Below are 144,179 nucleotides of genomic sequence, written 5' to 3' on the forward strand. Positions count from 1 at the left end.
TAAAGGTTCTGGAGTCTTTATTCTATTACATAATCATTTTAATGTTATCTGCTCCACTCTACATGGATACTACTGACTACTTTCAAAGCTATGTGTTATTAAATCTGCACTGTTAGAGCAGACAAGGGGTTAAACATCCTGTGTGTTCCTGGGCAGACATTGTGATTGCTAATGGCAGGAGCTGCTGTCCATGGTCAGTATGATAGGTGAGGGAGCCATGGGTTCAAATGGAATTCATTTCCCAGCAAGTGTTTAAACAGAGCTCAGAGCAGCTGGTCCTGCATTCTGTCAGCCTCACATCCAGGGGGTGAAAAATGACAAGGCACACGGCACTTTGCACTGACGCAAAAGGAAGAAAGGGCCCCAGGAATCTCCTCCTAAAACCAACATTCCCATCTTCAAAGCAACAAGCTTCCCAAACAAGAGCTAGAAACGCTAATGCAGTTTGGAAATGTCTTTGTGACATATCTATACAGAAAGAGCAAAAAAGGTTTTGTTAAAATTGCCAAAAAAATAGATGTCTTGGCATGAACCATCATTTGCTTGTAACCACTTCAAATGCAACTAACAACACACACAGGCTATTACCCAAGCAAATTACAGGCCAGCACACTCTCTGTCACAGCCGTAAACTCAGCAACAGGGAATTTACAGCTAGGAGCTCAAATGTCAAGTGTTCGGCTTTATTCTTTGATCAAGGCATATCAGTGACTGTGTCATTCTTTAATTGGTGAAGCAGGTCAATTTACACTCCTCACAGAGTTGCAAGATGTGGGTGTTCTAAGGAAGCTACTGATACACGTGTAGTAAATGAGCATCTATAGGTCCTGAGACTTTGGTGTTGCATTCGTTTACAAATACAGCATAGACCATGTCTCAGCTTGTTAAAAAAACAAACTGAGATCATTGCCTAATGATAGTAGAATTTCCTCATGTTAGATCTCTAGGCTGCAGGGACATGAAGTACAGAGGGAGTTTTATTGAGGCAAACACAGTTAAAATCAAGTATGGGAATTATTCATTAGAACACTTGGGTGTATGTGCCATTTGGATTATCTTAAAATGAAAAGCTGATATTTTAATTACCAAAGTTCATCCCTTTTGCTTGTGCTCTCACACAAACCAGGAGCTTGCATACTTCATCAGCCAATGACTGTGCAGAGGAGTGTCTGCTACTCCCACACGTCTTCCCATTACAATTAGAACCTGCATGTTTATTCTCATTCCTGTCCTATAAGCAAGTGCACAGTCCATGACAAAATGGAGGCTCAAGTTAATAGACTCGAAATGGAAATACTTACAGAATACGTATAAGCTAATTTGATAAGAATGTTTGATATAGCATATATATTAGAATGGAAATGATTTATTATGTTTTCTTTTAGAACATTGATATCCCTTTTAAGGCTACTAAGAAAAACATAAAAATAGGATGGTTGTGGCATCAAAATGAAATTAAGATTAAATAATATCAATAACAATTCATTGTTTTAGAATTAAAGGGAAAAAACAACTGTAAAAAATCAAAAACTTATTTGTTTATATAGAACATTATGGCTAGTGACACACTCTAAGATTCGGGGGGGTATAATCACCCAGGGATGAAATCACCACTTCTTCGAGCGGCTAATCTCCCTGAAAAGCACCGGCTAGAATCTAAATCGCTGGGGGGATGGCACTCTGAAGTCGCCCGAAGTTTCCTCAATGATTTGATTCTAGCCGACCCTGGGTGACCCCTGTGTCGCTGGGCGACTAAATCTCCCCGAATCTTAGCTTGTGTCACTAGCCTCAGTGAAAAGACAATGGCATATTTTGGAGATCAAGTTAATTAATGCTGCGTAAAACAAAGATTTGTTTTTTTCCCAATTGGCAGGATTCAGGTAGAACAGTGCACTAGTGTAAAAGAAAGATGGGTTTACTGGCAATTTACATTCCCCAAAGCATTCATCCAGTGCACTTAGAATTGATACAATAGTTTATAATATTCCACAGATGCTGCTGAGAAATGTATCAACTAATAGAGCAGATTGTAACATTTCAGAATCGACACCTGGATTATTTAGCTGGCCGACTTAAACACCAGATGGATGAACATTAAACTTTAAGGGCAAGGTCACACGTGGCATTTTTATGTTGCGTTTTTTAAAACCGTACAGCAACATGAAGCCCTATTGAAAATAATGGAATACACACTATAGCAATTCCCAGGGGGCGATTGCGAGCCAACATCAGCCACAAGATGCCGGTATTTGCATTTTTTTTTTTAGCAGAAACGCCAATACGCCAAGAAAACACCATATTATTAAACTCTATGGGATCCGCAGGTTTAGAAATACACTTTGCTGAAATATACTGCGTATTTTCAACATGGCGGCCAAACTCTCGCGGGATGGATTTGGTATATATGTATTTATGCCGTTGTATGCTAGTAAAGTAATTACGTTGCGTATTGACAAGCATTACTGCTACATTCTGCGTGTAAATTGTTTTCCGCAAAACTTTATTAAAATTCTTCTGAGTGGAATTGTGGGGAATGTGAAAAAACAGAAATGCATGTTGGGAAAAGAAAATTACTGGCTGAAAAACGCATATGATCATGCGTGTGTGGTTTCATTGGTGTATTTTGGAAAAACTGTAAAAAAAATAAAACATGGAAAACAATTGGAAAAAGCCTTTATTTCTGGTGAACAATCTGCATCAAAAACAGTGTTTGGAAGGTGAACAACCCCTTCAAAACTAAAAAAAAGTTTTCGCTGGCTCTACAAAAAATAACAATGATTCTATGTAAGCAACTGACCATGTAAATAATGGAAAAGGATTGAGAAATAAAATACAGTCCCTTTAATCCTTATGTCCTGGCAGAGTCCATTTCTAGTTAAGATCATTCACTGTTCATTTCCTGCAGCAGATTTATTTCCTTGATAAATGACAGTTGGATAAATAATGAAACTGTTTGTATACTATTGAATTTCAGTCCAGAACCCAGTGATGTATGCTGTAATAGATGCCACAAAAACTTGTACTAGCCAAGAATTCGACATCCACTAGCAACTTTTAAATGCACAGCTGTTCAAAAGCAATGGATGCCAAATGAATAAAGCAAGAATGTATCTGAGCATGTACATACTAAGCAGAAAGCATAAATTGTGCCATATAGAATGTATTCCTGCAACATTAGACAGATCATCAACATAACTAGAGAAACTAATGATGAGAGTTATTCAGTTATACACTATATGACCAAAAGTATCCAGACACATTGTTAAGCCAAAAGTATCCCTACACTCCATTTAAATTGTCATGTCCTCAGTTGGAACATCCACTGTTGAGCTTCAGACTTTCTCCAGAAGTAATGTCAGCACAAAAAGTGGTGTTTTGTTTTATAGGTGATCAGAGCAAACAAACCAAACTTCACTATGTGCAGTGCCATTGGCAGAAATGGATATTGAATTTCTGGTAGTGTGAATAAAAATTCTAGGTTAGTCAGATACTAGGAAAACACTACCTGCCCGATTTCTTGATGGTAGAGCTGGCCATAGATGCAAAAATCCGATTTTCGGACTGTGTGTGGAGAGTCCCAACATTTTTCGTCCCATGGAGATCGTCGGCTGATGATAATTTCTCTGCATGTATTGCCGATCGTACGATTTTCAGAGGGAGACTGTCACTAGCTTTGGTCGGACATAACTTTTGTACGATTGCTCTCAGGGGCAGAACATCGGCTGATCTGTTCTTTTACTACTTTATTTGATTGGAATGGTTAGTGGCAGGTCGGGAGATGGGAATGTCTGATCGTACGATGATTCATACGATCGGATCTTTGCATCTATGGCCAGCTTTAGGAGCAGGTCTGGAGATGGGGAAGTCCGATTGTTCAAGGATTCGAACGATGGGATCTTTGCGCCTATGGCCAGCTTTACTCTTAGGTACAGGAGACATAATGGTCTAGGGCTGTATTTCATGGTTCAGGCTAGTGTCTCTACCACCATTGTAGTCTCTCGCTCTAATCTCTTCCCAGAAAGTCAAGGGTTGCTATAGCAGCATATTGAGAGCCAATTTCTTAATGCAAGAGGAAAGTGTCTGGATACTTTTGAGTGTAGCTTTTGCTGAACTGCCTGGATTCTCTGGAGGGTTTAGCTAAATTATGAAAAAAAGGAAGTGAATTAATATTTTTGTAAGGCGAGACGGTGCATATAGCAGCAGTGGGATAATAACTTCTGGGAAGGGACTGTGACTGTGGGATATCAGGTATAGTAGGGAAGGGTGGTGCCTATACTAACAGTGGGATAATAGTCTCTGGGAAAGGACTGTGACTGTGGGGTAGCAGATATGGTAGGGAGAGATGGTTCCTAAAGTAGAAGAGGCAATAATAGTCTCTGGGAAGAAAGTGTGGCATTGGGATAGCAGGAATAGTAGGGAGAGATGGTGCCTATAGTAACAGTGGGATAATAGTCTCTGGGAAGGGAGTGTGACTGTGAGGTAGCAGGTATAGTAGGGAGAGATGGTGTCTATAGTAACAGTGGGATAATAGTCTCTGGGAAGGGAGTGTGACTGTGAGGTAGCAGGTATAGTAGGGAGAGATGGTGCCTATAGTAACAGTGGGATAATAGTCTCGGGAAGGGAGTGTGACTGTGGGATAGCAGGTATAGTATGGAGAGATGGTGCCTAAAGTAGAAGTGGCCATAATAGTCTCTGGGAAGGGACTGTGACTATGGGATAGCAGGTATAGTAGGGAGAGATGGTGCCTATATAGTAACAGTGGGATAATAGTCTCTGGGAAGGGAGTGTGGTTGTGGGATAGCAGGTATAGTTTGGTGCATAGTCGCATTAGCAATAATAGTCTCTGGGAAGGGATCTGGATCTGGGATCTGGATCAACTGGCAGATAGGTAGTTAATAAAAAAAAAAAAAAAAGGTTGAACTCGATGGACATGTGTCTTTTTTCAACCTTACTTACTATGTTACTATGTTACTATGTGACTGGCTGTGAGGGAGAGCAGCAGGGCGCAACGTTACCTGCATTCTGTAAGGCGGCGGGTGTATAGCCTGTGCCTGCGTTTCAGCTGGGGTGGGAGGAGAGGAGCGCAACATGGGGCAGTTATTTAGTTCAGGCTGGGGGAGTGAGACTTTGGTGCAGCTGTTACTGGCAATTATATCATCCGTACTAGAGTTGGATACTGCACTCGCTCCTTTTGGCACCTTCCCCGCTTATTCATTCATTGTAACATAAACGCTGCGCGCGCCCGTGTGACTTTAAGAGGCTGAGTCTAGGGGCCAAGTGAGGGCTTGGCTGTTGTGACGCGCTCCCCTTCCTCTCTGCCAATCAGCGCTCATTATTAGACTGGAGCCCAAACACATTTTACTACAGACTTCCAGACCCCAAAGCAGAGGGTGCATAGGAAATACAAAGGGCTTGTCAGAGACATCCAGAAACAGGGCAGGTCACTGAACTGTAAGTATGAAGCAACCCTCCCTTACCTGACTCACAAGAAACTTGCTCAGTAAGACCCTCTAGGAACAGCACCCCTCTCCCACCTCACTGTCAGACACTTCTCCTTCTCAGCCTCCCTTTACAATCACACTTCAATTGCATCGCAAGGATATGAAGACAATTAAAGGGATATAGAGAGGGGGGACAAGTACTAACAAAAGGCAGTCAGTGAGATGTATTATTAGATTATTATTATATTCAATTGAACAGAAAAAAGAGCAACCTCCCCTCATTTACCTTCTTAATGTCTGTATTGCAATAGTGCTCTTTGTTGTGCTAATATCAGTGTTGTACAATCCTGTGTTCCTTCCTATTATCTTGCTAATTCCCTGCACTCTCAAGATCACTGGGTACAGTCAGTTATACATATGAACTTCAGGAGTGAATGTTTGTATTTTACTAAGCTATTTAAATAGCTGTTTATAGTTTGCATTTGTTTTGTAACACCCGCACCCCCTCCCAAAAAAACATTGAATTCTCTCAGTTTTGATCATCACCAGTCAGACAGCAGGACCTGTTTGTATCTGCCCTCGTTGTCTTTTGTTAGAAGGAAGCGTTTGGAGTTCAAGTGTGACTATTTAAGTCATTTCTTTTGTCTCTTCTTTGCTCTTCCTTTATTTCAACTCAAGTTTGTATTTGGAATTATTAGATTACTTTATATCTGCACAGTTCCAAGTGTGATACAGATGTGTATATGTAATGGTCCCCCTTTCTATCAGCGACACTAACATACACACATGCTCTTTCTCTCACTCTCTCACTTGCTGGTAACAGCACACAGACACACACATTCCACTGTCACCCACATTTCCACCTTCTGTCATGTACACACATTGCCACACACCCCTCACTAATACTAACACAGACACCACCTCTACACACAACTTCTCTTATCCAAACATGTGGATATTCCAAAAAAAGATATTCCAATGTTTCAATCACATCATAGTGATCTTCCCTGAGGAAGATCACTATGATGTGATCAAACGTTGGAATTTCTTTTACTGGTCTATTAAAATCATTTACTCTTTGTATGTTTGCTGTGTTTTTGATTGGTGAGTGTTCCCCCATGTTCCATATATATATCTATATCTATCTATCTATCTATCTATCTATCTATCTATCTATCTATCTATCTATCTATCTATCTATCTATCTCTATATATATATATACTCACAGAGATCCAGTATGGTGCACTCGGCAAACATTCATTCACATACCTGTGTGCAGGTCAAAAAAGCCATATTTACCACAATGAAAAGACCGCACCAATCAGGTCTTGAAAAAAAGACGGCTCAAGTGAGGAGCCGAAATGTTGAATAAATATTTTTTTCACTTTTTTTCAAGACCTGATTGGTGCGGTCTTTTCATTGTGGTATATATATATATCTATATATAGATATATATATATATATACACAGACCGTTCTCCCTTGGAGTTGGCACTTGATTTCAATCTCTCTTTCAGAATCAATCTCTGACAACTTATTTACCCACAGACACACACTCAGTGGCGCTCACACTTGTCCACTCTCACATACTCACTTATCTAAATATACACTCACTGACATGGATACATGCTTCTCTCATGAAAAATGTAAATATGATATATGTCATATAAATATTAAGCCCATCGGATAGTCCTGCCTTGATAGGACGCTTCTCACCATATGGAAGAAATTTAAGCAATCTCGGAGCCTGATTCAAAGATATTAGTGGACAGGCACTGCAGCTTGCGATAATGGAGATGGGTTATTAGCTAATGAACCTTTACGAAGAAAGAAAAAATATACATGACGGTATTCCAGGTTTCCACCTCTTTAGTAATGTAGTGGTGTCATCTTTTGACCCTGAGGGCTTAACTTCCCTACTTAGAATTCCTTTTGAATTAGCTCTGTTGCCGTACTGGTTAGCTGGTTATACATTGCCTTAGCATATCTTGTACAATTTCCTTCTTCTGTGCACAGGTCAGCACCCCATTAAACATTATCCAGCCTAGGTTTAAAGTTTTTTTGGAAACTGAGCACATCTTCATGACTTCCTTAGGTAATAAATAAACTAAAGGCGAATTTGATTTTAGTTTTGACTATTGCCATTGTGGGCTACAGAGTTACTTATTACTACACACATTTCTGCTTTTGAATATCTACAGTAGCAACAGCAAAATGTTGACTGTGAAACTTGGGTCTATATTCAGTTTGATAAGAAAATAAAGCTGGAGACAGGACATTAATCGCTCCCCTCATATTGAATGTAGTCTATAATTCTGCATCTTATCAAAATAGCCATGGCTCATAACATTATCTTTGTGGGATGTTACCTTCTTGGCTGTAAGCTCTTAAAATTAAACACGCATTTCAGCTCTTACATCAGTGTAAATGTGTGTATTGTTGTATTTGCCAATGCCATATGGTTATTGTAGAGTGGTGCACAGTATGTTGGAGGTTTATCAATACCACATAACCACACTACATCAGAAACCGAAAGTTGTTACAAGATATGCAGGCAGTAAAAATAGTTCAGGAAACTTCAAAACATAGTACGATAATCAGAAACTTGTAGTAACTGAGGCCGAGTTTTCCTGGCAACCTGCTGATGAGGTTGTTCTAGATCAGGGGTCCCCAACCTTTTTTTACCCGTGAGCCAAATTCAAATGTAAAAAGAGTTGGAGAGAAACACAAGCATAAAATAGTCCCTTGGGGTGCCAAATAAGGGCTGTGATTGGCTATTTGGTTGCCCCTATGTAGACTGGCAGCCTACAAGAAGCTCTATTTGGTACTATACTTAGTTTTTATGCAATTAAAACTTGCTTCCAAGCCTGGAATTCAAAAATAAGCATCTGCTTTGAGGCCACTGGGAGCAACATCCAAGGGGTTGGAGAACAACATGTTGCTCGTGAGCTACTGGTTGGGGATCACTGTTCTAAATTATAGGTTGTACTGTATCAGGGCAAAGTTTTGCCCCTATTTTTATGTAGACGTGCTTGAGAAGGATATTGGATAGGAGTCTTCAGAATATACTCCAGGAAGAATATATAGTACTATAGAATGACAACTGTGATTTTCAGCTTGTAAGAGATTCGCATAGTCTCAGGGGTGCAGGGAGTAATTAATTTGTTAACCTAAAGAGTGGTTGCAAATGCACAGATCTGGAAGCAGATACTTTGTTTTCCTGTGCCTTTAAGTAACATGATGTAAGAGTTAGGATTCAGTGGGGGAATGTACTAAGAAGGTGCCCAGTGTCACATTTTCATAACACAAACTTGAAACTAAAATGGGCAAGGTATTGCCCTTTTCCCTATGCCTTGTGCCATAGTTCTAGAGCAGCCCTATGGCTTTACAGCAGTTTTAAAATGTGCCCTCACCAGCAGAGCTTCAGCAAGAGCCATAACATGACCAGTTTATGCAAGTGATGATGTAGTTGCTGACATCAGTACAAGGACCCCAGCTTCAGAGAGCTGTGTATGATGTTTAAGATGTTTTGTTTATGGGAAATCTTTTATTTGGGCTCCTGCTCAGGAAATGCTCTGTAGGGTTGCTAAAGCACTGAGAGAACAGGCATGTTTAAAAAGTTGTCCTGTTGTTCACTTATATAAGTGCATTATTATTAGGGTTGCCACCTGGCTGGTAAAAATTATGCTTGATGCCAATGTTATTAACAGGGAAGAAGGTTAAAAATATAGAAAGGTGTTCTTTTTCCAGAAAAGGTGGCAACCCTAGTTATTATGCAAAGGAGAAATATAAAGATGAAATGTGCAGGAGCTTAGAGAAGATGCTTTACTGTTTCTCTGTGAGTTTATTAGCAGAGTTACCAGCTGCAGAGATAAAGGACCTTTTGTTTTCGTTTCTTTCCCCTGGTTCAACTGTAATAATACTTGGGTTGTTCCAGTTTAATGGTTTATCAGGTAACCCACCTCCTTACTGTGTGCTGCCCAGGGCTCCCAATATTATGCACATTGCTGGAGAGGTCAAGGGGTTAAGAATACGAGTTTCATTTGTGCAGCTGTTGCGGTCTCAGCTCCCATCGTTAGCAAATCCGCTAGTGGAAAGAAGTATGAAACCTAGCACCTAGCATTTTTTGGCTCGGCTCATTTCCTATTATAAAAAAAAAACCCTAATTAGTTTGAAGTTGTGAAGGCCATTTTGTCGCAAAGAGACTGTAGGATCCTGAAAGCCCAAGTGTTTGAACAAGAAACCCTTAGATACTTTCTAGGCAGCTCTTTACTGCCTAGAAAGTATCTAAGGGAATTTCAACCTGTGTGTTATCAGCTGGTATGGAGCCAGCATCCTCCAAGAGCTAAAGCTGGAACGACAGTGGTGTGAATATACATGTCATAGAGGAATGAAGAAGTATTTGCCAGCCCCTATAGCTTAGGCATGGAAGACATCAGTGCCAAAATCAGCATCCAGTCAAGACCATGTTTGGAAGTGCCATGTACATACTGCTAATTTTCCAGCTTCTGCCAAAGTAATTCCTTGACAGCTGTACTTAGAGTTGAGTAGCCTCTAGTCATACAGCAACCCATGCCAGCCATTTTCATTGTCTATTATCTGGCAATCCAGTCTCAGTGTTCCTTCATTGGTATGTTAATAGTCCAGGCATACAGTGAGCTTTGTGACATGGCTTTATCCACCCAGCGAGATATATTCAACACACTTTTGTCTCCTAGTGGAAATGTTGGAAAGTTCATATCCTACACTGAGCACAGTCCTCTATGCTTTTGTTGGAACAGGACGGTTATAGTCTGTATATCGTCTGTATATCGTTTCATTGCACGTGACCATAATGCAAAGCAGATGATGTGAACATTCGGGGTGAAATATGCTACGCCCTTCCAGGTCTTGGATAGAAAAAGACAAATGATTTATTCCTTAGTACCATACAGAAAGCAATTCCAATTATAAATAGGTGTGTTACATTGATATTTTACACAGCGTGACCTAATATAGTGTAAATATTTTGGGTATGATGTCAGTAATTATATATATATATTACGCAAGATTAGTTCCTGCTCTCCTTCTCAAAATGTTAAAAGCTCTCTCTGAGGCCTTATTACTTTTCTAAATAATACAGCTGAAAATAATTTGAACAAGGGAAGTTCTTGCATATATTTTAGATACACAAACTCTTGGGAGATTACCCATATTGGATATTTGACACCACCATGATTTATGGCGTTTAAAAAGCGACAGATGTTTTGCTGCTCAGGTTTACACCAAAGGACCCAACCCTGTGTCCTTCGAAATCCGTGATCTGTAATGGAAGCGATTAATTAGGGTGGCACAATTGTTAATTCCTTCAGCTGAAAGTTATACACCTGAGTCCGATCTATTGTATGTCTTTTTCTGACTGAGGCCTTGACCAGAGACTCTTGAAGCAACAGAGCCCCTTGCTGGTAGAAAACAATGTTTCTGTTTCTCCTGCTTGCTTTCATTTTGAAAAGGTGGCAATATAGCTTCCTCTTAGTAGGTTTAATGCACAGAGGAAAAAGGACCTTTGGTTACTAATGAATGTAACATCAAACACTCAACAGACCCACATTTCCTTTTTTGTATCTTGATTGTATTTTTACCAGGGAATATCAGTATAAAACACCTAGGGTATACCTGTAATAGATGAGGAGTAATGTGACCCCTTTTGTAAAACATAATAATTACAAAGTCATTGAAGAGTTCTGTAGGAAGGGGTCTGCAGACTCCGTGCTTTTATACAGGCCATGACACTTTGGGGTGCATAGATGGAGAACAGACAAAATATCATCTATAATTATGCATGTATAAGCTCACTCATGCAAAGCCAGCTATTGGAAGCCTCCCCAGTCACTGAATACCATTTTCCTCTGGGGGGGGTGACCTCTAAAATCTTTATATATTAAAGATTGTGTAACCATTATAATGTTATACAGGTATGGGACCTATTATCCAGAATGCTCGGGACCTGGGGTATTCCGGATAAGGGGTCTTTCCGTAATTTGGAACTTCATACCTTAAGTCTACTACAAAATCATGTATACATTAATTAAACCCAATAGGCTGGTTTTGCTTCCAATAAGGATTAATTATATCTTAGTTGGGATCAAGTATATGCTACTGTTATATTATTATAGAGAAAAAGGAAATCATTTTTAAAAATTTGGATTATTTGATTACAATGGAGTCTATGGGAGACGGCCTTTCTGTAATTCGGAACTTTCTGGCTAACGGGGTTTCCGGATAATGGATCCCATACCTGTACTTTACATTATAATGGTTACACAATCTCTTAAAGTACACAAGACTTAATGAGTCATGTGATACAAATGATATCTGTTGATACAATTATAGGTTCCATTATCCGAAAACCTGTTATAAACCTCCCATAGAGTACATTTTAAGCAAATAATTAAATATTTTAAGAGTAATTTCCTTTTATTTGATTCTAACTCAGTTGCATGAATCCATATAGGTGGCAAAATAATCCTATTTGGTTTAATAAATGTTTTAATTGTTTTTTAGTAGATAAGGTATTTAGAGATAAATTACTGAAAATTCCCTTAAAGGAGAAGGAAAGCCTTCTTTCACTTGGGGGTGCCAAAGGTTAGGCACCCCCAAGTGATTGTATTGACTTATCTGAAACCCCGGGCCGATGCTCCTATCAGGAGAAAACTGCCCGGGGTTCTTATAATGAGCACCACGGTGCGATCCTCTTCCGGCTGTATGCGCAGTAGAATGTAAAAGCCGACTTTTTAGTTAAAGTTCGGCTTTTCGCTCTACTGCGCATGCGCAACCACGAGAAGAAAGAAGAAGCCGGAAGAGGATCGCTCCGTGTTGCTCACTGGAAGAACTCCGGGCTGGTGCAGTTTTCTGCTGATAGGAGCATTGGCCCGGGGTTTCAGGTAAGTATATACATTCACTTGGGGGTGCCTAAAATTTGGCACCCCAAGTAGAAGAAGACATTCCTTCTCCTTTAACGGAAAAACCCAGGTCATGAACATTCTGGGTAATTGATCAAATACCTGTATAACTAAGCACTGTTTATAATAACACATTATTCAGCTGATTCATGGCTTGAGTGTGTGATATTTAGAAAGTTGGACAGCACAGTGACAGTGATTAACTTTGCTGGCTTGCAGCACTAGTGATACAGGTACTAGTATGTTATGCCCATGCTTGTGTGCATTTATGTACATTCCACATACAGGTAGGTTAATGGACTCATGATAACTCTTTGATAACTATTGAAGCTTGTGTGTATGTGAAGGGAACCTTAGATTGCAAGCTCCCCTGGTGCCAGTGCTGATACGAATATTGTGCAATCTATAAGAATTTGCCAGTGCTGTATAAATAAAGGAGAACAATAATTTAAATGTGCTGAGTAATTCTGATGGAATCTTTCTTATATTGTTGAAATAAAACATTCAGCATCCCTAGCTACTAGCTGGTGGAAGACGCAGGGGTTTGTAGATAAGCTGGAGATTGGGAATTTCTGCTTTGGTATATTCCGTTCAATTACCTCTTTGTAATGTGTCTCGCATGAGACCCCAATGAAATGAATAGGCTGCCAGGATTAGTAGCTTCAGCTAGATGAGTGATCATCTCATTGGGGAGTCCTTTAATTAGCTAATCATTGAGGAATGCAACTAAATACTTGCCCACTAGGCACATTCTTTTTATCCTTATAGGCTTTTTACATCAAACAGGAATTTGTTTCCCGAGATAAAGATCAACACTCAGGCTCTCTTGGGATGAATCCTTCTTTCAGTTGGTTTGACCATCTTGTAGGTATATAGACCTAAGGCGCAGCATAGAGAATTAAAATATTTATTAAGACGTGAACTGATTCCAAATATTCCTAGAAACACGGACATGGAGAAACAGGCTAAACGCACAAGCCAGTAAAATCACAACATATAATATAAGCGATGTCTAACCTGTCTCATCTTCCTCTGTTGTGCCATTGTCTGCCAGGGGATGCTGGGAATTGTAGTACAGCAACCGGAAAAAACACAGACTGGATGTCCCTGCTACGCAACCATAAATGATCTTCTTTATAATAATATAAGAATATATACAAATATAATATTCCAAAAATAGGATGGCTGTTTCTTTCTCTTGCATTGCTGAATATATATAGTGGATAAAGTAACCCTGAGCGAGGCCAAAGCTCAAGTGTTTTATACAGGTCAAGGTGACTATTAGTAATCTCATATTTTACAAACGTGGGTACATTAATTATTAAAATACACAAGATACAATGAGTCATGTGACAGAAATGACATCACTAAGCTTCGATTATAACTGACAGCACTAAGCACACCTTTAGATTGTAAGCTGTTTTGGGTAGGGCCTTCCTCACTTCTTGTGTCAGTTATTGGTTGCTTTGCATGTAATTCTGTATGTTAAATATATAAACCCATTTATTTTACAGTACTGCGGGGTGTTTTGGTGCTTTATAAATATAAGTTATTTATTAATAATAATAGTAATATAGTGAATAAAGTACCCCCTCTTGTAAAATATAAGGATATTATAAGTTACCGAGGAGTTTCATGACCATATAAAAGTACGAGGCCGAAGGCCGAGTGTTTTTATACAGGTCATGGAACTCCGAGGTAACTTATAATATCCTCATATTTTACAACTGGGGGTACTTTATTTATTATAATACACAAATTTTAGTGAGTCATGTGACAGAAATTACATCACTACTCACCGTTTATAACTGATGACATCACTACTCACCGTTTATAAGGATATATTTTACAGGATATTCATGGCTTTTGTGTATTATAAGGATATAATCTACAGGATATTCATAGCTCTTGTTTATAAATATTCTCATTTTAACATATTCATGATAACAGTATAATGCATACTGTGCTGGACTCCAATAATTGATCATATTTCCTTTTTTGTTTGTTGCAGTACAAGGGTGTGGATTCTGAGAGCGCAGTGGATTGGTCGACAATGCTTGCCGAATTTGCTGTGATTCTCCTAGTGGCCAGTGTTTGTAAAGGCCTTCCATTCTATAATGGATTCTACTACGAGCATATCCTCAACAACAAAACAAATAATGGCAATGGAGAGGGTAGGTATGATATTAACAAAGGTTAACAATAATGATAGTAAGTAGTTTTGGTTTTCTCTCTTTGTTTTTTAGCATCTCCAGGCATCTGTCTGTACACAAATAAAATGGAGAAACGGTCAGTCACAAGAGGCTGTGTGACTAGTGAGGCAGTAAGCCAGGCATCCAGTTCATAAGAGGGAACCACTGGTATCATTTTTTAAAGAGGGAACCACTGGTATCATTTCTGATGTCCAAAACTCTTGCTTCAGATGCAATATATGATGCCATTTAGATGTATATGTATAAACGTGCTTATTTAACATTTATTTTCCATTGCATACAATGGAAAGTATGGGGACATAACCTGTCGTGTACATCAAGCATTCCTTCTCAACATACCTATATTTGTATACATATTAGTGGGAACTGCTCTGCTGGATGGGTGCTTTGGCAGAGCTATTCTACACAGACAGACTTCTGTACATAGGGCAGAACAGCGCCGTCTGCTAATGGCCACAAGGTACAAGTGCCTCTGCTGTGCTAAGCAACAAAGCTGTTCCATAGTAAGGTAGGTTTAAAAAAGACACAATTCCATCAAATCAAACCTTTTAAGTCTATATATAACCTGCCTTACTGCTAGTTGATCCAGATGAAGGCTAAATCCCCTTATATATTTATACATAGTTATCACCCCTCCAGAACCTTTTCAAATGTGAACAACCCCAACTTGGCCAGTCTTTCCTCATGGCTGAGACTTTCCATACCTTTTATAAGCTTAGTTGCCCTTCTCTGGATGCTCTTCAATTCATTAATATTCCATTTGAGCAGTGGTACCTCCAACATTGTGGCTGTTAGGATGATTCCCTAAGAATGAAACCTGCTGACCCCCTTTCTGTTGACCCTAATACAGACAAGTCAGACATTTTCTCTGTTGTAATACTGGATGGTCTAATGTAGAGGCTTAAAGAGGAGCAGTGAATAAAGTAACATCTGCTCTTATGTGAAAGGGTGTTTTGTATACATTCAGAAATACTAAATGTTCCTAAAGAGCCATCATTCCTTTGTATGTGTACCTTTATGTTCCTATAGGAGCTGTATTTTTTCTTTAGAAGCTTCTTTCTTTAGAGCCTCATCCTTTACATACAATCTTTGGCTAAAAATGGCATTCACCAACCTGTGTGTTATCTAGCAGACTGACCCTCATGACTTTTGGATATTTTACATTTTGGCAATCACCTTTGAAGGCCATAGAGCATTGATTTCCTGTTAGGTCAATGAGGAGGTCAGAGCTGAAGGTCAGAGCCTTGTTCTGCTGAAGGCCAATCCATGTGTCAGTGGGAGGTACTGGCAGACCACATTTTTTTAAGATAGACAGACTGTAGTGTGTGGAATTGCTGTGGCTAAAACTGAAAAAACTTCAAAAAGACTCTAGACCAGTGATCCCCAAACCAGTGGCTTGTGAGCAACATGTTGCTCACGAACCCCTTGGCTGTTGCTCCCAGTGGCCTCAAAGCAGGTGCTTAATTTTGAATTCCAGGCTTGGATACATTCAAAAATAAAAAGAAGTTGCATAAATACTAGGTGTACTGCCAAACAGAGCCACCTGTAAGCTGCCAGTCCACACAGGGCAGTAGCCAGCAACCTTTACTATCAAAAGAGCCATTTTGCCCCCTCTTCCACTAAAGAAAAATAGTCTGGAGCCGTAAAACATAACACAGCTTTTAACAACAAACAGAAGTGCAGTGTGTATGTGTAGGCCTACTTTGAAATAAATTAAACACTCAATAGCCCTATTAAATGCTCGTGTTGTGATCTTCTCTTCTCTTGAGTGTGTGACCGCAGTAAGGACCATGATAAATCAACTTGTTGCGGCTTGGTCTTGCCTATCACTCCTGGGGCGTCTATACAGCCCTCGCACCTACTGGCGGCTTCCTGAGTGTCGCACACTCAAGAAGCCGCCAACAGGTGCGAGGGCTGTATAGATGACATGACAGGCAAAGCCGCAGCATGCAGGATGAAGAGCCGCATGAGGCTCCAGAGCCGCAGGTTGCCTACCCCTGACATAGGGGATACCTAATAGCCAATCACATGACTTATTAGGCACCCCAGGAACAATTTTCATGCTTGTGTTGCTCTCCGCTCTCCAACTCTTTTTACATCTGAATGTTGCTCACAGGTATAAACGGTTGGGGACGCTCCAGATCTTGAAGGCACATCATGTGCTAATTAGTATAGTAATGTTACCAATCTACCATTCAGATGACTCATTCTTCAGAATGCAGAAAGACTTTTTGTGCTAAGACTCTCGGCCTAGGCAAAGAACCAGCAAGACATCCAATATGGCAGTCTCAATGATACCAGAAGAACCGAGTAACCACATGGCTACATGATTCAGCCCTAAACAAGCCATGCAGCCGGTTCTAAACTCTATACTTGTGCACTGTTGCTCCCTAAGGGCTAGGGCCACACGTGAAGATTTCAGGGAGATTAGTCGCCTGGCGACTAATCGCCGCGTCTAATCTCTCTGAATGGCTTGCTGGTATCTTGCACCCGCTATTGCTAAAGTCGTCTGTGCCTATTCACTCGCGGCGATACGTTTTTCAAAGTTGCTCGAAATTGCCTCGTGAGGGAATTTCGAACGACTTTGAAAAATGTATCGCCGCGTGTGAATAGGCGCAGGTGACTTTAGCGCTAGCGGGTGCGAGATACCAGCAAGCCATTCAGGGAGATTAGTCGCCTCAAAGACGCGGCGATTAGTCGCCAGATGACCAATCTCCCTGAATTTTCCCGTGTGGCCCTAGCCTAAAGCTGGCCATAGATGTTGAGATTTTTAAAAGATCAGATCCTGATCGTGAGACCACGATCTTCTCAGAACGATCGTACGAATTTACCATCAACAAAAAAGACCAATTTGCCAGGAAAACAAAGGGGAGCTGCCTGCTTGTCCCTGCAAACATAGATACATTGCACTGGGACCGACAAAGATTTTTTGACCTGGCTGATCAATATCCTGACAGATGTCGGCCGAAAAATCGTAAGATGTACGATCGTTCGAATCCCACTAACCGCACGATAATTTCGAAGGACTGGTCGGACTTCCCTAAAATCGGTCGTTCGGCAAGAAGTATCGTTGTGTCTATGGGGAGCTTTAGAGACTTGCAGATCTGACCTGCTCATTCCTATGGGACAAGCATCTTAACTGCACCACCTTCTACTCACACTGGGAAATTTGGCCCCATGTTTGATTCTCAAAATTACTTGCATCCCATTTATGTAGAGCTCATTATACTGCCGACCACTTTTGCAGTACTGCCTTGCCTTATGCCAGCAATACTACTGACGAAGTTTGGAATTTATAATTGTTGTAAAAGTGGTAGAACACTTGCTTAGCTTAACCAGGCAGTAGCTGGAAGTGTTAGCAACTCTCGCATGTTAGGATACACTTGTTCTCGCTGCATGTAAAGCAATACAGAGCATAATCTTCAATAGCCTGAAAAAAATGCCTTTAAAGAATACAATATAATTGCACAATGGTTGCCGATCATTAATGTAGTGTGCGCCCTTGCCTTTTTTCCGCGTCATTACTGTGTTAGTGACTGAAGGCTAGAGACTTCATTTTATGGTCTTTCATTCCACTCTCTGCTCTTCAATAGTCATTTGTATTTCATTCCCTCAACTCCCCCATAATTGCACATCGGAACGGCGATAATGAATCATGTGGATGCAAGTGATATAAAGAAAATAAATGAAGCGCTCAGGTCCCCACAATAAATGAAAATAAACGATACCATGAAGCGGCTTCTGATCTTACAGAAGCATTCTGGCGTCAGTAAATAGCTAGGCGGTGATCCCTTTCAGCTGTGCGCCGGCCAGAACGATAAGCTAAACATACAGCAAGGAACCCTAACAAATTAGTGTAAACTCCCCTTTTATTATATGTACAAACAAACTAATGTGGGATTGTATCCTTCTAACCACCAGACATCCATTTAAAAAAAAAAAAAAACACCCCTTGTGCTTTGAGCCACAAAATAAATGGATGTCTGTGATGCTCTGAAGTATACATTTATTGTAAAGGTGTTTTTTTGCACCCACAAGGTGAATTAATGAACAACAAACATTGACTGGACAATATACCCTTTCTATAAGAAGAAAATATTCCCTTTATTTTTCTGTTTAATGTTATAGTGATTGTTGGTATAGATTATTCTGTCAAGGTTCCAATTAGGGTTTTTTTATCCACATATTTCTTCTGTAAATAGGAGCAGACATTCCGGTTGCTCTGAAGAGAACTTCTTTTATCTCATCCATAAACTCTTATGTGAAACAGTGGCCTCTAGCAGCCAAACATTTTTTGCAGCAATAATGGATTGACAATACACAATAAGGATACAGGGCCGGACTTGCAATCTATGAGTTCTGGCAAATGCCAGAGGGGCTGCTGTAAGGTCTGGACTAAGAATTAAAATAGGCCCTGGCATTTCAGGTATACAGAGGACCAAATCAGCCCACACAGAGGCCCAAACAGCCCACTAAATACTGACTTTCTATGGCACCTTATAGGAGCCCCTCTGGCATTTGTCGGAACCCACAGATTGCCAGTCCGGGCCTGCCATAGACAATCACTGTGAAGTGGGCTGGTGAGGGACTGGTTGGGCCTCTGTGTACTTGAAATGCCAGGGCCTATTTTGACTCCTAGCCCAGACCTGTAAGGATGTGTTAATGGCCCAGCCGGTTGCTGCTAACTGTTACTAGCACTGACAAACATATCTACTCGAGTCGCTGCTATAAATATCAATGCAGCTTTATTAGAATGCACAGTGTGACAATAATATGGTAGTGGGTGTGCAAAGAAACTTACGTGTTCCGTGCCTCTATACTCGGCACTTCCTCAGGACTCCGGTGGATATGTTGGTCACCGCTAGATGCGGGTAAAAGTTTTGTGAAGCAGTGGATTAGAAGCTTCAAGTGTTGTACTAAGGCTCTTTCACAGTGATGTAACTGGATATTACTGGGCCCCGCAGCAAATTATTTTTCAAACCCTCAAAATGTCTGACCAGTTTTACCAATATTTATTGATATTGTAAATGAATTAGGACCTCATGGGGCCCCTATACCTTCTGCCCCCCCCTGCAGCCGCAGGGCCTGCTTCCTCTGTAGTTATGAACCTTCTCTTTCACCTTCCTCCCTCTTTTCACCACCTTCCTCTTTGACTTCCTTATTGATTTCCTAAATGCAAAATAGGTCAGTGTAGTGCTCCTTTATTATCACTAGCACATATATTTTTATATGCTAAAGAAATGGTCCCAAGGTATTTTTTTTAAAATGAACTATGTTGTGCTTCACAAGGAGGCCATTCATGCCCAGATTTAGTCCAGCAGTTTGGCAGTTTTCAACCTTGTGTTTTCTTGGCCAATTAGCCACTTTGAGAACTGCTATTGTATAAAAATAATTATCTTTTCTTATGGGAGAAAACAATCCAGGTTATTATACTATCCACAAGGGAAACAATGAAACCATTTTTTGCTATAAGTAGCAGCAGATAAATTAATCATTGAAATCCACAAATTACTTGTAGTCCTTTAGGTAGATAAGCCTGAGTTACACAGCCTTCATGTACAGGGGCATGAGTCTGTTTTTATGAGCCCTACATTAAATCTCAATTTAAATGTGTCTTATTTAACATAAGCCAGTTGTTTGAAGGCATCTGCAATGGCCAGGGATGCACAGCTAATGAGCTGTGAGGGTCTTCAAGACTGGTGTGTGGGGAGTTCTCTATGAGTGACTGAAGTTGATTGGAGTACTGTATGGACATTATAAGGAAGGAGCTATAAGGGCATGGAGATCTGTATGAGATGTCTGTATGGAGACTGGAGAAGGAACTGTGATGCCTAAAGAGGGTGGGGGGAGTTATGAGTTTAGTGTATTCTGGGGTCCTCGTTTTTTGATAGAAACAGATTATTTTTCCTGTTAGACCTGAACTTTGTTAACGAGCACCATCTAGTGGACAAATGTAAATATAGACATTGAAAGGACTCGTGTTTAATACACATTTCTATAGAGACAAGAACAATGCTATAATATTTTATAGAAAATAATTAGTAAGTGTGACACTCTGCGTGATAGTCATCTGAAATGGTAAAATAAATGTATTCTGTCAATTTTGGTTTTAGAGCCTGTTGTTGGCTGGCGCACAGTCAGGAAGACAGCCCTACCCATATAAGTGCTCATCTGTGCACTCTGTGTTTTCCCCAATTCATATGGTATTCTTTCCCTTTTAGTGATTCACTTCAATGGTGTGAGGCTCGTGGTAAACACTCCAGATGACCCTCTTTTTGGCTACCGCGGTGGGAACGTTACCCTGCCATGTACATTTCATTATGAGCCCAAGTTAAACTCCACTAGAAGGCACCGTGTCAAATGGTCAAAACTGCACAAGGATAATACCAAGGAGAGAGATGTGATGGTGGCTATTGGATTAAGGCACAGGAGCTTCGGGGAATACAAGGGGCGAGTGCATCTGATTCAGAATAAGCCCAATGAAGTCTCCTTGGTCATCACTGATTTGCGCCTGGAGGATTATGGAAACTACAAGTGTGAGGTCATTGATGGACTAGAAGACGAAAGTGGAATTGTAGAACTGGAGTTAAGAGGTGAGTAGCCTTCATACAAGCTGTGAGCAGGATCAGATGAACAGACAGTTCTTTAACAGGGCAACATCCATTTATTGTTCACATATACAGACTCTTTGAGTAAAGTAGCATAAAACAAAAATAAAACAAAATCCTTGCCACACTTGGGCTCTAACTAATACTCTGGGTACTTTCCCTCTCTACTACGAGTCCCCTACTGAGATTCCCGGGCAAACACAGAAGTACAACTCCACAGAGTCACAGTACCTTTACAGTGTCCTTTTTCCTTCTGGAAAAACAAACAGCCGCTCCAAATGGCTACACAGGTCCCAGCTCTCAGCCCTCTCAGCGTGTATCTCAATTTTACTCCCCTCTACAGCAGCTAGCCGATCTAGCCTCCAAATTATTACCCAGGTGAGACTTTCTAGGGGAATTAACCCACTCAGGACTGCTGTACATATGGGAGTAATATAGGGGGAAATATATCTGCCTTCAACCTGTTCTCCAGCTACTGGCTCACAATACATTCAAGTAAAGTACTAAAAAGTCATCCAAAACCAATTTTCATGTTCTGTGTCAGAGCCAAATGGTATTCTTGGCAATATACCCCTCACTTATAATGGCTGCCTCACTAATAAGTCAGACTGAACTCCATGTGATCTGATAATTGACCTGAGGGCCCAGCTTGAGAACAAGTTAGGGTGATTGATTTTTAGCAGAAATATGATACTGTAAGCTATTTAAAGGAGCCATGACCAAAGTCCAACAAAATGTGGGGGTATATTCATTCATATTCTCAATGTGTTTAGCTGATTATATCGGTAAATGCATAAAGAAAAGTCAGGTGGTTCATATGAGGGCCAGCAACCAGAAAAAAGCCAGAAAAAGCTTTGTATACATTCAGAAAAGATGCACTTGCATTCAGTAATTCTCTAGAATGGGACATCCTTTGAGTGTGGCCATTTATTCCCAATTGAACTTCTGAAGCTTATGTGTTCCAGGGAGGCTGTTGAATATGATTATAGGAAGTAGAAAGTGCAAGCTGGCAGTTAGTCAGCCTCAATGTGCTACTTTTTCTATGTATATGATTGATATTTTGTAATAGTATTCTCCATCATAATTTAGTTTCTTTTGTGCATCTTCTAAGGCTGAGCATAAATATTTGAATAGCGATATGGAACCTGCAGACTCGATTACCATTTAATTCCTAGGGGGTTGAAGATTATTTTCACATTGATTCTTATTAAAACAGAAGAGATTTGTTAATGTAAGCAAAGAGCACAGTCAAATAACTGTTCAGCCACCTTTGACCGCAGACTAGAGAAAACTCTGTATTACAGAATCAGTTGCAATTATAGCAGTTACCTTTTGCATGTGGGCACTGTATATAGAGTATGCGAGTGTGTATAATATATTATTTGTGCAGGCATATTGCTTATGAAAGCAGCCACTGGATGTCACTGTTTACAAAAATATACAAATGTTTCCTGTAGGTATAATACACAGTCTGTTGCTTGCCTGCTCTGTCAATGGAAACCCATATAAAATAACAGCTATAAGTCATAGAAGGGTGTATAAAATAAATAAATAGATAACCTGCCTGGAGTCTGTCTGTGAAAATAAATATTCCCATTGTCTATATCTGTTAGGATATAACTTCCCTTCCCTTTGCTTGAATACTTAATCTAGGCCATAGAGGAAGGCATCGGATGTTTTATTTAGAACTAGTCAATAAATATTACTAAGAATCAAACTGATACATGCCAAGGGAAAATAGTTGGCAGCTAGTGATGTTTGCTTGTTGTAAATAAAATGTTCCCAATTTATAAGCAGTATTTATTGCCATTTATTTTTCCTTTGACATAAATCATGAGTGCAGATTACTTTGTGCCCAGAGCACTTCTCTTCTTCAGTATCAGCTGGAAAGGCAAAAGCTATGCTATTACTGGCCTCAGCCTATGTGAGTCTTTGTTCAATGACATGGGTGCAGCTTTGTCCCAGTTCTGGGAAATAATTAGGAATTCGCTTTAAGCAATCTAATTCAGGTACAATAACGAGGCAGATGAAATTCTACATTATCCTGGTTAGAAAATGGATATTTGGCACAAAGGGAATATGTTTCCACCGTTTTATAAAAACAATGGAGCAACAGTTTTCATACAATAGCAAACTATGGATTTTTTTTTATGATCTTCCTGGTTTTAATATTGGGTTGAGTCAGGGCTGGGAGCCCTGGTCATTGTGTAACACAGGATGGCTGTAAATCACAAGAGCATGATTACTCTGTGCCCAGAACAAAGCCATGGGGTTGAGATTTGCTCAAAACCTCCTAGAAATCACTTCCCATGAGGTCTCTGCAATATTGTAGCCACTATTCCTATGTATCAATAGAAATAGGCAGAACAGCAATGTGTTGTGCCCATAGTAACATTTTTAAAAATAGTAAATCTTATTTTCCATATATTGTTCTAACCATAATATTATTATAGAATGTTTAACAGTAGTTAGATCACCCAATACACTAAGGGGCACATTTACTTAGCTCAAGTGAAGGATTAGAATGAAAAATACTTCGACCTTCGACTACAACTTCGACTTCGAATCAAACGATTCGAACTAAAAATCGTTCGACTATTCGACAGTTGAAGTACTGTCTCTTTAAAAAAAACTTTGACCACCTACTTCACCACCTAAAACCTACCGAGCACCAATGTTAGCCTATGGGGAAGGTCCTTCGATTGATGGATTAAAATCCTTTGAATCGTTCGATCGAACGATTTTTCCTTTGATCGTTTGCTCAAAGCATTTGCGGTAAATCCTTTGACTTTTCGAAGTCGAAGGATTTTACTTCTAGGGTCGAATATTGAGGGTTAATTATTCCTCGATATCCAACCAATAGTAAATGTGCCCCTACATGTTAATGTTTTATACAGGGCTGGTGAATCTGTTGCTCCCATAAATTATAGCAATTATATATGAGCAGTAGAGTTAATAAGCTTATGGTATGCAAAGTGATGTTCTGTCCTCTGTATGTGCATCTAGAATTTTATGTGATTCTTTGCAAAGTAAATGTCATGGCCAACATATGCTAAACCTGTTGATCACTGGGCTTTGTATTTCTTAAGCACCTAATAATACATAGTCTAATACACCCACAGTGACTGTATGTAGCTCTTGGAACACCTTAACACAATAAAGAACCTTATTAAAAATGCCATATTTGTAACTGAAGTGTTTTCTCTGCAGGTGTTGTCTTTCCCTATCAGCCTCATGGTGGAAGGTACCAGCTTAACTTCCATGATGCCAAAAAAGCTTGTGAAGATCAAGACGCCATGATGGCTTCATTTGAACAGCTCTTTAAGGCCTGGGAGGAAGGACTGGATTGGTGTAATGCTGGCTGGTTGATGGATGGCACCGTTCAGTATCCTATTACTTTGCCCAGAGAACCTTGTGGTGGGAAAGAAACTGCCCCTGGTGTTAGAAGCTATGGAGAACGCCACAAGCAACTGCACAGATATGATGCTTTCTGCTTCTCTTCTGCTCTGAAGGGTAAGGATTAGTATGGGAACTATACAACTTTACATTATCAGTGTTTGCAGAAATTGTCCTTTGCAACTACTATGGTGCCCTTCCCATGATTGAAGGTACCAGTCAAGTTTTTTCTTCCAGAGGTTTAGTCTTTATTTAAGCTCCACTTTAAGGGAAAATAATAATCACCTACTTACAATTCTTGTATATTTGTCCATGAAATAATGTGAGCATGAACATGTAAAGCTTTCATGTTTCTTCTTTGGTTGATCCTTGTCTAATGAGTTTAAATTTTCCTATCTTGTAGGAAAAGTTTACTATCTAGAGCACCCTGAGAACATGAATTATGCTGAGGCCAAAGCAGCGTGCCAAGACGATGGAGCACAAATTGCCAAGGTTGGACAGCTCTTTGCTGCATGGAAATTCATTGACTTAGATCGCTGTGATGCAGGCTGGTTGGATGACGGTAGTGTCAGGTATCCCATAGCCTTTCCCCGTCCTAACTGCGGCCCACCTGAACCTGGAGTTAGGAGCTTTGGATTCCCAACAAGACATATGAAGTTTGGTGTCTACTGCTACAAGATGAGTTAAATACAAAAAGATTTGACACTTTGGACCTTGTGTGATATACATTCCCATTACCTCAGGATGAACCTGAATAACATGGAAATGAATACATGACAATATATGTCTTGAGACAGTATCTCAGGCCAACCAATGACACGACATAAGCTTGGATATTATGTGTTTTTAACAGATATCATTATTTTCTCCCTAAATGACAAAACTATACATTTCCCTTCTTGAATGATCTATTCTAACACATTCCACAAAGATGAAAATATATTAAAAAAAAACACTAGATGGCTGGTTGAGACTCATGTCTCTGCCTTCTGACTCTATTATTGATCAACAGCTTAACAACGTCCCTTGTGAGTGAGCTTTCTAATATACACATGGTGAGACATCAGCAGAGAGATGACAGTAGGCACTGACCATTGTAGCTGGCAGTTCCTCGTAAATTCCTCATAAAAGTGACATATGTTGTTGGTATTGGCACATCCCAGTATATGAGGATGAATTTAACATCCTCTTATGCTGAAATTCTTCTGTCTTGGATCAGATGTTACAGTACTTTATTGAGACCCAATTGTTTTGGGGCTACCTCAGATATAAATATAATAAATGTGTTCTGTGGCATGTTTTTATTTTGTTTGGTCCTAGTGGCATACAGCTTTATACATACAGGGACCTAGGAAGAATAACAATGATACATTATAAATCCATGCACACAACCCTTACTTTGAACCTTGTCATAATCTTGGGATGTTGGGTTTTATGTAGGTAATCACAAGTCACTGTTTGTATTTACAGCCTGCCATGTCTATGCAACAATGTTAATGCACGCGACTATTCTGACACGCGCCCAAATTTTTTTGACGCAGCAGATTTTCCGGCGGCGAATATTATACGAAATGTATTTGCCGGCAGCGAAACACAAATTTATTCGCCCATCACTGGTTCTGACAAATAATTCTGTGAGCTTACTGCTGCGGGCAGGTAAAGCTATTGGGGGTATAGTTTATAAGAGATAGCAGCACTGATGATCTAGGCGCTGATATAGGCACTCTGAGTGCAACAAACATAGCAGAAAGAAAAAGGCCCTTCCATGGACAAGTTGTAGAGGCACAACTGATAACAGTGTTGGCAATGCCAGTCGTTGTTGCTATCTCTTTAGGGTACATATGGTGCATTCTGACTGCAGAATCTGACATTTATAAGGCTATAATTTGCAAGTTGATATATGTATATATATATATATATATATATATATATATATATATATATATATATATATATTATAGTACAAACACCTGCACTCTGTCCACTTTTTTCTCCAGGCCGGGTGCTCGGTCAAAGTCTTTATACATGCATAGAATGGACCAGCACACCGTTTTCTTCAATCAAACTTGTTTATTCAATACACACTGATGCACAGTGTGTATTGAATAAACACGTTTGATTGAAGAAAACGGTGTGCTGGTCCATTCTATGCATATATATATATATATATATATATTATCTAGGGAGTTTCATTCCCACTATAATAAAATATAAGGATAATAGAAGTGCTTTTTTACAGGTCATGGGACTCTGATGTGACTTCTAGTATCCTCATATTTTACAACGGGGATGGGGGTACATTCATTTTTTATAATAGAAAGTTTCAGTGAGTCATGTAAAAGAAATCACTAAGCACCATTATAAGGATATAATCTGAAGTATAAATGTATCCAGGCTCACATAGCTTTCCAGATAAACCTCTTGAGGTCACTGTCCAGTTATTTTCCAGTTAAAAGACAAATATTATTATATGAACATGAATGCGTTGGGTTATATAGCCTGATCCTGTGGAGGGGTGAAAAATATATGCAAGATAAAGATTCTACAATAGTCCCTCATTGGTTTTTGATTCAAATGATAATGTGTAAGATTTGTTATTTAATAAAATGAGAGAAATAAGGGGTCTATCATTAAGACAGGGGGGGCAGAAGTGCAAGAGGAGCACTAAGGAGGTGCAAGAGAACGCCACTTACTACTCGTGCAAAGAGCACGTCAGTAACCTTTGCGGCCTGCACTCACTGCGCTCCCTAACGTGTGCGTCTGAATGATGTGCAAATTAAAGGGTGCAAAACTTTGGTCTTTATTGTGACTATCTTTACATACACCCTGTCCCACTCTGACTATATCTTCTCAAGAGGTAAAATTTGTGTTAAATACAGAGGAACTTTTTACATTTATCTTTATTTTTAACACTCTGTAATATAAAGTTTTGATTTGTTTTTATACCTCCGAAATGCTATGTTGTTTATTGTATTATTCTGATTAAAATGTTACCCCTCGAATGATGATCTTAATTAAATATTAGGCATGCCAGACTGTTTGCATACAATATAAACTAACATCGGCACAGAAATATGGTGGCCCTTACCCCTCATTACACTTCAGCTCTTTTGCTTTAGTTCCAAGGGAGCCCTGTGCTGAAACAGGAGGTAAGTCCGGCTGTATCTATGTAAGGGTCCTGCAATGGGATGACCATGTACTGCCCCAACACAAGGCTCAGCCACAAATCTTGTGTTCGTTTTTTCACAATGAGTCTCACCTCTCCCCTACACATCCCATGATATACTTAGTAGGTCTGCAAAAGAAATATTTTTACATAGCTGCCTTTTTTTAATTAAAAGTGGTGAAAAGGCAGCCCTCAATCCCTATGTAAATAACAAAGAACTGGCAACTTTGCTGATGAACAAATGTTAGAAGATGCACTTGGCTTGGGGCTTATATCATAGAATGCCAGTGTGAGGTCAGTCTGCGTTTTTCATTCGTCTATGAAGTGTGCTTGTTCCAGGATCCAATATGTGAAAGTGTATGTTCAGCAAACAGTGCCGAAGATCCGAGCTGGATTCCCTGCTGTACAGAGGCCACACTGTAGCTTGAGTTCTAAATGGATGTCCACGTGGCAGACAGAAATAAGGGCCCCTTCATAAACAGGTCTCCTCTTTATACACTGCCTGGCGAGCATCCAAGCTGCTTGAATGACCGACCCAGTTTGACTAAAAACCGCAGGGGCTCAAGGTGGGCAGGGGCAGATAGATAAACAGAGCAGATCTGTACACAACCACTTAGCTGAGAAAGACTCCTCTATATGAGCTAGCCTGAGGTTTTGTGTCATGCAGCCCAATTTGTAAAACCTTCAAGATCTTTCTTTTAACCCCTGTATGACTTGAATACATGTAAAATAAATACAACTTCCCCCCCTCCCCAGCCTCTTTGGATTCTTTATTAACCAGTAAACCCCCGATTCTCTAAAGAATCGTTAATGAAAGAATGGTAACAACAGTGAGGCAGCAAAATGCGATGGGTGCTGATTCACTCTGCATACCCAGGCAGCAACTGGCGACGCTAATTTGTGGGGATGTAGAGTGAATCTGTGCCTATTGCTTGTTATTACCTATCTGCTATTAGAATTCTTAAATTTTGAGTTTATTGGTAGTAAAGTGTTACTGAAAAATTTCTTTATAAACAACATTTTTTGTGAAAATGTTCTCCTGTCCTTGAATGAGTTCTCCCTGGTGAGCTGTACTTAAAATCTTGACTTTAACATCAGATGAACGCTGCACTCTTGAAAATGCAACATAAAGTTGACCATGACCAAACACAGGCTCAGATAGGTAAATGCCGACTTTATCCAATGTTTGTCCTTGTGATTTGTTGATTGTCATGGCAAATGCAGCCTTAATGGGGAATTGTCGTTGTTTAAGTTTAAAAGGTAATTCCTGGTCAGAACTGGTAAGGTCAATTCTGGGAATCAAAACAGTATCACCGCTATGGGATCCTGTAAGCACTTCTGCCTTGATAACATTTTGTCTCATGCTCTTCACAACCAACCGTGTACCGTTACATAAACCTTGCTTAGTGTTAAGGTTTCTTAACAGCATGACTATTGTTCCTACTTTGAGTATAAGATTGTGTTGTGGTAATCCAGCAGGGTTGATAGTGTTTAAATATTCTAATGGGAAATTAAGTTTCTCACTTTCGTCTTCAGAATCAATACAGTCAGTACTCAGAAAGACACAGTTTTGTCCAGGAAGTAATGCAATCACTTGGTTGTTTATCATGTCAACATCAATATTTTTTGGAGATAATATAGCCCGTTTTGCTAAAAATGGCCACCCACGCAGGTACGCAACCGGTTCCCCTCCTAGAGTGACGCTAGCGCCGCCATTAGACAAACTCGCAGAGGAGTAGCAAGATGGCCGACGCTTATACAGACTTTAGTGGGCGGATTTGGCAGTGGGCGGATGACAAAGTCGCAGAGGAGTAGCAAGATGGCCGACGCTTATACAGACTTTCGTGCAGGTACGCAACCGGTTCCCCTAGTGTGACAGTGAGCGCATCTGCCTCCCTAGATCCTAACCTTCCAGCGGTCGCCGCCTGAGTGAGCAGGAAAGAAGAGGCGGCGGGAGGCAGAAGGAGACGATGAGCGCATCTGCCTCCCTAGATCCTAACCTTCCAGCGCATCTGCCTCCCCGATCCTAACCTGTTCTGATCCTAACCTTCCAGCACATCTGCTAATCGAAGGCCGCATCTATGTCTTTCGGCTGAAGTTGCGCGCGCATCTCATAGATCCTAACCGAAGTTGCGTGCGCATCTGCCTCCCCTCCACTCGGGACATAGATAGGCCTTCGATTAGTATATAGGATGATCACAACTAATAGGCATGAAACAGAAGGGATGTTTCATATATTGTCTGAGCAAACCATTACAACAATTACCTGTTCAGCTATGGTGTTTATTGCTATTTATAATATGAATTTTGCAACAAGAGGTTTAAGGCAACGAAGGAGTTAACAGCATGGGCCCACGTCTCCGAACAGCACAATTTCCTACAAAGAGTTTGGATATATTCCTGTCTCTTACTTCTTCATGCACCCATCCCCGAATCCAACCTTTAAGTAACAGCATGTTTAACAAAGTGCATGTTTAAATGACACATTCTAGGATTCATATAAACTATTTTATTTTTTTTAAAACTAAATGGTGCTATTGTTTTATATGGAAATACTTTCAGTATAATATGATTATTGGCATTCATTTTACAGCATCTCAGTGTTTTATTTCAGTTTTATTCGTTCGACTAACATGAAAAATGGTCTAAATATCGATGAAATAAAAACGACAAATGCGCACATTCTGTCACTTTGTGGTTCATGTACCTTGCGTTGTCGCATTAACTTGGGATGGAAATTAGAGCAGCTAAAAGAGGAAATCTAAATTCATAATAGGGGTCAGTTTAGGTGGGGATTTACGATGCTTTACAAACCATCGGTGTCAAATAAAATATTTTTATGCTTTAAGGGACATGGGAAAAGGCAGCTTATGTATTAGCATGTAGGAAGTTTACACCAGGTGTAAGATAACATTTTTGCTTGCTGCCCTATTGCCAAACCCATGCTGGTAAATACTTTGGATTGACAGCTTTCATCTCCCCCAATGAAACCTCCCATCTCCCAGCCCTTGGAAAAAAAACCCTGTAACCCTGCTCATACTATAGGAAAAGGTTGACCTCTGCAGGCTTTGCAGTATAAATACAACTACGGCAATTGCCATTTTATAACATAATTTCTGCCCCCTTCTAGGAGCCTTAAGGCCCCCATACACAGGCCGATAAAAGCTGCAGACAGACTGAGTTGGCAGCTTATTGGCCCGTGTATGGGGCCCTCCGACGGGCTTTCCCGATCGATATGATGATGATATCTGGCTGAGAGTAGGCCAGATGTCAATCGGGCAGGGTTAAAAATCCCATCGGATCGTGGCCGCATCTGATCATTGATGCGGTCCCTGATCTGACTGCCTGTATGGCCTCCATTCTGATCCAATCTTTGGGCCCTGGGGCCCACGATCGGATCAGCCTGATATCGACTACCTCAATGTGGGCATATCGGGGAGAGATCCACTCGTTTGGCAATGACCCCTTTACAAATAAACAGCCTGGAACATCCACAACTCAGTAGTTTTAGGCTATGAAGTTATTAACTGACTAATATTTTGCGGAGATGCCTAATGGTTGGGTTATATGGCCTGTTCCTGTGGAGGGGGAAATTATACTCAGTGTGTTTCCAGAACCTGATGTTTTTCCACCGCAAGGTACAGATACAGGTCTGTAAGAGCTAAATTTAGAAGCTATCTCTTTGATACCCTATACTTGTCTTATAAGACTTACTGCATGGAAAGGCCAACATTTATAAATCTATTAAAATAGTCCTAACTATATTTTTACACTTTAAACCTGCGGAATTATTTAACATGATGGGGTAAAAAAACATGATTTGTTTGCTTTTTTATGCAATTATAAATCAAATCAAATAAAGCCATGCATGACATTTCAAGCTACTGAACTCCAGTGCATAATCTTGTAGTAAAAGATATGGGATGGGATCTACAATGCAAAATACTGGGGTTTTCTGGATAACTGGTCTTTCCTTAATTTGGATCACTATTTTGTAAGCCTGTGAAAAAGCATGTGAATATGAAATAAACTCAATAGCATTGTTTTGCCACCAATATAGATTCATGCAGCTTAGTTAGGACTGAGTATTATTACAGAGAAAAAATAGATCATTTTTTAAATTTAGAATTATTTGCACATAATAGACTCTATGGGTGATGGTCTTCTTATAACTTGGAGCTTTCTGAAAAAAATCAGATATGGCAGTGATTCCATTTGGGAAGGAAACAAAGAGGAAGGAAATCTTTTCATATCAATAAAACAGAAATAGAAACCAGGTGCAGTATCAGGAGTTCTAATGTGTAAGTAAAAACTGGTCACACAATCACCAAAAGGATCTATAATTGTTGGTCCTCCCTTATGCCTAAAGTGGTTTATCATATGGTCATACTTGGCCTCCTTTTTGCACACAAACATACACTCTCTTTCGCTCCTAACTACATTACTTTTCTTGCACGCTATCACAATGCTAATAGTTTCAGCACACAAAAGCCAACTTAATTCTGTAAATCTTCTGCAATATATAAGGGAGGGGAATATTGCCCTTTGGCGGTTGAGGACTCTAACATCTGGAGGACTCCAGTTTGCCTAGCTCTGATATATAATAACAGAAATGAGTTAATTCACCACTGCAACAAAATGTAGGAGCTCTTCTTAAAAGAAAAACATTTTATATGCACCTTGGCTCACCGGGAGTTTTCCTGGTATCCCAGTGGGCCAGTCTGACACCGATAAAGACATATCTATGACATATATGCTCCCGCCCTATTCAAATTGCCTAAAGGTAAGTGTGTTAACAAAGTTTCGCTAGACAAAAAATTAACACTAGCGAAAGTTCGCTATGAAATACTCGCGCTGATGAATTTTTGCTGGTGACACATGTGTTGTTATTGTGATTGCCAAATGACCCTTAAAGCTTATTTGTGATATGATTACATATTTTGCAGGATGATGTACACTATCCAGTGTGGATCGATTTCAATGTTATCAAAAAAAACTGAGAACACATGGGTCTGTCAGCTGGGGATAGGGTAACTAACACCACTAGTATTCCTGGACAGAGCTAAAAGCTGCTCACTATACAATCATTGTTACTGCATGCTTCTAGAGGACATACTAGAGGACATACTAGAGGACATACATTGCTGATCTAACCCTGATCTTAGCTCATCTTTTCTTTGCAAGATCTGTGCTCTGACTTGGGCCCTTCCTGCCATCCATCACATGAACTACATACACCCAACTCCTCTTTATATACTCCAGGGTGGCACCTATGATTCTCACATCTTTTCCCCAAAGAACAGTTTATGGACAAATAGGTTCCATCTCATACTCATTGGGGGAACCTGACATGGAGAATATGGAGCCATACGATATGCAAACATCTACCACATGACTACAATTACATTTCATATAGAAGAGGTTTTTATTTTAACTATAGTGCTCCTTTAAAATGAACGTGTTGATTTGCATCCCTTTTTGCTTGAAGGAACTTAATAAATTCCTCTCTTGTAGCAGAATGAACAGAAGCTATATTTATTAAGCTTACCATACTTTACTAGCGAATCTTCTATGCAAAGTTATTTTTCATCACGTCAGGGCTGAATGTTCTGTTTATTAGGAACAGAGACCACCACCTCCGTTGGAGGAACTTGCCTTCTAACAAAATGGATTTCTCACCGCAAAAATATTGTTTTGTTTAATTGCATTTGATCGATGTCTGACTTCTAGAAAATGTACCTGTAATTATTCTGAAAATAGCGTGTTTGCAATTTTACAAGAGAATAACAGCACTTCATAAATGTCAAGGTAAAGGCTGATTATTTTTCTTTACAAAAAATTGTGCCTAATCCTGAATGAGCAAGTTCTTTAGAGAACCAATGTTCCAGTCACAAAAAATATATCCCAAAACTTAAAAATGGATTAGCAAAAAAAAAAAAAAAGTTATCTTTTGTATTTTGCCAATGTTTAAATTAAAATGGAGAAATTCAGAGATGAGTTTGATTAATCTTATTAATGAGGTAATGAATGAGGTAACTCTTATTAATATTAAATATCTTATTATTATACAAAACACATTTGCTGTCAACAAATTTGCCAGTGTAAATAAAGCAAAACTATCACTGCTGTAGACTTGGGGTTTTCTGGATAAGGGATCTTTCCGTAATTTGGATCTGCATACCTTAAGTCTATTAGAAATTTAAATAAACATTAATTAAATCCAATAAGTTGGCTTTGTTTCTTATAGGGATTAATTATATCTTAGTTTGGATCAAGTACAAGCTACTGTTTTATTATTACAGAGAAAATGGAAATGATTTTAAAATATTTGAATTATTTGATTATAATGGAGTCTATGGGAGATGGCCTGGAACTTTCTGGACAACGGATCCTATACCTGTACTAATTTCAGATCTTAGAGTATCTAAACCTATATGAGAGTAATTTCTAGCACTGGAAATATGAAGAAACACAAAACATTATCCCAATAAATCTATACCATCTTTCTTGACTTTGCTGAGCATATGATCAAGCCCCCTAAGATTATAACATAACATAATATTACATTATTAGCCCCTTTTTGTAATATGTATTTTTGATAAGTTTTAAAAGTGTTCTGTTATTTCTTATGACAGTTGTTTTCATTCTTTAGTTCTGTCAACTGACACCTGTTTATCTGTGTGGTTAAATAACACAACCATTGTATCCTGCAGAGCTAATCTGTAATTTATGCAAATATGTGCCCGGTTGCCCTATTCCAGCTAAAATGGCTGCCCTCATGGCTTCATGGTTAGTGATGGGCGAATTTGTCCTTTTTCACTTCGCTGAAAAATTTGCAAATTTACTGCAAAATTGTCGAAACGACGAAAAATTTGCGAAAAGCATTGAAGACAATGGGCGTCAGAATTATTTTGACGTGTGTCAATTTGTATACGTGCGCTTATATTGTCCAAATGCATTAAAGTCACTGTACTTTATACTATCATTTTGATGCTCGACAATTTATTTGCGCTTGACTACTATGTTATACTATTATATACATCATACTAAAAGATAACTCAAAGGTGAACAACCCCTTTAAGGAACAAGCAAACTAAACTACATGGCATAAGGTTATATGACTGTGGCATGTTTTAATTATTAATATTATTATTTTTTCATGGTCTTAGCCATCACAAAATAAATAAGGAGTTACAAGATAATATAGAAGCTAAATAAATGCAAAGTACTATCAAATCTTTAATTGAAATTACACTGCATCACTTTAACAGAAGTTCTACCTCTATCAAGGTTAAAGCTTTACAGGAATGTCAAGTATATCTCAGTAATAATGCTCCTTAGCTAGTGATGGTTCCAATAACGGCTCCCTTTAATTTTTCGAAAGCCGTGTGGTCTCAAATGGTGTTTTGTGCACACATTTTAAAAACTGTAATACGAGTACAGTGATAGTTGGGCGTGTAAGTACTGAATTATGTGTGACTATACAAAATGGACTGTGCTTGGTGTGTTACTGTGTCAACAATAAGAAGGACACAACTTAGAGGGAACGTTGTTTCCAAGATGTCCATGCACCCCTACTGTACCTTTGTCCTACAAAATATCTTTCCAACCCAGAAACCCATTATCCTGAAAGCTCAGAATTACGGGAAGGCCATCTCCCACAGACTCCATTTTAATAAAATAATTCAAATTTGTAAAAGTGATTTTCTTTTTCTCTGTAATAATAAAACAGTACCTTCTACTTGTTCTCAAATAAGATAGAATTAATCCTTATTGGAGGCAAAACAATCCTTTTGGGGTTTCTTAATGTTTCAATGACTAATTATTTAATTAGAAGACTTAGGTTATGGTGATCCAAATTATGGAAAGACCAATTATCAGGAAACCCCGAGGTACCAAGCATTCTGGATAACAGGTCCCATACCTGTAGTTACTTGTGGTATTGTTTTGAGAGAATGTGCTCATTTATTTTCAGAGAATGTTTTACTAATGGTGTTAAAATGTACAGCAATTCCCTCATAAATCGAATACAATAATCCTATACAACAATTTAACAATTTTTTTTATCCTGGAGCATTTGCTTAATTAAAGTTACTCTATCTATCCACACCCAGCCCTAAAACCCAAAAAGGAGATAAAAACCAATCCGATTCTTCCCTTTTGTTCTCCATTTTGCCTTTCCCACCCACATCCCTTAACTTTTTATTTTATAATTTTTTTGTATTAAATTATATATAAATTCCCATCACAGTTCACTACAGTAACAGAAGCCGAGAGCTTATACCCCTAAATATATACCTTTTACGGTATCGGGTGCTGTGCTGAAGGACCCACACCTGCTTCAAGGGTCAAACTATCCAATGAAGAAAAAGTCAGCAGCACATTGAAAGTTTGACAAAGTGTGAGGTTTATTGAACCCAAAACAAACAGCAGAAAGACAATGTTTTGGGCCATCTGGGCCCTTTTTCAAGCCTTGATAAAGGGCCCGGGTGGCCCAAAATGTTACCTTTCTGCTGTATGTTTTGGGTTCAATAAACCTCACAGTTTTTCAGACTTTCAATGTGCTGCTGACATTTTCTTCATTGGATAGTTTGACCCTTAAAGCAGGTGTGGGTCCTTCAGCATAGCACCTGATACCGCGAAACACAAATTGTGCTGCCGTGTCAATTTTGACGCCTGCGTCAATTCGAGTCAGTTTTGATGCCCGCATTAAAGTCAATGGGCATCCGAATAATGTTGACACGCGACAGTTTTGACGGGAGAGACTTTTCTGACACACATCCAAATTTTTTTGACGCTGGTGAATTCAAGCGCGCCTGCCGAATTTATTTGCCCCTCTCTAATTACTATAGATCCCTCTGATACCTTATTGCCCACCTACCATTCCATCCATATATTTTATTGGGCTTCAGATAATACATACTCATAACTTGGCCCCATGAGCCATACAAAGTGAGTATAAAGGGATATAAAACTAAATATATTGTTATTTCTGTGTCAGTTGTTGATATAAAATACAGTATACCTAATATGAATGCAAATGAGCAACCATAACTGATGATTCCAATCTCTTTAAAGGTGAGATCTGGTATTACATTGTTAGCCAGAGCTTCATAAAATGTTTTACATCACTTGAGTTTTACTGACAATATAATATGGCCGTTTAAGGCTTAGTAAATGTTTTCTTAATTTGTCATTTACAGATAAGTGCATCAAGCCTAAAAATCATGTTGGCTCTCCTCTCGTCCTTATAAATGTAACAATTTTCACCCTGAGACCAGCTTCCTTGATGGCCTTTATGTCATGATTGCAGAGTATAAAAGAAAATGGCATCTCCCAGCTTGCTTAAAAATTTCTTGTGGCTGTTTTCTTGCAGCAAACGAGGTTGCCATGGAAACCCCAGAAATCCATGGCAGAATTCTCTGGCAAATGGCACATTATACCACTCACCCTGCATGCATTACTATATTAGCATACTGCAGAGGTGGAAATCTGGAAGCTTTTAACATTAAAAACATTTTTTTTTCATGTAAAACCTTTTTCTAATGCTTTTTTCTTTCTAGGTAAATTTAATCATCAAAGAAAAGTTAACTGTAAATTCCGCATCAGCATCAATATTTACAAATCAAATTATTTTATTTTAATAAATGTATGGGCACAGACCCATGATTAAAAAAAAATAGGCTTACTCCTAATCAAATCCTTCCCAGCTAAAATCTTTTCATTCTGTTCATTGGGACACTTCTTATCTAAGGTAAATGTTACAGGAGGATATGACCTCAGGGCAGCCCTAACATATATAAATATTTATAAATCAGAGCTCCCAATTCAGAGGCTTGCATGCCTGCCAAGCCCCCAGGGTATTTTCACGGCCCCTTGCCTGCCTTTGGGTTGTACTAGACAGCTGTTAATGTCATAATACCAGTGTGGCATCTGAGATCTGGAAATCCGTTATCCAGAAAGCTCTAAATTACAGGAAGGCCATTTCCTATAGACTCCATTTTATCCAAATAATCCATTTTTTTAAATTATTTGCTTTTTTCTGTAATTATAAACCAGTGCCTTGTATTTGATTCAAACTAAGTTATAATAAATCCTTATTGGAAGCAAAAACAGCCTATTGGGTTTATTTAATGTTTTAATGATTTTTTAGTAGACTTAAGGTATGAAGATGCAAATTACAGAAAGACCTGTTATCCGGAAAATAACAGGTTCCATACCTGTAACCATCAAACATGTAGGATGTAAGCTAACTGAACCACTTCAAAACATCTCTCTTTAATCAAATCCCTAATGAGTATCAAGAATGGCCTTCAGGGGAAGCCATTTAGACAGTATTAGAGCCGGGATGCACCAAACCCAAGATTCGGTTGAGGATTTGCACAAGTTCCAATACTTTTTACAGGACTCAGATTGGTAGAATCAGCCAAACCTTATCAGAACCCCTGAAGTGACGTGACGTTAGAACTCTGGACATTTGAACATGAAAACTTGTTAATCATAGTCAATTTTTAAAATTTTGTTTAAATTTGAATATTTAAAGGAGGATTTAGAATAATTAAAATTTTTCCTGAAATTCGTGTGTATACAAAATGATAGAATTGGCACATCTCTAATTATAAGAAGTCATCCGTTGGTATTCCTTTACAACAGGTGATGCCATAGTGGTTGGCTTTTTGCACTAATCATATATATTTCTTTATTGCATCTAATACACCAGCATCGATAAACCAGCCAGACACACATACACTGACACATTCTACACATACACACAGTACATAGGCATTTAATAGGAAAATTCAGTAAAAATAAAATACAACAAGATCGCATTTTATTATACATGTATCACAATTTTTTGGGGGGGGTGCTAGAAACATTCTTTCTTTTGCCTTCTCTCTATGCACATGTTTTCATAAAATATTCACTTTCTTTTTTACAATAAAAAAGATATAGAAGTTGTTGAACATGATATTAAACACAGAAGCGCTTTCAAAAGTCTTGAAGTCTATTGCAAACTTTAATTTAAATAAAAAATAAAAACAATTAGTGCTCCAATTGTTATTTTTAATAAAGTTATTATTCTTTTAATATAAATAGGTGCACGGAAACATCATGCACTGCACGGTCCCCGAAAGAGCAAATGGGACAAGAAAGCATTTTGTCTCTGTCCTACATTGGGGTGGCAAGAAAATGGAAACTACTAAACAAGAGACTTGGGTGCTGCTGGAGATGCAGGGGAAGCAGATAACTGGTGGATTTGCGGTATTCTTATTTCTTTATTCACCATGACCACAAGAAGTCACATCAATGTGTTTCTCAAACACTTGGACCTTATTAATAGTAGAAAGCTGCATAATACTAATTTTCTGGCCTGTTGGTTCTGAGTCTACACCAGAGGCTTGAAAACATAATTTTGAAAACACAAAACATAAGTGTGGAAGCTCTTTAACTGCAGGTTTAGGTAAAAAAGAGGCTTAAAGAGAACACAGTAGAACAAAAACATATATGGTTTCACAAAAGGACATTGTAACAGTCATATGTCTGTAAAGTTTCCCATTTGCACGGTCATAGAACACTTATACTAATATAGGGCATGCCAGAATAAAAAGGGTTTTTAGTCACATCAGTTGGGCAATGAGACCCGAGAACCCAGAATTAGAGTGTTTGCAAATCGATGTTATAAAAGAAATTCCGGCTCAGCTAGGAACAGCCACAAAACATATTTTAGTCTACAGAAAATGAATGGCAGTCAACCACAATATTTTCTTTTTTCTGCTACATTTGTCTGGCTGCAGTCTGTTATGAAAAGAAACAATAGGAAATCACTAGTAGGTAAGGTCTTATTTAGGGATGCAGCTAATCCTGGATTCGGCTAGAGATACCTCCAAATCCTATAAATTTTTGTTCAAAATGTATGTTTTTTCCCCTGAATTTGCAGATGAATCCCATTATTATTTGGAGAATTGGGTATTTGGCCCAGTCCAACAATTATGCATCTTGATAATTATACGGAAGTGCATAAGAATCCTCACTTATATAATAAAACAAGCAACTAAATGTATTAAATTGGAATGCCTTATATAAGGGGTGGTAGCCATTCTTACTGCTCTGAAAATTAGCCCCATAGTGTTTATAAATGTTACAGAATCCTTTATCCTGTGTTTTAACATTTATGCCAAGAGACTCAATGGCTCAGGATCCAGTATAAATAAGGTGTTTATGCAATTTATGGAAAGATTTATCCAGACTTTCTAGGCTTCTTTGTATTCTATAAAATGCTTTTATTCTCCGATATTTAAGCCTTTTGGAAAAATTCAGATTCCTTTAACGTTGCAGACACCGGGCTTCTCAAACAGTATTTGGTATTTTCAAAATTTCTTTCAATAAAATATAAAAATATATCAAATTTGATGTTATACCTAGTAGAAGAACTATGTTAAACAGTCAAGTGCATTATAATAGTAAGTGCAGAAATAGTACAATTGTGTGCATACATTCCAGAGTAAGCTTCACATAACCCCTCACCCAAAAACGTTGTGAACTGTGGTGATGTGTGCACCACCGGCAGCCGATTCCCATTCTAGTGAATGAAAGGCACGCGGCTTGTGGAATACTATGGTAATGAGTTCAGGAGAATAGCATTATCCAACGATACTCGCTGCAGTGTGGTTAATATTTAATACGGTTGGAAAATGCTGCCAGAGTTTTGGGCTGTTGGGATCACCATCATTTTCTTATAATGTCTACATATCCTTCATCATGTAATTAATCTGCATTTTTGAGAGCATATACCTTATTCAAATAAATTTGATTTAATATTATATTATAGTATTATATTTTTTCCCCTGGTGGTGTCACGGAAGTGCCTATCTGAACAAGATAAGACATAGGCCTGTTTTGTGTAGATTACAAAAATGCACCTATAAAGGGTTCCTTTACATGCTAGATCTTACAGAACAGCAAATTGCATGGGAATGTCTTCTTATTCACAGCCCACTGTGATAATGTGCCCCAGGTGATTTTGCCATTAGGGAAAAGTAAGAGGTGGGAAATTATAGTACAAGATCGTACTTGTACTATAATTTCCATTTATGGCTTTTCGTAATGTCCATAAAGGCTTTCCACCAATGACAAAAGAGCTATGTGTAGGCCTATGTGTGTGCATACAAATGCTTCCTGTATGCCGGATGTGCCAAATACAACATAAAGGAGGAGCCTGTTAAAAGCAGAAATAAGCCATTGTTGCTCCTCTATGAAGCATTTTACATATTCCTGTCACAGCTACTGTGTTAATGTTTTGCCTATCTAATAACTGCCTCCTGTAATCCGTATACTACTGCGCAAAGAGAAAAGACACAATTGTGTACATATAATGAAAGAAAAGGGGGATTATGATGGTAGCAAGTGTGAGAACATATTGTGACAGCTGCTTCAAAATCAGTTTTCTTTTAAAACATATATTTTGATATAAAAGTACTTGTGGACAATGCTTTCTTCTAATACCTACTTCCACCCACCCCTTTGTCCTCTCACACCGGAGATACATTCAGCAACAGTTCACAATTATTTATTCAAGGTTCTTGGCGTGCAATGTGTTTTTAACATTTAATATAGTTATACTTTTTTTTTTTTTTTATTATTATTATTATTATTCGGCCAGCCTGGAGTTTAAATAATAAAAATATCACATTATACTCACATTATAGTTAATCAAGACAAAGGGAAAATAGTCTTTATGGCACAATGTTGCCCTTCTATTTCCACTCAAAGCCACTAAACCCTCTGAATAATGGCACGACATGGGCGCTCACAAAGGCCCTTCTCAGGCCATTAGTAAAATTGTTGAAACCTAATTTGCTTTGATGTTTTTTTTTTATATACAGCTTGGGATTTTCTTGAATATAAACTCCTTACATGACAAACAAATTCAAATTGACATAGCTAATATAAATGTTCTTTACAATATTTTTGTTTTGTCTATTTCCATTTTAATGGGCCTTTCCCTGTTCAGATGTGGCAATTGCTCTCGACCGACTTCTGGGGCTTCTCTTGTGTCGTCTGTAAGTGGAAACTGCAGGGATTGAAGCAGAGGGAGAAAGAAAAAAAGCTTATAAGTAGTGGCCTGTGTTATACTGTGAACAGCAAATGAACAGCATTATCCATGCCTTTCGTGTGTGGGGGAAAGGAAAAAGAAAGATCATATGTATATCTCACTGTAAGCAAAAAAAACACACAACAAACTGTCTCACATTAGTCTGATTGCCAGTGTTTAGGCTTTTGTGAGCGGCTGGCATTAGCATTTGAGCTTAGAAAGAACAGGGAATTGTGGACTGAACTTGCGTGAGAAATTACAGAGGCTTGAGTCCTGCAATTATACCTTTCATGTTGGGCAAACTGACTAAATGTCATTTTCCATCAAAAAAGGACCTCAATATTCTGAGCTGCTGACCCTTTCAGCTAATAACCCACGCATAAGGCTGCCCACTGTTAAAAACCGAGATAATCTGGTAATTTATACACAATGACAAGGTATTGCATTCAGATTTTCTCCTACTGACAAAAATACCTGAGCAGATTATGGACATTTACAGGGCAAGTGCCAGAAATGAGAATTACAAGTAATTATATGGAGTAACAACTACCTTCCAAATCCCTGGCATGAGAGTGCTGTCAGGCAGAGCTAAGACATACTGCACACAACTCATGCAAATCCTTGTGCTGAAACAGACATAACAAATGCGGTATGTAAGATGTAACTACAGGCCCATCAATCTGGTGCTAAAACGTATTCAGGGACCCCCCTTGCGGCTCTGCTCAAACATACATGCTACATATCACCACCCATTTCATACTGTATTTAGGACTGTGTTTTGGGATCTTCACTTTACAGCTTTTTGTGGTTAAACTACTTGCATGCCTTCCTCAGGACAGTGGACCCCAGTGGTGCTTTACACAGCATATAGCAAAGAAAGGAGCACCACGGGGACTAATGTCCATCAATTAAAAAATACAATAATTTATTGAGCATCATTAAAAATCCCAACAGCATATCATGGACAAAAACCTAGCTCCTCGCTTAACGCGTTTCGTGGCTTTCCGCCTCTTCATCAGAAGTGGTGCTTTAGCCCTATAGTAACACCAACCAAAAGGTAAAGTACCTTGTAAAAACAGACATGTTGTTATATACTCACGATCTATGCACAGTATCCTGGGCTCGTCCCAGTGCCCAGTAGGTAGACACCGGATTATAGGAACATGGCGTTGTAGGTAACCTTGGTTACATTGATACCGCACTAAGGAGCTGATTTCATAACGCACTTTCTTTTTTCCTAGCGTATAGGCATTTTGCACTGCTGGAGGATCACTGCAAGCCACTAGAAAGAGGAAAATGACAAGAACAACTTTCAATACTGTGTTGATATCTGCTATGCTTATAATATAAATGGCATCCAGATAAAGTTAATGAAGGGATGTACTGTACATGTGCTTGGTGCGCTCTACCTCACACCAGATATACAGCTCTAGGATAGTGGAAATTTGATTTAGACCATGGCTTCTCATAGAGCTTTACATTTAGAGGAAGCTACTCTGCAATGCAGACAGGTGAAGCTCTAACTTTAGAGTCACAGAGAAAATGCCTGATCTGCCCTAAAACTAACCTTTCCTGTACTAACAGAGGTGCATCTTAATAGGGTCTCTGCACTGAAAGCACAGAATAGAGCCTGCAGTAGAAGAATGAACCACCAAGTAGGGTTAGAATATGCTATCGATAAAACTGAGCAAAAACCTGGAATCATACAAATTGTTTGGACTTTTTTCCAGAATCGTTCAATTTTGGAGTTTTTGCCGAAAACCCCTGAAAGGGCTAAACCCAGCACAGACCACGATAACTTTAAATTGGGATTGGTGCCTCTCTCATTGACTTATAAAGGACCTCAACAGGTCCTTTATTGCTTTGCTGCATCAGGGTATAATGAAATCTTGAAAAATTCAGGGTTTTTTTTTTCCATAAAAATTTGAGTTATTGCCCCAAAAAGCCCGGCCAGATAAATTTGAGGTTTAGTACATAACTGTGTGTTTTGGTGCCACCTCTTTGAGCTTCTAAAAAACACAGTGCACAAAAAGTCCAAAATCCCCCATGTGCCTTTGTCCTCAAGAGCAGATACATGTAGATAAAGCATAAAAGAACAATTGAGCTGATTTGCTGAAGACTTTTTACATCTGCCAACACTGTTGCTAAGCTCTCGGCTTGCCCGAATTAACCTTGCAAACCATGCGAGTTCAAAGAACAGACTCTCAGGGTGTCAGTGACTTTGAGGGGCTATATAAATAATACTGGCACTAATTAAAACCTTCTGTAAATATCTATGCAATGTCTTCTTATTATCTCTACTAAACGTTATCCATGGGGATTTATGTGCAGCGGCATGTTTTTCTCAGTCTTGGATGCTTAGCAACAATATCTAAAAGGGTTTCTTTGAAGAAGAAAAATAAATAGGTTCCTATTGAAAACTCACAAGGAGTTTCTCTTTTGTTCAATGCTAGAAAAACAACAAGAAGTAAGAGATGGCCAAGGAAACCAAGGGTTTTTTGGCAGACAGGAATCCAAGGTATATATTAAAGATTACTTATAAAATGGGAGTGCACTGCCCTGTTGAGTGAATATGATGTTCTGTAAATCTGTTCTCCATCATGGTAATACCAAATAAAAATATCTAAATCTGTGGGGGTGCAGTGGTTGGATAGAATGGATAGAAGTCAGAAAAGAGGAATGGTCAAGGAGATAGAACATACAGTATATAGAAAATTAGTTTGTAGCTACAAAATCAGCTCTTTACCTGTTCCCTTTTTGCATGTAAATGGCAGATGATAGTTACATGGAACATCATTCCATTCTCCTCTTTCATGCCAGATCATCACAACACAATCTTCTCCCGTGGTAAAGAAGTTATCTGGTTGGTTTGGCCTCCAGTTTTCATATTGCTAATGGTTAAAAACCAAAGAGCATGAAGATTATTTTTAAGTAGATAATATTCCACTAAATGCATTTTTTAGCTAGATACAATGTTGTGGCTCTCAGGGGCACAGGCCAATATGCATAGGTCAACTTCATATTTTTTGTATGACTTATTCCATTGCATCAACATGGTGTTACATTGCATCTCTGGTGCATGGATGCAGTCAGAAAATTGCCCTATGGCATTGTTTGAATACGCAGCATAGTTTTCCTTTACCATGACCCCAAATAAGGTCCTGGAAGACTAAGGGGAGCAAAATGTCACCCCTTAATGCTCATTCAAGAAGCACCTATATGCATGTATATGAATGTTGTAGGGTTCCTTCATTATGGATACATAGATCGCAAGTTTAGTAATTTGACTGCAGGGAGCTCCATAGCTCTGACCTCCACTAAATCGGAGGGGTCCAAAGGCCACTTATCACCAATGTGCTCTTGGCGTACTCGAAAAGCCACCAATCATGCTGGACTTCTGTACCAAAGAAAACATTTCATGGCATCATAGTAACAAAATAACAAAGCACAGCCTTAGCTTTAAACCCATGGCTTAATACAATTATTGTAATCATGGGAACCTAAGTATTTCATTAGGTTTTAATGTAACACTTTTTTATATTTCTGATGTACCACTGTATCATCTTTATTCTTATAGCTATCTTTATCAGTTTCCACTTGCCATTTCAATCCCCCAAGCTTTAAGGGTGGTGGCAGATGGGGAGATTAGTTGCCCAGCAACTAATCTCCTCAAACTGCCTTTCCACCGGCAAGAATACGAATGTCCTGCAGGATCGCTTCAGATTTCCTAAGTTGCCCGAAGTTGCCTCGTGAGCCTGTGCTAAGCAAACCTTTTTGTCTAGTGTTTTAATAACAAAAAATCGAAGTGGTTTGTTATTTCTTCAACTGAAAAAGGCAAACATGGGCACCAAAGCTAGTGAATGTGTGGTCCATACAAGGTAAATAATTATATTCCCAGCCATAGATAACCCCCCTGCATATTGGACTCCTGTTTATCTCATGATTAAAACAATAGGCAAAATGTATGTTCAGCACAAGTCCTATTCATTGAACTCTTGTCAAAAAAATAGGTAAAAAAATAGGTGCTCCTTTAAAAGGAAAACACTTTAACTGTCCATTGAAAGAGTAATACGCCAAGGTAAGGGACCATGACTTACTGTTCCTTTAATAGACAATTATGAGTATCTACATATAGATGATGTTACCATAGTACTTTCCATTGCTGAGCCTTGGTAGACAGTCTGCAACAGAACAATTCAATCTACGTATGAGCAGTACATGGCCCTCTGCTAATAAGGACATCTCAGTCAATACCAGAGATATGACACAGAAAGGCTCAAAGAATGATAAGTAGAAATTATATATTAAAGTACCCAATATTGTTGTTGTTTTATTTCTATCTTACCAAGGGGTTTGCATCTGACCAGCGGAAATCATTTTCAATTGTTTTATCATTCAGCCCAATCCACTGATAGTCCTGAGCGTTACCTGCATTGAGACGATGAGATGTATATAATAGAAGCATTGGGTATACATCATTCCTTTGCACAAAACATGACATATTTTTGACTTAACAAAGAAGTTAAAATGGTTACTGCAGAACTCAACCTCTAAAAGGGCAGAAGGGCATTTACTCTGGGATTACCAGTTTGCTTCTTGAAACTAATTGAAGCGGCAGACAGGGGGGAGGGTTATACAGCTGTGATCTGCTACGCTGTTGACCTATTAGCCCTGGAGCTCATTAGGACAAGAATCCTATTAAATATATATGTTTACTTATTTATCGTTTACCTCTTTTTCTATAAATAACTAGTAAAGTATGGCAGTCTGCAAATAGTGGCATATCCACATATTTATATTTATTAAAATGAGCAAAGCTGTTGCATTACTAATGTATAAAATAATTAATAAAACTTTGCCAGTGGGCCACAATATTATTTAAAACATGTAGACTTCTTAAATAGCTCTAACTAACTGTAGGTTTTGAACAAAGCCCTACTCAATGGGGTTACCCTTATTTCATTAAGCATTAAGAGCCATATATAGAATACAGAAAAATTCCTGTGCCTGGTCTCAAACGTGGTACAACACATTATCTTTAGCTATCCCTAAAGGGGGCTACTAATATCCCCTGTGACTGCCTATATGGTAGACCTTGAAGAAATAGGTTGTGGGGTACACTCAATGTGAAATAACCTTTTTAGACTTATCAGTGTGGAAATACATCTACTAACCATAGTACTGTCACTTGGAGATTCTATTTTGCTGATTTCCTGGGTGAAGCATAGGCATGCTCTGCATTCTAGCCAAAACTATCTAGTGCCCTTCCCTGATATGGACCTCCCTTGTGCCTATCCACCTCACATCCACTCTAACAAATGTGCTGGGACTACACGTCTGAATATTTTTAATCCATGTCTATAAAATGGGGGGCTGGAGATAACAGTGATAACTTATTTATGTTTAGAAATCTTAGAGCTGGATGAAAAAAATGTATCGGATGGATCGGAATTTTGTTTATTTTCGGAAATAGGTATAATTTTACTTGTTTTATGCTTGCAGTGTTTTATTATTCCTAACCCCCTCTAAAAAAACAGAAATGCTGCATGCATGGAGCCCCTGCTACTCAAATGACTCTCCACCTTCTTGAAATATACAGTAACAGTTGCTATGTACTGTATGTCTCTAGAACCTATATTGTTAACTACAAATAGATTTACTGGGGAACATTAGGAAGCACTGAGGAAAGAAAGTCTACTGGTAAAACATATAAACTGAGAAAAGGGGCAGCTACAGAACCAAGAAAGAGTAGTGGCATACTGCCATGTATGCCTCTAGAACTCACATGATCAGCTACAAATGGATTTACTGTGGAACATTAGGAGGCACCGGGGACAGAAGGAGGTCCAGTTAAATATATTGGGAACATCAGATAAATTGAGAAAAGTTGCACAAATGTGATGGCTACAGAACCTAGAAAGAGTAGCGGCATATACAGTAGAGTTAAGGCCATCACTCTCAAAGAATGTTCTGGCACTGGATTATTATGCATAAGACACACAATGGAGTCATCTTCGCCTGTCGTTAATTGCGTACCCCTTCATTAGGGATTCTTCTTGGATTTGAAGCACCTTAGAAATCGATGTGGCGCTGAGGTCAATATTGCTGCCTCTGAGTCCTGTGTTCAAAGCCAGTCACAACACTATCTGCAAGGAGTTTATACAGTCTCCCTATACTTATGTGTTTCATCCCATACCCCAAAATCATAAAGACATGTTAATTGTTTCCTAATAAAAACTGACCATAATGCGTATGTGAGCAACTGAATGATGTAATGACTGTGAAATTTGCCTGCTCTACACAATCCACAGTGGGGCTATTTGGACTTTAAATGAACCAGTTTGCATTACTCACTATTCACAAATTCTTGCTCTTCAGGTGAGAGAATGCTCGCTAGATGGGACTGGTGGTACCGACAGACATTCTCTGCATCCACCCAGGTTTCTCTCTCTGAAAAGTGTTTATAGCAGTGACCCTGGAATTTGGTCCATCCATCTTCACACACCTCGAGATCTGAGACAAAAAATAAATTAAAGCATTGAACAGAAGGCATTAAAGAAACACTCTGATCCAGAATTCCTTATTGTCCACCCGTTGTGATCTGTACCTGTTTGAACCAAAATTGCTGTGAAATTAGGGGATGCAGAGAGAGTGGTAATACAGTAAAGGTGTCTTCTACCTGAAATTGCTGTTGGAATGGAAAGACGTGTACATGCATTCTACAGAAATGTACTAATCAGTACTCATTCCTTGGCCTTGGCCTGATGTTTAATGATGTTTAACAAGAATATATACTTTTAAAAACAGGGTTTATTTTCATTTAGAATGATAAAATAAATACATCATACCCAAGTCAAAGGTAAACCCCTTATGGTGGTTCTGACGAGTTTCCCCAAGTTGCCACCTATCTTCAACATGCGTGTTAATTGCTTTGTGACCATGCTCATAAGAAGCCTTACTGACCATTGTTAGGGACTGGTTTTTGGTACTTTCATGAGTAAGAAGTATATATGTGTATATTTATTTATGAAACTGGAAAATATGCTTGTGGAATATAACATATTTGCCTGGAAAACTCATGACCTATAGTTGAGGCTTATGCAAGCTCCAAAAAATAACCTTGTTATCAGATTCTCTAATTACAGAAAGTTCACTCGGAGGGACCTTTCCATGGAGTGTAAGCTGAATCACCCCAATTATGCAGAATTACATTCAGAGATCATGGTGTATGGGCAAATGTTAGCAGTGACATTTGCTTGTACATCTCAATGATTTAATTATCTAAAGATCATCCTATTACGTTACTATGAGCTCCAACCTGCTCAGTATGGCCTGCAGGCTTTCTAAGTTAGGGAAGGCAAAAAGTGTCTTGTAAGTCAATGAAAGTAGAGAATTCCAGTAAGTATGGTATCCATGTGTATCTAACCCAGTCTGGATTACTCTCTGATAGGATGTGTGGCCATTACAAATAGTGCCCCTATACACCTACAGCTACAAAGTTACTATGTAATAATTTGGTGTTGCGTTGACACCATAAAACTAAATGAGTTGCAGTATGGCATCCTCCTGACACAGTCTGGTAGTTATTTTCATCTGTTTAGTAGATCATTCCACTTTGATATCCCAGGATGGGGCCTTAACTCTGTTTAATACACCTTCTAGACTGCCATATACATCAGACTAATATGCTCTTTCTAAATCATTTATTAATAAAGGTGAAATAAACATTATTCATGTGGACAATCATTCTCATTTCAATAATAAATTTTGAGGACATAGTTAATTTGCTGCACAGAACATTTCCTCTCTTCATGTAAGCATATATTTGAGTGAAGCTTCCATAATACTTGCAAAATTCCTTATAGACACTTGCAGGTCTTATTTTAATAAAGGTATCTTGCCCTCATTTTTCATAATAGAACATTGGTATGGTAGCTCCCTTTCGTCTGAATAAACAGGGACACGATGATTACGAAGAGAAGGAATGATCTAGGCATAAGTAATTATGTTAAAATAATAATTATTGGGCTATGTTTTTCCTTTAAAAGACAACTAATTTAACACAACAGCAGATTCTGGTAACATACCCTTTAATTAGAGGAAGAAAGAATAGGGAAAAGATTTATTTTAATGATGAGGTCCCATTCTCGGCTGTAAGTAAAAGAAATGCTGAAAAAAAAAGGGAACATGAAACAAGAAATGAAAGAGAAATGGAAACAAAACAAATTATTCAGCATCTTCACTCTTCTGTCAAAGGTAGGCCTGTATTAGGGATTAGCCCACCTAATGAAGGATACCCTACTGGTTAAAGGAAAGCAAGGGGAGATGAATTCTTTTTCTTTTGGATGCATTTGTTAGTTAAATTAGCTCAAGCCACATTGGTCGTACCGATCTGACATAGGTCCCCTCCGTAGCTGGGAAGGCATAAGCATTTGAATGAGTCGATGCCATCAACGCAGGTAGCTCCATTCACACAGGGGCTTGAGTGGCACTCATCAATGTCTGTAAGAAATCAAGGGTCTGCCATTAGGATACCTGCTGCTTCCCTGACTGCAAAAAGGAGAGCGGCTTCTGATTACTTGTTCTGTGCTGTTCCAGATACGGTAGCTACAGGAACAATATAATATATATATTGCACACCTGGCATGAGATATATATTATATACTTGCACATATTCTGAAATTGAGGGGCTCAGCAGGAGAATATTGAGCCAGCTTAGGTTACTAGGAGATGCCGGTCTTTGCTTTGAGGCACACATTAGAGCAATCAGAGGTTTGGCGCCACGTTTGGTATGTATGATGATAAGTCTAGAACAATACTTGACTCTATTAACTTCAGCCTTTAATGCTTTGTGACCTGAATAATAATGTATCAGTGTAGCTGGTACTATAACTCACTCGTATTTGTTTGCCATTGCAATAGGACAATGCTTTTATCCAGGTTTGAACCAATGTTTTTCTAGTAGAAAATTTTGTTTGTTATTCTGTTTGGAAAAGCCCTATTGTATTTGGGATTTCTATAGTTATATTTTAATTATAATTTAAGGACTAACGTTTTCTACTTTTACGGGCATATTTATCAAGGGTCGAATTTCGAATTGAAAAAACTTCAAAATTCGAATTCAAAAAGACCAACCGAAATTAAGTTGAAGTTTATTTGAGTCAAATAGGTCTGTTTTCGATCAAATAGGTCCGTTTTCGAATCGTACGAATCAAAGGTATAGCACATTAGATCGAATTCAATTCGAAGTTTTCCCCCCAAAAAACCTTTGATTTTTCAAAGTCCACCAATTGACTCCAAATAGGTTCTAGGAGGTCGGCAGGTTTTAGATGGCAAATGGATGAACTCGAATTTTTAACGAGACAGTACATGATACATTTCAATATTCAAAGTTTCGAATTTTTTGCAAATTCTAATCGAATTTGGACTATTCCCTAGTCGAAGTACACAAAAAATATCTCGAAATTTGAATTTTTTGCATTCAAAAATTCACCTCGACCTTTCATAAATCTGCCCCTTAATGTTTTAAGCAAATGTAAGTAAAAGAGTTTATGCAAAAGTACTTATTTTTCAATATTTTTGAATTGTGTATTGAGCCATGGTCATGGTTATACCAATATCAACAGGTATGTAATTAGTTCTTGAGATATTCAAAGAAACCAAGACACATACTAAGGCTTATACTAAACTCTAGGGTTGGAGTCCCCAACCTTTTTGTACCGTGAGCCACATTCAAATATAAAAAGCTGGGGAGCAACACAAACATGAAAAAGGTCCCTGACGGTGTCAAATAAAGGGTTGGGATTGGCTATTGGTAGCCCCTATGTGAATTGGCAGAATACAGGAGTCTCTGTTTGGCTGTATATATGTTTTAATGCAAAAAAAACTTGCTTCCAAGTCTGGAATTCAAAAATCAGCACCTGCTTTGGGGCCACTGGGAGCAACATCCAAGGGGTTGGGGAGCAACATGTCGATCATGAGCTACTGATTGGGGATCACTGCTCTAGGGCAACATATACATACATTAACAGCTAATAAAGATTCAATATATGTATGTAATAAGTTATGTTAAATCACATTCAGTTTTGTAGTTTGATTTAAAGGGAAGGGTCAGACATAATGGGACAGAGGTGTATAAAATATAAAAAGTACGAAATTGGAATCACTCGTTTTGTATGAAAAATCATTGCTTTTACACAGTTGTATATAAAAGCTTCCTTAAACTGCCCCTGTAATACTATTATACAGTAAATAATTGGGAATAGAAAGCTTCTATTTAAATTCTGGGTTTTAATTTTTGCCTTAAATAAATTTCACTGTAGGATCATTTATCATCAGCCAGGGGGGAAACAGTTTCAATGTTATTCAAGTTGATTTCAATTTTGAAGCATAACTGCATTGTTGTTAAAAACTTGGGTGGCTCAGGGGTCTTTAACCTCTCTGGATCCCAAAGGACAAGAAATCTCATTCTTTTAAAGGGTCAACCTAGGTGCAATAACCACCTCATTGATTTTGATAAATGACCAAGTAACAGTGTGTTTATAAATACAGTATGTTGACTGATTTTAAATGAACCTATAAGTACTTTGCAATTAAAACTGTACAATATCTCAATTCTGAATGTCGTAGTTGCCTACACATATATCATTTTGACATTTGAATCCTTTTGCCAAAGGGTTAAATGTCTCAGCATGCTCTATGGCTTGAGCGAGCAACAGAGAATTTGAATCATTTCAGAATGAGCGCCAGCTGAACAAGTAATGTATTCTCCTTTTTTGCTCTTTTTAATTAGCAAATAAGTTTTTCAAGCGCGCAGTGAATGGGGAAATTAGGCATTTAGCTAAAGCGAGGCAGACAGCAGGGAATGGTGGGAGTTTTAATAGGCAGGAGATTAGAATTTGTAAGGTTCCTCTTTGCACCTAGCAGACCTGTTGCAGTGTTTCACACATATTCCCTGGAGAAAAACAAAATGAGGAGAACAAAACACAGCAAAGGGTCAAATAACAACTTAATTACCCCAGTCATTAGCTCAGCTTTCATATTGCCAATACATTTACACACTAAAAGGCTAATTATGATTAACCCGACCAAACACTTTTTTTTTATCAATACATGATGACTACATAAAGACTTTGCTGTTTGGCTGCCTGGGAAACAGGTCAGTCCTATATTTGACATATTAATGACATGGCACATATGTTCTAATTATAAAATGCCTGCTACAGTTCCTGCACAAAAATACCCCAAACATACAGCAAGAAAAAAAAACAAGTAGAAAACATTAAAGTACATTTTTATAATTTAGTCAACTCACATATGTTTTGCTGCAAGCGCACTGTTCTATGAATGACCGCATGTGATCTGCTCTTAGTAGATAATGCACAAGAACAGAAACAAATATGCTCCCTTGTTACAGAATTCTAGAATTGTCATGTAAAGATAAGCCCTATCTATATGTATCAATGTTGTTGTTTCATAATCAAGGGTCCAAAAAATTTCATAATAGAAATATTTTCATTACATTTGATACAAATGGGTTCCAATTATAAATAACATTTATGACACTCCTATCTGGGAGTCAACATTTTTCCTTTCACTCTGCACTTAATCTTTTATATATGTTTGTTTTGTAAGTGTCCCAACTGAATCTATTGTACAAATAATCCAAGGAGCACTCTCCACAAATTGCAAATTGAACGAGGGTTCTGGTTATGACTTTTGAATAAATTGAATGCAAACTCCAAAGGTCAAGTAAAGCCTTGGTACCACGAGCAGTGGCTAAGAAGAAAGGGAGGGAGATCTTCTGTGGATTTCAGTATGATATTTATTAATCCCCAACCCTCAAGGCTATGGTTTAGGAAGAATAAGATTTTTTGATCAAGTAGTAAATAAATAATCACAAACTTCTTTGCTATGCCACATAATACAAATAAAGTAAAGAACTCACTTGAGATTACATTTTACCCGTTTCATAACTATTGGGGATCCATTAAGATTTCCCATTTCAATTTTTTTTTCAAATGTTCACCACGTAATGATTCATATAAAGATTAAAGCTCACAAACTTGATCTTTGCTAAATAATCCCCTTAAAGTTGATTAGATTGAACTCTGAAAAATGTTCGTTCTTCAGTTCCCTGCCTTATATACTGCATTAACTGTAATCTTTGCTACTTGTAGGTGATTAAAATATTCATCCGAATAAATGAATCACTGTAAAGAAAACTCCTGTTTTTCTCATCTTTAAAGGTTTGTTATTTTTGTGTTATTTCTTGAGATGAGATGTATGCTCCTTTTTCAGGAATGGGATTTATCTTTGAAGCTGCTGAATGCATCTCGCATTATTCTAATATAATGCCCAGGTTTATTCCTATGTTTTTAAACAAATGAAGACATAATGTAAATCAATGCCTGTTTTTTTTTTTTTTTTTGCAATGGATAGTGAATCTAGTCTTGCTTCTAAAAGATAACATTAAAAACAAAAGTAAAAGACAGGAAATATGTATCTTCTTTATAAAATAACTAATAATATTTTACCTATATTACAAAGGTCTCCACCAAAACCTGCAGGACAGGCACAATATATTCTTCCTTCCTTTTCTGTACATGTTCCAGCTCCACAGGGTTGATCAGCACATGATCCGATTACCCCTGTAACCATTAAAAATAAAGGGTTTTAATACATATTGTTTTAATGGCTCAAACTAAAAACATATTCTGACTCATGAAACAAAGGAACAATCCAGCCGAGTAACAGACCTAGGGAAGAACTTACTCCTGCTATAATTTTCAAGAGTCAGAACCAAAGAACAGAAGGGAATAAATAAAATACTGCTTTTAATTGAAGTTACCTTTACAAATAACTTCAAAAGTATTTATCATTGTTTATTGATTATATTACTATGTTTATATTTTCTTTTATTATGCAAAAAAAATTGTTTTTGAATGAAGATCCTCTTTAATAAAATATTTCTTCACACATGCATGTTATTCAGAGGCTGTTGAACAAAAGAAATCCATATACTGATACAACTATCAGGATATAAGCACTAAGCACTGCGTATCTTGACAGCGCTATATAAATAAATGATGATGATGATAAATCTGGTTAGCATTGTATATTTGCACTACTATTCAAAGATGGCATGGCCTCTAAAAGTTATAATAAAACGTTTGTATTCATAAATAATAATAATACTTTTGCGTGGTTGCATCCACAAAGGTTATTATAACATTTTATTCTTTCAACAGATGTTTTCTTCACTAATATAATCTGGTACTCAGATGGCGATGCCATCAAAAACATGTGGTGTGCCAGCTCAGTCTCCAGAACTATTGGGCAGAATATTTGGTAGAGCTGTGAGCAAAGAGAAGACACAGTAACACCAAAAAATTGAATGTGTTTTAAAGCAATTAACATATAGTATAAGATTATCATGCACTGGTAAAAACGGTGTGTTTGCTTTAGAAAGACTAATATAGTTTATATAAACAAGCTGCTGTGTAGTCATGGGGGCAGACATTCAATCTGGAAAAAATGAGAAGACATAACAGATAAGCCCTGTACAATACAACAGTGTTTTATTTGTTATCTGACGTGTAACCTGTGGCTTTTCTCGTTTTTTCAGCTTGAATGTCTGCCCCCATTGCTACACAGCAGCTTATTTATATAAACTATAGTAGTCTTTCTGAAGCAAACACACCAGTTGTACCAGTGCAGAGCAATAGTAAATTTTATTTTAATTACTTTGATACACTTTAAGTCCTTGGTGTTACTGTTACTTTAAATAACAAGCATAAATAAACACTGAGCACATTTGCACCTGGGCAATAACCCATAGCAACCAATCAGTAATTTGATTTTTTTCAGCCAGCTGTGGGTGAACAGTGAAATAAACCATTGTTGCCCAGGTGCAAATTTGCCCAGTGTTTATAAATGAGCCCCTCTGTATTGGAAGAATGGGTCACAACTACAGTTTGGTAAAGGTATACGCTGATAGCTAACATTAATAATGGAGAATGCACTTTGAGACACACTATTGCAACTGTGATGTGCTAAATAAGATCAACTGAATTTTTAGGTGTTACTAAAATAGATAGATTGTCACTCGTTAACAATAAATGGGATCTTCTAATTACTGTCACTTACTTTAACCTCTTAAGCTTACAGTTGGCCTTAACCTTCTAATCATTATAAATAGCATTAGCGCAACAAGTTGGATTGCTGTTATTTTACATATGTGAAAAGAAATTAAAACCTTTTGTAGTACCTTCAGACTCAATTGTGATTGGACTTGAAGGACTGGCTGTTTCAATTGTGGGTTCATCTGTTACTTCACCGGATGCAACTGACGTAACTAACTCTGTTTCTTGCTGTGCTTCCTCAGGAGCATGTGTTGTTTCAGATTCTGATGTTTCAGATATTTCCCCTGATGATTCCGGTGCCAGAAATGTAATGTGTCCAGAGCTAGGTTCAGTGCTTCCTTCTAGAGTTGTTTCTTGCTTTCCACTGGTTTCATGAGTTGCAGATGTCTCAGTGCCAATATCACCAGATGCTGATGTTTCTATTGTGTATGCAAAAGTAACACCACCTAACTCTTGTGAAACTGCAGGTTTTGTGATGGCTTCAACAGAATCATCCGTAATAAGTGTGACTGATCCTGATGTATAAATGCCTGAACTTTCTAGACTGCCTTCATGAGTTCCTGATGGCAATGTTTCTCCAGAAGCTATTCCACTGAACTCAAGTATTACTGATGGACTACCTCCTGCTTCTTGAGTATCAGGCCCTTGAGTTGGAGGCTCTTTTAATGTGAAATCTATATGAGAAACAGTAGGGACTCCACTTACATCATCAAATCCAGATTGTAAGCCACTCACATATTCAGATCCAGATACTGCACCACTTATGTCTGATAAACCACTAATATCTATATCACCACTGGGAATACCCCCTGACATAAAACCACTTATGTCTATTAAACCTGAAGGTTCACCGCTGACATCCAAGATACCAGATATGTCTCCAGAACTGTCAACATCTCCTGAATAAAAGCCACTTATTCCAACAGACCCTTTTCCTTCCTCTTCTTTTTTTGGAGGCTGAGAGAGTTCCTTCAAACTTTGATCAATAAGAATAACACCTGATGGTATCTCTAAGATACCAGAGCCCAGGCCACTGATGTCAGGGACTCCAGAAAGCTCACCACTAATCTCTCTTATTCCAGAAGCCTCCCCACTAATACCTATATCTCCAGAATATCCACTACTCACAGAAATGATTCCTGATGATTCTCCACTTAGACCAGATAGCTCACCACTAAAATCCAATACTCCTGATGCCTCACCACTAAAATCCTTCAATCCTGACAATTCTCCACTAATATCAGTTACTCCTGACACTTCACCACTCAAGTCAATCATGCCTGATGGCTCTCCACTAATATCACCACTAATAAAACCAGAGATATCTCCACTGCTTTCTATTACTGAAGAAGTAACCCCACTAAGGTCAAATCCAGAAAGATCTCCACTGGACTCTAAGCCAGAAAGATCTCCACTTAATTCTATTCCTGATGATGCACTAAATTCTATTTCTCCCTTTCCTTCTAGCTCAGTTTCTGTTGGTTTTGTTACAGATTCTACCCATGTGGTATCCACATGTGTGATTGTTGGGAAGCCAGAGGCAATGCCGCTAACATCTTCTATACCAGAAGAAAAGCCACTAATTATCTCAATTCCAGAAGCTGAGCCACTAATTATCTCATCTCCAGATAGTTCTCCAGAAGACAGACCACTGGTTTCTATTGGTACAGAAGACAATCCACTTATATCTGGAAATCCAGAAACTTGCCCTGATATGTCTTCAGCTCCTGAAGGAAATCCAGAATGCAGTCCACTAATATCAGGTTCACCTGATGGTTCCTCACCAGATATGTCACCTGATACATCACCAGATATGTCACCTGATACATCACCAGATACATCACCAGATGGCAGTCCACTCACTCCCGAAATGTCTGTACCAGATGGAAATCCACTTTCTTCAGTTCCTGAAGGTTGTCCACTTAGATCTGCACCAGATACATCTCCACTAACTTCTCCAGATGGCACTCCAGATGGTTCTCCACTTATTGCGCTGCCTATACCTGATGTTTCTCCACTTATATCTTCTGGAGCTGGGCTCACAATAGGAACAACTGAAGGACTGACTTTAGATAAAAAAATAAAAAATGATTTGAAAATACTCAAAGGATTATAAAAAACATTTTAATATTCAAAACAAAAATATACAATTATAACATTGGAATAAAATACATTTTTAGAAAGCTTTTAGAAAAGAGGTACACCCAACGGAATCTTCTGCAAGTGTGCCTTATTCACATGACATATTTTTTATTACTTTAAGGGGCCCATTTACTAAGGGTCGAAGTGAATTTTCGAATTCAAAAACGTCGAATTTCAAAGTCATTTTTAGGTACTTCAACCATCGAATAGGCCCAAATTTGTTTTGAATTGAAAAAATTAGAAAATCGAAGTCAACTTCGAAACTTCACCACCTTAAACCTGCCAAATTGCTTTTTAGCCTATGGAGGACCTCTAGAACATCTCTGAGTCTTTGGCTAAGTTTTTAGAAGTCAAAGGTTTTTTTTTTGCACAATCCTTCAAATCGTTCGATTCTAAGGATTAAATAGTTCGATCCAACGATTTTTACTTTGCTTGAAAATGCCCGTTTTCGATCGAAAAAATACTTTGACTATCGAAGTATCGAATTTGATGGTCGAACTTCGAAGTTTTTTTAACTTCGAAATTCGACCCTTAGTAAATGTGCCCCTAAGTGTTGGGAAAGTAAATGTTGGGACAGGACACTGGAAGGATAATTTTGCTAGATGTATGATTCAATACACAAGACAAGTGAAATCAAATTCAAGACCATTAACCCTTTGAAGACTGTAAAATCTATGGCACTGGCTATAAAGGGGCATGGTGCTGCTCCATAGATTCTGTGGGGGGAAATGTAATAAACGGTGCAATGTTTTCTACTAGTCTAATTACCTATAAGAGCCAAACAGCATAAAGCATTACTGCACCCCTGTTTAAAAAGCAAACAGCTTATTGGTTGCTACGGGTTACTGCACTTGGAGGCACAAACCTTAAAGTTAAAAAAAACACACTTTTCAATGTACAGATGAATGGGATCCATCCTTAACCTAAGTAAATACACATATATCTAATACACTGAAAGTGTCAGTATCACATTTTGGCCACACCATATAAACTCATGACAAGTGTGCTATTTTTTGTTAACATCTTTGAGTCACTCTCAGCTGCAGGCTACAAGAAAATCAGAAATGCTGATATTAAATGCATTGTCCTTGTATATTGTCATCTTATTTTGGGGATACAATCAAAATTGTAAGTGTCCACTCATCACAAGGTTTAATAGTGCCAAGAAGGACTATTTTGATAAACTGTGGACAAAATGACTACTCAAAGTGCAGCATGAGCTTTAAGATCCATGAGATAAACGTGATGTATAAATTAAATATATTTTAATTTATTTATATGTTTTACATGCTCTTATATTGGACTACAGCATTAATTAGAAGCCAATAATTTACTAGGTTAACATTTTACCTGTTACTGATGGCTCAATAGTAGGACTTTCGGTGACATTTGCCATCCAGAAATCTGTCTGATTTTCAAAATCGGTGGTCGTCTCAATTTCTGCAGTTGGTCCTTCTCCAGAAGGTAACGTCTCTAATTCTGAGACAACCTGAGTCACAATAACTTCCTCCTTAATTGATGGAATTTCTGGAATTTCTTCTGTAAATGTCAGTATTGGAGATTATAAGGCACATTGTAGTAAAAAATAGGTGTTATTAAGACATAATACTGTTCCCAAACATCACTTTTGTAGAATATCAGTTTATGTGTTTATTTACAAAGTACAAATGTTTCCATTATTTTTTATTTTTATAATTATTTATTTTATTATTTATTATTTGTTTCCAATATTTTGTTTTCAGAAAATAACATATTTCTAAAAAATTGCTTAGATTGGATTTTCCCACTTTGGGTGTTTTAATCAAAAAACTTGCAGAATACATCCTATTGACAGTGTGAATGAAACACAAAGCAACAATTATTATGTCCTGTGGGTTTCATGTACCACTTCTCATAGTCAAAAGGAAGTTACCTATGGAAATTTTCAACATTATAATCTTTCCCAATTAGTGTTTGTTAGAAAGAATTTGTTTATTAGAATAATTCTAAAAATTCTAAATATAATATCTTGCATCTATAGGAAAACCATACATTTTTAAAGAATTGTTGTAAAAACAAAATTCAATTGTCAGTAAATTGGCCCCTTAGCGTCAGATTTAAACTTGAACATTTTTCACATTTATGAAAAGCTGAATTTGGGACAAAATATTTTTGTGAAATTGTGCATTTTCTGCTACTTACTTCAAAATTTTCTGGTTCTCACTTTTATGTAAAAGTTTGTGCCTGCTCTAAATTGTCTATGATAATCTATAGCACAACTTTCACAGGTTTTCCAGAATTTCCTCAAAATCCTAATTTGAAAAAAATGCCAAAATGTTTTGTCCACCCAGGAGACATTTTCTGATAATGTCCATCTATGGAAAGATCTTGCTTGCTAAATAAAATATGTATTACTTGTTTTCCTATCAAAAAAATATGTTCACAAATAACAACTGCAGAAAAAGTTTCCCACCCTCCCAAGGAAACAGGTGCTTATTATAACTCAGTGGTAGCTAATCTGTCCCTAATAGTGTTAGGTAGAAAAAAATTATTTGCAAATGTATCCGGTCAAAAAAAAGCTTTGTAAAATCATTTTTGTATAGCTGTTGGATGAAATATCATGTACATAGAAAATGACAGCATATGTTACAAAAGATGTAGCTAATGGTAGTAGTAAAGGTATTACCTCGGAAACAAAAGGCATGGTATTTTGATAAAGGATCAGGGAATCCTGTTTGATTAGCATGAAGGTAGACTGTACGCACTCCAGGTATGTCCCCTCCACAGGCTTTGCGAGGTGTCACAATGGGGTAGCGGACACTTCCATCTGACAACCAGCCTGCTCTACACTTGTCCAACCCCAACTTCCAGGCCACGTAGAGCTGTCCAGTGGAAGCCAATGTGGCATTTTGTTCATCACAAAATTCGTTTGCTTCTTGGAAAGTAAATTGGTCTGGTTGAGTGGCGAAAAACACCTCTCCTGTTAAAGAACACATTTATATTATGTGAAAACTATAAAAATTAGTTTGTTTATTTATTGATAATTTTGTTAAAATACATGGTGCCAATGAAGATATGTTTTTAGATTTTCTAATATCCATGCACTTGAGTTGAGCCTATTTTCTTAAGGGGATCTTACCACTTTTCCTCTGAATCTGTGTTTTTACCCCATTTTTAACAATGTTTATAGGTATTACAACCACCAATGAATGGCAGCATACATTACATACTTTCCCGAGTAGTAGCATACTACAACCAAAACCAAAATTGACCTGATAAGCCATATTGTAGAATACGGAGCACCAGTGGAGGCCAGAAGTAGTTCATTAAAAAATTGAAATTTATTAGGCATATTTAAAATACAAATAATCTCCTGATGAAGTGGTGTGAAGCCACGAAACGCGTTGAGCGCATGGCCCCTATCATGTCTGGGCACGCTATATTTGGATTTTAAATATGCCTAATAAATTTCTATTTTTTAAATGAACTACTTCTGGCCTCCACTGTTGCTCCGTATTCTACAATTTCTCCATTAATTCTGGCTGTGGGGGATCGCGGCTAACGTGTAGCACACTGGAGAGCAGTTAAGTCGGTAAGTGCTCCCACTACCTTTTTGTTTTTTCTGATAAGCCAAAGCATCACCCCTGTATCTTCTTATGTCTTTCTGCCTATCAACATAAAGCTTCCTAGAGCATCCTTTGGCTCCCTCTTCCCCATTAATGAGATGAAGTTTCAAAGCTTCCATCCTCCACTCCACTTTCCCCTTCAAAATCCTAGAATGGATTGACTCCAATCGGTTGCTGAACTTCCTGCATACGTACCATCTTCTTGACCCCTTCCAGTCAGATTTCTGCACAGGTCACTCAACTGAAATGACTCTAACTAAGATTGTTAATGATATCCATGCTGCTAAGGACCAGAGACACTATTATATTCTCATTCTTCTTAATCTTTCTGCAACATTTGATACGGTTGACTATTTTCTCATTTTAAAATACCTAAAGATGCTTGGTAACAGTGGTTTTACTTTATCATGGTCATCTTATCTCTCTATGCGCACCTTCTGCACAAATGTTTTTAACAGGACCTCTCAACCTGTTAATCTCACTATTGGTGTATTCCAAGGGTATGTTTTAGGGTCTCTTCACTTCTCTCTTTAAATTCTCTCTCTTGGTGACCTTATCAAATCCTATGGTTTCTCCTATCACCTTTACACAGATGACAGTATCATCTCATCCACATCCAAATTTCTCTCAACCACTAAAGTCTCTCTTGGGCCTCCCATTTAACTTAAAGGGATTCTGCCATGATTTTTATGGTGTCCTTTTTATTTCTAAATTACACTGTTTACACTGCAAATAATTCACTCTACAATAAAAAATTTAAATCCTGAAGCAAGTGTATTTTTTTTGGTAATATTGGTGTGCAGGCAGCCATTTCGGGTCATTTTGCCTGGTCATGTGCTTTTAGAAAGAGCCAGCACTTTAGGATTGAACTGCTTTCTGGCAGGCTGTTGTTTCCCCTACTCAATGTAACTGAATGTGTCTCAGTGGGACCTGGATTTTACTATTGAGTGCTGTTCTTAGATCTACTAGGGAGCTGTTATTTTGTGTTATGGAGCTGCTATCTGGTTACCTTCCCATTGTTCTGTTGTTAGGCTGCTGGGGGAGTAGGGGAGTGATATCACTCCATCTTGCAGTACAGCAGTAAAGAGTAACTGAAGTTTATCAGAGCACAAGTCACATGACTAGGGACAGCTGGGAAATTGACAATATCTATGTCTAGTACCATGTCAGATTTCAAAATTAAATATTAAAAAATCTTTTGGCTCTTTTGAGAAATGGATTTCAGTGCAGAATTCTGCTGAAGTGATGCATTAAAAAACATGTTTTCCCATGACAGTATCCATTTAAGTGCAAAATTCTTATCCTGTCTTGAAATCATTTTCTAGAGGAAGCACTTCGCCAGTCTTCCTCTGCACTAACAAACCCTTGACCTTTGCACTTGTCACCCACATCTTTTGTTTCTGTCTGTCTCTTCTTCCTTATAGATTGGAAGTTCTTTGGGTCAGGAACCTCATCCCAACTGTGTATCAAGCACTTAAGCATAGATTAATTTATTTTCATGGCCTAATTTTATAATAACTGTACCCATGTTTGTGCTTATGACTTGTAAAGCTACATAAAGAAATAAATGCATACATACAATATGAAAAGTGGAACAAGCCACAGTAGCGTTAAAAAAGAAGCACTTAAATGAATCTGATAAAGCTGAATGCCAGATTAGGGGCTGACCTAATGTAAGGAAACCTTCTAATGTAAACAGCAACAGCCTGACTACAAATGTGTGATTAATGTAACAGGTTTAATTGCTGCATATTACTCAATGAACAATGTCTGCTGTGTTCCATGCACCTTTACAGAGACCATTCCCAAATGGAGTTATAAACCCCCCAAAAAAGGCAAATTATTTATTTGTCTTCTAGTGATCTGCTTAACCAGCACTGGGAGGTATAGTCTACTGAATAATTCTAATTGTAGATCTCTATTCGTTATGCTCCCAGTGTTTCAGAGAACATTAAGTTCATTTAAATCGGTGGCGTGGAATTTTTGTAGAACACACAGGAGATTTTGAGTTAAATCATATTCATCCAAGGTTTAAACCTGGCTGTCATTTTAGGCACACAAATGGTCTGAATTATTAATGAGCAAATTTAAGCAAATAACCGACGTTTGGCTGTATCTGACTGCTCCTCAGTTTCATTTCCAGAAATTGCTCTATAAACATTTTCTGTGTATAAGCTCTGCAGCACTCATCTCAAGGCTACATTGTGGTTACAGCTTATACTGTATTTGTGAAGCTTACTTTTTCTTAAACTAATTAAATTAAGGTATTTTAATAAAAAAAATAAAAAAAAAACCTTGGAGCATTCCATTCTTCCCCCTGTAAGCTGCAATATTAGCATTTTATTCAGGCCTCCTGCTGAGCCATTACAGAATTTAACTGGAGAAGGAAAGGTGATTTGGTTTCTCATGTTTGTGTGAATTTTTTAAACAGATTACATGAATTGAGAAAGTCGGGTCAACCACTACTGCTATGGCAGTAATTCTTTTTCTTCCTTTTCTTCACATAGTTGTGAAAAGTGTTCTCTCATAGTCCAGTTCTGGGGTATACAAAGCCATATCAGAATATCATATCCAGAAGGTACAACATGGATGGTCTCCTTTGAAGGTTTTCAGTTAACAGGCATAGGGTGTTATTTAAAAATATATAATTAGTGGTTTCCTTATATTACTGCACAGGGAAGATATTAAAGGAGAAGGAAAGCTACGGAGGCATTTTATTGCCAATAGATTAGCTGCAATAGTGCAAGCTAGAATTCTATATTTATTCTGTAGAATGCTTTACCATACGCTCTAGAAACTCTCTGTTTGTTTAGGATAGGAGCTGCAGTATTAACATGGTGTGACATCACTTCCTGCCTGAGTCTCTCCCTGCTCTGGGCTCAGATTACAGTAGAGAAGGGAGGGGGTGGGGAAGAGGAGCAAACTGAGCATGCTCTTGCCCAGGACAATGAGGTTAAGCTGAAGGCAGGAAGTCTGATACAGAAACCCATGTGTACACAATAGAAGGTAAGAAATGCAGTGTTTCTTTTGACAGGGGACTCAGAGCAACATTACTTTGGGGGTTTACTGGTATATTTAGATGGACCTTTCTGTTAAGGCTTACTTAGTTTTAACCTTTCCTTCTCCTTTAAGGAATATTTTATTGAGATTCGTATCCTCTTTTTAGGTATATGGCAAACCCTAGTAAGCAGAAGATTCTATGGCAGAACATCTAGGAAAAGGGAAAGGTTTGCCATGCACCTTTTGCATGAACCCAGCTATGGATATTTACATACCATGAAGTTTATCAATGAAGCAGTACACATCAAAACGTGCAGCTGGGTTGACCACTCCATAATTTCTCACCCCAGGAAATCCATTCTTATCTCCATGACAGTTTTCTCTTGGAGTGACGATAGGGTATCTGAAGTAAGAAAGAGAAAAAAAGCCAAAAAAAGGCTGTGTAAAAACTTTTGTGACTGAATAAAAAGAAACACCAGCTGCTGAATATGTTGTTTATTAGACTTAATTACAGCCCATTGCTGTCAATTTAGTATTAGTACTATTACACCCCTGTGATAAACAAACTTGCTACTAGCTGCTTTAACAAATGGTATGTGTATTATAACATTTGCTCCTTTCCCTATGTGGGTTTTTTATGTTGTTCAGCCAGACCTGCATTTGGTAAGTGACCCCTACCATGAGGGCAAACAAACCAGAACCCTCTGTAACACAATACACACAATTGGCCCCAAGACCCTATGCAAGAGCTGTGTACTGTCTGGATTCTACCTTCAGACTAAACTGGGTTTGCTCCCCAAATGGCACCCCATTGGCCCAGTAGTATTAGTTGTGATTGGCATCATTAAAACTCATGGTCAGATTGGTCCTAATAATGACCCTCCTGGCTTATCATGTGATTGGCCCTTCTGGAAGCTGCCTTTGTGGTTGGCAGAGGAATCAAACCCTGTTCTGCATTTACGACAGGGGCTCTTCCCTTTCTGGCTTACAAAGTTGGCTAACTGGAATTTCAAATTGTTAGTCTTTATATATACTGTACATGGAGGACCACAGAGACTACCCAGCTGTAAGCCATTACAGTTGTACCTACATGCTCCAGTAACCAGTAATAGCAGTGCCCAACCCTGGCATCATCCACAAACAGAACCCCAAAGTGTAACTTTGAATATAAGATACGCTGACAAATGTAAGATGGGACATGTTGCTTTTATAATTGACTATATTGTGAATGCATTGTGAATCAGCCTAGAGTACTATACAACTAGGTTGCACAATATGCTAGTACAGATTTGTCCAAACCTGACAGTTTGGTCTGATATCCATCCAGCATCACATTGATCAAATCCAGCTTCATAGGCAGCCTGGAGCTGCGCAGGGGTTGCAATGATAGCATTATTGACCAGACATGCCTTCTTGGCCTCGGTGAAGTTGAGAGAATATCGACTGGAAGCAGCACGGTAATGAAAGACAACTCCTATCCAAGAATGAACCATAAATATGACATTGATTAGCAATAAAAAAGAAAAAAAAAAATATATATATACACATATATAGGAAGTACAGTAAAGAAGTGCACACTTGGTATAGTAAGACAAATGCCTGGGTGCACAAAAATTCAAATAGACAAAAAATTTGGCACAGGACTTGTAACAAAAGACAAAGAGCATTTATAATTAGTGAATAAGAATGAATGTTTCGGACCCACTTGTGGTCCTGTACCCTTAAGACCCTGACAAAGGTCCACAACGGTCCAATGAGTATCCGCACTCCAAGGCACACTATTGTAGCTTATCCAGCTGGGGTGCACGGTTAAAATATATGTATTTAAATTTTCAGAAGACCCAGCACTCCCATATATAAAAATATTTGTTTTTATTTCTGTTGCATTCCAATGTTTCGGTCCCTGTTGGGACCTTTCTCAAGGACTATATATATATAATCAATTTGTAGCAACCGCACTCAAATACGGAAACTTTCAGTTGAATTCGGGTGCAGGGTCCAAAGTATTGTATACAGGATAATTTAGAAGACCCGCACTCCATTTTATGAAAAATTCAAATGTCTTTTATCGTGTACATAAATCCGACATATCGGCCCCCATTGAAAAAGGCCCCAATGGGGCCGAAACGTCGGATTTATGTACACAATAAAAGACATGAATTTTTCACGAAATTAAGTGCGGGTCTTCTCAATAATCCTACATATATATATATATATATATATATATATATATATATATATATATATATACATAATTAAGCATTGTTTTTGAATTGCTATTTCAAATTTGGCATTGGCCTGTAACCATTACATTTGGAAACATTCAAGGGATGTTTATTGCACAAACTGGACTATTATGAATTTATGAATGTATTTATACATTAGAGAATATATGGCCAAGCAACACAAGAAACGTAAAGTCAAAATACATCTTGTAAATTTTTACTTTAACCATATAACTATAGATGGGCTAGCGATGATTGGTGCTTTGCTTAAATAAAAATTTTTTTTTTAACATTATATATTAGTAATGGTTTTATTTCTTGAATTCCCAATATCATCTTAGATGTTCAGTATAGTGTATATGCATGAAATAGGGCTGGACTACCGTATAAAAAGGCTGCCTGCTCAGGGTGCTGGTAGATATTGATAGTCCTATCTACTGTGTTCAGTTGAGCTTTAGGTAATAAAAAAATATTCGTAAACTGTCCCAAAACCCCACCAAAAAATACCGTTTTTTTCAAATGAATATGATCATACTAGAAATAGTTGCAAATTTTCAAAAGTACACATTTTGCAAACATTATATATTTATATATTTAGATGATGTTACTGGCCTTTTCAAATAATAAGAAGCTCAGTATTGCTGTCCTTGGATACCCTGGTCCTGTTAATAAAGTACAATGTCTTATTAACTATTTTAATTTGATTGTAAAGCAGTACACAACTACCAATGGCTACATCAAGTACAACAGGGTGATGCAGACTGCCCAGGCTGATCTCATTGTTAACAATCACATTGCTTGTAGGCTTGGACTCCATGGTAATTTAACAGACCCAATGTTCACAGATTATTGGACTCATCCACAACTTACCAGTCTTAGCAATGTGTTTTTCTGGCTCAACTTCAGCAGGAGCAGCTGTTACAGGAACTATTTCCTCTTCTAAAGATGTTGTTGCATTAAACTCTGGACCCTCGGAGAATGTCACATTTACTGTACCAGGGGCTTCTGTTTGGGCTAATGCTGTAATATTTTCTAGAGGAAATACTTCCTCTGTGACATTTTCAAATGGCCCTTCTGTTAGCACAAGCTCTGGGGTTGCTGTGAAAAATTCCTCAAGATCAGTAGGTGTGAGAGTAAAATTAGTTGGTTCAAGGGAAGCAATACTGCCACGAGCCTCTTCTTCTGTATCATTACGGGGGATGATGATCTCTAAACTTGGTTGTGTAATGGTCTGAATAGTGATATCCTCATCTGGTCCAGCTAAAAAAAATAAAATAAAATACAACTAGGGTTAACTAATAAAATAGTTTAGTAAAATGGAAAAAATGCACTGTCCATGAAACTCGAATCCAACCTCTAAAGCAGCGGTTCCCCAAATGTGGGGCTGCAACCCCAGTAATGGCAGGGGGTACTCTACCTCAAGGCCAGTTAGGCTGAGAACTGCTGAGACTGGTCATTTGGTATTCTAATACAACTGAAAGCTCAGCTTGAAGGTCAGTCAGGATTATATTTGGAGTGAATAACTATGTTTCAATGACTGGTAGACTGTTATTATGAAATTCTTTCTGTACCTGTTAAATGAGCTAAAGGTGGCCCCTGACCAAAACTAGATCTTCAAGGTCGCCATTGGCCAAAAGTTAGGCAATGGCAACCATTGCATTAAAGTTCGGTATTCTCAAATTAATTTATTATTCCAACTTTATGCAGGTCTTTTTTTAAAAAAATTTAAACAAATATAACTTTGAGAAATGAATGCAGAGACAAGTACCAACCTTTGTAGCAGATAGCATCATAGCGAGATAGAGGATTAGGATATCCAGTCTGGTTGGGATGAAGATAAACTGTTCTTACTCCTACTAAGTTTCCACCACAGTTAGGCCGAGCTATTGATATAGGGTACCTAACACTGCGGTCTCCCAACCAACCCGCACTGCACACATCCATTCCACTTTTCCATGCCACATAGAGCTCTCCAGTAGTGGCCAACCTGGCACCAAGGCTCTTACATTGCTTTTCTGCTTCATCAAAAGTGAACTTTTCAGGAGATGTTGCATAAAACACTTCACCTATGGGTGTCAAAAACAGTCTAAAAATCACATAGTAAATAAAAGACAAGCTGGTTGTTTTCAAACATTATTATTTATATTTTTAATACAACATGACCAATACCATGTAGCTAGCTAAAAAGATATACAGCCCAATAGATTAAAATATTAAGTATAATACCCTGCATATCCTCAACATAGCAATACACATCATAGGTTTCATCAGTCTCACGAACTCCGTATGTTCTCACTCCTGGGAACATGTCCTTGTCTCCATAACAGGCTTCACGTGGATTATGGATTGGATAACTACATTGGAAAAAAGGAAATATCACCATATGTTTGGGTGTAAAATGGAGCTTGAAATAGATACAGCTGTAGCAAAGCAAAGGGGGCTATTTATCAAAAGTCTAATTTTAGAGCTTTGTGAGCTTTTCTATACCTCAATGAACTCACAACTCGAATGGTTTCTAATTTAAGAAAAAACTCGAATGTAAAAAACTCGAATCAGTGTAGTCGTGGTGAAAAAAAAAACTATAATCACTCGAAATTGATAGAATATTCGAACGAAACCCACAGACAAAATGCAGACATCATGAAGGCTATTAACATCTTCAAATGGAACCTCTGCCATTGGCTCATACATTATTAACCTAAAAAAATAACCTTGAAAACTCAAATTTTTCAAGGGAAACGCAATTCTACCTTTGATAAATAACCAAGTGTCTCAGAAAACTCAGTTTAAGGGAATACTGGGCTTGAATCTAAGTTTAAAAGGTTGTGCTTGTTCCACATAGCATAGACATAATTTTGATGCAAGGCATCTTCAAGAGACAAGCTTTATTATATTAAGAAATAGATTAAATATTTGCGGTATTTTTAACAGTATATCTTGACACTTTGTCCTCAGCCAGGGTTTAGTTAAAGATTTATGCAAAGTTTGCACCTGCAAGCCATAGCAATGTTCCAGCAGTATTTTTTTCAGGTCTAAGAATAGTTAGGAGTGGACATTAAAAGGTGGTAAGCATACGGCTCTATTGAGGCCTCCACTGGAGAATTGATGCAGTCTGCACTGTATTTTTGGGGGAAGCAGATCTCTGTAGTCCATTTTGGAATGCAGGGTTCGGAGACAATTTTTCAAGGTGCAGGGCAGGGTACAAAGTGAAAAAACAAGCAGATTGTACTTGGTTTTTGCACCATACCCTGCATTTAAAGGTCCATGAAACCCCTTCTCAAGCATGAGTGCAATTAATAGGGTTTGTGCTGAACGTACTTCTTGCCTGTTGTGTTGTTTTGTCATGAAAAATCTATTATTTTCATTATTTCTTAAAATAAACAGGGCCAACAGGGGAAACTGAAGCGACTCCATGTTTGGTCCTTGTGAGGTATATAATTCGATTGCTAGTTTACATTCCCCTTCCCTCTTTGGTAGAACTGTTTTCTTAAAAGGAGTTCATTATACAGGGGGATTATCTGTGCTCTGGGAATCAAATTATCTACATTGCAAGGAACAAACATGGAGGAGCCTCAGTTCTCCTGTTTACCCTGTTTAGCTCAGAAAATAGCAAAAACCATAGATTTCAAGATAAATCCATCAGATATACAATATGGGTTTGGCAAAAAAATCATTAATCTCTTTTAATGGTCAATTTCATCTGAAGTGACCTAATGCCTTTTGTTAGTAAATTATCTTTTGTCAGTTCAATCCAGTAGCATTGTTTACAAGTAGTGATGAGCAAAATTTTTCATCCAGGCATGGATTCGCACTTCGAAATTATGCACGTCGCCATCAGCAAATTTTTTTTTTTGCCAAACTGCAGCAAAAATTTGCCGCAAAAATTTTTGCACAGACATAAAATTACCAAGACAAAATTATTGCAGAGACAAAAAAAATTTCCATAAGAAAAGGCGTCCATTGACTTTAATGCATTTGGCCAAAAAAGTCACAGAGAAAAAAAAGTCGCCAAGACTAAAAAGTCTGTGAGACAGAAAAAGTTGCCTCAAGTAAAAACGCCCATTGACTTTAATGCATTTAGAGTGAGAAGAAATTGTTGTGGATTGACTTCAAATCAGCCGTTTCGCTGATTTTTTTGCAGTTTCATGACAGATTTGGGACAGATTCGCTCATCACTAAGAAACTGATTGCCATTTTTAAAACTTCTGAATTAAGAGCTTACCGAACCGTCTGGTCAGAAAGCCACCCAGCATCACATTGGTGGTAACCATCATCATATGCTGCCTGGAGCTGCTCAGGGGTGGCAATGGTGGCGCTGTTCTGTATGCATGCTTTCTTGGCTTTTTCAAAGTCCAAAGTATATCTGGTAGAGATTGCTCTGTAGTGGAAAACAACCCCTGAAATAGAAAACATCTATTATAAAATGGTCCCCACATATATCTTGCAAAAGAGATAAACCAATATCCCCAGCTAATCATTACACTAAATAAGGATTGTTTTAAAATGAGGTGTTACAAAAATATTCAAATGCTTATAGAGAGTAACTGCTTAGTAAATATAGAGAGTTTTTAGTCTTAATTGGGCATGCTTAGCTTGCATAAAGGGTTACAGCTCAGATTGCTGTTATAGGGGCATGTTTACTAACATTGGAGATAAATATCCCCAGTGATGCTGCCCCAATCAGATCTTTGTTTTTGTTTTCTAACTTATAGATGACTGTTAAAATCTAGTTGCTGGTGATATGTATCTCCAATGTTAGTAAACATGCCCCTTTCTCTTGCCTAATTGCCATCTAGGGTGGCTTCTTATATCCTCTTTAACAGCCCTCCATAGATCTATAGATTTATGCAACTAAACTTGCCTTAAAGCCAGGAATTAAAAAAAGAGCACCTGCTTTGAGGATACTGGGAGCAACATCCAATGGATTGGGAGCAACATGTTGCTCACAGGTAACTGGTTGCGGATCTCTAATTTCCATAGTAAAGTATGAGAGAAACGCTTATTTATACTGTATGTTACTTCTCTCAAGGTTTTCCAGCAATTCTTTCCTTTGTTTTTAGTGTTATATTTTAGTAGCACTTGAATAAATGTACAGAGCTACTAACCCTCCCTTTAGAGCTAAAGGTTCCTGTGCTGTTTATTTGTGGTCAGTTCCTGAAATTTGTTCACATTCCAATCCAAATATGCACATTACTACATTCATATACACCAATGAGAGACTGGCACGATGCTATAGGGCATAGGCCATCCATGCGCTTTCAAGAAACTAGTGTATGAGATAATGTACTTCTACACTCCTGAATATAAAGATCATTTGCTTCCTATCAAAGCAGTAGAAAATGTTAAAGAAATGCCACCAGATTTGATTACTTGGCTTGAGTTTACTTTTCAGTGCTATGTCAAGTTAATGCTAAGAATCTTAGAATCAATTACCTTTCACATTAACCTCTACTGTAGCTTGGCTGTCTTCTATTCCATGCATCACTTCACAGCGGTAGGTTCCTGAATCATTGGACAGTATGTTGGAAATTTCCAGGCTGACATCAGTAGGGGCAAGTGGGTAGGTGGGCATAGAGACTCGTCCATTGTAGGCTTCATTTACACGGACATGTCCATCTGTGGCTACCAGCAGAACGGTTTCCTTTCCTTTGACATGTTTGCTCCACTTGATCCTTGGTGTTAAGGGGGCTGTTGAGGGAGCCACAGTCACACCATCCAAAGCGTTGATGAAGAAACAAGGGATGGTAAGGGAATGTCCAAGTTGGACGTTCAGTGGAAGATCTAAAGGTATAATCACGCTCAGTGTGTTGTGATGGTCTAAAAGTTCACCCAAAAAAGAAAAAGAATATTATACATTATTGGAAGTTTTTCTGAGATCACGTGAAATCAGGTTCTACAAGACAACTTAATATTTCTATTTATACTTGATACATGACAGTGTAATGTATTAGTGAACCTTATAATATCAATGACAATCAGTTCGCCCTGATGTCTCCCCCCTTTATAATGCATGTGACCATGAATACAGCAGGAAAGACAGGTTACAATTTGTACGCCATGGCTATACCATGTTCTTAGAAAATGACCAAACAAATGGAGCAAACTTTGTTTTGGCATTGCATGACACACAGCACATCTCAGCAAAGCATTTGTTTAAGTGGACAAAAGTCTGTCTATTTAACCTGTGACATGTTGGGACATAGTGAGTCTATAACCCAAATGTCAAGATAAAATGTCCTTCAACTGTGTTATAGGTTACGATTCTACTGGTCTAATCCTAAATAATGAACTGGTCAATTACAGTATCTTAAGTACCATAAGAACATTAGGATTTAAATGTACCTAACATTTATTTTCTGCATTGTTCCATGTACAGAATACACACAAGAGGGCAGAGTTTAAAAGCAATTCAAGAAATGCACCAATCTTCCAATGCAAACAAAATGCACTCGTAATTTTTTAGAAATTATTGGCTAAGGTTAAAAACATGTAACACCTCTGTGAAAATTTTGGGATTGCCCTTTACAATGTAGTGTTCTCCAATGCTCTAAAAACTTTGTGCTCATGTGTCAGTGAATTGTGCAACAACAGTACTGAGAAACCATTGATATTGAGAATGATGCTCTTTTAGGGTATGACTAGCGCAGAGAGGAGCACTACAATGTAAACTTTCTCAAGGGGAAGCACAGGATTGCCTGTGAATACTGACCCATTTAGTGAACAATACTGGCAGGGAGGTGGCAAGTAAATAATTGAAGGAGGATAAAATAGTGACTCACCTGTAACTTCTACGGATATCGCTGCAGCGATGACCCGCAAGCAAACGAACACTAATAGCAAAGTGGTCATAGTTTACCTGTGAAAACATAAGCATATTATATAATTGTAGAGAATCCACACAGTTCAAGATAGGAAATGCTTAGTATCAAATGGAACCTATATTGAGTTGAGTGTAGGTCAATTTTTAATCAAATCATTGCTTATAGATAATAAAATGTATTTTAATAAAATATCCATTGTAATAAGTCAAATCAACTGGACTAGCTGTATTATCGACGTTTCGATTCAGAATTGAGAAAGCCAGTTGGATGACTAGTGAAACGTCTTCAAGGAAAAAGAAAAATACAGCAAGTTGATTAGACTATAGATATACCATGACCTGGGTGAATGAGAACCTTAACAGACATATTTTAATAAAACATAATTAAATTTAGCCTCTACAATGCTGGATTAAAGTAGAAGTAAAGCCTAAAAAATATGCCTGTTAATATTAAACTTTTCTGTACAAGCCCAGAGGTTTATCAGTCCGGTAACAATAAAGATCCAGTCCTTTAAAGGAGAACTAAACCCTAAAAACTAATGCAACCAAAAATGCCATATTTTATATACTGAACTTATTGTAACAGCCTAAAGTCTCAGCTTCTCAATAACAACAACGATCCAGAACTTCAAACTTGTCACAGGGGGTGACCATCTTGGAAAGTGTCTGTGACACTCACATGCTCAGTGGGCTCTGAGCAGCTGTTGAAAAGCTAAGCTAAGGGGTCGTTGCAAATTATCAAGCAGAAATGAGGTTGGCTTATAATATAAACTGATGCTGCCATGTTCTAATTATCTGTATTAATTACTTATCAGCCTTACTGTATATTGTGACATTTCTATTCTATGTGTACTGTATATTGTGAGTGGGTCCCTAAGCTCAGAAAGTGACAGCAGCATAGAAGATGGGGAGCTACTGGGGCATCTTTGGAGACACAGATCTTTACTGCTAAATGACTGTGGTTGCCTTGGGCTGGTACAGAAGCCCACAACATAATGTACAACATTTCTAGCTACTTTAGTTAGGCTTTAGTTCTCCTTTAAAGGTTGCAAGCAGCTTCCCTTCTTGTATCTCAAACTTTTGAGTGTCAGTGACTTTGCAAATGCTCAGTATGCTCTTTCTGGTATTGAGAAGGGGTTGTCAAAATTTCACTTTGCTTCTGTATTGTCAGGGAAAGTTGTAATGTGAATCTGAATTCATTTATTGTAAATTTTATATTAAATATATATTGTGGGTTGGTCCAGCAGGCATCTACCTATGTGTACTTGCAGGGTCGGACTGGGCCGTCTGGATAACCGAAAAAAACCCAGTGGGCCCCATCTCTTGTGGGCCGCGCCAGCCCAGTGAAAGGTAGAGTACTCGCACACCCGTGCTGACAGAGAAAACAGATAACTTGGTGCCCAGCGATAGAGACAACGGCAACCTCCAGTCAATGTAGGAATAGAAGCACACTGGCACACAAGAATATTGATGCTTGTTAAACCATGCAAAATTTTTAATGCGTAGATGCGGTGCAACGTTTCAGGGACACTGCCCTTTCTCAAGCATCGTGCCGGCCCAGTCCCGCTCCCTGCGCAAGTCATTTTTTTGCCACCAACCTACTGCCAGTTCTGGCAAAAATACAATAGCGCATGAGCCCAAACGCGCAAGCGCAGAGTGGCGCAACTGGGGGAGGTGTAAGCTATAGTTGCAGGAGGGGGCCCTCAAACAGCAGTCCCGATGTGGGTCCCCAGTGCTCCCCATAGATTGGCTCGGCGGCATGCTGCTCCTAATAATTTGCCAGCCAAGGCCTGGGTCTTTGTAGTTTTACAACAAATCTGGGCCTGCCCAAATCTCAGGGCAGGGCCTGCTCCTGTGCAGTCACAAGGTAAAAGGGGTTCCCATACTTTGTTTCCTGCTATTTAAAGGCTAAGTCCATCCTATACTTTCTCCCTCCCTAGGCAAGCCAGCCGGACATGACGACGGCTTAGCGTGAGTGCGCATGTGCATGGTGGCGCTCGCTTGTGCATGCACGAAGCATGCTTTCAGGCGCATGCGCAGGTGTGCAAAAAGAATTGAAAAGCACAGAGAGTCGGGCACAGAGTGGACCCCACTGGAGGTAGGCGACAGAGGACATACGTGCCTGGAGCCCCACTAACTTTGTGCCTTAGGCACGTGCCTACTCTGTCTACCCTTTGGCCCGGCCCTGTCCCACACTACAATTCCCATAATACCAGACATGCAACCCCACAACTAGTTTTGCCTCACTCGTCTCTCATTCATGACCCTTTCCACTCCATATGTCCCAGGCTTGCTACGTAGGGCTTCTGTACATTGCAATTAATATACTTCAACATACAGCTTTAAAAACTGGAAACATACAACCCCTTATACAAGAAAGTAGGAACTGCCATGGTATGCTCGGTGTGTCACATGAGGCAGTGGCTTTTATGAAAAGCAAACCATGGCAACAACTACTTTAAAGGACATCTTAAGCCGACATTTTCCTACCATGTATATAAGTTGGGCATATTGTCCCAAGCCACATAATTTTTACTGCATATACCCCTCCATTTGTCAGCGCCATCACATTTTCCTAAAACAAATAACAGCTTTCACCTGGAGATCATTTTCTACAAACCGGACATGTATGCTGCAAAGTTCATGCAGTGCAGAATGCAGGTTTACACAGGTACAACATGCTTTGATAAAAAGTGCTGCTGGAGTTGAGCAGTGTAATGGTTGAGCTGAGCTCAGGAGAGGTGGTTAGGAGAAAAAAATAGGATCAGACAGCTAGAGCAGAGTTTCTATGGGAACCAGTAATGCTATCTCTTCGTTGGCTGTTAGACTGGAGGGTGTGTTTAGTTAAGTTTAGTTTAGTGTAATCTGAGAAAAACTGAGCATGCTCATAAATCAACAGCCAAAGCAAATTCCTGAGGGAAGGGGCCAAAGTAGGTTAGAGGAGTGTAACGATTTCTAAGTGATTAAGGGGATGCTGCAGTCTTACCGTTAGCCCTTTAACAACCAGAGTGACAGTTATCTAAAGATTCCAAAGAGGTTGTTCACTGATTACATTTTTGTGGAGGGTTTTTTTTTTTTTGTTTGTGCAAACATAACAAGAAGGAGAGGTTTTTAAATAGAAGTTATTCTTTAATACCTTTTTTCTAATTCAAAGGAAAAAAAATAAAGGGTAAACTCTTGTATATGTGAACAGTGCATACCTCCTGCATGTTGATTTCTTCCTGTTATGAATTGATACAAAGATTTGACATTGTAGGCAGAGCCCAGCAGCAGTCAGTTTTCCAAATATAAAAGAGTCATAAGAGAAAAGTTTCTGTCGGTTCAAAATTCGAAACAAATGAACTAACACGGAATGTGTTCAGCAACTTATTTACTCGCACTAAGAAACCTAGAAAGTAAGAAACGCATTTAAACAAGAATCAAAACACAATTTTTTTTTTATATGGAAATGTGTGGACGGAATAATATTTGATATTTTTGCAGCTGTAGAAAATTGTACTCTGTGTGCTCCAAACCAAATCTGTCAAAGAGAAGCTCTGTGTGCATTTGAACTTGGTATCCTGTTTGCCAAAATGAGTTTTTCTGGCTGTTTCACACAATACGGCCTTTTGAAATTCACTCAGGATGAAACGTGGCAACATTGGGTAAATCAGTGATTACTGCTCGGCTCTTTCAATTTGACTTTCTGTTTACACTTAGCAGAGAATATCACAATAATGAAAACATATTTGTACTCTTGTATTTTAGCGTTCTTTTTTTTTTTTTTTTATAATAGCAGGAAACTAAAATGAGGATTCTACTAAAACGGTGGGTTCATTATTGGTAACTCTACTGCTGGGGTGTCATCTTGATTTAGAGCAGTTATATGGCACTGTGTATAAGGAAATTATTGTGCTTTGCCAAAGGGGGTGAATGCAGTCCAAGCATGATATTTGTAGGTTACACATTTAGGGGGCTATTTACTAAAATGCAAATTAATCTCCGTTTTTTTTATGAAAACAAAGTCAACCAAACTCCCTTCCACGAATTGAACTCACTTATCAATAATTTTTCTAGAAAAAATCAGAGCGACAAAATGTTGTGACAAAACTGAGAGTATTATACGTGTTCTGCAAACTCAAGTTTATCAAATTTTCACTGCGAAAACTCTACATTATCGGATTATCCAGCGCAGACCGCGATGTTGAGAAGCAACTTTAGGGACATCTGCCATTCTACATGACCTCTAAAGGTTGGAATATAGAATTCGAATTTTTAGCAGTTTTGGGGTTTGAGAAATCTCTAAAAATTCGTATTTCACCCCTTGAAACCTCAAACAGAAAAAATGAAGGTTTAATAAATAGGCCCTTAGATATAAATAACACATGACGTGTAAGAGATGAGGTCAGGACCTAGTGCTTCTCACTTAGGGGGTTATTCACTAAAACTCGTATTAGGTGCTGATTTACTAAAACTAAAATGAATCTCAGTTTTTTATGAAAAAAAGTCAACCAAATTCCCTATCACAAATTTAACTAATTTATCAATACTTTTTCTCGGGAAAATCAGATTGACAATATCAAGCATCAATTCATAGCCAGGAGTACATTTCAGACAGTACACAGACAAATCAATATATTTTTTATATTTGGTACAGATGATGCAGATGCATACAGAAATATACAGGCATTGCAATTGTCTGCCTTAATGTTATAATGTTATATATATATATATATATATATATATATATATATATATATATATATATATATATATATATATATATATATATATATATATATATATATATATATATATATATATATATATATATATAATGTTATAAGTTGGGATGATGAGATATGATATGTCTACATACCATTAAAAGTACAGGTATAGGATTCCATTATCCAGAAAGTTCAGAATTGCAGGAAAGCCATCTGTCATAGATTCCATATTAATCAATTCACATTTCAAAAAAGTGTTTTATTTTTCTCTGTAATAATAAAACAGTACTTTGTGCTTGATTTCAACTAACATAATTATTTTATAGAGATGAACTAAATATTTTGGCAAGTTTCACAACAAAAATGATGCCCGTAGACTCCAATGGGTGAAAAAAAATTGTCACCCATTGACTTCAATGCATTTTGGATATCAGGTCCCATACCTGTATATGAAAACGAACACCTATTCCCAAAAAAGAGGGCCCACCTCTAAGGTATGTAAGATATAGGTCAGACTTTTAGGGGGTTATTTATTAAACTCTCAATTTTTTTTTTTTTTTTTTAGATTTACCTATACTAGACATAAAATCAGACTTTTAAAAAATCGTGAACTTTCAGAATTTATTTAACCCAGAGGATGAAAAAAGTCCAAATAAGAAAATCCGGCACCTCAGACCCGTCGAGGTTGCATGATTTTTTGATGTGCGCTGGGTTTTGTGCAATACCCCAAAGTTTTCAGAGTTTTCCAAAAAAAGAATGAGAAATCAGAGTTTTTGGGTGAAAATTCCCAAAAAAATTTGAAAATCCAATGAAAAAAACAAAATAATGTGAAAAAAGATTTTTTCACGCAACGCTAATTTTTCGGGAAAATGTAATAATAAATAAGCATAAAAAACCCGAGTGGATTTGATTGGAGTTTGCAGCAGAAAATGTTGACACAAAATCAGACTTTAAATTGTACTGTTACCCAATTTTTGGGAAACAGTAACTAAAAGATATATCAGTGTGAAGGCTAGATCCAGTTATCCTGTTAACGCCTCACAAATTTCATGACATCACTAAGCTCCAAATATAACTGATGACATCACTACTAAGCACTGTTCATAGGATATAATTTACAGTATATTCGTGGCTCTTGCATAGTATATATATATATATATATATATATATACTTCCTCCAAAGACTATGTAACAACCCAAAGTGAGCTTAAAGATCCTGTGAAGGGAAATAGTGACATTACAAAATACTTTAAACAGAGCAATGGCACTTTTTGCTTATTGAAGTGAATGCCCAATTTAGTTCTATTTTACTGCAAAAGAGATGCGACTGTCAGTGTTATAATCTGCTGATCTTCTTATTCACTTCTAATGCAAACACTGAGTAATTGAATAAAGAAAGACACACAGATGAATGAACATCCCGCCTACGCTCTGCTGTGCAGGTAAATTTCATGGTACAAAATGATGACGGCTCCAAATCCTTGGCAAATATTCATGTGAATAAACAGATGTTCATACCAAATGAATCTTCAAATCATATTTATAAGACTCATATATCCATGCAACTTTTACTCAGGTACCTGTGATGCCTTCAGCAACAGCAATGTAGGAGTTTCATTATTATTCTCTTAATATTTTGCTCCCAATCACAAGTACCATGTGGTCCGGCAGTTAATTTATTGGAACTTTCCCCCCTACAGGTATGACATGCCAAATACAGTACTCCATTTTGCCTAAATCTTTAACTGTATGAATTTACATACTGAAGCCAGTTGGCCTTTATGAGAATGGATCAGCTACATGTTCCCTTGCAGAGCACTATTTTACTCATTGTCATTATGAAGCATAAAAGTGTCAGCATAGAGATATGGCAGTTTGCATCAGGAATGAAGGAAGGAATTTCCCCCATAACAACTAGCAGGTTACAAAAAGGAGGGTTATGGGAGCATAAAATTTGCAGTATGCACCACAAGACTACAATTCATTTGAAGCACTGCCTAACCTTACACATGGGATGCTATATGTTGCATCTGTATGTGGCAGTTTATTCTTTCTGGTGTCACCATATCAATAAAAACTTTTTGCGAAAACCCGTCTCACAGTGGCACCTAAAAAGGGCAGAAAATTATTGTTGCTGCTCTTATATCCATTATAATGTACTGAGGTTGGCAAGTTTTTCAACAGATAAGTAGAGGAATGGCAGCTGTTACAGGTATCTCTCTATAAAGCTATAAATCGATTAATATACAAAATAATGAACCTTCTTTTACATTTATGGGACTTGTTATCCAGAATACTCGGTACCTGGGGCTTTCCAGATAAGGAGTCTTTCTTAATTTGGATCTCCATACCTTTACCCAAAAATGTTTTAAACGTTAAATAACCCAGTTGAATTGTTGTTTCTCCAATAAGGATTAATTAAATCTTAGTTTGAAACAAATACAAGCTACTGTCTTAATAGAGAAAAGAACATTTTTGAAAATTTGAATTATTTTATTAAATTGTAATCAAATGGGGCAAATTCACTAACCTCAGAAAATTCGCCAGTGACAGCTTTGCTCACAGCGCAACACTTTCTCAGTCGTAGATTCGCCAGGACAACTCTAATTCACTGAAATCCAAGGTTGCATCCAGGGCACCAAACGCTGGCGAAGTTACACTAGCGTTGGCTAAAGTAAGTTAAAGTTGAATGGACGTACTGTATATGTTGCAGCAAATACATTACACTACACAAGCCCGGGAAATCTTAATAAAATAAAGTTGTTATATTGCCCTACACATGAGCCCAGTGTATAGTTTATGTGCCATATGTTAGGAAATGTAGGGGGGAAGCTGGTTACCCCAAAAAAATTTACGCTCTTTTTCAGCCTATCACCCTGAAAAAGTTAAAGACGGTAGTGTTTTTTTGGGAATTTTCTACTATTTTTTTTAGGAACTCCTATCTAATCTGTTGCATTTCGCCTGTTCTGAGGTGGCAAGTCTGGCGCAAGAGGTAACGTTCAGTAAAATCCGAATCTTAGTGAATTTGCATAGTTACGTCCATTCGCCAGAGTACAAATTCGCCAGGCGTTAGGGAGCGAAGTCTATCTCGTTCGCTAGCGAAGTTACACCAGCGACCGTTAGTAAATCAACGAAGTACCGAAATGACATCACAATGGCAAATTTTCACCCGTGTTAGTCACTTTGCTCTTTAGTAATTTTGCCCCTATGGGAGATGGCCTTCTCATAATTCAGAGCTTTCTGGATAATGGGTTTCCAGATAATGGCTTGCATCCCTGCATAAGGTAAGTTCATAACCAGATACAAATACTGGCAAATATTTTAAAGTAGAGGAACATCATTTCTTATAACTAAATAACACATTTCTGTGTGTTATTAGACAGAACTGACATCACCAATTATATATGATGACCTCATAGAGATATTTTGCTGGTTAATTGATAAGGTGAACAGAGACAGGATTTCATTGCAATAGAACAGACTTGTTTATAATGATTGTAACACTGAAGGTATATTACTGATGGAAAGACCTTTCATTGAACTTTATCGTTCCCTTTTAAAGTTGAAAGTGTTTGTGTAGTCAGTGTTCAGCAGCTCATCATGACAGATACGCCATTACTTTGTAGGCCAACTGACATATATGTGCTAATTCCAAACAATATACGTAGTGTTTTGGCACAGGCGTTGGAGAAATGTAACAGATCTATGTGACGGACTGTAACACACTCATTGCAGACAAGAAGATTCCACCCATTTGTACTAAATTCCTGGAAGATGCGTATGTGTCTCCTTGATTCCGTATTCTCAAAGCATTCCGAAAGTGAAAGTGTGCGTTGTAATGGTTTTATTGGTTAATAACACTAGATAAAATATGGATTAACATATACTGGTACTGGCTCCATTATCTGGAAACCCATTATCCAGAAAGCTCTGAATTACAGGAAGTTTGCCTTACACAGACAAAGAATCCAAACAATCCAGATTCTTAATAATTATTTTCTCTTTCTCTATAATAATAATAAAACAGTACTTAAGCCATAATTAATCCTTATTGGAAGCAAAAAGCAGCCTATTGGGTTTATTTAATGTTTTAATTATTTTTTAGTAGACTTAAGGTATGAAGATCCAAATCATAGAAAGATCCTGGGTCCCAAGTATTCTGGATAACAGGTTCTATACCTGTACAAAGAATATCATTGAGGACAGGCTGACAGGCTTTCCATGTCACACCCTATTTTTGCTATATGTTGGGTTAACAAGAGGTGCAAATTTTACTACTGGTCTAATAACTCATGGTTTATTACAATACCCTATACTGGTATGGGATCTATTATCTGGAATGCTTGGGACCTGGGGTATTCCAGACAAAGGATTTTTCAGTAATTTGGATCTCCATACCTTAATGGGGGAATGTAATAAAAGTCGGTAATGGAAAGGGTATGTGCAATGCGAAACATTATGCCTTTGCGCAAATTTAATATAGTTTTTGCCAACCTGGAAACGGTTTAGCCAATTTTATAGTTTGCACCAATGCGCAGTGAATTCTTACTGTTACTGTAAAAGTTATGTTTGCGCCAGAAGATTACGACACCTTCAACAACTTAAACTTAAAATTGCTCAATTAAAATTCGCAATGCAATAACATTGCGAATATTACATTGCGAGATGTGAATTTTTATTCTTTTTGGTGCAAATTGTTTTTCTCTTTCTCGATTTTTATTACATTCCCCCAACCATCTACTACAAAATGTATCTTTAGATAATTTAAACATTAACTAGGATTGTTTTTCCACCAATATGGATTCATGCAGCTTAGTTAGTATTAAGTACAGTAGACTGTTTGATTATTACATAGAGAAATTAAAATAAATAAAATGGAGTCTATGGAAGATGGCCTTCTTGTAATTAGAAACTTTCTGGATAATGGGTTGCAGGATCCCATACATGTATACCGTACCAATGACAGATTTAATACAGTCTAGCAAAAGCTTTCAAAGCTCTATTACTTGTTAAGCTAGGAATGGCATTTTATCCATCCAAGAACCAAATGTATTAGTTTTCACTATGTTTATTTGGATGTATCCAACTTTAAAATGGGCGGGGATAAATCAACCTTTAGGCAAATGGATATCTTACAAGCAATTCTTTTTCCCAGAATTCCATCTGCAGAACAAAGGCTTAAAACACATTTAAGAATTCTAATTTGTGGCACAGATCATTGATGGCTAAATTTGTTTGATTAGTGGTAAGACCCCCAGAGTGTTCCATGACACCTGGCCTTTAGCCTTCTATTTTCCTATGGTCATTAAACTGCTTAATGATGTCTAATATCCTTATATTTTACAATAGCAGGCACATATATTTCATGTTATACATATATACATACATATACTGTATATAATGTTTTATATATATATATATATATATATATATATATATATATATATATATATATATATATATTATAAGGAAATATATTTGGGAATAGATGACTCTATATAACATTTAAAACAAGCATCCAGTTTATTCTGTTTTTGTCTCCCTTTTTATGTAGAATAAACAATATTTAGCATTTAAGCATTACTTTTCCCATTTGACATAAAAATGTCTTAAATGTAATTTTTTTTTTACTTTCTGTTTGTTGCCTTATCACTGAATATAGCTTGTCACTTTTCTGCATTTGTTTTTCAAAGGAATGTTACATGATTACTAAAGGAATATTACAGGAGAACCATAATAGTCTAATATCATTTTAAAGTGTTTATATCTGAGTAGGTGTCAACACAGCTAATGTGCTCCGGCAACGTTCTTAGCATGGTAAAATTAGTTTCCTGAAAGGTAGATCCAGAGTCTAGAGTTTATTTTTTGGTAAATTACATCAAATACAGTCATATAATGGGTTCTCTATCCATCATTTTCCTAAATTAAACATGCGTACTAAATTGAACATTATGTTGTCACTTGATCCAAAAGGACGTTATTTTACTTGAGACATGAAACGCAAATGAAATGAAAAACAAATGTTGTACTTTGATGTGTTGGCAGTTCCACTGCACCAGATAATATTTGGGTTTCTAAAATACATCATGGATAATACAGTATGTTCCTAGTTGTGCAGCCTTGGATGCTGAGCTTCCTTATTTTCATAATATATGAGAGGAGCTGACAAACTGCCAATTTCCTATACCCCCCTTAATGGTTATTTTGCTTCCCCCTAGTACAGTACACTGGAGGGCTCATTTAGTAAAACGGGTGAATCATTGCGCCAGTTAGTGAATGATTAGCTGAGTTTATGTTATTACTAACACATCAGCACCCTGTCAGTGCTTATTCCATGAGCTTAATGAGGACACACTTGTGGGAAAACCTACTAAAGATATTACAGTACGTGTTGTAAAATTGAGTGAAGTCCAGAGATTTTTGCACCAATACCACTTCTTCACACTTTTATTAAAGAGAGAAGGGAACAACTGCATATAAATATTTTTCTGCGTTTCATACTCAAACTCTTCTCCCTAGATTGTAAGCTCTATGGAGCAGGGACCTCCATCCTCTTGCCTCTTTGACACTAAGCTCTTAATCTTAACTGTAACTGTACTTTGTATTCATATTTGTATTTATTTGTATTTATTATTGTAACGACTCTGTTTATTCTATAAATCAAAATATACATACATACATGCTGTGGAGCTGTTATGTTAATTTGAATAGGTCAGGATGGAGTGTTGTAACTTTGCCTGTATGGACCTTTGCCCTGGTTTGGGCTAGAATCAGCATAAGCCAGTGAAGGAGTTCTGTCTTAAAAGGCACTAAGTTAGCCCAGGAGCAGTAACCCATAGCAACCAATCAGCAGGTAGGAATTTACTGGTCACCTGTTTAAAAGCAAACATGTTATTGGTTGCTATGGATTATTGCTACTGGGTAAACTTAGTGCATTTTATTACGTATGGGTTAAGGGAGCTAGAATGCTCACAACGCACATTCTATCCCATAATGTCTACAATTGGAATTCTGTAGCACATTTTTCTGAGGCTCATGGAGTCTTGCTTCTTGTGTTGCTGGTGGTGTTATTACTGAGGTTACACATGGAGTAATTTGCCTGGGCATTCACTGTTTGTATACTTTTCAGGGAAAAATACAGAAGATGCTGGAGACCTTCTGGCTGTAGTTACCCACAAGGTCTGTTAAATCCTCTGCCCTGTCTGTGTCTGTGGAGCAAACCAAAGACTCTATGGGAAAAGCTGATGACAGAAGATTTTCCCTTTGGCATATAGACTGTAACTGGCAGCAATCCCAGCCCACGGAGGAAAAGGAAAAATCAGCTGCTTGAATTAATCAAGGCATTCTGTTCTAGCACAGTGCAGAGGAGCAGCATTTTCTAAGACTGAACTATATGACATGCTTTGTGCTGGGCATATAACCCCTTTCCACTTATTACACAGCTGTTACACTTCTTTTGGAGTTTACGAGCAATCAAAAGTTTAAATAAACAACTGAAATGAGCGTTTCTTCATTATGAAGCTATTTGAGGCATACATATATATATTATTAAAGTAGACCTGTCACCTACAAAGTTGTATAATGAATGTCCTTTGCAAATTAAACATGGAACACAAATTATTTGTTTCATTAAACTATCCATACCTGTTATAAATGTGTTTAAATATCTGAGCTGTCAATCAAATATTATCTGCCCCACCTCTATGCCTGAGGCAGAGAGGTGGGGCAGTCAATTACTTTCACTTTCCATTCAGCAATTCTTACATTTCACTACTCTCTTCACATTGTCCCTTCCCTCCTCAGGCTCAATAATTGTGTAGGGCACTGTGCATGGACATTAGGCCCCCCATTCTGGTGCATACACAAGATTTTGGGGTGATACACAATTTGTCTTAATAACAGTGTCTACAAAATGGCTACTGCCAGCTTGCTGTGATTGTGTAATGTAAAGACTGAAGGTAACAAAATTTAAATAATAAATATAGTGTAAGTAAAGTTTATTTTGCACAACTAACATGATAGCAAATTATTTATAATTATTTCTTAGAGTGACAGGTCCCTTTTAATCATGTGCAACATTTGGTTACTAAAGCATGGGCCTTGTTTGTGGATATACAGTTCCTTGAGAAAGGTCACACTGTTGTAGCTGCAACGTTAGAATTTACATTAAATTTATTTAATAAATAAATACCGTATATACTCGAGTATAAGCCGAGTTTTTCAGCATCCAAAATGTGCTGAAAAAGTCTACCTCGGCTTATACTCGGGTCAGCGAGCAGTAGCTGAGATTACAGTCACTTTTAATCATTCCTATACCAACAGTTCACTGGGGGAGAGACTGCAATATCACACAGCGCCCTCTGTTGGTTATATGAAAGAATAACAGTGCGCCCTCTGTTGGTTATATGTAAGAATAACAGTGACTGCAAAATCACACAGCACCATCTGTTGGTTATATGAAAGAATAACAGTGCGCCCTCTGTTGGTTATATGAAAGAATAACAGTGACTGCAATAACACACAGCACCCTCTGTTGGTTATATGAAAGAATAATAGTGACTGCAATATCACACAGCGCCATCTGTTGGTTATATGAAAGAATAACAGTGCGCCCTCTGTTGGTTATATGAAAGAATAACAGTGACTGCAATATCACACAGCGCCCTCTGTTGGTTATATGAAAGAATAACAGTGACTGCAATATCACACAGCGCCCTCTGTTGGTTATATGAAGGATTAACAGTGATGGCAATATCACACAGCACCCTCTGTTGGTTAAACAAAAGATTAACAGTGATGGCAGTATCACACAGCGCCCTCTGCACATGGTAGTGGGACAGTGGGACAATGCACACAGTAATCCATTTGGCAATTCTCTGTCACCATCAACTTTGCAAAGAAGTCCGGTTGATCGCTGGGGGGGTCGCTTTGGCGGAATGTGCGCTGCTGGGAGACAGGGCTGTAGTTGTGTCTAGGCTTATACTAGAGTCAATAAGTTTTCCCAGTTTTCGTAGGTAAAATTAGGTAACTCGGCTTATACTCGGGTCGGTTTATACTCAAGTATATACGGTTGCGATTAAATAAATATCTTCAATCATTTGTCAATCCTTACTGGGACCTGGGTTTTTACGGATAAGGGGTCTTTCTGTAATTTGATTTCCATGCCATAAGTCTACTAAAAAAAATTTGAGCATTAATTAAATAGGATTCATTATCTTAGCTGTGATCAAGTACAAGGTACTGTTTTATTATTACAGAGAAAAAGAAAATCACAAAAAATTTCACAAAACCTCAATATACTATGAGCTAACATCTCTAATCTGAGATAATATATACAGGTTAGTTTAGATCTGATGTGACCTAATAGTTATACTGCAATTTGATTGGATAACTTGTATGATTTAAAGCATAATTCATTTGTGATAAAATGATGTCGTTATAGGAACATAAACTAGCACAACAGGGTATCTGCGAGTGGGACCTGCGTGGTTATTAATGTGGTGCAATGTTTTGAGGGTCATGTCCCTATAGATGTTCAGAAAGGTGCCACTCCTCCAGACCAAACACTGTTTTAAAGAGTAGAAGAGGCTTGGGTGTGCTGGGGAAATTTCTTTATCCATAAAATGATGACCATAGTCTATTTTTTTAGACAAATAAGCATAGAAATAATTTTCTGCAATACATTCACACTTAGGGAATAACACAGCAAAAAATGTCTCTGGAACTTCAGAAAGAAAAGCCTTTAAAGCTTTTAAAAAATATATGATCTACAAGGCAGGGACCTCATTCCCATGGTCGGACTGGGTGCCCTGCCAACCCTAGCCCGCTCCCTACTCCAAGCTAGGCACTACTCCTTCACCCCCAATTCTGGATGCAGGTGCACACGCAGAGGGAGGCATAGGCATAGGCACTGTTCCTTCCTATTAGCATATACTCTTTAATTAATAATATTAATTAATAATACAGACACTTCCCTAATAATCACCAAATATAAAGATATAACAAACATGTTCATATGATGAGATTTCTAATGAATGGCTTCAGACTCTGTAAGTGTCATGACATTTACTAAATGAAGAATTGCAGATCACAATGCACGGAAGAGCTAGATATTGCTAACACATTTTAACACAATGGGATATTTGCTGATTAGAAGCCCAACAAATTGTAGAGAGTGACCTATGCTGTGAATCAATATTTTGCTGTGTCAAGAGCCGTGCAATTAATCCTTCTAAACAATTCATTTACTGTGCAATTATTCTACAGGTATTCTAGGGCTGAAAAATGTACAGGTTTGGATAAATGTGTTTTCCTGCAGAGAGAACTGCTTATTATTCCTAATTGTTTGTACTGTATGCCAAACCCTTAATTTGGAATAAAACAGAAATGACTTCTACACCAGAATCTGTATGTCATGTCTCTTTTAGTGTGTATTAGGGCTGTGTGACAAGAGTCCATTCAAGAATTTATTCCTCCTGTAGTTAGTAGGCTTTGAAATTATGGGTTGTAATAAGATTTACCCCAGGAGGTGTCATGCAATCTAAATTGTACATACAAAGTACAATATGCCCTAATACACATTTAATAGAAATGACTGCACCATAAACTGCTTTGGCCATTGTGTTATACATTTCTGGGGACACTTACCTTTTAATTCTAGGGCCACTGAGCTATAATCTACTAGAGCAGTCAGAGAAATGGGTGGAAGGTATAAAAGAGCAGGGGTAACAAAGAGAGAGATTAGAAAGAAGATACATAATATTGCAGAATAATTTAATTTAGAAGTAAGAAGCTGTTAATTATATAAAAAGATAATTATATAAAAAGCAAGTGTGTAGAAATTTTAAACAATGGGAAATATTTGCATGTGTGTTACTGTAGGTTGAAATCATAAAGCATAAGGAGATTCCAAAAATCTAGATGGGATAAGGTGAGAGCACAATGCTTTTCACTTTGGTTTCACAGAGTAAAAAGTGCGTTTCCTTATAGAATGAAGAAAGAAGGATTTAGAAACAGTGCTTATGGGGAATAAGAAAAAGATAGGAATCAAAGTAACCTTAGGGGAATGTGCTGTGTCCCATGGTTAAATCTGTGTACTGGTTGGTATTATGCATTGAGCCAAACTTAGTGGAAATATTTTTTTTTAATGAAAATAAAAGAGATAAATGGTATTGAGAGGGATTCCCTTAACATCTGTGTCAGAGCCCAAAAGGCCGATATGACCAGTATTGATTGTTGATTTAAAAGTTATCAGAAACCTTATATTCTTAAGGACTGGTTTACATATGTGGCATTGCTGAGGTCAAAAATAGGTTTTATTATTCTAAATGTTAATTCAGTTTAAATCACAAGCCTAAATAAAAACCACAAAGCATAATGCTGGCTAATATGAAATAACTATTACTATCTTGGATAAACACTGGTGAACTGCAGTTGCCATTTATTGGTTGGCACTTATACGTGCTTATATAAAACCAACTGACCACTTAATCAGTAGCTGTATGTGTTTTAAAGGCAATAACCCTATTTACCCTCAAAGCATGAATGTCACATTTGCAGACCTCCAGCTGCTGTAAACTATTAATAATGGCAGTATCCTGAGCCAGCCAAGAGTTCAGACTGCAAACTGACATTTATTACTTTCCAAAATCCAAGAAAGTGTTGTTCACAGCAAAGCCATAATTAGCTGACTAATGTCCTTTGCCTTGTATTACTTGTATTTATGTCAATCATTTTTTTTTTGCAAAATTTATACTTTTTTGTTTCCAACTTATTAAAAATAGTGACTGTGAGAATCACCTTGCTTTGAATTGCTACTGATAAACTTGAGAGCAGCAGGCTGAGTGGAATGGATGAAGAAATTATAGGATTCAAGGCATACACTGAAGGTAATTTAGTTTAAATCTAAACCACCATAATCTGACTTGTGGTCTTGTTATGAGCTAAGGGAGCTTGACAAGAGGACCTAGTACAGTGTGAATTGGGGTTAGCATTGTCAGAACTAATAAATTATATTTGATGGAGTGGACGCAATTGTGGTAGGTTCAGTGTAATTGTGTCAAGAGAATCAGCCCATTGCATAAATGATGAAAAAACAGTGCATTGTGGGAGAAAAGCATGGTGATTATGATCAAAATGTAGGTTAATAATGACTAAAGTATGTTGCAAATTGACATCGAAAGCTTCAGAATTTTAAAAATATTTTTATCATATAATTTTATCATATATTGGTAAATTATTCACTCATGTGAAAGTATAAAGAGTGCCAAATGAACCAAAAATGTAGCAGAAAAAGAAAGGAATTTTAATTTTTGTGTTTACCATCTTACCCAGGCATAACATTTTATTTCATATTGGTGAAAATATAGTTCACAGAAGGCTAAGTAATTGCAATATTTTGGGTTGTCTCACCCAACTACAAATTTTTTCTAAAGTGTAAATGAAGACCAGAAGAATAATGGGGCTTATTATTTATCTAAATACTCTCAATACATCCTGCAGCATAAGATCTTATATGGGAAATAATGTTATAGCCACTACAACAACTGCTGGACCACAAGGTTCCTTTTTAAACCAAAGTTGATTGATTCCATAATAGCTGGTGAACTGCCTGTTCACTAATGTTCAGTGTTCTACTGCTACTATCAAGATAAACAAAAGTAAATTTCAGACCTCATCAGAAGCCTCCACTTGGACAATCTTGGTCTATCGACTACCTGAGTCAGTCTCAACCACGTACATCCTGATATCACCAAGTTCTGCTTTGATATATAAAGAGCTATCATTCTGCAGAGTATTAATGATTAGGATAGACCTCAGAAAGCAAAACATTCGCATCTCTTTACTTTGGATATGGAAAAAACATAGGTATCTAATTATTAAAGACAGTAAAGGCATAAAATACTCTTACAATCAAATAGTCCTATATGTGGAAGCAGAGCATTTTATCCATTGATTATACTGGGGCAGAAATGTTTGCATATGCTTTTCTAGAGCTAGACAAAGTGTTAACAAATATAGATCCTTTCACTTTATGTGAAAAAAATGATCTAGCTAAAAGACTTAAAGGACAAGGAAAGTCTAAAATAGGATAAGGCTAGAAATGCTGTATTTTGTATACTAAACATAAGCATGAACTTACTGCACCACAAGCCTAATCAAACAACTGATTTATGCTTTCAAAGTTGGCCACAGGGGGCTGTCATCTTGTAACTTTGTTAAACATCTTTGCCTGACCCTGACCCTGACCCTGCACATGCTCAGTGTAGTCTGGGCTGCTTAGGGATCTTCATAAACAAAGCTCCTTGAATTCTGCATGGCTGGTAAGTAAGGTGGGGGCTCCCCCTGCTGTTCATAAGTATGATTGTTTCCCTGCTCAGCAGTTAGGGACCATCTGACAATTCCTATCCATAGCAGTAAATGAAGGGAGACTTTCACTGCATACCGTAAGGTTTCTTATAAAAACGGTTCACATTTTTTAATTAAAGTATATTGGAGAAAGGTTTCTTTTTCATTAAAGAAAGTAAAAATGGGATTTTATTTTTTTGCCTTTCCTTGTCCTTTAAGGGGTACTTTACAACCTTAAAGGCAGTGTGTAAAGTACAATAAATGGGCCTTGTATTCATGAATTGCAGGCAGGGTGAGGCATGTAGGCATCCCCACCTCTAGCTCTTGCACTTCTTTCCAGGGATAAGTCAATGACCCTCCAGTTTCTACAGCATATATCGTTTTCTACCCATTTTTGGGTATAGCAAAAGTTGTACTCTGTTAAGGTTCAGATTAGCAATACAAACAAAGAGTGACAGAAATTACATTTCTTAATCACACCCATAATACTTTCTATACAAACCAATATGGCATGCCACACTTGTTGCATATAGCACAGACGTTGGCAGTTCCCAGACATGCAGGGTAAATCAGCATGCAAGTTAGGAAGCTAGTCCCTGCAGGCTGAATAAGACCCCATTCATAACTTATAAATAAGGCTCAAAGACACCTAATGTACTGCAGTCATACGGCACATGCTGACACCTTCCCTCATTGTAAGAGTAATTGACTTTAAAAACTACTGGGCAAATCTAGTTGACTAAAACAAATTTACCACTAATAGATATATCATGACCTAGATGAATGGAAACCTTTATAGAGACACTCTGCTCAAATATTTTCATGGTTTGAAGACAAACAGGGTCCACAACTTATTGGAACATCTCCTCTAGATTAGGACTTTGTTTCAAGTCTCATTATGTATGCAGATAGCAAGACAATGTTTCATATAGCTATGGAGTGGCTGCAGAGAATTCTGCCCAAGTTAATGAGAAAAAGAAATGATGTATAATTAAACTTCAAGTCATTTCAGAAGAATTATGAAATCCAAAGGAAGGTTAAATATGGCACAAAATATAGAGGAACCCCTATGCTGAGACAAGCCAGAGCTCAAATGCTCTTCCAGTATTGATAACTGACATATGCATTCACTGTGGTGTAAATGCTCTAAACCAAACTTACAGTTTTGCACAAGGACGAGAAGACCAGAATTTCAGTTGGACCCCCCCACTAAATTTTAAGGTTTTTAAATAAAAAAAAATGAATTTCCTTTTAGAGGCATGTTGTGTAAAAGGTAGACTCTGTAGGAACACCAACTACTTTTAGTCAGTATTAATTTTAACCAGTTAAAAAAAAATTGTGTATAGTCTTATTTAGATTTTTCTTTTTACAAATTATTGTAAGGAATTCGTCTTATAAGAGACAAAATGCATACAGATGTCATTATAGTATTCACATTTCCTTGTTACACCTTTGGCTGTAAGGTCTTTTGTGGATACTCAGTATTGGGAACAATTATAATTGTATTGCCATGTATAGAATAATAAAACATGCCAGGCTGGGGAGCTCCTCTGATAACAAATATTTGAAATGAAATATTCCTTCAACTAAATAGTTTATATCCACTTTGCTCAAATATATTCTTCCAGACTCTGGCAATGCAGACATTCCTACATTTTCTATTCTGATTTAATTTGAGACTAAGCAAAAATACAGAGGCTTCTCTATAAAAGTTTTCCTTCTGCTCCTCTGCCAAAATGCCACATACAGCTTTCTGGCTATTCACTATTGTATTTGTGTGTGTGCAATCTTTACAGCGGTATAGCTTCAAAGATTTCATTGCAACTTTGTTCTCTGATATAAATCATAGTGGGGCATAGAGCTTACTCCCCATCATATGTTTATATAGGGGCACATTTACTAAGGGTCGAAGTGAATTTTCAAAGTTAAAAACTTTGAATTTCAAAAATTTTTTGGGTACTTCAACCATCGAATAGGCCTAAATTCAACTTCGACTAGAAGTGAAAATACTTCGACTATTCGACCATTCGTTAATCGACACCTTGCCACCTTAAACCTACCGAATTGAAGTGAAATCAAATTGTTCAAATTGTTCAATTCGAAGTACGATCATAGTACGATCGTACGTTCGGAATACGATCGTATGATGTTAAAAATACTTTGACTTTGACTTCGGATGTCGAAGTAACCTATTCGATGGTCGAATTTCCAAGTTTTTTGCACTTCGAAATTTGACCCTTCATAAATCTGCCCCTTAGTGTTTATTCTTTTCTGGGGTCTTCTATATACAGTACATATATTTGGCCTTTGACGTTCTCTGCTTTCATTAACTGAGACATAGGGAGGAATTCACAAAAGTGTTGGTAAGTACACAGTTGTTAAAGTTTCAACAAAATTGTAAAAATGGTGGCATAAAATTCACTCTGCAGAACCACAGCGAGTTCAGTATTGTTTTATTTTTTCACAACATGTTTCAGATATACATATTCTTCATCAGGTGCCAAGCACCCGATGACCAAGCACCCGATGACCAAGCACCTGATGATCAAGCACCTGATGACCAAGCACCCGATGACCAAGCACCTGATGATCAAGCACCTGATGACCAAGCACCCGATGACCAAGCACCCGATGACCAAGCACCCGATGACCAAGCACCTGATGATCAAGCACCTGATGACCAAGCACCTGATGACCAAGCACCTGATGATCAAGCACCTGATGACCAAGCACCCAATGACCAAGCACCTGATGAAGGATATGTATATCCAAAACATGTTGTGAAAAAATGAAACAATACTGAGCTCGCTGTGGTTCTCTAGAGTGAATTGTATGCTGATCTTGGAAGTTTGGTGGCTTGGACGGTGCCACTGTTCTGTTGAGAGGAACCCTGTTACATATTGGAGTGTGGGACCACCAAAATTTAAAACTACTTGTATAAATGTAAGGACAACAAAATCACAGAAAATATCTTTTAATTTTATGGATTTGTTGCAATACCGCTTAAAAAGTCTTAAGCCAAATTAACCTATCAACATTTTCCCCTGACATTTCCATTATGGCAGAGACATTTTGGTGGAAAAAATGTCTGTAAAAATGTTGAGTAAGACCAATTTTCAAAAAGGTTGCACACCCACTTTTTAAAATTGTCGGTGTGGTGGAAAATTGACAGAAAACTTGTCTTTGAATATGTCGACGCAAAATTTTTTATACAACATATTTACTAGATTTACTTTTACCAGCAATTTTACGAATCCTCCCCCATTAGGCTTTTTTCTTCCTACAAACCATATAAATAGGAACAACTGAGGTGAATATGAGGTCTGTTTAAGACAGGGAATGTAATAGCCCCCCAATTGACTGTGAAGATTCTGATTCAGAACTGTAAACTTCATCATGTACAACAATACATCGACTTTGATATTCAAAGTATTTTAATTCGATGGGCCAATTTCAAAGTATTTTTTTTTTTAATAATGAAACAAGTTATAGTCTTATTTCATTATTTACAAAAATATTTTGAGGGGCATATGATATTTGGAAATGTCATTTCAATTAGAGATGCCACCATTTTTAATGAGTTAATTTTCTTAGACTGTAATAGATGCATGGCTAAAAGAGGGAAAATTCAAAGTAGAAGGGGAACTCCGCTTCCAAATCAAAATTTGATAAAGAGGCCCACATAACACAGAAACCTAATATACCCATCACAGTTACCTGTTTCTTCAAAAAGTATGAATAAATGATATTTTATATGCTGGAATCCAACTGTTTAACAGTTCTTTTCTTTCTGCATCATTTGAAATCCTGGCAGGGAAGGAGGGACTAAACACTGACAAATTGTAACAACTTCTCTACAGCTTACAGACAGCAGGAACTACATAACCCACAATGCATTGCACTGTAAGGTTCCTTTCCTTATTGCAATGATGTGTGCAGGGAATTGTGGGGTTTGGAGGATGCAGGCTGAGGACAGCTGTCTGTTAAAACAAAGTAACAGTAGTCAGCCAGCTCAGCAAAGTAGTCAGAGAGATCAGCAGGAGAGCAGGGGCTAGGCTTAGGGAACCATTACAAATCATGAAAAGTCTGCATATTTTTTTAATGATGTATATTGTGAAGTTGCTTGAAATTATGTTTACTTTTCAAAAAGTTTAAGTTATGTTTTTGTGGAGTTCCCCTTTATGTACAGCCTACTATGTACGGGACATCTGTTCCTACTGTAGACTTCTGCATATAGATGATCCATTTTCTAAGTGGGTGTTTTATTAACATTCAACCATAAGGATTGGGTACGTTGCTTTAAAACAACAAAACCATGTTCTTTATCATAATTGCATTTTATCTTTCAATATAGTGCATTGATCGAATATTAATAAACTTGTCCCTAGCTGATATTGGGTATTCAGTCAATAAATATTTAGCAAATAATTCCTGGACCACTCCTTTAGTGGTCAAAGAAAGTGAATATTTGATGACATATTGTACTGTATCCAATGTTTCACTGATCAAGGTCCTAATAAGGACTGAAATGTTGGATGCTATACAATTTATATATAAACAAATACCTTCTTTGATCTTTAAACGATTGCTGGCTCAAAAATTAATTTATATTACAAATAAATATATCTATGTATATGTATTTAGAATAAAAACATTAATACAAAAAATACATGAAAAATATATACATGGGTAAAAGTAACGAAATAGTGCATGATCTTGCTACCCAAGTAAGGAATAGAATGTTGAGGCAGCTCTTTTTTGAACGATTGTCTAATTGTTAGTTAGTTGTGAAGCAGTCAGGATCAGGAGGTCTATGTTGATATCTTCAGCGATGTGTTAGTGATGGTCTGCCCCACACCTGCCCACCTCTCTCAGCTCCAAGCTTTGCACTGGTAGCTTGCTTTGCAGCAGATAATGCTTCAGGTAACATTGACAATAGATAGTGATGGGCGAATAAATTCGGCAGACATGAATTTGCAGTGAATTTCCTTTCGCTTCTCCACGAGCAAATGAATTTGCGAAACTGCAGAGACAATTTGCTGGCAAAAAATCCACTGCACCAAAAATAAATTGACCAGTGTCAAAATTGTTGCGTGCATAAAAATTGTCGCACATCAAAATTATTCGGACACCTATTGACTTTAATGCATTTGGCCCAAATAGTCATGCATGTAAAAATTGTCGCTCGTGTCCAAATTGACACGCGTCAAAATTATTTTGACACCCATTGACATCAATGCGTATCGTGAAATTTTTAGCCATTTCACGGTAAAAAACAGTATTTGCAACTCATTTTCATTTTTTATTTGTGTTTTTTGAGTTATTTAGCTTTTTTTTCACCAGTTCAGTTCAGCGACCTGGCTGCTAAGGTACAAATTACCCTAGCAAGAGACTGGAATATGAATAAGAAAGGACCCAAATAGAAAGATCAGTAATACAAAATAGCACTAAAAATAAATGTGTAGCCCTACAGAGCATTTGTTTTTTAGATGCGGTTAGTGACCCCCATTTCAATTTTGGGAAGAGTCAGAAGAAGAAGGCAAATAACTGAAAACTACAAAGGTCAATTGAAAATCTGCTTAGAATTAGCAATTTTATAACATTCTAAAAGTTAACTTAAAGGTGAACCATCCATTTAAGTGGTTGTTCTCCCCTTAAACTATATTAATAGAAAAAGTTAGTAGTAGTCAACTTGAAGGGATGTGCGTGGTGCTGTCATATTACTGAATACTGTATGCAAAGACACCAAAGATTGCACACTGATCTTTATATAAAGTCACACATCTCCACAATCCCTTTATTTAAATGTGATAAGGATATATATATATATATATATATATATACACCCACACACAAATATTTTTAAACAACAAAAGTTGGACACTAAAACAATTATGTAATTGCAGAATAATGTATAAATTATCTTAGACATACTCAATCAGTCTGGTCATGTCCCAGATCTTCTCAAATTCTGCCAAGTCTACCCAACTAGGAAGCTGATCCCTTATGCAGAATTCTGGGCCCCCTGACAGGAGTTATGTCTAGCCTTCCCCCAAATATCAGTCCTGGCTGAGTTCATCGCTTATTTGAATATCTAAAATAAATAAATAAATACATAAATTTTATAAATATATATATATATATATATATATATATTACACATGATCTTGGTTAAAAATAAGTAAATACCTACAAGAAGATTGATCGGCACACCAGCTTGTGTATATAGTGTTGTTCCATTTCCAGTCACTGTGCTGTCCAACATTTCGGCCCTCGGTAAGACCTTTATGAAGGATTCCAATGTTTTGGCCCTCACTAGGACCTTTACCAAGAACAAAGGTCCTAGTGAGGACTAAAATGTTGGAATACAAAGTGATTGGAAATAAAACAACACTGTATACACAAGACTGTGTGCCGATCTATATATATATCTTTTGCACTTCAGTAGATTTTTGGACTGTCCAGAGATATATATATATATATATATATATATATATATATATATATATATATATATATATATATATATATATGTTGTTGCACTGTGCCATTTACAACTGTACCACTTTGCTATATGTAAAGATGTAACGAATGGCTGACATAAAGTATCAAACTACCCATTGAATAATGTGTGCTATGCCCGGTCAAGTGAAAAAGTGTCCTATGTTATCATCACTATTTTACTTTGAGCTATCTTATGTCACATTCTGTGATATATAAGTAGAAAGTATTGCAGGTTTCAACAACATCAGCAGGGCTGTTTGTTGCCTATCTCAGCTGTAGACAAGCAAGGCTGCATCAAATGCAAATCATTTGCAATGCAAACAAACGTCCTTCGCTCATATTTAATATACATTTTGCCAACCTGTAGCACTTCAACCTCTAGTAGGTGGATTGTGCACTGAAAAAGATAACTGCATCTTTAAGCAGTTGTTAAAGAATAGGCTATGGTCTTTTACAATGTGCCTTGTAATAAGCTGTTTAATGAAAAATATCACATTGCATTTTTCATTTTTAGTTTTCATGAATATTTATCCTAGGTGCAACTTTTATTTAATTTCACCATTAATGTTGGACCTATGTTTTCCAATGATTGACCAATTAAATTCCCATTGATTATGAATATGGGGAGGCACATTTATCAAGGTTCGAATTCATGTGAGTTTTTTAACTATTAATTCCAATTAATCCGCACATACTTTTTCAGCCCAGAGTATGATTAGTTGCAAGTCATTAAGCCTGGTCACAGGGGCTCCACCAAAGTAGACAAATTTCTTTCCATAGACAGCACTCCAGTTTAAATAAAACCGTCCTTTAATGTTTAACTCACATGAATTAGATTTTATTTGAAATTCAATTGGGGGGTTATTTATTAAAAAAATTGAATATCCAAAACTCAGACAAATTTTACTGACTCTAATCAAATTTGATTTGAATTCAACAAAACTGGAATGTCAGGAAGGCTACAAACATCTCCAAATTGGTCACTGGATCTATCCCATTGACATACATCAATTCGGCAGGTTTTCGTTGGCAAATATTCGAATTCGAATTCTTAAGGGCCCAGAGTATGATAAATCTTGAAAAATGAATTTGAATCTTCTAAAACAACTTGATTCGAGTTTGAATAATTCCCTAGTCAAATTTTACAGTTTTGACCAAAAATTCTAATTCGAATTTTCAATTCGACCCATAATAAATCTGCCCCTATGTATGTTATACTGTGTTGAGTGAAGTAGATCAGTCAGTAAATTATATGTTAGGGTTACCAGCAATAACGAAGAATACTAAACAGATATGAAAAATACATAAAGCTTCCATATTAAAAACATTAAATTGTCTTATGATAATAGCATATCAGAGTAAAAAATATATAGTAGACCGATATTAGTATGCACATTCAAGCACATTCACCAATAAAACCTGAGCTGAGACCTGTTTGGTCTAGTTTGGTGTTTGTGTGTATTTAATGACCGATTAGAAAAGAACAACAGTATTGGGTCAGTAAATATTTTTTGAGCCTGAGAAACTGGGGACAAAGTGCCAAAGTACCAGAAAACAAATATTGTGTTTCTCATATTCCAGACATTGGCTGAGTACTAGTGGAAAAGTATAGGAAGGTCTGAACTGAGCATGCCCAGTAGGAGTGTGGATGTACTGTATCCATTTTAACTGCAGGAAAGGAAATAAAAACAAAATTAGAAATTTGTGGGCACATTACCCTATGTTTAGTCATAATCAGGCCTGTTTATTTTCCCTCTTTGGCCACACTGTGGGTGCAGTACCAACACTCTTAGAAAAAAATAGAGCAGAAACTGGCACTAAATGAAAGTAGTTATTTAATGAAACTCAAATATTATTTTTATATGACAAAAATACTCTATAGATTCAGGTATATTCAACCTCCAAGCCATTGCCGCACACTGTATAACTCCTCCTAGCTGTCAGGGCACATTGGCAGTTGTAGTTCAGTGACAATTGAATGGCCACATGTTTGGCATGGCTGATCTGGAAAACATGCTGATCCCATACAAATCAGTTTGAAATATATTTTAACTTGGTATTTGTTTCATGAGTATTGGCCATAAACCTTCTGAAGCCAGAATTTTGTGCACACACTATAGAAATGCCATATACAGAGCAACTTCGGTTGGCTCTTCCTTGCTCCACTTCAGATCAGTCAGCATAATAAATCAAAATGTTTTCTATATAACCAAGAGTGGATGTGCACCATGCTTATATTCTAGCCTAAAATACATACATTCATAACATGGAAAAACTCTCTTTTCAGCAGGACTGTGGGGCTATTGAAAGTAGAGACTCAAACATTCTGTCTCTCATTCATACACAGTGAGTCTGTTCTGTTTCTCACAAGCAGTTTAGTGATTGCTTAAAAGTAAACTTGTAAGGTTTCCGTTGTCCCATTGAACATTTTCCCCCCTTCATTTATAACGGTCACATTTCTGCTTTAATTTTTCTGTCTATCTTTCTCGCTCCCTCTCGCTTGCCCTTTCTTAGATTTAAACAAACTTTACTTTTCTTGGCTACCCTATGAGCCCTTAGTAGCGGAGAGCTGGCACACTCTATGTGGTCCAAGGCTCTAGATGAACAGTGCTTTTGTTGATGGTGAGAAGCTAGCCATCAGACACACAGAGCTTGGTTGTTAAGCAAGGAGGAGGATGGGGGAGGAGGTGTAGGGAGTGGGCTGGCGTCATCTTGTGGGAGAAAAAAAAAAAACAACAAATTTTGTTCCTACACACAAACCGTCACAGTCAAGTGGGAGAGAGCTAAAATCAAATGAAGACATTCGAAGCATTGTGCTTCCCCAGGTTAACGGTTTGTGGACAGGAAGGAAAAGTCATCACTCCTAAATGCCATTGATTGTAAATTTTGCAGAACCCCTTTATTTATTATTGTCTCTTCACTTGGTTGGTTTTCTGTTCTGGTAAGTTCATGGTGAATTCTTTGATGTCGTATTTATATCTACAAGTTAACTTAGAACACTGAGAGCTTCCATAAACCATGTTCTTCGCAATGGTAGAAAGGCTCTTAAGCATCTTAGCCAGTGGACACCTTATCCATTTATATATTTCTCTGATGAAATATTCAAGGGAATGACAAAATTAATGTATCATAATCAAAACAATATTTTAAACCAAAATGGCCAAATCCATAATGTATTTGAAATAAAAGTCTGCTTTTCAGAATAGTCACAAATGTTCCCCCTAATTTGTCAGTTCCCTCAGCCATATGTGATGGCATCAGTCATCAAATTGGTGCCCATTCTTAATGCAGTATTGGAACGGTCACCATGTTGGGTTTCTCAGCTCTACCCTTGACAGCACACATGCAGAGACACTGGGCATGCAATATGACTTTTGTGCATGCCCAAGGGTCTCAGTTGGGTGGCTGCCAGGTTGGCTGAATATGAACCATCCCACAATTCATCTTGCAGCCTGTTCCTGTAGCCCACCATTCAACTGTTCAGATTAAAACCTTGTGAATTTATTGTGTCCTTTATCAGCACAACATAAACAGGTATTCCCAGATAAAAGCACTTTCTTGCAAAACTATGTTTCCCATCATTCTCTCATCATTCGCTATTGGCTGACTAATAATAGCACAAGCAACTGCTGATTTAATATCCTTTGACATTCAGCAACAGATCTGACTGATTTGTTATAGCAGAAGCTTTGTTTAAAAATTGTGTTCAATAAAGCTTCTTTAAAACTGCAAGAAAATTATAATAGACAGTGCCATGTTACTGGTATCAGACACATCCTCTTCCCTATTATATCTGGGATATCTGAATAAATCAGGTTACCTATACTGGAATGGGATCTCTTATCTGAAAACCTGATATCCAGAAAGCTCCGAATTCCATCTCCCATAGAGTCAATTTTAACCAAATCCTTCTTATTTGGTGGCAAGGCTATCCTACTGGCTTTATGTTAATGTGTAGATGTTTATTAGTTGGCTTAAGGTATGGTGATCCAAAAACAGGAAAAACCCCTTATCCAGAAAACCCACAGGTCCCAAGCATTCCGAATAATAGATCTTATACCTGTGGTACATTAGTGTGTTTGATAAGGGATCTGTTATATTTAGGTTTTTAAAGAAAATACAAGGCAATAACAGATGTTTCAAATTTGCACCAAACTAAGTTTTTTTTTTAAACTACAACTTAAATGAATAAAATAGAATTAATAATTAAGATAGAAAAAAAAGTTATATTTTCTATTTTTTATCTAATAATATAATTATTGGAATAGATAAACAGCTGTGGAAAACCACTGCTGGAAATATACCATTTTTGGAATCAGTACCCTTTTTTATTACTGTATTTCCATATCATCGTAAAATAAACTCACTTCTTTATTTTCCATATTACATTCCCTGCTTTGGCTTGGATGTGTACTTAAGACCACTGTTCAGCCTAGTTGGAATCCTGCATTTACAGGAAACCTTAAATAGCGGTTCAGAAAGGGGAAAAAATTGGAAACTTTGACAGACAGTCCTGTTTTAAGTATGTTACCAGTCTACATCACCTCTTCATCCCCTCCCACTTCTGCCAGAGCTTGTTTCAGTCCAGCCAATGATATTTAGTTCATATAGGAACCGTTTCTTTTCCGTATCCCACCCTTATTTACGTTATTCTGGGAGCAAAATAAGGGAAATTGCTACCATCCGTTTGTTGTTGCTCAGATATCAATCATGCCCTTTCATGGTATTTTAAGTCTATATCATGCTTACATTACCTGAACAAACCACCCTTTAAACTACCTACTAAATGGTTCATTTATAATGATGGGTTGGTTGTTACTACATAAAGGCAAATTGCCCATGACTCTTTAGCAGAGTAGCTGCACAACATCTGCACTGTTCCAAGGAAACTGCACTACTGTGGGTTGTCTCAGTGCCTGAATAATGCTGGGCCTTATGGGATGTAACAAATGCTTTTGGTGTAAGTGTTCCAGAGGCTATAGTGTAGATACACTGAAATCTATGCATAATAAAGATTTCCTATTCATTTCTCAAACAGATTAATAATTAGGTAAGAATAACGTGATTTACTTATTTATAACCACTACCCAAAAGTGTGATGTTTGTAATGTGGACATTAAATATGGACATCCACAGGGTGCTCCGTAAAGGGAATGGGGTGCGGTTGTGGATACCGCCTCCAGCAAATGGCACAAAATCATGCGGAGTGGGGCTATAGCCAGAAATTGTATGTCTGTCACATCTATTGCACATCCCCAGTGGTCATGTTGGTTTGTCACAAATTCTTTGTATGGGAGAGTTTAAAATGTAACTGGAGTTTAGTGTGTATATTACAGGTATGGGACCTGTTATCTAGAATGCTCGGGACCTGAGGTTTTCTGGATAATGGATCTTTCTATAATTTCATACCTTAAGTCTACTAAAAAATCATGTAAACTTTAAATAAACCCAATAGGCTGGCTTTGTTTCCATTAAGGATTCATTATATCTTAGTGTGGATCAAGAACAAGGTACTGCGCTTTATTTTTATAGAGAAAAAGGAAATCATTTTTCGAAATTTGGATAATTTGGGAGTCTATGGGAGAAGGCCTTTCCGTAATGCTGATCTTTCTGGATTACGGGTTTCTGGATAACGGGTCCCATACCTGTAATATAAAACAATGTCTGCAATGTGTTAGCAGCACCCTTGATTTTACAGTCATCTACCAAGTTTAGCAAAATAATCTTCAATGAAAGTAAAAATTCACAAAAAAATCACCCTTTTCTTTTTCTGTTGCTCCATTTTCATTTATCAGTTTTCCACGGAGCCGTTAAGACATAGGGACTAATTAACTAATAGTTGGCAGATTTGCAGTTGGGTAGGAACCCATGTCAACCAATCATATTTTTGCTTTCTTCTTGCAGAACAATGCCAATGACTGGTTGGTTGCTATGGGATTCTGCCCTGGTTCCAGTTTTTCCATGGTTAGTAAATAAGCCTGATTGAGATAAATGAATGCTACAAGGACTGGTACAGTGTGTCAGTCCAGCAGGACTGCATTTAGTAGCTCATTCACTCTGTGCATCTTATAGCTCATCCTAGCAAACGTCATTCAAACAGTTGCTGCTAAAGTTCTGGGAACCAAGCAACCTCCATTCATAAATGTATGCATATCTTAGGGTATCTGACATAAAAATATATAGTGCAAATATATATTTCAGATGCTTGGATAAAGTTATGAATGTAAAAAGAGACACTTAGCTAACTAATCTGTGTAACAAGATGAAAGTTCTGACCCATAAGAAATAAAATACAGATGTTACCTTTAACAATTCAGTGCAGAATTTCAATTATCTATGTCCCATACACCTAGCAGAAAAGTGAAATGTAAGTTTTTTTTTCTTCTTTTCTTGTTTCTTTGAAGGGAATATTCTTGGCACTCTTGGCTTCTTCACAGCTTCCAGATGTTTTCCAGCCTTCCACCCCTCAGCAGAAAGCAAAATCCCCCTTGTAGTTACTGTGTCAGGCAGTCAGCAGCAGCAGCAGCAGAAGCAGCAGCAGGGCTGTAGTGTATTGTGTGAGGGAAAGAATTTTTTTTTCACAATCAGACCAAGTTAAACAGGCACTGACTTCCAGACTCCTCCTGTCAAATTTTTTCCCTCCTGGAAATTCCTGCTGATTACTAAGTGCTGGACCCTCCTGCAAAGGTAAGCAGAAGTCCAGGGGTAACAGACTGGTGGCAAAGTGATGGAGAAGAAATGGGAGGGCTTTGGGACACAAGGGGCAAGTTCCAACCTCCTGGAGTGTCTCATCACTAGGAAAGGGGATATAAAACCTTCCTTAGTCTTGCAAATTCACTAAGAACTGTATGCAAGAGAAGCAATAAGATACAAGAACATTGCTCAGCTTCGTAAAGGCTCGAGGCCTATACAGTACATGCCTCACTATAAATGGTAGAAGAGAACGTGGGATCTATTGTGTAAACTATTCAAATAACAAAAGTTAACTTTGTAAAAGCTTTAGGAAACACATTAATTCTTGTATGTACAGGGAATCAAAGTACAAGAACTCAAAAGCCCCAAAAGTTATTTGCTGAATATACATACAGTAGAAACACTGCCCTGAAATATATGTGATAAAGTAAAAATTGACTCAACTGTTATGTAGCCCCTTGCAAAGATACATTTGCAGGCTGGGGGTACAGGGGTGTTTCAATTTTTTCCATATAAGATACTAGATACATATGTTCAAAACCCTTTAAACATTGAGATATGAAAAATAAACAGTTTTTAACATATGTATCTAATAGTCACAGGCAGTCTCCGAAAAACCAGGGGGGGGGGAGGCAGTGGTAAGATTGAGATATGAAAAATAAATAGTATCCAATTGTTAATACTGCCTCCCCCCAGCTTTTAGGAGACTGCCTAGATGGCTCCTGCTGTAATGCTGATCTATTATACAAATTCTGGAATCATTTGTTGGCTGGAAGAAGAGATCTGGAACCGGGAGTACTAAAATGGAAGGGTCTTTTTGTTGGAACAAGCAACTGTGGTTTATGCAAAGTACTTGTACAACATAGAATATTTCCAAAATAAACCATACAACCCCTCAATTTGTATCTTGCAAATGTTTTGCAAACTCAGTACAAGTGATACCAATGTTTTTGGAAATGAGGTTAGTAAGTTTGCCAGGAGATTACTGTAATAAATGTCTTTCTAATGTGGGCTTATATTAATGCTGTCCCAAGGAGCAATAGCAGTAACTGCCCCCCACTCCTTCTTGTCATTATAGAAAGAGGCCTGGGAAAGCTCCTTGACTGTAGTGCCAGCATCAAGTTCCCAACCTTTTTAGATGACTGGATGCTGCAAGCAGAGAGGTGCATTTTGCACACCACAATTCCAGAGTGTCATTAGCCCTTAAATCCCCTTTGTTCAATTAAAAGCATGTCATTGTTCTGTGAGCCAATCACATGAGCTCAAAAGAGAAACCTTAAATATAGTATATCCATATACACTTACAGTTATTGCAATACCTACTTACAGTTATTGCATTTTTTATTGATGGAATTTGTTATCCAGAATGCTCTGGGTCTGGGATTTTCTAGATAAGGGGTCTTATCCGTAATTATTTTTTTTTTTATTATTATTTAATTAATTCTAGTAACACATCATTAAAATATTCAGTAAACACAATAGGCTTGTTTTTACTCCAGTATGTAATGTTAGGATTAAATACAAGGTACTGTTTTATCATTTTTAAAATTAAAACTATTTGATTAACTTGCAGTCAATGGGAGATGGTCTTCCCATAATTTGGAGCTTTCTGGATAACAGGTTTCCAAATAAAAGATCCCGTACCTGTATTATTCAGATATGCCATACAGGTATCTCTACAAAAATAAAATGTCACCCAAACATTCTAATGACACAGTGCTTCCATGTGCTACATTTACATATAAAATGCGATAATGCTTGCTTACTTTATCAAGTAATAACCTTTGTATGAAGCACCGCTACGTTCTGGTAACTCTCTATCTTTCTTAGCTTCATAAAGTCATTCAAAAAGCATTAGCAAAAGTCAAAAAATAGCATTAGCATTCACACATACAAAAAATATTTGCAAACAACCCATAATTTAATTTGTTAGGGCTTTGGGCCAGCCCATACATTACTACTTCCTCCATCCTAAACTCTCCCACTAATATGGTAACAGCCAATGAACAGTCCCTAATGCCTGCATGTTCTTAGCTCAGCTAACCCCTACAGGTAAGCTGCTTCCAACCCATTAAATGGATCCTGTCACTGGGAAAACATGGTTTTTTCAAAACACATCAGTTAATAGTGCTACTCCAGCAGAATTCTGCACTGAAATCCATTTCTCAAAAGAGCAAACTGATTTTTTTATATTCAATTTTGAAATCTGACATGGGGCTAGATATTTTGTCAATTTCCCAGCTGCCCCCAGTCATGTGACTTGTGCCTGCACTTTAGTAGAGAAATGCTTTCTGGCAGGCTGCTGTTTTTCCTTCTCAATGTAACTGAATGTGTCTCAGTGGGACATGGGTTTTTACTATTGAGTGCTGTTCTTAGATCTACCAGGCAGCTGTTATCTTGTGTTAGGATAAGGCCAGACGAGGAGATTCGGGGAGATTTTGTCGCCTGGCGACTTATCGCCACGTCTTTTGCGCGACTATCTCCCCGAACTGCCTCAGCGTTTTTTCGCCATAGGCTACAGCGCAAAATCGCCTGCGCTAATGCACACGCGGCGATGCGTTTTCAATAGTCGCCCGAAGTTGCCTCAGTGAGGCAACTTCGGGCGACTTCAGGTCCGGACAGAGAATTAAAATAGGCCCTGGCATTTCAGGTACACAAAGGCCCAAACAGCCCCCACCAGCCCACTAAATAGTGACTGTCTATGGCACCTTATAGCAGCCCCTCTGGCATTTGCCAGAACCCACAGATTGCCAGTCTGGGCAAGCTGTTTACATCTATACTTCAGCCTATAGGAGGATCAATCTATAGCCCAGTGTAAGTAACAGATCTGACACTCCTTGGAAAACACAACTAAAAGCAGTGGATTGTTGGAGACACCTAATGTCACAACTAGAAATGTTACATTTTACCAAGCTGACAAGCCAAAACAAGTGAACTACTCTTTCAGTTATGTTCAGGCAGGAAATGCTACGTCACACCCAGTTGACTATAAGTTCCTTTATGTAACACCCTACGCACACCACTTTTTCTGGATGTAAACACTCTGAATATAAAAACATTTAACAGTTGTTTGGTTTATCTGGGAGGGTTGCAGCCTAGAGAAACAAAGTGATAGCGCTCGAAGGAGCCTCTGAAAACTCACAACATATTCCTATTTGTTTTTATTTGGGTAACCATGACCAGAGGATCTGAGTTCACTGCCACTCTACAATACCCAAAATAGAAAAAGCACTGTAGGGCTATACAAACAAGGAAGGTGAAATGTATAAAGCGATTTTTATATCTCTCTCTACATAAAGTAGGGCGTTGCCACAAAACATTGTAAAATACCTTAATAAGAATCATTCTGTTTTCTGAATCTTCCGTGTTTGTGAAGCTCTATTTTGCTTTGCCTATCCGTAGCTCTTTTGTATTCCTTGGCCCCTTAATAGATAAACCCTGTAAAATCTTTTCATATTTTGGAGTGAGGTACAATTCTGAGGTGACAGTATCCGCTTTAATTCGAGTGACAAGTAGTCAAATCATTCAGGTTTTTAATGTACTATGACCCCAAAACTCTAATTAAAAAAAGGATAACTGAAAATAATCAGAAATATAAGCTTCTTCTCTAACCTCAATGAAGTTAAACACACGACTGGGTGGTGTAAGTCCTTCACTCAGGAGCTGGTTCAACACACATGGGGAGTCTAGAGGGATTCCCAGCAGTTCCCAGCAATCAGTTTTATCAAGATTTATCAACATTTTTTATAACTCGCAAAATAGTTTTTCTGACAAATGAGTTGATACAGTTATCAAAGAAAATAGATGTGCCAGCCCAATTAAAAAAAGGAGCAAAGATTCTAGAACTAAGTCCATCATTCCAATACTGACCAAACTAGCATTATCCTGAAACCAGGAGCTGTCCAGCAGCTAGAAAGGCCCAGTCAATCTTTTGTATTTGAAACCATAGTTTTTAGAAACTCACCAAAAACACCATACATGTATTGCTTTCTTTATATAATATTTTCATAAATCTACTGCTTTTTTTCTCTACATTAATTTTTTTAATTTATTCCTACATCTTCACCTCCCATCTGGCTAAAATTCAGCTGAAGCCTGATCATGGATAAATTCAACCATGTGCTTTAATAGTATTTCAAGTGCACCTGGAAATCATTTAAAATATGACCTGGCAAAGTTGGCAAACAATCTGCATGCTAATTGCCAGTAAACTTCATTGGAGCAGACTTTAGTGTCCCTCTTTGTACATTAGTTAACTTTAAGGGATAGGATACAAGCAATAATTCACGTAGGCACGTCTAAATAGACATTATTGTGAAGATATTACTCTGTATTGCTTTCATGGGTACTAAGAAACGTTATACAGTTGCAATACACAGTAAGTGCACAAATACAAATGTTCCTCTATGAACAGTGCTGTACATCAAATGTTACCAAGTGACTACATATATGTTTGACAATTTTTTTAATTTTCCCTGGTTGTATTAATATACTTGATAAGTCTGTGCAATTGCTATAGTCCTGTCTACATGATTAATAACAGATTCTATACAGGTATCCACAATGCTAAGAACCTGGAATTGTCCAGATAAAGGGTCTTTCCACAATTTGGATCTCCATACATTCAATCTACTGAAAAATAATTTAAACATTTATTAAACCCAATTTTGCCTTCAATAAGGATTAATTATATCTTATTTAGCAGTTCAATGCAGTGTTTTATTATTATAGTGTTTTATTATTACAGTGAAAGGAAATCATTTTTAAACATTTTAATTATTTACCAGGGATCCGCAAGTGTACTACCAGAAAACACTTATAAGTAGTACATTGTGGTCATGCTTTTAAATTTCACTTTGGAAACTTATACTTTTAATACTATAATCGTTCTGGAGTTGTAATATTCATTCTTTAAGAAAAATCCATGTTGCTGTCAAAAGCAATTTTTTTGTGGAGGACTAACAAATTGTCACAGCCTCCTTGAAAATTGTTCTACTAGTCATTATTATTCCAGAGTTAAAATTAATCTCTAGGACAGAAAAAAGTCTCCCCCTAAATGACCTCTAGGCTGGGCATACAGCAGGAGGTAAATAGGCATTCTCCACTGGTCCTCTAGAAGTCCCACCACTGCCATAGAGGTAGGATAGTCTTGTAAGAGAACAATAATTATCTACAATTGCTCCAAAATGTTGCTTATAGAACCTCCTGACAGAGGAGGCACTGCTATGAGATGTGAGGTCCCAGCCTTTTCCCATAATATTGAACAAACTTCAGGATTGCCTGGAAACCAGCTGGCGAGCGTGCCCTGTTCATGTCAAGGGTAACGATTGTAGACTCATGTATGAATGGGGAATGGGGTTGTAACTGTTTTTCATGGTGTTAGCTCAATAAGAAACTATTTCCATGATTTCAGTTTTAAGAAGGTGAGGAAAGTATTAACAAAGAATGTATTGTGTCACGAGAATGGTCACAATGATATCATTTTCTAGCTTGTGGCCAGGTTCATCAAAAGACAAAAATAAAGCTCTACAAAATGCTCCAGCAATATATAATTGTTTGATCGATTTTGGTAGAATATTTCTGAGACTTTTCGTTTCTCTCTTTGAAACATACCCCTTGGTGCTGAATAATAAAGCATAACGAGCATTGTCTTACTAACACACAAAATATTCTCTATTTAGTTTAGCACGTATATGAAACAATGACCTTATAAATACAATATATAAAAAAAATAACGATGTGCAGAATTCTTTTTTTTCAGGCCATTACAGCATAAATATCCCTCTGTAAGCCTTGGAGCCGAGTGAGATACTTTGCTGGCTTTGCTTATATTTACTTTTCTGACACCATTTACTGGAGCAGATGGAACACTTGCTTAGAGCCCTTACACATCACTGGTTTTTTTTTCTTACGGGAACTCTAAAAGTACTCCCAAGCAGGACAACTTCCATTAACCTTTTAGCGAACTTAGTAATGGGGGGTTTGTTAACCAGTTTACATTATTTTTATATATTACCAAAAAAAAATAGCTTTTTTCACTTAAAAAGTCATGTAAAAGGGGATTTAAAGCAAAGCTGCAACAAAAAAGCAAAAAAAATGGAAATGCTGGTATCAGACCTGTTATCCAGAAGATCTGGACCTGGATAATGAGTCTTTTAATCATTAATTAAACACAATAGTATTGTTTTGCCTCTAATAAGGATTAATTATACAGTATCTCAGTTATGATCAACTACAAGGTACTGTTCCAGTAATTTGGAACTCTCTGGATAACGGGTTTCCGGATAACAAATCCCATACCTGTATTTTATATGTGTTTTACAGATAGAAACCACATAGCATGTCTTGATTTAGTAAAATGGAAAACCGAACATGGTTAGGGTGAGAAGGACTAAAAGGAGCCAAAAAACCCTTCACAAGCAATTACATGCAAAGTAAAGCTTTCTGAAATCAGAAGGTATTATTTTCAAAAAAGTGACTCATTAGATTAAAAAGAATTTTTGCTTTTTAAACTATCTCACTAGTTTAGAAAGAGATATCTCACTCAAGGGACCATCATTTAACTTGAATGCCATTAAATGGTCCCTTGTTTAAAAACAAAGGTATTAAAAAGCACCAAATTTCCAAAAATGTTGGTTACATGAAAAGGTTTGGCATTTCAGGTGGCACTGTATTAACTGGTGAGACTTCACCCCCCCAAAAGTTGCACATGATGTGATCCCTGTAGGCAATAGAGAAGGAAATCTGGAAGACAGACTCCTGAAAGCCAACATTAAACGGGGCCTTCTGCTCAAGCTATCCTGCTAGGCAAGCAAAACCAAATAAACTTTCATTCTGTCTGAGTTGCTATGTTTAGGTCAGGTGGTGATCAGTGTTAAACTGGGGTTTACCATTTTTTTGGTGTTTTAGCCTGATTTTCTATGAATTGTTTACCTTTGGTCTTTTTTTAAAATATGTTCTGCAATGTTTGGAATCATTATTTATAACACATCCTATTCATTGTGTCTTCTTATGTTGGCTTGTTGTAACATTTACATTTAATCTTCTTGTTCTTCTAAATAATTGAAATATAGAAGACTATTAGGCTACTTTCCTCTGACCCTGCTGTGACATATCCATAACAGAATATAGTACAGGCAGAATATATCATAGGCTCCTGGTAAAAGCAGCATACTACTTCATTAGGACAGCTAAGGTTGGAGATTGACAGAAACACATTGTTAAATCTGCATGGCAAGTATGGGACCAGCATACATACAAGCAAATATATGAGGCAGCAGAATTAGTAAGCAATGGGCAAATTTGCACATGGGCAGAAACCCGTGGTAACCAGATTACTTTCATTGTTCAACCTGCAGCTGTATGAAAAAAAGCTAATCACTGTTTGGTTGCTGTGGGTTACTGCCCAGGTGTAAATTTACCCAGTGTCTATAAATGAGCCCCAATGTTATACACTAGCATATACCATTACACAGAAAGCCACCTTGTTTTTCCTGAACAGCATGAGATGCCCAACCTCGAAAGCAAGAATTAGGCCAGGCAGGGTTACACACCCATGAAAGTTTAGCTCATTTAGATTATTTTAGTAGCTCCCAGTTATGAGCTACTTGGTTCTTGGTAGAAGTCTTTGCTTCTGTCCAAATAAATGCAGAGCTAAATTTAATTTTAAGAAGGCTTGGCATATATGTTGCGGGTAACCATTCCAACTTGAATGGAAGGAAATGAAAAGATACAAATTCAATCATAACTCTTTTTTAACATAGAACATAGATGCCAGCCTTTGTAAAGAATAAACTGGATTTTCTTTGGAAAATATGAATCACGTCAAAGTGACGGACCAAAAATATCATTTCTGAAAAATGACTCAAATGTTGTAAATATTTGCTAAGTGGGTAGGGTTAAGGGGATGGAGCAGCAAAGTCTGTAAATAGCTCATTGATTGACAAATTTGGCCTAGACTAAATTGTATATTTCTGTAAACAGTCCTCATATTAACATAACTGACAAAAAGTTCAAAATGTTACAACAGGGGTGTCAACAGGGATTTCAAACTATTTTCTGCTGAAGCACTTCCCTAGCCAGTTGAAGAACATCATTAAAGTAAGGTTGGAGAAAGTTTATCTGTACCCTTTTGAGATCAATTTAGCTTGTTTATTAATGTATGTTACCATCTTATCACCATCAATACAACATGTTCTCATTCTTTAAGGCATTTAAGGCTGTGAAAGACTTGATGCAGCTCCCTTTAGTAGACGTACAAACATGAAGCCTGAAGTGCACAGAAAGGCAACAATCAGTGGGTATGTCAAAGGTCAAAGGTTTGGCAACCCCCGGTGATTGTATTTACTTATTTGATACCCCCGATCAGTGCTCCTATCAGCAGAAAACTGCCTTGGTCCAGAGTTCTTCTCATCGAGCACCGCAGAGCCAACCTCTCATGCTTCTTCTTTCTTCGTGCAGGTGCACATGAGCAGTAGAGTGAAAGGCTGAGCTATAACAAAATACTCTACTGTGAAAGTGAAAGAAGAGGATTCCTCCGTGGTGCCCCAGGCTGAGGCAGTTTTCTGCTAACAGCAGCACTGGCCCAGGGTATTCAGGTAAGTGATTACAATGATTTTGGGGGTGCCTAATTTTTGACACCCCCAAGTGATTGTGACTTTCCTTCTCCTTTAAGTTTACTACTTCTTTAAACTTCTTTATGCAGTTTCCCTGTTTTGACCATAATTGTAGAGAGTTAGGTTGGATACAGGTTTGTTTGGTGCATCTATTCCATATTAATGCTAATCGGTAACAAGCTGCATCCAGCATTTCCAAGTGGGAGTTGCGTCGCTTTCAGAGCATGCTTTCAGTACAGCATTTGCATAAGGTTCACTGGTGCGCTGAATTATGCAACCTGCTATGGAAACCCTGCAGATACCACAAGGTCCAAGGCAGCAGTAGTTCCAGTTCTTCTCAGTGTCAATAGGCGCAGTTAGGCACCATTTATTAGAAATGCAGGATAGATGCACTGGCTGTCATGTGGAAGTAAAGGAGCACAATAATAACACAAGTAAAGATATGGAATCTCTCTGAATTACGGAATGGTCACCTCCCACAGACTCCCTTTTAATCATAATTCAGATTTTTCAAAATGATTCCTTTTTTTCTGTAATAATAATATAGTACCTTGCATTTGATCCTAACTAGTGAATTGTCAGCGGCAGCAAAATTCACGAATTTCGTGGTGAAACGGGACAAATTCGCCCATCACTAATCCTAACGTGAATATAAATAATCCTTATTGGAAGCAAAACAATCCTATTGGGGTTATTTATTGTTTAGCTGTTTTTTAAGTAGACGTAAAGCATGGGAATACAGATTACAGAAAACATTCAGAAAACCCAAGGTCCAGAGCATTTTGGATAACAGGTCCCATACCTTAATGAATTGTGTCAAGGGCCGTTTCTGGGTCAACAGCCAGAAAAATAATGAAAATTCAGCTCTTAAAATGACCAGGAGCGGCTTTTTGCCTTTCTTTAGCCTGTGTTTTTACTGCCAGAGGACCTTTGCTCACAGCGTATCCAATGTGCTGCACTCCTACCATATTTATAGTAAAATGCTCATCATCTAACACAGTTATAAACTAACAGGGGATTCTTATTACTTACTTGTTGTTTGGCAGCAACAGAAGGCCTGCAGTCTAACCATCATGGAAAGCTATACTGAAATAAGAAGTTTTCTAAATATAATCAAACATTCTGTACCATAAAATAATCAAGTTTATCTTCACTATTCCTTTCTCAGCATCTGTTTCTCTTCATTCTCTCTTCATGCAGGAGTTGGGTGTCAGATAATCATTGACAGATAGATCCAATATGTCTTATAGGGGGGCACCTGTTACCTAAAATATGTATTAGAACTCACTCTATTAATAAATCCAGATATCATGTCTCTATACATGCAGAATTTGTGCAAAAGGCAGTTATTTTGTTATATTTTGTTTGTACCGGAATCATTTATTTCAGTGAGCTCTAATTCATCTGCTAGGAAAGGAGCCCTCCCTATAAGATATATTGGATCTATCAATGATGTAGAATATTTAGTTGAATGTATTTGGAAAGTTTCTTATTTCAGTATGAAGAAGCTTATATTAAATTTTCATTTTCACAATAGTTCCCCTTTAAAATGTTCAGCATGTACCCAAGTCACATATATAACACTACATTTTGCTGCAATTTATTATATTGATGCAAGAAATCTCTGTTCATTTTTTTTTGTGACCACCCCTCATATGCACTACACAAAAGATCAACTAGCAATTAGTTAGGTCTTGCATGACAAAAAGGATGAATTTGATGGATGTGGGGTTTTTTCAACCACACCTACTATGATAGTATGTAGTGTGTAATTGATATAATTTTTAAGAAATATATTTAATGCATTACTGTTGCCAGAAGTCTGAGTACATTTGATGACTACACAACTTTAACAGTGAGGTTTGGAAGGAAAAGTCTTCATGTGTTCTTTATGTTTTGTTTTGGCTTATAAATATATATGTATATTTCACACATAATTACATAGTCCTGCTACACAATGGTTGCATTCAATTATTTTACTGGAAATTTCAGTGCTTGGTTTGAAGCTTGCACATTTGGAAAGAAAGGTCTATGAAATATGTTAAAGGGGTAGTCCACCTAAAAATTAAGATAATTTTTTAATATTTAAATATTGTGACTTAAAAATGTAGCAACTACAAAACATAAAAAAACAGAGAAAAAAACACCCGTTAACTCCATTGGTTAGAGCAAGAAAAAACATGGCGAGAAAAACCATCAAAGTATCAAAGTGCATAGTAAGTCAACAATTGCATTAACGGAAAAATTATAGTAAACAATACGTTAACAATAAATGTGGTCTGGATATGTGCAGGCATTTATCTATATAAATATTAGGGATGCACCGAATCCACTATTCCAAATCCTTTTTCGAAAGATTCAGCCGAATACTGAACCAAATCCGAATTTTTACTTTCTTGTTTTGTGACAAAATTTCCGTCCCCGGCACTAATTTGCACATTCAAATTAGGATTCAGATACGGTTTGGCCGGGCAGAAGTATTTGGCCAAATCCGAATCCTGCTGAAATAAATATCTATATGTTTCCATATTAACCCAAAAATGACCTTACAAATAGCAATGTGACACTGCTGGTTTACATTTTTAAAGATTTTAGGATTGGGTAAACTTGTAGGATATTCTAGTTTCTTTTTAAACTGTTACTTACTTACTTATCTTTGCCTTTTGAGATGTATTTTGCATACTTGTTGGCTATAAAAAGGAAAATAACCTGGGATACCAAGCCTCTTCTGATGAAGCACCCAATGGCAAAAAATGCTTCCGGAGGGAGGAGATCAGGGGCCATGGAAAACGGAGGTACCTCTATCCTTTTGGCATGGCATGGATTTTAAGAAACATTTGTTATTGCTTTCTTTGATACTGTCTATCATTTTTATTAATCCTATCTCCCTGCTTGAGATTAGGGTGCAAGAATTTGGTGGGGTGATAATGCTCAGTGGAACTAATAGAGCAACACAACAGAGGACAAGCAATAGGTGGTGTGATTAAGTCTGGCACTTGCATTTATTTTGGACTACAGTGGTGACTCAATGGTTGAATTTCAAAGTTTTACCACTTCGAAATTCGACCCTTAGGGGCACATTTACCTAGGGTCGAATATCGAGGGTTAATTAACCCTCGATATTCGACCTTCGAAGTAAAATCGAACAATTCCAAGGATTTTAATCCATCGATCGAAGGATATTCCTTCGATCAGAAAATTGTTAGGAAGCCTATGGGGACCTTCCCCATAAGTCGAAGTCGAAGGTCGTAGTCGAAGGTCGAAGTAGCCCATTCGATGGTCGAAGTAGCCATATTTGACCATTCGAAATTCAAACTATTTTTCCTCTATTCCTTCACTCGAACTAAGTAAATGGGCACCTTAGTAAATATGTCCTAAAATGTGACATATCAAGTTTGGTCAAGATATATAAAATACATTTGTTAACAAATTAAAAATCAAATTTACTACACCTAATACCTGTTGAGATACCATAGAAGTCAATGTAAATGACAACAGAGGTTACTCTTCACTATCCCCCCCATTCAGCATCTGTTTCTCTTCATTCTCTCTACATGCAGGAGTTGGGAATCAGATTTTTTGGTCTAATATAGCCTTTTTTTGGGGGGGGGGGGTCCAAGAAGATGTATCAAAGCTCACTCTTTTAATATGACCATAAATACTGTCTCTCTGTCTGCAGGTTTTGTGTCAAGTCAGCTATATAGTTAGATTTTGTATCTGCTGGAATCAGTTGAGTGAGTTCTAAATACATCTGTTAGGAAAGGAAGCCCCCACAAAAAATTAGATTTAACTCTCCATGAAAATCAGGCTCCCAATGTCTGTCTACATGAAGAGAGACTGAAGAGCAACAGATGCCGAGAGGGATAGTGAAGAGAAATTTGAATTGGATTGGATTGGAACTTTATGTAATGCACATTTCTGGTGGCCTTGGGCCTGTGAGGCATCATATAAGGGGGCACTATATTAGAGGAACAAGAAGTCGTGGGGACAGTGTCAGAATGACTTGTGGACCATCAAATCTGCTTTAGCAGGTACATCTAATAATATCTTTGTATAAATGTGTCTTTCTATACATGGTACACTATCATCATTATCATCTTCAGCTTATATAACACCATCAAGTTACAAGGAGACAGCATGCCAGATTCTTTTTTGCACCTCAAGTGTTTTTATAAAATTAAGATGCACAAAGCGGGAGATATCACATGACATGAAATCACATAATAACACCCTTTTAGTCTGGAAGTAGAGAAGGAGCTTTCTTCATGGTTTAGCATTCAATGACTTAATTTTAACTAATGGTTCTCATATGTGAAATAATCTTTTATAAACTCTATGGTATATTCAAAAAGGCTAATTCAAAACTGTCGTTAGAGCTCGGTGAAATTTACTGAGCAGTAATTACCCCCAGAATGTTGAATGCAATTGCTTAAAGTATGTAAAAAGCATTGATTCCAAGTAATGCTACTATGCAGAGAGGTACAAGCCTTTTTATACTATGACCGGAGGTAAATAAGTTAGGAACCACCATATGGGGTTTACCTTTATGATCATCATTTTGTAACTAAAAACCCCTGCTTTTGTAAACACATGCACTTGCATACAGTATAAACTGTATTACTTATGAGACAGGGGACCAGGGAATGTGCCCTGATTGGCCATATCAGTAGCATTCCATTGTATTTAAACACATTTTAAAGTTGAACTATTGCGAAAATGAAAATTTAATATAAGCTTCATCATACTGAAATAAGAAACTTTCTAAATTTAATCAATTAAAATTCTGTACCACTTGGAAAACAAATTCTAAATCAAATTGATCTTCACTGTCCCTCTCTCAGCATCTGTTTCTTTTTATTATGTCTTTATTCAGGAGTTGGGTGTCAGATAAATGATCCTATATATATTATAGGGGACTCATTTTGCCTAGAAGATGTATTAGAACTCACTCTATTAAAATCACTAAACATCGTGTCCTTATTTGTGCAAAAGGCAGTTTTTTTTTTTTACTGGAATCAGTTATTTGAGTGAGCTCTAATACATCTGATAGGAAAGGAAGCCCCCCCTATGGGATATATTGGATCTAACTGTCAATGAATATCTGACACTCAACTGCTGCAAGAAGATAGAATGAAGAGAAACAGATGCTGAGAAAGGAATAGTGAACATAAACTTAATTATTTCAGAAACAATGCAGAATATTTAATTCATTGTATGTAGAAAGTTTCTTATTAATGTAATATTACATTTTAATTCCCGCAATAAATCCCCTTTAACTTATCTTTGGAGTGTACCCACAACCTCCCATTTTTTGTATTTTAAAACGCATTGATACTAACATTTCAGGTTATAATATCTGTGTGGTTTTAATTGCTTAGTTTAATTTTTTATTTTGATCTCATTACATTTTTGTCTTCTAAAGGCCCAAGCTTCTATGAATAATGCCATTAGTGAAGGGTTATGTAAATAAGAGTACTTGGGGTAGATTTATAGATTTCTGTGTTCACATTAAAAAAATATATGATTCATTTTTTTTTTCAAGATCACATTTTTAAGGTTAAACTCTTATTTCATTGAGACTGTAATTGCCTGACTGTCCTACTATACCTAAAAAAAAAAAAACAATTTGCCTGAATTCTGAAAATACATATCCCACTAACTTCTAAAGCATAAGACATAGACTATTTTCTGTGCTTTTTGCCCTGATGAAGACCCTTGAGTGGAGTTGAAATGTATTGGAATCTCTTTAGGGCACTTTTGTGAATTACTACATCTTTTTTTTCATGGAGAAATTAGCACCTGAAGTCTGTTAGAGAGGCATTGAGTTGAGCCATATAATTATGTTAGCTAGTGGCAGGCCAGATCTGTGGCACTCTGCATTGAAGTCTCACCCTGGTGGTCTAGTGGGGGGACGGCAGGGATGCCTGCCGCCCCCTCGGCGGGGACGCCCGTCGCGCCTCGCTGTTCTTCTTCCTGTGCCGGCTCTCTCCTAGTGCGCGTGCGCATGCGCACTTCCGGATTTAAAGGCGCATGCGCGCTGACGTAATGACGTCAGCGCGCAAAGGCGCCAAATTCAAAAGTATTAAAGGGGCATTCCCACAGTTGTCATTGCCCGTAATAGGATTGTATTCCTGGTGCTCCAGAGCCTTGTGCTATTTTGTTTGCCTCTTTCTGAACCTGTTTGATTCCTGTTTTGACCCCTGCCTGGCTATTTTGACTATTCTGACTTCTGGATCCTGACCTTGCCTGCTTACGACTACTCCTCTGTTTGACCCCTTGATTGATCACCTGGTTTTGATCCTTTGCCTGTTTGACGATCCCTGCTATCTACCTGCCTCGACCCAGCCTGCCTGACTACGATCCTGCCTACTCCTTTGTACCGTGACCTTCGGCCCAAAAAGACTCTGCTAAACAGTCGTGCCCCTTTGCCAGCCTTGTACCCCTCGTTAAGTCCAGGTGGCACCCAAGTAAGATGAGGGCTCCTCCCGAAGCCCAACGGTGGTCACACTACTGGTGAAGCCGAGCCGAGACCAGGGTACTTGGCACCTGTTCTGGTATTGGGTGCCGGTCGTGACACACTCACTGCAGGTGGTGAGAGATAAAGTTAGTCCAGGAGGAAGAAAAGGGTCTGTACCATGGCAGTACCTCGCCAGTCAGGGGCCAAGAGTATAAGGGTAAGGGCTAGAAAGGTCCTGTGCTACAGAGAGGACACTGCAAACACTAGCTTTGTCATGTGCCAGAAACATGGGAGCTAATAGAGCCATCAGATCTGGAGGAAGAGTATCAGGAATTTAGGCAGCAAGAGACATACAGTCGGTGGCCTGGGAATCTTTGTACTGTTTTAATAGTATCATTATTGAGAATTGTTTGAACGTCTGAGAACTGAAGTAGCTGTGCAAGTGGCTGTGAATCCCTATATCCCATAAATCTGAAAATAAAAGAATGGTACAATGTAGCCCACCACTATGATCTGCTGACTTCACCTGTATATACCTACACACCCGCGGTCCCCCAAATACCCCAGTACACTTTCCAGTTAGCCTAATCCTTTTGAGGTCCTTTAGCCAAGTCTAACCAGCCTACATTGGAACCACAGGGTAGACATGCTTCATTTTGAAAATAGTTTGAAAAAAGTGAAATATGAAGCATGTAGTACAATAGTAGCAGTGAAGCCAAAAAGGTTAGGAAACAGTTAAACCAAAAAGCAATATAAAATTGGAGGGAACATAGACATCACTGTAATGCACATATAAGTGCTTTCAGTTTCTGCATAACTGTCACTGCATTTTATGGGAGTTCATTGCAAATGAGCCTGACCAGGGTATGCTTGAAAGGTATTTCTTAAACTGACTGATTTTCGACTGATTTTATGATATGGATATATTCTAGAAATCACTGCAGCGGAACTGATCAGAAAGCAGAAATTTTACTGCTCAGTAGGGATGTAGCGAACGTCGGAAAAAAAGTTCGCGAACATATTCGCGAACTTGCGCAAAAACGCGAGCGGTTCGCGAACGGTTCGCGAACCCCATAGACTTCAATGGGAAGGCGAACTTTAACATCTAGAAAAGACATTTCTGGCCAGAAAAATGATTTTAAAGTTGTTTAAAGGGTGCAACGACCTGGACAGTGGCATGCCAGAGGGGGATCAAGGGCAAAAATGTATCTGAAAAATCTGCCTGTGTGTGCTTGGAAGAGATAGTGTAGGGGGAGAGCTGTTAGTGATTTCAGGGACAGATGATAGTAAGTTTGCTGGCTAGTAATCTGCTTGATACTGCTCTGTATTGGAGGGACAGAAGTCTGCAGGGATTTGAGGGACATTTTAGCTTAGGTAGCTTTGCTGGCTAGTAATCTGCTGTTCTCTTTAAACAACTGCCATACGTTGACCTTGTAGGCATTGTTTGCCCAGTTTTTTTGGACGCAGCCACTGAAGCACAGTTGCCAGAAAAAATATGCCATATAAATGCTGAAAATAGTCATTTTTCGCCATACGTTGACCTTGTAGACATTGTTTGCCCAGTTTTTTTGGACGCAGCCACTGAAGCACAGTTGCCAGAAAAATTATGCCATATAAATGCTGAAAATATAAATTTTTTTGGTTGCAGCCACTGAAGCACAGAGGCCAGAAAAATTATGCCATATAAATGCAGAAAATATGCATTTTTTTGGTCGCAGCCACTGAAGCACAGTTGACAGAAAAATTATGCCATATAAATGCTGAAAATATAAACTTTTTTGGTTGCAGCCACTGAAGCACAGAGGCCAGAAAAATTATGCCATATAAATGCAGAAAACATGCATTTTTTTGGTCGCAGCCACTGAAGCACAGTTGACAGAAAAATTATGCCATATAAATGCTGAAAATATAAATTTTTTTGGTTGCAGCCACTGAAGCACAGAGGCCAGAAAAATTATGCCATATAAATGCAGAAAATATGCATTTTTTTGGTCGCAGCCACTGAAGCACAGTTGCCAGAAAAAATATGCCATATAAATGCTGAAAATAGTCATTTTTTGCCATATACGTTGAGTCAACGTATGGCAAAAAATGACTATTTTCAGCATTTATATGGCATATTTTTTCTGGCCTCTGTGCTTCAGTGGCTGCGGCCAAAAACACTGTGCAAATAATGCCTACAAGGTCAACGTATACACTACTACAGCGGTGGATACGGATTACGTAAAATATATTATGGCTGCTTGAAAAAAGTCACTCCGGTGTTTTTTCTGGAGACGGTAATATTATGGATATTTAGACAGAATGTGAACAAGGTCACACAGCTAGATGGCGGGTTGAAGAAAACACTGTGCAAATAATGCCTACAGGGCAAATAATGCCTAAAAGGTCAACTTATACACTACTACAGCGGTAGTAAAATAAAAAAAGTAAAATAAAAAAAAAATGAATATTAAAAAAAAAAATTAAAGTTGGTGCTGCTGAACTACTAGGAGCAGCAGATTAGCACACCAGTCCCACTCCCCAACACTGCTAGACTAATAGCACTGGGCTCTTATAGTAGTAGTAGTAGTAGTAAAACAACAAAAAAATAAATAAAAGCAGTCCTTACAAGGACTACTGTTATTGCAGCAGTCAGCAGATGAGATCAGAAGCAGGACAGCTGCCCACTGCAGCTACATACAGAGCACTGCAGTAGAAGGTAGATTACTAGCCAGCAAAGCTACCTAAGCTTAAATGTCCCTCAAACCCCTGCAGACTTCTGTCCCTCCAATAACAGAGCAGTATCAAAACGATTACTAGCCAGCAAACTTTCAACTGTCCCTGAAATCACTAACAGGCAGCAGCTCTCTCCCTACACTATCTCTTCAGCACACACAGGCAGAGTGAAAAAACGCTGCAGGGCTTCGGTTTTTATAGGGAAGGGGAGTGGTCCAGGGGAGAGCTTCCTGATTGGCTGCCATGTACCTGCTGGTCTGGGGTGAGAGGGCAAAAAAAGCGCCAACAATGGCGAACCCAAAATGGCGAACGTCGCGCGACGTTCGCGAACTTCCGGCGAGCGCGAACACCCGATGTTCGCGCGAACAAGTTCGCCGGCGAACAGTTCGCGACATCTCTACTGCTCAGTTACTTCATTGCTAGAAAAGTAGCAATATCTGCTAGAAGATCGTGCAATACCCCCCCCTTAAATTTTTTAGGCGTTATTACCATACAATGGGTGCTATGCAATAAAAGGCCATGAAAATTTGCAAAAATAAGAGTAAAAATATGCAATGCAATAATATTAATTATGCTGTTAATTACAGTGAAAGCTGTATTTGGGTTGCATAGTTTAAGAACAGTTTGAAGGTGGCATCACTTTTTCATGCTAAAGAACTGCTCTTTCATTAAGACTTTAATTATATTCACAGTGCACTGATGCAAACATAAAATTGTGCAATCTTTTGATGAATCTGACACAAGTGTTTTCCAGTATTTGTCAGAGTGGAAAATGCATAATTTCAACAAAATGTATTGTTGTATTTAAAGTGTTATTTTTTTGCTTATTCATATGGAAAACTGGATCATAACATGGGTGTGATTTAGGCATGGTGCCAATGATGGATTTATGTAGAGTGCCTCCCACCTGATATTTGTCTTCAAGTAGCAATCTGAAAAAATATAAGGATCATAGCATATCTCATAAAATATTCTCAGGAAAGATGTATTGTCTTATGGTCCATTTATTAAAGACATCCCTTGCCTACAGGAAGGGACCTTAAGGGGGAAACAATGCTTGGTCTCTGCTCATTATTTAATTGGAGTCCTGTAATGGCTGCCCTCACTGGTGTGGGTCACATAGCACTCCCTAGGTGCATTTTTGGCCCAAAATAGTATTGTTTCAACTAAATTGAGTGAGGGCTCTATTAACACGTACCTTCAGTGGAAGAAACAATTGATCTATTATAAGTCTATAAAGTCTATTATTACTCACTAGGGATGCACCGAATCATAATTATTTTGTAAACCATGGATCCGATTTTATAAAAATCATTAGTAAAATGTCATTTACACTATGAGCAAATGTGTGCCATGTTACTGCATGTCTCCTCTGGGAATACTGATGATGAATACTGAGCTATCACTTTGTCCCCAGAATGACGCCATCTCCGTCTAAAAATTATATGTGTTTGCATTGTTAATGTGGGAATCCTAATAATACTATGTAATTGGAAGGAAGACAGGAGATATTATCAAGTCATGCTGTGGTTTTGCTCACAGCCAAGATCACTACAAAAAATTGGTCAAGTATTTTTTTAAGATGGCCTTGAATTAAAAAACATCTTAAATTTATGACAAATCTACCAATAAGAATGTGCTTCTTTGTGGTTTAAGTATTATTTAAACCACAGACTGTTTAGAAACAGTCGCCATGAAAACCCTGAGTTAGCTTTGACACTGTTATTATGTGTGCAAGAAGACATGTGTAATACTGCTGCTATGGGTTTCCCTGGGGAATTCGGTTTGTGGCTTTCTATTTCTCTTTTGTTTTCTATATGCCCAAAGCAAATACAAAAACTATACTGAAGCTGGTTTGGTTTTGCCGCATCAAAGTTAGTTTGCTATGAAATATCTGCTCCCGACCACCTGTTAAGGTTTTATAGCAGAATTTACTTAGTGGAATCCTCTTGCTACTGGATGGGAAATTAACTCTAAGGAATGATACCCTGTATGTCAAGGTGGTAAGATAATGTCCTGCTAAACGTATTTATGAACTTTAGATGGACAATAAAACAATAGATAAAAAAAATCAATCAGCACAGAATTGAATACTGATAAACATATACAGGAAGGTCCAACAAATGCTATGCTTATTTCTTTTAATGTTTCTTATAATGTTTTTTCAAAAAGTTCATTAAAAAATACATAAAAATTAACCTCTTGAATGACATGTTTTATGCAGACCAATGATGAAGAGGATACCTTGCAATAAATAACTCTGGGAGGTAGCCACTAACGAACAGGGAAAAGATTGATTATTGCCCTAAATGTGATGCTCAGAAACATACCACAATTTAAGTAAAGAATTAAACTCTTCCTTTTTTACCCTGTTAATGTGAGCATGATATACATTGACCTGCTACATTTGTCTCTAGGCTGCCTATGGTCTATTAGAAGAAACCGCTATATTGGGGGTTTAATGGCAAACCACTCCCATATGATTAAGAGCAATCCTGAAGGTCACACCATATAGTTATCAGGACTCGGAAGCAACACAGGGATTCCACTACATTTACAAACCAAATAACTACATTTAATACTACCCCTCACTGTCTAGGCTACATAAACACTGTACATTATGTCTACCATTAAGTCATTATGAGGATGAAATAATCTTACTTATATTGATGTCTTTCTATTTGGAAGGAGTAGAGCAGGTGCCTAACCTTTATTACACTTGAGCTACATTGAAATGTAAAAAAAGTTTGAGAGCCACATAATCATGCAAAACATTCCTAGAGGTGCAAAATATGGGATGTTGCAGCAGTGGGGCTCTGTATGGCAGAACACACATTTTTTGTGGAACTAAATTCTGCCTATAAGGCAGGAATTTACAAAGAAGCACCTGCTTCGATTCCACTCGGAGCAACATGAAGGGATCTTAGAGCAACACGATGCTTACTAACCATTGGTTAGGGATCACTGAAGTAGAGGGATGTGGAAAGATTATTTTTTAATTTTCAAATGTTCCACTGAAGCTATTGTTTGACTCTAGCTTTTCACCCTTCTAGTTGAATAGGTTCTGAATAATGAAGTTCAGTTTTGTGCTGGTCCATGTCTTTCTGTAGAGCTGGATTTCTACAAGAAAACTATAATTATGGAGACTTCTGATAGGAAAGAATTGATTTTACTATATTTACAGCCACTGGCCCCCCCATACCTTGTACCTTCTTAGTAAGATATAACCATAAAACAAGCAATGCCTAACCTGTGTACTGCAAACGTTCATCCAGTTGTGTTTCTCTAAATTTAAGAAGGGTATAGATACAGAAAAAACTCAACTCTTTAAGATGCATAAAAGAGAAGTCTCTGTTTCCACATCTCAAAGATGATCCCAAGGGTTTCTTTTCATACATCAGACGATCAGTCAGTCATGTTCTCTAAGGTTCCACTCCAAAAAAACCTAACCATCATCAGGCTCATAGTTATTTGATGTGTTTGCAAGTCAAATGAGTTTGGCAGAAGTGCAATGTCAGATTCTCTCTGGGCTGTCCACAGGCTTAAATACTCGACCCTGATAGGATGACATGGAGAGAAATATTCTATATTTGTCAGATTGTGGTTTATGGGCTCTAACCACCCACAGGGACAAACAAAGCCAACGCTATGAAATATTAGGTGGTCAAACACAAAATGTTTGCATTTGGCACCAAGGATCTGTATCCAGCCTTCATCGCCCCTTGAATTTTTGACCTAACTAAAAGAGAATATAGTCACAGCTCTACAGTGTAAGTGAGAGAATTTTATTTATGGTACACAACAGCATAGAGCAATACATGAAATATAAATATTTGCATTTAAATCTGAAGACCATAACAGCTATTTTAGAATCAATGAAGTAGTTTATACAACTGTAATACCATATAGACATCTCCATTTATAGACCTGAGAACATAAATCATAAACCCCTTTGCTATATGGGATGAGCCAGTACTGGTGGTCAGTAGAGTGCTGTACGTAACTTATTAGCACTAGCAATACTTAAAATCCTAAAATGTTAATATACTAGAAATGCTGCTACTAAATGTGGTATTCCAGATGATCTCACATCTATAATAAGGCAGACTAGTAAAATGTGTGATTTTACTAGTGTGTTTGGCATGGAGATATCGGGTTAATCCAATCGATTGGTTTCAGGGCTAAACGATCTGTTTACAACAAAGGAAATGGACGCCAAGGTGAAGAAGACTGCATGAAAATGGAATAAAAGCTTCATCTTGCTGAAATAAGGTCTTCATCTCGTGTTTTCACTACACATGGTTTGCATGTGATTTTGTATTTTTGTTTAGTAAATTATTGTCTCATTTATGGAATTAGAACAAAATGCAAAGTCCAAAAAAACCAAACAAACAAAGTACCATGTTTTTTGCACTTTTCCCAATTTAACTTTTCTCTTTCCATTTTTTTCTGCTCCATAGTCCATGCTCTTTGCTTTCTATATAGTCCATGTAGAGATATTATTGTGTCCTGTACCTTTAGAAACCATGAAAAATTGGCAAGTATATTATTATTATTAACATGTATTTATATAGCGCCAACATATTGCGTAGCACTGTGTATATGTAATAAACCCTATTTAACTTATAGTCTCATGTTAAAGTTGCTATAGCTGGAAAAGTTTGGTTACTTAGGGCAACCAAAAGGAAAGAAACTCTGAATGGAAATAAAAAAATATATATATATATGGTTTCTTTAACCACATTCATGTGCTGCTGGGCAAATGCAGTTATTTGTTAACATATTATTAATTGTTGTTAATAATTACAGCAACATAACAGTTGTATTATTAAAGCAAGATTGTTTGATAAAACTTAGCCCCGGTTGTCTATAGAGACCACCAGCATCATTTTTATTGGAAAATCCTTTTGCATGTGTAATGTTGGTTAGAGAACTAGAGGGCACAGGGGGCTATATTGATGGCTTAGATTCTGTTTAAAAGCTCCTTTTTCAGCAAATTGGTAAATACCTCTTTTTAAATTCAGGCCAAAAAGTCACCCCATATGATGATCTCTAGCAAGACACATGCATGTTTGGGTTGATCCTGGTGATTGGGGTGATATTGAAAGTTTCAATAGCACATAAGGGGGTGCAAAAACATTCTTAAAAATGTGCTACTGCTGCCAGAGTGTAGAGGGGCCTAACAATGTTAATATATTATATAAAATTGAATAGCAAAAGAATCCTAGCTACATAATAAAAGATGCATTTTCCTCTCACCTCATTTTGTTCCGTTAGAAGAAATATATTACAGTTGATGGATTAAGGGGGAGGGTTGACCAATAATGGAGAAGCAAATAGTGTACATGCAAGAGTTATACACAGTTACCAAGAATTGTATATGGGGGTCATCATTTGAAAAAGAAGTGTGACTTTTCCTTGAACTCATTCCCAGATTCCACAGTATTTACCAGCACTTTAATAAGGGGGAAAAAAGTGTTACCTTAGATAACTTGGCAACAGATAATATTAAAAAGTTAAAGATAATGACAGCTCTTGAACTAATTCACAACTATGTATATCCACACTGCAAAGGTCTTCTATCTTGTCATGTGATAGCAAGTGACTTGCCTGCTGCATTCTGGCAAAAAGGAATTGTCATATTTTCGGTATCCCAAACCCCAGAACAAATGCCAAGATTCCAGTCACGGCTCACACTTCTGCCTATAACAGCAGCCTTTCAACTTGGGAGGAGCCCATCGCTACTTGGATGCCGCCAGGACTTACGATGAGAGAATCAAGGCAAGTAACGGGATGTATGTGTATATGAGCAGAAGAATATTACTGACATGATAACTATAGTTCTTTACATTTATTTCAAAATTGGACTTTGCTGCATTAAAGGAGAACTAAACCCTAAAAATGAATATGGCTAGAAATACCATGTTTTATATACTGAACTTATTGCACCAACTTAAGTTTCAGCTTCTGAATAGGAGCAATGATCGAGAACTGTCACAGGGGGTCACCAGCTTGGAAAGTGTCTGTGACGATCACATGCTCGGTGGGCTGTGAACAGCTGTTGAGAAGCTAAGCCATCACAAATTATCAAGCATAACAATGTGGTTGCCTGTAATATAAGGTGATGCTACAGGGCTGGTTATTCAATTATGATGCACTGGTTTGTAGTAATTATCTGTATTAATTACTAATCAGTCTTATTTTGTGACATTTCTATTCTATGTTTACTGTATATTGTCAGTTGGTCCCTAAGCTCAGTAAGTGACAGCAGCACAGAGCATGTGCAGGGAATCAGCAGAAAAGAAGATGGGGAGCTACTGGGGCATCTTCAGAGACACAAATCTTAACTGCTAAAGGGTTGTGGTTGCCTTGGGCTGGTACCGAAGCCCAAAACATCATGTACAACATTTCTTGCTACTTCTTTAGTTAAGCTTTATTTCTCCTTTATTACTCAATTCTTGACATACAATATGAGTGGCATGATGCATTTACTGAAACCATCACAGGTATTACACAGGTCAAAAAAGGTTAACAAGGGAACATGTTTTTCTACTACACACTGGATTTACTATCCGGTAATATTGCTAGACAGCTAGAAAATATGTCTCTTATGTGTGCCAGATATGGTATATTCAGCAAAGGGAAATATGTACAGTAACCATGCCGTTCAAAGTTTCCATACAAAACTGAACCTGGAGGAAAGGATTAAAACATTACCATTGTGGAAAAACTTGTTCATAGGAATGAGATCTCTCCGTAGGTATGGTACTTTTTAATTTGCTTTAACGAGTTTCTGAGGTTTAATGCAGAGGTGTAGATTACAGTATTTTCTGAGGTTTCCAGATGTTCTACCTTCTGTAGCTGTTTTCAGTCTCCTTAAAAAATAGCTTTCATTAGCCGTTAAAAGGAAAGAAAAACATAACATTTGCCTGATCTAACATATGCTGTAAATACAAATGAAACCACACAGAAGCCTTAATACTATAAAGCGGTGATATCCAATATGAGGCTAGCAGGCTGGACGTAACTCTGCAATGCATTTTTAAAGCACATGGTTGAGTGATATCACAATTTAAGTCATTCTAGCCAGCAAGCACGTCCCAAGAATAAGTGGCCCGCAACGTGGAAAATATAGACATCACTGATACAAAGGTGAAGAGAGGAAATATTAGCTTTTGGAATGTACCTGTAACAATATGGTACAGGATGGCCTTCTCCCATAGACTCCATTTATCCAAAAAAAATCCAATTTTTAAAAAATGATTTCCTTTTTTCTCTTTAGTGATAAAACAGTACCTTGAACTTGATCCCAACTAAGATATCATTAATCCTTATTGGATGCAAAATCAGCTTATTGGGTTTATTTAAATTAGACCCGTCACCCAGACATAAAAAGCTGTATCATAAAAGTACTTTTCAAATTAAACATGAAATCCAAATTCTTTTATTATTAAGGCATCCATAGCTGTTGTAAACTCATGTAAAAATCTCAGCTGTCAATCAAATATTGTCTGCCTTAGGCATAGAGAGATGGGGCAGACAATTACTTTCACTTTCCATTCAGCACTTCTTAAATATCACTTCTCTCCCCATATTCCCCCTCTCTCTTCACCATTTCATTGTGTAACCAGGGCATGGGGATGGACATCAGGTCCCCCATTCTGGTGCACAAACAAAATTTCGAGATGATGGAAGACTTGCATAAATAAAAGGGTCCACATAATGGTGCCTGCCTGTTTGCTATAATTATGAATTCCCAGGCAAAAGGAAACAAGATTAAAATAATTTATATAGTGTAATTTAAGTTTATTTTGCATGCCTATCATGATAAAAAAGTATTTGGAATTATTTATTAGGGTGACAGTTCCCCTTTAATGTTTATATGATTTTCTAGTAGACTTAGGGGCAAATTTACTTATGGTCGAATATCGAGGGTTAATTAACCTTCGATATTCGACTGTCGAAGTTAAATCCTTTGACTTCTAATATAGAAGTCGAAGGATTTACCGCAATTCATTCGATTTTAATACATCGATCAAACGATTTTTCTTCGACCAAAAAAAGATAGCAAAGCCTATGGGGACCTTCCCCATAGACTAACATTGACTTCGGTAGGTTTTAGGTGGCGAACTAGGGGGTCAAAGTTTTTTTTAAAGAGTCAGTGCTTTGACTATCGAATGGTCGAATAGTCAAACAATTTTTAGTTCAAATCGTTCGATTCGAAGTCAAAGTCGTAGTCGAAGGTCGAAGTAGCCAATTCGATGGTCGAAGTAGCCCATAAAAACATTTTGAAATTCAAAGTTTTTTTTTATTCTATTCCTTCACTCAAACTAAGTAAATGGGTCCCTACAAGTATGAAGATCCAAATTATGGAAAGATTCATTATCCGGAAAACCCCAGGTCCCGAGCATTCAACATAACAGGTCCCATACCCGTAATGTATTTCTGACAAATCAGCTACAGTGAATGCCTCACTTCAAAGTTCATAGTACCTGAATCCAAATCACCAGCTGCACTGGCTGGTGATGGAAGGAAAATATGATGTGATTGGTGTGGCCGAAACATGGCTGAATGAGTCGCATGACTGGGCAGTAAATATCAGTGGCTATACTTTGTTTCGGAGGGACAGAGGCAATAGAAAAGGAGGAGGGGTATGTCTGTATGTTAGGCAGGATTTAAAAGCTCATATAAAGGAGGAGGTTATGTTAGAAAATGAGGGGCCAGAAGTCGTATGGGTGGAGTTCTTCACCAATTGTAAAGAATCCAGCAAATTAATTGTAGGAGTATGCTATAGACCCCCTAATGTAAGTGAGGAGGAAGAGACAAAGCTCCTAATGCAAATAGAAAAGGCTGCTAGTTTAGGTAAAGTAATGATAATGGGGGATTTTAATTACCCAGATATTGACTGGAGCAACGGTACTGCTAGATCAGTTAATGGGAACAAGTTTATAAACTTATTGCACGACAATTTTTTAGCACAGGTTGTTGAGGAGCCAACCAGAAAAAATGCTATTCTTGATTTAGTGATCTCAAATGACCCAGAACTTATAGCAAATGTGCAAGTCATTGAACCCCTGGGTAATAGTGACCATAATGTTATATCTTTTAATGTCTGGTGCAAAAAACAAAAATATACTGGGGCAACAAAAACCATGAATTTTGCCAAAGCTAATTTTAGTGCCTTGAGGGCTGCCCTACAGAGCATTGATTGGGGCATTAGGTTTTCAGCTAAAAACACAGAACAGAAATGGTTGTCCTTTAAAATGATATTAAATCATTACTGTTCTCAATTTATTCCCTTAAGGACTAAACGTAGAAGCTCTAAGAATCATCCTGTGTGGCTTAATACAGAGGTAAAGATGTTAATGGGAAAGAAGAGAAAGGCATTTAAAAACTACAAATCTGTAGGGACAGAAGCTGCATTTAATGAATATAAACACTGTAATAAATGTTGTAAATCAGCAATCCGGAAGGCTAAGAAAAGAAATGAAGAGTTAATTGCGGTGGAGGTGAAAACTAACCCTAAAAAGTTTTTTAAATATATTAATAGTAAAAAGATGCAGGTTGAGAGTGTTGCTCCATTAAATAATGGTACCAGTATGGTTGTAACAGATACAGATAAGGCAAATGTGTTAAATCAGTTCTTTTCTTCAGTGTATACAATAGAGGAGTCTGGGTTCACAGGCTCGCTTAATAACTGCACGAATGGTTCAGCTAAATCTAGTCAGTGGCTGACTCAGGATATGATTCAAAAAGCTTTAATACAAATTAATGTAAACAAGGCTCCAGGGCCTGATGGCATACACCCCCGTGTTCTAAGAGAGCTTAGTTCAGTTTTAGACCAGCCCTTATTTCTGATTTTCTCAGATTCACTGTCATCTGGTATTGTGCCTATGGATTGGAGAAAAGCTGATGTTATTCCAATATTTAAAAAGGGATTACGATCTCAGCCTGGCAATTATAGGCCAGTAAGCTTGACATCTGTGGTGGGCAAATTATTTGAAGGCTTGTTAAGGGATCACATTCAAAATTTTGTCCTAACGAATGGCATTATGAGCAACAATCAGCATGGCTTTATGAAGGATAGGTCATGTCAGACGAATTTGATTGCATTTTATGATGTGGTAAGTAAGATTCTGGATAGTGGGGGGGCAGTAGATGTGATCTATTTGGATTTTGCCAAAGCGTTTGATACTGTGCCCCACAAACGACTGCTTTCTAAACTAAGGTCTGTTGGGCTTAATGAAGTCGTTTGCACATGGATAGGAAACTGGCTACAGGATCGGGTACAGAGGGTGGTTGTTAATGGGACATTCTCTACTTGGAGTAAGGTTCTTAGTGGGGTCCCCCAGGGCTCAGTATTGGGTCCACTTTTATTTAACTTGTTCATTAATGACTTAGGGGAGGGTGTTGTAAGTAATGTATCAGTGTTTGCAGATGACACAAAATTATCCAGCCCAATTAATTCCATCCAGGATGTGGCATCCTTGCAACAGGATCTTGACAAACTGGCAATCTGGGCAGCTAAGTGGCAAATGAGATTCAATGTTGATAAATGTAAAGTCCTGCACCTGGGATGTAAAAATATCCAAGCCACTTATACCCTTAATGGGACTGCACTAGGCAAATCCATTATGGAAAAGGACCTTGGAGTCCTTGTAGATGATAAACTTGGCTGTAGCAAGCAATGCCAGTCAGCAGCATCAAGGGCAAATAAGGTCTTGAGCTGTATTAAAAGGGGCATAGAGTCACGGGAGGAGGGGGTCATTCTTCCACTGTATAGAGCACTTGTAAGGCCCCATCTAGAATATGCCGTACAGTTTTGGTCTCCAGCACTCAAACAGGACATTATTGTATTAGAGAGGGTACAGAGAAGGGCAACTAAGCTGGTAAAAGGTATTGAAAATCTTAGCTATGAGGAAAGACTGGCCAAATTGGGGATGTTCACGCTGGAGAAGAGGCGCTTAAGGGGTGATATGATGACTATGTATAAATATATAAGGGGATCATATAACAATCTCTCTAATGCTTTATTTACCAGTAGGTCTTTCCAGCTGACACGAGGTCACCCATTCCGATTAGAAGAAAAGAGGTTCCGCCTAAATATTCGGAAGGGGTTTTTTACAGTGAGAGCTGTGAAGATGTGGAATTCTCTCCCTGAATCAGTTGTACAGGCTGATACATTAGATAGCTTTAAGAAGGGGTTGGATGGCTTTTTAGCAAGTGAGGGAATACAGGGTTATGGGAAATAGCTCATAGTCCAAGTTGATCCAGGGACTAGTCCGATTGCCATTTTGGAGTCAGGAAGGAATTTTTCCCCCTCTAAGGCAAATTGGAGAGGCTTCAGATGGGTTTTTTGCCTTCCTCTGGATCAACTGGCAGATAGGTAGTTAATAAACAAAAAAACAAAAAAAAAGGTTGAGCTCGATGGACATGTGTCTTTTTTCAACCTTACTTACTATGTTACTATGTTACTTAATAATATAGAATATTTAGTACTGTCACACTAAGTAAATATAGGCAGAAACAAGTTAGCATAAAATATCCTTAATTTAAAACTAAAACTATGCATAAAGTCTAGAAGAATGTGTGCACACAAAGGCACAGAATTCCCTTACATGCAGTACAGCTCATTTAATAAGTACAGTAAAACATGTACTTGCATTTTATATTGCTTTTTAACAAAGGCATTTTGTGTTAATTGCTGTACAAAAGTCATCAAAGTAGAAGTTTCATCAGGGCTGAACAAAAGTATGCAGGGAAATTGGCTTGATTATCCCAGGTACTACAGGAATACTCAAAGGGTCACCAAGGCTGTAAGTTAGCATCAGACAACCCCAGATGAGCTACATAAGAGCATTGCTTGCAGCTGTTATTTGGGCAGTAGCATGTCAGCAAGCAATAATGGCAGAGAAAATATGGCTTTTGCTTTAGTAAATAAGCCCCAGTTGGAATAATTATAATTTTGATAGCTATTGTAGTAATGAATAGCATATATCAGCACAATAATCCATAGGGCCAGGAAATGGATGTTTCTCATTCAACTCTACTCCTGAGATCTACTAAATCCTCCAATGCTGCAGCAAGGAATAACGTAATCCCTTATCCAGAAGGCTGAGTGACCTCCAACTATGCCTAACAGCACAGTGTTTACTATTTAAGGCATTACAAGTGAGATACCCCCCCCCCCACTCTATAATTCTGGATTAAAGTGATGCCTATCCTAGAAAACTGAAGGCACAATGGAAGAACTCCAAACCTTGGTTGGACTTGTCACCTGAAAGTTACGTATCAACCACCGCTCTCCTCACTTCACTTGTGCTCCCATATCTGTTACTGTCTGTGTAAGTGGTACTTTGCTTGCTTATAGATTCAGTTATCTATGTCTGGAGTATTAGCGTTGTCCTTGTGACATGTTTAAAAGTAATTAAAATATAATGTATTGTTTTTCCACACTGGTACAAATGGCATGTTTCTTTTACAAACGCTACTATAGTTTATATAAACAAGCTACTTTTTAGCCTTTTGGTCAGCAATTCAAAGCAAAGGTTACATGGCGGATACCAGATGCCCTATGTAGAATCCCATTGAATTCTAATACATAGTTCATCTGTTATCTGCTAAGTAGCCTGTGTCTTTTCTCTTTTTTTAGCTTGAATGGCTGCCCCCATGGCTACACAATAACCTATTTACACATTTTGCCAATGCATATATTTTAATTACTTAAAAATGCTTTTATTTTTTTTTGGTGTTGTTCCTTTAAGGGTCAGGGATATCTGGCCCTAAGCATTTTGACTATCAATATTTTCAAGGAAATAGATGAATAGACACGCACTCCTGCGACACACCAGGTTGGCTAAAAATGTTTTGATCTTTATTCCATAGGTTAAAATCAAATATCCTAACTTGTTTCGTATCTAGAGATATGTAATCATAGGCACAAATTGAGAACAAACCGTTACACATATTTAAACAGAGGATATGCACCCAGGTCAATTTAAATGCCAGGTGAGCTTTGGTTTTTTTATTGGAATTTGGGAGCATCTTCCTTTTGGATAGAGCCGTGGGTTTTTTTCTGTCCATATCAATATTTTCCCCTAAAAACAGTGGCAGTCAAAATGCCCAGTCTGACATTTGCTTAAAAGGTCTCATTTAAAGATCTGTATAAATTATCAGCGTTATAAAAACGAAATTGTGCAGTTATTTATTTGGCCTGCAGGGGCATCTGTCAAACAGTCAGAGGCTGGGCTGGTGCCAGATAAATAAAGCGAGCTGCTTATATATTTTTAAGTCAGAATAGCCCTGGCTGACAGAGGTGATGATTCATTTTCAGCCGTTAAACTAGCTGATGGGGCTGCATGTGAGTTTATTGGCAGACATTCATTCATTTTTACAAAAGCAGGGCTTTTACAACTTCAGCTTTACACCTAATTGGTTGATTCCCATATGCTCCAGACATGCAGAAACAAATTTTAAAAAGCTGGAAAATCAGTCTGAAATAATTTCCATCAGACTGGCTAAATTTAAAATGGACAGATTTTCAGGAACAAAGGGCACAGCTACTCATCACATAACGGTCTCACTACCATGTGCAGGTCACTGCCCCCCCCTTATTGTTTGACTTACATGGCCCTTACATTGCCGTTACATCCAAACAGGACAATAAAATATAATAAGAAATGCTTTCTTCCACTTCCCTGAAGGTGTCAAAATAAAGGCAAAATCTAGAAAGCATGCAACATAGGGAGGAGCTTCTTTGGCAAATTATCCTAGGACTGTGGGGAGGCAGTCGCTTGTGTGTCATGATACATTACCATTGCAGCAGATTTAGATAACAACAATAAAAACTGCCTTGTAAAGGGTGGAAGTTGGCCACAGCTTTTATTGAAACGATTAAAAAAAAAAATAACAACCCGTCCTTGCCATGTTATACCACACATAGGTTACCCCAGAACCCTATTGACCAGACCCAAATGGCAAGGACCAAAAATAATTACCCGCCAGCAGCTGTGACAAAACACTTCTATTAGTATTACATATATCATAATTTTGACATATGGAAACAAGTCCCTTAAAACCTTTTTCTAAAAATAAATAAAAAAAATACAGTATACTATAACAGTGGACTTGGAGGCGGGGTGGGATGATCGGTCGCATTATGGGAAACCAGACATCCTGCCAAGCCTGTACAGGTGCCGTGATGTTGCAAGATGAGGAGGGTAAGCTGACCTTTTGGCACTTTCCAGTAAGGTGTGTGTGTGTGCTACGTTATTGTCAGCAAAATGTCTTACTTACTATCAATTATATCAGCCCTCCCTTAGTGCCCTTAACCAATGCTTCCCCTCCCCACATGTAGCCAGTCCCATAGTTCTGGCAACTCCCCACAGTCCCGGGCACCTTTCGTTAGCCACTTTGTCATACAGGAACCCCAAAAATACAGGATAAATAGCATGTGCTGCAACTAGGGTTGCCACCTTTTCAGAATTTTTTTACCGGCCGGTGGTGGGGGTGGGAACAAAATGGGTGGGCCGTGATGCAAAAGGGGTGGGTCATGATGTAAAAGGGGGTGGAGCCACACCACGCAATGGACAGAAGGTGGAAAAAATGTTAGTTTTGAGCAGAGGGGCAAGGGCTTTTGTTAAGGGTATTACAAATTTACCGGCAGCTACATTGCTACAAACCGGCCCCGGCCTTGGCAGGTGGCAACCCAAGCTGCAACTAGTGTGCAATTTATCAAATGTGAGTTAATACTTTGTGCCTGTTGTTAGGACCAGGTTTTGGCCTGTAGGCCTCTGGTCAAGCTGTGATATATAACTAAGTTTAATTGATAGTAAGTAAGACATTTTGCTGACTATAGCACATCACACACCTCTGGAAAGTCCCAAAAGGTCAACATAATATTTCCAATAATGGTGAGCATACAGAATTAAAATAGCATTAATCTGAAAAAGGAAAGTATTAGATACTAACCCCTTTAACTATGAATTAAGCCTTGCAACTGTAGACTCCATGCATGAGTTAACCAGTCATAAAAAAACAATGATTGCATATCTTAAAAATGTTTGGCTAATGTACGTATGTAATTAAAATGTTGATAATGTTTGCGTATAAAATCATAAGAAGCAGACAAGTTGTGCAGAGCTGCTGAATTTTATGATGACATTCTGAGCTCGGGGCACCAAATCAATAAACTTTTTTTCTCTGATTAACAATTACGAGGGTCTCCAATTGTGGTGATTTCCCAGTAATTCAGCCAGATGTCTCACTGTATTGTCGTACTGTGCACAAGTTGCAGTGGATGCAACAGGAGGAGCACCTGAAATTATGCAGGAATCCTAGGTAAAATGCTGCATTATGAGTCCAAAAATATGACTGGCTCTGGCTCTGATAGTAAGCATTTCTCCATAATAATGCATCATTTTGAATTTAGAAAAAAGAAATGCAGTGCAACTTTGCTAAAATGTAGATCTGAATAAGTGGTGCAACTTTGTGGGCCTAGAACCCATAACACTTTCAGACCCCTGCCACCACACAAAATCAATGGGGACCTACGATAAAAATTGCAGGTCACTCATAATTTTTATATATATGTTGGTCAGGCACAAAATCATAGGTCATCTATAAGCACCCCTGAGTGCCCCCATACAGCCACTGGGTGCGCCCCCGCTATAGTTATGCCAATGATCTAAATACTTGTGGGTGAAATTAGCCATAATAAAATGGAATCAAATTGCTCAAGGGCCTAGCTGCACTGAATCTGCATTTTAAACAAGCACAGAAAAAAATGCCTGTGTAAGGGCCCATATAGGCCCTTATATTCCAATATAGATTTCTACAAAATATTAGAGAAAAAAAGTTAAAAGAGCAGACTCTAATGGAACCAGCATGATTTGCGTGTCTCATTCTACAATGCACTCTAATGGGGCGGCTGATTCAAAGCAATGAATATAACAACATTAATTATATTTGCTTGCTTACTTTATAGCAGAAAGTACAAAAGCATCAATGCTCCTTTAATGCTAAGGCTACAAATGCTGTTTTCTAACAGTTCCCAGTGCACAGATGGGTTATGTGTAAATTAAATAAGTAAATATCGCAAGCAATCATCATTAGAATGACTAGTGAAAATATATAGCACAGGCAGGTTTATGTGTTCTTGTAAATGGACTTCATGAAACATTAAATAAAAGGTAAAAAAAAAAAAAAAACCTCTGGGGAAAGAAGAAAGACTGCTTTTTGAAGAAGTTGCTGGCTTGAGCCGTTAATGATGAAGTTGCTATTCATAATGCTAAATGTTTACATCAATGGACCCTTTTGAAATGGGTGGGATGCAGCCTGTGGAAAAAAATGTGATTCCTGAAATAAATAATACATTTATATGTGCAATAACTTCTTGTATTTTCATGGTTTTCCAAAGAGGGCTCTGGATATATTAAAGTGATACTGAAACTAAAAATTTTCTTTTCCAAATATTAATCTACATTTTAAAAGTTACTTATAGGTCATGTTGATTGTGTTTTGCTGATGGTTCTGCTTTTGTAAGTAATTGTCACTTGAAGTTCCTAAACCTGACTGTTTTGCCAACCAGACTGTCCTGTCAGTTAGAGTCTCTAATGCTAATGGGCTATTGCTGCACAAATATGGCAGCCCCCTCACAGATGAACATGGGGGTAAGAAAGGTAATGTAAAAGCATCAGGCAAATAACTTTATGGCAAAATTATAAAAAGCATTCAAAGACAATGTTATGCTCAGGGCCATATTTATATATGGGCCCCGAGGGCCTGTCCCTAGGGCAGCATGGTTTTGGGGGCCAAATTACCCCAGCCACCATGCACCAATTTCAATAAGAGACTGGAATATACTGCAAATAGGAGAGGACCTAAATAGAAAGATGAGTAATATGTTTTTGAGTTATTTAGCTTTTTATTCTGCAGTTTGCAATTTCAGCAACCTGGTTGCTAAGGTCCAATTTATTTGAATTAATTTGTATAAGAGACTGCAATATGAATAGGAGAGGGTCTGAATAGAAAGTTGAGCAATAAAAATCAAATACAAATCAATTTGTAGCCTTACAGGTCATTTGTTTTTTTAGATGGGCTCAGTGACCCCCATTTAAAATCTGGAAAGGGTCAGAAGAAAAAGGCAAATAATTAATAAACTATAAAAAATAAATGAAATTAAATGAAAACCAATTAAAAGGTTACTTAAAATTGGCCATTCTATAATAAACTAAAAGTTAACTTAAAGGTGAACCACCCCTTAAAAAACTTTGAGGTTGAGAACATTAACAATTCTTATTATTATCTATAGTAAAAACCCTACAGGGTTCATGTTTTATATATCCCTACGTTAACCTTAAGAATGTGCAAGTAGGGGGTTCTTCACAGTCAGGACAGTGAGGTTGTGGAATGCACTGCCGGGTGATGTTGTGATGGCTGATTCAGTTAATGCCTTTAAGAATGGCTTGGATGATTTTTTGGACAGACATAATATCAAAGGCTATTGTGATACTAAGCTCTATAGTTAGTATAGGTATGGGTATATAGAATTTATCTGAGAGTAGGGAGGGGTGTATGTATGGATGCTGGGTTTTTATTTGGAGGGGTTGAACTTGATGGACTTTGTCTTTTTTTCAACCCAATTTAACTATGTAACTATGTAACTATGTAACTATGTAAAGTAGCGATGGTAAAGGATTATAAGCAATTTTCTGCATTTATTTTTTTTCTTTTATTCATGTTATTAAAAAGATTGATGACAACTACCTTCACATTGTAACAACAGATAAAAGGAGCCAGTTCACAAAAACATTCAGTTTTGTTTTTACAGGGACATAGTTCGTAATTATTAGGTTTTTACAGGGACATAGTTTATAGTTAGAAGGCTTACAATGTCTCCAAGAGAATGATTCTTGCATTGTGATATAAGTAGTGACATAAATGTATATTTCTCATTCTCTAACTATCTATAATAATACTATAATATATCTAAATTATCTAGCATGCGTATATGGAATTCATTTCAGTTACATATCATACTGCTTGTGATAATCAGTTGGTCAATGTCTTTGGCATATGGCAGGGGGTACAATGACTGATCTGTTATTCAATAGGCAACTTATTATTTGCAATACTTGCAAAAGAATAGAACATTTATAAATACGTAGATATGTCTATACCATTATTATTCCAATAAAATGGATTAATGCGTTGTTCCTTTATACCAATTTCAGGCATTATTTCATTTGTATAAAGGAGCAGTAAATCATGGAAAAATGGGTAATGGCATAGCTGATTTTGTAGAACATCCATTCCTCTCTCTGCACACAATTAAAACTAAGCTCAATATATTGTTATTTCATTTGTATGAATGGATGCAGTGTGTCTTATTACTAGTTTATATACATACATCATTTATTGACAATTACCCATTGTTTTTTTGTCATGAGTACAGAACTTTTTTTAATGAAAAATCCCTTAAAAAAAAGAGTCATTATGCAGTCACAGTATCTCTTTTAAGAGAAAGTCCTCATTAGACTGTCCATGAAGTGTACTGTATCTGTAAATCCAAAGTAAAAACTTGCCTTTTTGCAAACTGTAAATATATATTCCGATTCATGTGACGTCAATGTCTTCTTATGAATAAACAATCAAATAACCAAGCAGTCTGTCTGCAGTCAGTTGGGTGGTTGATGATTCACCTGTAGGATCTCGCCTGTAAGATTCCTGGCTACAGAGCAATCTAGGAAGGAATTTAAGAGTACTATACAAGTCTTTTATTCCAAACAGAGGGGTAATGTGCTTTATAAGCTAGTGATGCATGTGTAAAACACACACACCACTGTGATTACAGAAATGTTTTCTTTAGGTGAATATATTTTGAACTGGAGCCACAAAAAGGCAATAAAATACCAAAGGAACACCACAGCAAAGTAAACTGTAAAAAAATCCAGAAATTGGTGCATCAGCATAAAATGCAAAAACTGACATTATGGGGGGTATTTACTGAAACTCAAGTTTATCTCAGTTTTTTATTAAAACAAAGTCGACCTAACTCCCATCACAAATTTAACTCATTTATCAATAATTCTTCTAGAAAAAGTCAGTGCGAAAAAACATTGTAAAAAAAAATGTGTGCGTCAATTCAAATCGTATGATTGATGCTCCGAAAACTGGACTTTATCTCATTGTCACTGCGAAAACTTGACTTTATCGGATTATCGGACAAAATTCAGCGTGGATCACAATGTCAAGCGAAATCTTCAGGGACATCTGCCATTGACCTTGACAAGTTTTTGGATAAGGATTTTTAGCAGCTTTGGGGTATAATAAATCTCTAAAAACTAAAGTTTTTTCTCCTTTAAAAATTCGAGTTGTAACTCAACCAGAAAAATTTGAGGTTTTACTAAATGGGCCCCTATATGTGACATAATAGGGAATATTTATTGAGTAGGCATAAGGGCTCAAATAACAAAACTTGTACCTTGTAGCTGGCCCCAACCTAGATATAATTCATTGGTAGGAAAATAATCCTATTAGGTTTATTTATTGTTTAAATGATTTTTAGTAGACTTAAGGTATAAAGGTCCAAATTATAGAAAGAGCATTATGAATAACAGGTACCATACCTGAACTTAACTCCTGATTTAAAGAAGAACTTAACCCTTAAAATTAGTATGGCTAGAAATGCGATATTTTATATACTGAACTTATTGAACTGGCCTAGAAGTTCAGCATTGATCCAGGCTTTCAAATTTGTCACAGGAGTTTCCAAACTTGGGTATTGTTAAGAGTATCTGCAACACGCACATGCTCAGTAATCTTTAAGATGTTAAATTTAGGGGTCATCGCAAATCATCAAGAAGAAAATGTCATATAAGATGATGCATATTACATTCTGATGCAAATTGTGTTGGTTTCCGAGCTGCCATGTACCAGTAATCTGAATTATTTAATAATCTGTAATGATGGGTGAATCTGACCCATTTCGCTACATGTACAAGTCTACAGGCAACCTTTTTTTTTTACCCATTGCAGTCTATGGTTGTCATTTTTGTGGCGAAACTTGGTGAAAGATTTCTCTCATCACTACTAATCTGCCTTATATTGTGACATTTATGTTATATATAGACAGTATATTGTGCATCAGTTCCTAAGCACAGTACTATTTGTCAGACATAACTTTCGTACGATTGCTGACTGACCAGAGAATCATGCAATTTAGTAGTAGTAGTTAGTTGCAGGTCGCAAGATTAGCACAAAAGATCGTTCGTCCAACTTTAGGCTAATAATCTGCACATCTATGGCCAGGTTTAAGCTTTATTTCTCTATTATGTACAGTGTTTCAGATGTGTCTTTTGTCCCCAGGTACTCCTGGTTGCAACTGTGCAATAATGCACAAGTGAGAGGGGTGCAAGGGGGCCAATATGTCCTACCCAAGTGTGTCCCCCTTTCATGGCAATGACAAGTTTGGCCTGCTTGTATACCACTTACAGACAGATACAAATCTTAAAACATGCAAAAAAAGGCAGGGGTGCACACATTTCCCTTTGTTACTTAGTAGGGATGGGCCAATTTGACCCGTTTAGTTTCACCAAAAATTGGCCGCCGGCGTCAAAAAATATTTTGTCGCGCAGCAAAAATTTTTTGACGCGCGTCTTTTTTTTTTTTGGATGCACAACGCCATACAAGTCTATGGGCATCATTTCCGCGGCAAAACAAGGCGAAAAAATTCGCCCATCCCTATTACCTAGTTTACACCTGAGCAGTGGCCAGCTCCATGTTGTAGCTCCCACCCTTTTCAGTTACCAGCAGGTGATCCCAGTGCTGGTCAATAAAAGGGAAATACAATTTTGGGAGTTTTAACCTTAACAGCAAGTACGTTGCAGGTAAAATGTAAAATATATAATGAAGCAGTAGAATTCTTGATGAATCAGATTAAAGTGAATGTAGGACTGGCCAGCCCAAGGATAACTTTGAAGTAGTTGGCCAGCTTGAATATATTGCAATATATGGACAAACAATCCTTGAATCCTTGATTAAAGCGGAGGGCATTTCTTAGTGGGTAAATGCACAAAATGTCTCAGTGTCCTTAGTATATTGATAATGGGAGGACCGCTTGTCAAGGTGAACCTCATTATCAAATGAGTACTAGCCTAGTCTGGAAAAGAAAACTAAAATCTGTTATGAAGCTATGACTCCCATAATCCAGTTGCTTGTGTTAGGGATGTTTGTCTGATGTTTCTATAAAATATGCACCACTATTTAGAAATTCAGCTTATTTTGATAGGAATAAGGATCTAGACTAGCTATTCACAAATTCTGCATTAAAGCACAAAACCACCTG

At 37.6% G+C, this 144,179-nt stretch overlaps 2 protein-coding genes across 4 annotated transcripts; one reads left to right on the top strand and one right to left on the bottom strand.

Annotated features, from left to right (window-relative positions):
• The first annotated feature begins 5,381 nt into the window (after positions 1-5,381).
• On the top strand, positions 5,382-27,601 carry hapln3.L (hyaluronan and proteoglycan link protein 3 L homeolog). The gene is given in 7 exon segments (NM_001086162.1): positions 5,382-5,451; positions 14,394-14,556; positions 20,817-21,188; positions 24,414-24,716; positions 25,003-26,115; positions 26,475-26,551; positions 26,754-27,601. Coding segments are annotated over 4 exon segments (1,080 nt in total). The 5' UTR covers positions 5,382-5,451; positions 14,394-14,435; the 3' UTR covers positions 25,287-26,115; positions 26,475-26,551; positions 26,754-27,601.
• A 13,141-nt stretch (positions 27,602-40,742) lies between these two features.
• Positions 40,743-105,050, bottom strand: acan.L (aggrecan L homeolog). 3 transcript variants are annotated; one of them, XM_041586849.1, is made up of 19 exons: positions 104,654-105,050; positions 73,753-73,829; positions 72,407-72,790; positions 71,196-71,370; positions 69,200-69,327; positions 68,746-69,039; positions 67,844-68,233; positions 66,048-66,222; positions 65,024-65,151; positions 60,809-61,102; positions 59,494-59,682; positions 56,127-58,067; positions 54,394-54,507; positions 50,246-50,359; positions 48,212-48,370; positions 46,203-46,285; positions 44,604-44,748; positions 42,957-43,139; positions 40,743-41,836 (listed from the first exon to the last, which is right to left on the bottom strand). In XM_041586849.1, the coding sequence occupies exons 2-19, from the start codon at positions 73,820-73,822 to the stop codon at positions 41,754-41,756; spliced, it is 5,049 nt and encodes a 1,682-aa protein (XP_041442783.1). In that variant the 5' UTR covers positions 73,823-73,829; positions 104,654-105,050; the 3' UTR covers positions 40,743-41,753. The 3 variants fall into 3 exon arrangements, with proteins under 3 accessions (XP_041442783.1, XP_041442784.1, XP_041442785.1); XM_041586850.1 differs by lacking the exon at positions 104,654-105,050 and adding an exon at positions 76,994-77,087; XM_041586851.1 differs by lacking the exon at positions 50,246-50,359.
• Positions 105,051-144,179: the final 39,129 nt, after the last annotated feature.

Source organism: Xenopus laevis, chromosome 3L, assembly GCF_017654675.1.
Source record: "Xenopus laevis strain J_2021 chromosome 3L, Xenopus_laevis_v10.1, whole genome shotgun sequence".
Classification (NCBI taxonomy): domain Eukaryota; kingdom Metazoa; phylum Chordata; class Amphibia; order Anura; family Pipidae; genus Xenopus; species Xenopus laevis.

What these genes read in the sequence shown, in the direction of transcription:
- acan.L (XM_041586849.1), bottom strand. Translation starts at nt 73,822, where the DNA reads ATGACCACTTTGCTATTAGTGTTCGTTTGCTTGCGGGTCATCGCTGCA. An exon ending in CCATGCCTTTTGTTTCCGAG is followed by an intron (nt 59,683 to 60,808) that starts GTAATACCTTTA and finishes TGACATTTACAG; the next exon opens with AAGAAATTCCAGAAATTCCA. An exon ending in TATTGAGCCATCAGTAACAG is followed by an intron (nt 58,068 to 59,493) that starts GTAAAATGTTAA and finishes TTTTATCTAAAG; the next exon opens with TCAGTCCTTCAGTTGTTCCT.